This window comes from Hypomesus nipponensis, chromosome 9, assembly GCF_054491055.1.
Source record: "Hypomesus nipponensis isolate SF chromosome 9, ASM5449105v1, whole genome shotgun sequence".
NCBI classification, from domain to species: domain Eukaryota; kingdom Metazoa; phylum Chordata; class Actinopteri; order Osmeriformes; family Osmeridae; genus Hypomesus; species Hypomesus nipponensis.
The window spans coordinates 24,932,409-25,056,918 of record NC_140369.1 but is presented as its reverse complement, the minus strand read 5'-3'; the positions used below and the strand labels follow the sequence as shown (position 1 = coordinate 25,056,918).

At 44.7% G+C, this 124,510-nt stretch overlaps 3 protein-coding genes, 2 long non-coding RNA genes and 2 pseudogenes across 15 annotated transcripts; 6 read left to right on the top strand and 1 right to left on the bottom strand.

Moving 5' to 3' along the window:
* The first annotated feature begins 26,700 nt into the window (after positions 1-26,700).
* Positions 26,701-28,581, top strand: LOC146273954 (uncharacterized). The gene is made up of 3 exons (XR_014766550.1): positions 26,701-26,746; positions 26,825-26,888; positions 28,037-28,581. It is a non-coding gene; the product is annotated as an uncharacterized LOC146273954 (long non-coding RNA).
* A 4,549-nt stretch (positions 28,582-33,130) lies between these two features.
* Positions 33,131-36,300, top strand: LOC146273953 (uncharacterized). 2 transcript variants are annotated; one of them, XR_014766528.1, is made up of 6 exons: positions 33,131-33,585; positions 33,923-35,192; positions 35,304-35,374; positions 35,633-35,819; positions 35,913-36,015; positions 36,204-36,300. It is a non-coding gene; the product is annotated as an uncharacterized LOC146273953 (long non-coding RNA). The 2 variants fall into 2 exon arrangements; XR_014766527.1 differs by having other exon boundaries at positions 33,131-35,192.
* A 9,169-nt stretch (positions 36,301-45,469) lies between these two features.
* Positions 45,470-50,357, top strand: LOC146273952 (uncharacterized). 7 transcript variants are annotated; one of them, XR_014766516.1, is made up of 9 exons: positions 45,470-45,717; positions 46,096-47,176; positions 47,381-47,461; positions 47,635-47,746; positions 49,161-49,250; positions 49,364-49,459; positions 49,578-49,670; positions 49,790-49,872; positions 50,244-50,357. XR_014766516.1 is itself a non-coding variant. In XM_084704498.1 (9 exons), exons 1-9 carry the CDS (start codon positions 45,690-45,692, stop codon positions 50,307-50,309), a joined length of 735 nt encoding a protein of 244 aa, XP_084560624.1. In that variant the 5' UTR covers positions 45,475-45,689; the 3' UTR covers positions 50,310-50,357. The 7 variants fall into 7 exon arrangements, 2 of the variants coding, with proteins under 2 accessions (XP_084560624.1, XP_084560623.1); XR_014766514.1 differs by having other exon boundaries at positions 47,378-47,461; XM_084704498.1 differs by having other exon boundaries at positions 45,475-45,717; positions 47,091-47,176.
* A 3,202-nt stretch (positions 50,358-53,559) lies between these two features.
* LOC146273951 (uncharacterized) lies at positions 53,560-59,530 on the bottom strand. Its single transcript, XM_084704445.1, has 17 exons — positions 59,384-59,530; positions 58,033-58,145; positions 57,663-57,935; positions 57,388-57,516; positions 57,136-57,274; positions 56,954-57,043; positions 56,780-56,811; positions 56,413-56,700; positions 56,159-56,321; positions 55,911-56,046; positions 55,639-55,815; positions 55,362-55,457; positions 54,581-55,215; positions 54,376-54,459; positions 54,169-54,291; positions 53,887-54,078; positions 53,560-53,735 (listed from the first exon to the last, which is right to left on the bottom strand). The coding sequence occupies exons 1-16, from the start codon at positions 59,409-59,411 to the stop codon at positions 53,888-53,890; spliced, it is 2,697 nt and encodes an 898-aa protein (XP_084560571.1). The 5' UTR covers positions 59,412-59,530; the 3' UTR covers positions 53,560-53,735; position 53,887.
* Positions 59,531-59,741: 211 nt separating this feature from the next.
* LOC146273950 (uncharacterized) lies at positions 59,742-61,554 on the top strand. Of its 2 annotated transcripts, XM_084704493.1 has the most exons (4): positions 59,742-59,815; positions 60,311-60,992; positions 61,147-61,218; positions 61,341-61,554. In XM_084704493.1, exons 2-4 carry the CDS (start codon positions 60,311-60,313, stop codon positions 61,544-61,546), a joined length of 960 nt encoding a protein of 319 aa, XP_084560619.1. In that variant the 5' UTR covers positions 59,742-59,815; the 3' UTR covers positions 61,547-61,554. The 2 variants fall into 2 exon arrangements, with proteins under 2 accessions (XP_084560619.1, XP_084560620.1); XM_084704494.1 differs by having other exon boundaries at positions 61,147-61,483.
* Positions 61,555-61,800: 246 nt separating this feature from the next.
* On the top strand, positions 61,801-66,630 carry LOC146273949 (uncharacterized; annotated as a pseudogene). The gene is made up of 8 exons (XR_014766511.1): positions 61,801-61,949; positions 62,081-62,149; positions 62,317-62,412; positions 62,547-63,759; positions 63,930-64,302; positions 64,433-65,110; positions 65,224-65,302; positions 65,435-66,630. The product of XR_014766511.1 is annotated as an uncharacterized LOC146273949 (transcript).
* A 35,111-nt stretch (positions 66,631-101,741) lies between these two features.
* Positions 101,742-117,151, top strand: LOC146273948 (NACHT, LRR and PYD domains-containing protein 3-like; annotated as a pseudogene). Its single transcript, XR_014766431.1, has 9 exons — positions 101,742-101,829; positions 102,579-102,757; positions 102,881-102,997; positions 105,837-105,953; positions 109,085-109,148; positions 109,254-109,482; positions 109,743-111,876; positions 114,920-115,090; positions 116,950-117,151. The product of XR_014766431.1 is annotated as an NACHT, LRR and PYD domains-containing protein 3-like (transcript).
* Positions 117,152-124,510: the final 7,359 nt, after the last annotated feature.

Below are 124,510 nucleotides of genomic sequence, written 5' to 3'. Positions count from 1 at the left end.
TATGTGTGGTAGAAAATTCAAGCTGGACTGTGTAGATATGAATAGTCGAAGATGGCGGTTTCAATTTAATTTATTTAGACTATAAAATTACATATGATTAAACAAAGCTTTGCTGATCACTCATTAACGAAGGAGGTGCCATCCACACAGATCGTCCGTAAGAGTGATAGAGAACTATCACACATGCACTGCCTTATATAAACTTTAGATCAAATGGCATTCTATAAGGTCAATCAATCAATGTAGCGAACTCTGTGATTGGCTCACTCAACTTAGTGACAGCTTGAAACAATACATCTACATACCAAGTGTCCCAAAGTTCTTTGATGTCACAGCTCTCTCCAGAGCAGTAGATAATAAAGCCACAGGGGTTGGCCAGCCAAATGGTCAACCATCCTTGGTGTGGTCATCTTCAAACAATACTTTTAATTAACACAAACAATGAAACAGGACACAGTCCTTCTCTAGCCAAAGTTCAGAGCAACTAAGTCAATAGACTGACCAGAGGACAGAAGGCCATATAAGATGCTTCACCCATCCCCCAGGGCAAGCTGCCCACAGAGCCATCAGCACCTCACATTCCTTTGAACTCCACTTAATTATCTTCCCTTCCTGTCTCTTACCAATGAACATAGAAGCTTATAGATTTCATACACATACATCTATGCATATGACCAAAATTTCTACCACAGAAGATGTCACTGTAGACCCCTGCCAGCTGGTCAGCACAGCACCTGATATGCCGTCTGGGCCAGGTGCCTTGCGAGGGTTGAGCTTTTTGGAGCAATGCCTCAGCTACAGTTACTGTAGGCACACCACTGGCTTTGCCTTCAGATAGCTCCACTGCAGGGGGGTCACTGTCCCTCTCAAAGCGAGCGTAGAAGGTTCTCAGCTCGTTTGGCAGTAGGACAGAGGACTGGGTCTCACTGGAGCCTCTCCCTTTGTAGTCTGTAATGGCTTTAAGTCCACTCCACATGCACCTGGGGTCAGAGCCATGGTAGCTGGACTCCACCTTAGTCCTGTAAGTCCTTTTTGCTGCTTTTATGGCCTTCAGAAGGTCGTATCTAGCCTTCCTGTACTGATCAGGGTCCCCAGAGTTAAAGGCGACAGACCGGGCTCTCAGGTTGGCCCGGACCCCGGCATCAACCCAGGGCTTCTGATTTGTATTTAATGTATTCGTTTATTTGTCAGGGACAATGCACCGCACATTTTTACATACATCAATAACAATATGTTGTAGATGTGCTGTGTAAAAGGTTTTTAGCCAATAGAATAATTTGCATCCCCAGTCCCTGGTCAGGCCTTTCTAAAAAGTGAATCAAAATATAATTTACTACATAGTGTGAGTTACACAATCATGCAGCAGATGCAATATATTAGTATATATAACAGGGACGTAACAACACAATACATTACAACAGGGACAGCAGAGTGTGTGCTCCTGTATTTAAGGACCTGACTCAGTGGCTACATGTTTGGTTTTCTTTCAAGTGTTTCACCTTTCTATTAAATGTTTACAGTTTGGTTTGTGTTTTTATTTCAGTTGGTCAATTATTCAAAAAATGGTTCCCTATCACTGAAAAACATGACTGTCTGAAAGTGGTTTTGCGCCCCTCTGCTCTGCAGTTGCCCACTGCTCCCCTAGTGGCCACTCTCCTTGTTTTGGGTTTTGTCACTAAAGGACAGTATGGCTGGAGCTAGATTATTTAAAGTCAGTTTAAGAAAAGAGAACCTCATAAAGCTATCAAAATTAAAAAGCTTGTATTTCTGTACAATCAAACAGTGGTGCCACAGTGGTGGTTTCTGATCCATTATTGTCAGTGCCTGTTTGTGTAATGATGTGATGGTTTGACTGTTGTCTGGGAGGCTTGGCCACATACAGTAACACAGTAGGATAAATGAGAGTATCATGGCATGAAGAATCTGTAAAGCTGCCTTGACAGGTATGTGATGCCTTATCATTCTGAAACAGTTCAGGTTTGTCCGGACAGTCTTACAGAGTTTGTTTATGTGTTAATTGAATCCAAAATGATACCTAAAAATGTCTCAACTTCCTTTATTGCCCCTTGGTCTATTTTTATTGTACACTTGGCTTTCCCTCTTATAGATGTGGCGGGGAGGTTCACTCTCACAGATGGGGTGAGAGACCCTTAGTTGGAAATACTATATCTCAGACTTGTGTTCTGTCCAATCAAATGAACTGTACAGAGGCTGTGGTATCAAAAGTATACAAAGGTGTATTTTATACACAGTAGTAAAATCAAATGGTATGTAATGGTACGTTATAAAAATAGTTCACGGCAAACCACAGCACACAAGGTAAACACAACAAACCACTCCTCAAATCAAACAACTTGAAAACAAAAGATAAACAAAAATCTGGGAAAAACAGTGAGGTTGGCACTAAACCCACTGATACGTTTGGAACCCGCACTCGGATGTCCACAGTCAATATCCCACTAAGGAAAAGTTTCACTGATTGGTACAACAATAGTTAGTCAGTTACAGTCAACATATGGCTAATACCAGTGAAACCAATGTAATGCGTTGCCAGCCTACCTGAATCTTTGGTGCCGATGCCTAAAGCACTAGGTTACCCACACAGCAATAATTGCCTCCAATACCTACCAGTACTTAAACTTAAACAGGGAGTCAGATGGCTGAACGGTTAGGGAATCGGGCTAGTAATCTGAAGGTTGCCAGATCGATTCCCGGCCGTGCCAAATGACGTTGTGTCATTTGCAAGGCACTTCACCCTACTTGCCTCGGGGGAAATGTCCCTGTACTTACTGTAAGACGCTCTGGATAAGAGCGTCTGCTAAATGACTAAATGTAAATTAAGGAATGAGTGCCAGCTGTGAGTTAGCTAGAAGTTCCAGGGTTCTAGCGCTACCCGGTTACATAGAGAAGCACATAGATACAGACTTTTTGACGTTGAGCATCAGATGGTTATCTTTGAGCCACTGGGATATACCCTCCATTTCCTTGGTCAGGGTCTCTGCTGCTGCACTTGGTGTCCTGGCTGATGCATAAATTAATGTGTCGTCAGCGTACATTTGACAATTGGCTGACTGACAGCATGTTGGTAAATCATTTATATATAAACTAAAGAGCAGAGGCCCCAAGATGGAGCCCTGTGGGATACCCATTGTGGATTGTAGTGGCGTTGAGTGTTTATTTTAACACGTTGCTCTCTATGATCCAGATATGATGCAAACCAGCCAATAGCATGTTCAGAGAAGTTGAAGGTGGTGAATTTATTCAAGAGTATATTGTGGTTCACTGTGTCAAAGGCCTTTTTTAGGTCCATAAACACAGCTCCGACAACATTACCCTCGTCCAACTTACTCTTGATGTTCTCGGTAAGGTAGCAGTTAGCCATTTCTGTAGAGTACCCTGGTCTAGATCCAAACTCTTTAGAGTTGATAAGTTTGTTGCTTTCGAGATGCCCTACTATTAATTTGCCCACTCTGATGGAAAGGTTGACCAGGTGGGTTACAGGTTTAACCAGGGAAGAACAGTGAGTTCTGATAAAGGCAATGTCCAACCCAAACACATCATTTGACTTAGACTTTAGTTTATTAATGATTTTATGTACTTTTTCCTGACTGACCTCCTTAATTTGGAAAAGCTTTGATGGCTCTGACTTTGTGGTCTGTGATAGGGTTGCTGGTTCAAAATTATCAGCAAGGTCCTCCACTGACTGAATAAAGAAGTTTCTGAATTATTTTGTAATAGCTGAATTGTTCGTGCTGATAACTTCACTTCCAAATCTGTTCTTGTTTTTTTGTTGACTAGGCTTGAGTTAAGTAAGACTGTTGAGGTGCTTCCATAGGGATGTGCCGTTTCCTTCAAATTCCTCAGTTGCATAAAATAGGCTGTCTTTGCTTTACGCAGTTCTCTGACTACTGCATTGTTCAATCCTTTAAAGAAGAGGAGATTGATCTGAGATTGGGGAAAGACCGGACATCCTTCTTGGGGACAACGTCATCAATGCAGTGTTGAATGTAGCTGGAAACAGCATCCGTTTATTCGTTTAATGTCTCCATCTGCTGCCTCCCTAAACATCAGCCAGTCAGTGGTGTCGAAACAGTCCTGGAGGGTCGTCACACTCTCATCACTCCATAGGTGAACTGACCTCGCAACTGGTCTGACCTGTTTAAGCTTTTGTCTATATGCTGGGAGGAGAAGAATGGAGGTGTGATCAGCCTTCCCAAAAGCAGGGCGGGGGAGGGGTTTGTAGCTGGCCTTGAATGCTGTATAACAATAGTCGAGGGTCTGGTCTCCAGGTGTGAAGAAGTCAATGTGCTGATAGTATTTGGGCAGGACCTTCTTCATGTTGGCTCTGTTGAAATCACCAACAACAATGAAGGCTGCCTCATGGTGCACATTCTCCAGATCATTGATAATCCCATACAGTTCATCCAAAGCAGTGGCCTTATCTGCCTGGGGGGGGGGGGGGGGGTATATAGACTGCACTCTGAGTAAATCCCGAGGTAGATAGAAGGGTCTGATTTTACAGTTAATAGCTCAAGGACAGGAGAGCAGTGAGATGCTAGTACCGCTACATCCATGGCCCAAAGAAAGTTAACCGGAACGTTAGCGAGTAGGAAGGTTGGAAAAGTAGGTCAGAAGCTCCGTTTCCGAGTTTGGACGAGGACTCCAGCACGTTGGCCTGGTTTCTTCTTCCTCCGTCTCACAGGTAATCGGAACAACAGAAGCCCACTGCATTCCAAGCTCGAACTTCGGAAAGTGGAATTAAAGGTTATAAAATAATCCTTGCTAAGTGACAGTTTAACATCCAGAAGTGTTTGCTGGTCGTACTGAATGCAAAATACAAAATCCACAAAACAACTTTGACACTAACAAGACAAAGAAAATTCTAGGTAATAATAGCATAGCTCTCATCAGTGCAGCCATACTGCAGGTGAACCGGAACACATTCCTGTATAGTATATATACAGTTTTATATGGTATCTAACATCTGGTCATTTCTATACAACAATCAGGACACGTCTGTCAAATGTTTCTAACCCAATTCAGTGACAGCTGAAACAACAGCCTCAGAACCTGATGTCCCAGAGCTCCTTCCCCCAGGTGATGAGGTTCTCCTGCAACAAGTCAGGGTGTCATAAAACATCAAAATGACCCAAAAATCACCCAGACTTCATGTCTCCAGATGACCCCCCTGGTCAAACGAATCTCCATTGTATCAACAATCTTAGATAGCAGGCCATTTAATATCATACACCCATCCTCCAGGGTTCACTGTCCCACAGTGGTCAGTCTTCACTGGTCAAACAGACATACCTCTAAATCCTTCATCCCCTCTCTTGACCTAACTAGTCTCAGAACATTCCAACAATAAACAAAGGAGCTTACAGTTTAACCACTATGAAAACACATTCATTTTACATACATAAGCCCAAACGGTATTTAACAGAAGACAAGGTGAAACTCTCAGGAAACCTCAGTTAAAACCTTTTTAGAAAGCCTGGGAGGAGCTATTCAGTGAGAGTTCCACTTCTCCAGAGGTGGTTGGTGAGGAAGAGAGGTGCAGATCATAAGCAAAGCATAATCATGCATCCAGAAGAAATGAAAATAAAATGTGCAAATGGATGTTGAACCCAGATAATCAGTTCCAACTCAGTGCTCTTGATGTAACCCTAAACACCTAGACAGTGCCAGCCTCCCTGATTGCAGTGGCGGAACCAGACTTTTATATATGGGGTGGCCAAGGGGTGGCCAGGGCTACTTCAGGGGGTCCACAGACCAAGACTGAAAATGTGTGTGTAACCTTAGCCTGGCATCTAAGCAGTGTCAATTATTCATATGATTGCTGATGAGAAATAGAAATTAAAATTCACTTAAGCCTGAGTTCTTCAGTGTGGCCTGTTTATCCAAAGCAATTCATTTATTTCTTACACACACTGTACTGTACTCACAAACTGGAGAGACTGTGGTCACTCTGTTTTCATGAATATATAATCTGGGTCTAACCAGGTTAGAGGTTAGATCCTTTTATTAATCTTTTACATTAAAACATAACTATTAGTGTATACTAATAAAAAATGCCACAGCCATCAAAACAAGAACCAACATTTTAAAGTGAGGCTTAATTGGAAAAAAAACCCTTTGTGTAGGCTTACATGTGTGGCCTACAAACACAAGCTAAACTCAGTGACTGACTGCCTAGTATGCTCTGACCTGGTGCCTGTAGCCTCGGGGAGGGAGCTGCTCTGAGGTCTTGGGGTGGTGCAAGGACTGGGGTCTATTTCCACCTGATCCTGTTTGCTCAGCTTTTTGAAGAAGTCTGCTATCTCATCCCTTCTTTTAATGTTTGAAGTGAACCCTACGCAAAAATAACATATAGGCCTACACATGCAATTATCCACATTTGAGTCCAATCTAAATCTTAAAAATCTCCCCATTATTATCTTCAATCAACTACCAGCCTTTAAGTTACTAGATCATGGCCTACTCTGAAATACACTTCAAACAGGCATTATACAATAGCAAACAGGGTAGCTATCTGACTGCCGTATTCATCTTTTGTAACGTTAATAGATTGATAAGGCATCTCATCAAGGAATCTTAGCAGTTTAAGTACAAACATAGTGTAGCGACCCACACAGAAAGACGTGTGTTAAATGTTAGGCTGTTAGTTGGTTGTTTACCAGCAGTGTTCGCGGGGTTCGACATGCCATCAACTTGCTGTCTGCCATTAACGGGAATGCCCGGAATGTTCGGATGCCAGGAATTCTGGTGGTTGGCGAAGGTTAGGTTAGATTGTAAATTATGGCTACTTATATTTAATTTTTATTTTTTATTCTAAATCCCCTTAGTATTAGCTCGACTTTGCTCCTTTTGTATAGTTAGTCCACATATTTAAGTTTCAAGATTCCTATATGTTTAATGTATGCACCTTCCTACCAAAGTAAATTCCTTGTCTGTGCAAACATTCATGGCGAATAAAATCCCTTCTGATTCTGAGGGGGTTGGGGATGGAGCATTCGAAGTTAAGACCAGGTTACCGCCTGTTCTTTCTGTTACGTCTGGGTTTCACAAGAGACGGTCACTATTGTTTTGTGGCCTGCCTTTCTTTTATTTAGCGTGGGCTAGGGCCAAACAGCTGTTCGGTTTACTAGTAGCTGTACCTGTCGTTTCCCCCAACCGATCCGGGGATCTCAGCTAGGATTGAGGCCTTCCTCGCAGACATCTCTGCCTGGATGACCGAGCACCACCTCCAGCTGAACCTCGCCAAAACCGAACTTCTCATCATCCCGGCCAAACCCTCCATCTCCCACAACCTCTCAATCACCCTGGGATCTGCGACGGTGACCCCCTCATCCTCTGCCAGGAACCTTGGGGTTATCATGGATGACGAGCTCTCCCTCACGGCCCACATTGCTGCAGTCTCCCGGCCATGTAGATTCACCCTCTACAACATCCGGAAGATCAGGAGATACCTGTCTGAGCACTCCACCCAGCTGCTAGTCCAAGCACTTGTCCTCTCCAAGTTGGACTACTGCAACTCGCTGCTCGCCGGTCTCCCAGCATGCGCAACCCACCCTCTGCAGGAGATTCAGAACGCAGCGGCCCGCCTGGTCTACAACCTACCCAGACGCTCCCACGTTACCCCACTCCTCATCTCTCTCCACTGGCTACCCATCACGGCCCGCATCAGATTCAAGACCCTGGTACTGACCTTCCGAGCAGTGAATGGGACTGCACCCGACTACATCAAGTCTCTCCTGCAGCCTTACACCCCCACCCGTCACCTACGGTCTTCTTCAGACAACCGCCTGGTGGTCCCACCGCTCAAGACCGCCCACTTCCAACACAAGCTCTTCTCCTGCCTGGCCCCCCAGTGGTGGAATCAACTCCCCACCTCCATCAGAGACACAGACTGTCTCTCCACCTTCAAGAAAAGGCTCAAGACGCACTTGTTCCGGGAGTACAACGGTACTTAGGAATGGTTTGCTGAACCCAACGCTAGTTTCCTCAAGGATCACAATGACTCTTGCTTAGAGACTGTTGCTCTTGTTGGTTAGTGGTAGCTGATTTAAACTGTTGTATTCTATTTTAGTTAAGCTTATTTTTATTTTTACTGTTGCTTGCTTTTCTAAAGGTACACTTGCACTTAGAGATTCATGTTGTTTAATTGTAACTTGCTTAACTACATGTTCTTATGGTTTTTCCCTTTCGCACTTACTTTTTGGTTGTTCACAATGTGTGCTTCTTGTTTTGGCTACCCGCAATGCTTTGGGGCTATCTTGTTGTTATTATCAGTGACCTATGCACTTTGTAAAGCTCTCTCTTGGAAGTCGCTTTGGATAAAAGCGTCTGCTAAATGAATAAATGTAAATGTAAAATTTAAATTTAAATCTTTCATGAACATCATGAACACGATAACAGCAGTGGACCAGAAGTAGTAGTGTGCAGTATTGGAGCATGTCAAGCCAACTTCCTTTTATAAGTGTACTTCTTATTACGTGGGGGGGTATCTGGAGCTGCCTCTGCCATTCTTTCAAATCGACTCTCCGCCAAGAGACCCGCCCTCCTCTGACTCTGATTAGCCGTGATCCTGAAACAAACCGATCAAACCAACGATGGCAGCGAGTATTACCCAATCAGCAATTTGTATTGATTCAAAACGGGACGCGCTATTTCATTCTCAAATACCGGACGATTCCGTATTTTAAGGGACGGGAGGCAACCCTAAGATGGCACATTCACACGTGCCGTTGCAAGGAGATTTGATGTGTCTCCCAGCACAATCTCCAGAACATAGAGGAGATTCCAGGAGACAGGCAGTTACTGGATCGATAACTGCTGCTTTGTGCAAGGAGGAACAGGTCGAGCCAGAGCCGGCCCAAGGCATAAGCGAACTAAGCGGCTGCTTAGGGCCCCCATGGCCACCAGAGGGCCCCCAACAGCACATGAAACTACAGCTTAATTAAAAAATGATTATATATTATGTTAATAGTAATTATACAAATTCGGAGGGGCCCCCAAATCAATTCTGCTTATGGCCCAATAAAAGCGTGGGCCGGCCCTGGGTTGAGCACTGCCCGAGCCCTACAGAATGACCTCCAGCAAGCCACTGGTGTGAATGTCTCTGCCCAAACAATCAGAAACATGAGGGTTTCTTCATGAGGGTGGCCTCAGGGCACAACGTCCTGCAGTGTGCCCTGTGCTCACTGCCCAGCACCGTGGAGCTCCATTGGCATTTGCTCTAGAACACCAGAACTGGCATGTCCGCCACTGGCGCCCTGTGTGCTTTTCACTTGTAAATATATTTAGCAAGAATATAAAATGTTTAAATACAGAAAGACAGGCATGATGGGGTTAAATGATTAACCGTTATCCATGAACAGCATCCGAATATAGCAGTTCCTCTTCTCTCAGGATGGAAGGCAGAGCCAACAGGTAGTTATGTTGCTCTTTTGGAGCAGAATATGATTATCTAATGACCAAACAGAATTAAAGAAATACTGATAAGCATTCTGTTATTTTAAAATACATACATTTATTGGCATACATTTGGTTAATTTCACTTCCATTTAATTCCCCTTACATTTTTCAGAAGAACTTGCTGTTATTTTAATATGATCATATTGTCCAATGGCATGACGTTTCTTGTCATGCTAAGTCATGTGATCTCTCTCTGATCAGTTAGCCGTGTTTCTAGAAAGAACACCGTCGGAGCCTGCGATGTAGGCTATATCTGCTCAGAAAATTCAAAGATAAGAAAAAGTATAACATCTGAAAGTTTAAGTCAACAAAAAATGACTTGCCAGTCCAGAACAAAAGAAGTTCACAGGTTTTTGACAATAATTTAGAAGAAGTTTACCTCAGGATAACTACAGGATATTTGCGGTGTATAAACCAGGACATTTGAGGCTAGCTAATAAAGAGCGACTGAGGTAGGATATTCTTCAGTTGGAGTCCAACTCAGTGAAGTTTGCCAGGTAGGCTGATATTTCACCGTTTTATATGTAAAATTAGCTACATTTTAGTTGACTGAGGCAGGGTATGGGGACGCGAGCAGGGGCGGTCTCGGGGAAAAAAAAGTGGCCCGGGAGTTACTGTCAGACCGGTACACTCAGTAAACGGCGCGCAGCCCACTCAATGCATCGCACGTATCGATTGGCCTACTTGGAAAAATACCCATACACTTAACATTATTTGGGATGATTACAAAGAAATGACATCATATATGTTTCATTTCTTACGTTGAAATTCCGAAGAAGAATGCTTAACAGTATTTATTTAATGATGTTAGGTCATTAGATAACCTTATTACACGGCTGTTCTTAACGCTGTAGAATGTTCCATTCACTTGAATGGGGCTTCCCAACGTTCAACAGTTAACATTTTTTTCATATTTGACCGTTGCTATGCATATTTGACAGCTGTCAAGGGAAGTGGCCTTTTTGCCTCGGATTCACGTCTTTCGTAGCACTCCGCAAGTAGTCCGGTAACTTCTCAACCCCAGCGTACTCCGTTGCTTAGCAACGTCAGCTGATTTGAAGCCTAAATAATGTAAAACGTCTATGAAGTTCAACGTCTTTGGCGAACTATTTCTCTGCTGATCAACACAAGCCTACGAATGGTAACAAATACATTGTAAAAAGACACACTGTGTTAAGTTATTTGTTTTGGGCAAGTAGCCGTGTAATAAGCGGGATAATGTATAGAACGCCGTAAAGCGTGCTTGATGCTGCCAGTACACACTCTCCCTGCACGTTGTGCAGCTATGACAGCACCTGCCAAATGAACCCCTCTGTGCTGACTCACTCTGGAGGCCCAGATGGATTCTGTCACTATATTGATCCTCTTTCTACAGGCTGTCAGGCTGTCTGGTCACAGAGGAAGGCTGTGCTTCTTTGGCCTCAGCTCTGAGGTCCAACCCCTTCCACCTGAGGGAACTGGACCTGAGCTACAATCATCCAGGAGAAAAAGGATTGAAGCTGCTCTCTGCTGGACTGGAGGATCCACACTGCAGACTGGAGAAACTCAAGTAAGGAGATGTTTGTTTTTTATACACCTCTTTATGTAATGTTGCTTAACACTGAACATACATCAAACTATGTTAATAGGCCTTGCTTTTAATAATCATACAATTAAAAACTGCATGTTTACTCTACAATCTACAATATGGTTCAACTATGATTGTAGCCACAATCATAATTGTATTTCCAGAAAGCGGGTTTAGTGAAAACTGAGTTTTTAAACCCTGAGATGAGGGAAACTCTGGGTTTTTAGCTCCAGAAAGAGAGGTCACTAAAACCAGACGTTGTCAAATGTAGCTCAGCTCAAACCTAGGTCCTAGTGTCGGTTTGAAGCAGGGGTGAAAGTAAGCCGGTACTGGCCGGTACACCGTACCGGGAAGAAATTACGACACACGCACAGGCCCGTCGCGACAAGGCAAGCAAAACAAGCAATTGCTTGGGGCGCCTAGCTGGCTTGGGGCAGGGAGGGGAGGGCTGACTTCTCAGAGCAGGAGGGGGGAGGGAGGGAGGGGAGGGGAGGGCTGACTTCTCAGAGCAGGAGGGAGGGAGGGCTGACTTCTCTGAGCAGGGAGGGAGGGAGGGAGGGAGGGAGGGAGGGAGGGAGGGAGGGAGGGAGGGAGGGAGGGAGGGAGGGAGGGAGGGAGGGAGGGAGGGAGGGAGGGAGGGAGGGGTGGGGAGGGGTGGGGAGGGGAGGGGAGGGAAGGGGAGGGCACTAAACTACATTTAGGACCAAGGCTGACTTCTCAGAGCGGGAGGGAGGGAGGGAGGGGGGAGGGAGGGAGGGAGGGAGGGAGGACAACAGTCCTTCACCCAAACCCCATGACAGGGTCCAATTGGGACGAGGAGGGAGGGAGGGAGGGAGGGGAGGGCTGGGTTTTAATTGTTGACAAATAACAATCCTGTCTTTGATCTCAGTCCCACTGAATGTGATGAACTAAATAGTGGGAGGAGGGAGGGAGGGAGGGAGGGAGGGAGGGAGGGAGGGACGGAGGGAGGGAGGGAGGGAGGGAGGGGAGGGGAGGGGAGGGGAGGGGAGGGGAGGGGAGGGGAGGGGAGGGGAGGGGAGGGGAGGGGAGGGGAGGGGAGGGGAGGGGAGGGGAGGGGAGGGCTGACTTCTCAGAGCGGGAGGGAGGGAGGGAGGACAACAGTCCTTCACCCAAACCCCATGACAGGGTCCAATTGGGACGAGGAGGGAGGGAGGGAGGGAGGGAGGGGAGGGGAGGGCTGACTTCTCAGAGCAGGCAGGGAGGGAGGGAGGGAGGGAGGGAGGGAGGGAGGGAGGGAGGGAGGGAGGGAGGGAGGGAGGGAGGGAGGGGAGGGCTGACTTCTCAGAGCGGGAGGGAGGGAAGGAGGGGAGGGCTTCTCAGAGCAGGGAGGGAGGCAGGGAGGCAAGGAGGCAGGGAGGCAGGGAGGCAGGGAGGGAGGGAGGGAGGACAACAGTCCTTCACCCAAACCCCATGACAGGGTCCAATTGGGACGAGGAGGGAGGGAGGGTGGGAGGGAGGGAAGGAGGGAAGGAGGGAAGGAAGGAAGGAAGGAAGGAAGGAAGGAAGGAAGGAAGGAAGGAAGGAAGGAAGGGGAGGGCTGGGTTTTAATTGTTGACAAATAACAATCCTGTCTTTGATCTCAGTCCCACTGAATGTGATGAACTAAATAGTGGGAGGAGGGAGGGAGGGAGGGAGGGAGGGAGGGTGGGAGGGAGGGAGGGTGGGAGGGAGGGAGGGAGGGAGGGAGGGAGGGAGGGAGGGAGGGAGGGAGGGAGGGAGGGAGGGAAGGAAGGAAAGAAGGAGGGAGGGAGGGAGGGAGGGAGGGAGGGAGGGAGGGAGGGAGGGAGGGAGGGAGGGAGGGAGGGAGGGAGGGAGGGAGGGAGGGAGGGGAGGGCTGGGTTTTAATTGTTGACAAATAACAATCCTGTCTTTGATCTCAGTCCCACTGAATGTGATGAACTAAATAGTGGGAGGAGGGAGGGAGGGAGGGAGGGAGGGAGGGAGGGAGGGACGGAGGGAGGGAGGGAGGGAGGGAGGGAGGGAGGGAGGGAGGGAGGGAGGGAGGGAGGGAGGGAGGGAGGGAGGGGAGGGGAGGGGAGGGGAGGGGAGGGGAGGGGAGGGCTGACTTCTCAGAGCGGGAGGGAGGGAGGGAGGACAACAGTCCTTCACCCAAACCCCATGACAGGGTCCAATTGGGACGAGGAGGGAGGGAGGGAGGGAGGGAGGGAGGGAGGGAGGGAGGGAGGGAGGGGGGAGGGGGGGAGGGGGGGAGGGGGGAAGGGAAGGAAGGAGGAGGGGAGGGCTGGGCTGGGCTGGGCTGGGCTTTAATTGTTGACAAACAACAATCCTGTCTTTGATCTCAGTCCCACTGAATAAATATGTTTTATATAGGATGATAGAAGACAAGCTGTGTGTCTGCGGGAGGGAGGGAGGGGCTGGGCACCAAACTACATTTAGGACCAATAACATGACTGGGCTTCAGGAGGGAGGGAGGGAGGGGAGGGGAGGGGAGGGGAGGGGAGGGGAGGGGAGGGGAGGGGAGGGGAGGGGAGGGGAGGGGAGGGGAGGGGAGGGGAGGGGAGGGGAGGGGAGGGGAGGGGAGGGGAGGGCTGGGTTTTAATTGTTGACAAACAACAATGCTGTCTTTGATCTCAGTCCCACTGAATAAAGATGTTTTATATAGGATGATAGAAGACATGCTGTTTGTTTGTTGGTGACCCAGTGGACCTAGACACACACACACACATATGGACACACACACACGCATGCATGCATACATACACTATAGAAGCTACATTTAGGACCAATAATATGACTGGGCTTCAAAGCAGGAGGGAGGGAGGGAGGGAGGGAGGGAGGGAGGGAGGGAGGGAGGGAGGGAGGGAGGGAGGGAGGGAGGGAGGGAGGGGAGGGGAGGGGAGGGGAGGGGAGGGGAGGGGAGGGGAGGGGAGGGGAGGGGAGGGGAGGGGAGGGGAGGGGACAAGCTGTGTGTTTGTTGGTGACCCAGTGGACCTAGACACACACACACACACATATGGACACACACACACGCATGCATACATACACTGTAAACACTACATTTAGGACCTGGGGGGTATTCGTCGTAGCTCGCTAAGCAGTTTAGCGAGAAGAAACCAGAAAGCTGCATGGTAAGTAGCCTGGCATACCAAATCTAATTAAACTATTCTAAGGATGAACTTTTTTTTTTTTTTTTTTTACATGCACATAAAAAAACTATGCATATCTGTCTTGATGGCATCAATCACAAATAATGTTGTTAGTTTGGTATATGAACATATTTTTTGAAAAAGTTATGTTTTTCTTGGTGGTCCAATTTACCTTAACCCACTGAGGTAAAATGAGCAACATGGTTTCAGATAAAATGGGCCATCATCTGTGTCACTCACAAACACACATACACATGTGTTGGAGTGTGTGTATTTACCCATTACAAATGGAACAGCATTTGTTGATTTCTTAATCTGGGTCTGAAATATGTTGTGCTTTTGGCCGTGTTCAGACCTAGGCGTCTGTCTCAGGCAGAAAGAGATGACAAGGATGTTTTTTCCAAGTAGCTACAAAATAAATTGCTTGTGTTTTTTTTATTGCCACAACAACTGTGAGCTAATCTGGAGTTGACCTTAGCTAACATGCTAGTTTTTCCAACAACTGGAAAAAAAAAGAAGAAAGAAAAACCCTTTATTTCAGAATTGTCTTCCAAATTATGAAATACGTATGGCGCCGGAGATATGGCTGCCGTAGCTCAGTGTCCTCCTCAACTCAACACTTTTTTCATCTTTATAATGTTATTTTCACATCTATTAACAACGTGTCAAGCGCTAATCACATACGACAGAGAGGCTTTACTGAATATTAGGCTGAATTTACAAATTACAAACGCATCTTGGGACTTTCACTCCGTTGGTTACCAGAGTTGTTTACCTGGCTGTTTACCCTGGATACCCGTGAAAAGACGCCGCCGAAGGAAACGGGGGAGACGAGCCGGGATCCTGGTGAAATTAAGGAAACGACAGCACCGTCCTCCGCTTCCTAATATCCTACTTGCTAACGTCCAGTCACTTGACAACAAACTGGATGAATTAAGAGCCAGGTTGGCATTTCAACGGGATATTAAGGACTGCAATGTATTTGTATTTATGGAGACATGGCTGGACCCCTCAATTTCAGACTCTGCCATCCTACCCGGTGGCCTCTCCATTCATCGGCAGGACAGAACAGTTGATTCGGGCAAAAATAGAGGAGGTGGTGTGTGTATCCTGATTAACAACCAGTGGTGTGTGGATGCGCAAAAAACATTGTCGGGCTGCTCACCTGACCTCGAACTAATGGTCAAGTGCAGACCGTTTTATCTGCCCAGGGAATTCTCTGCAGTTGTTTTGGTCGCTGTTTACGTTCCACCCCAAGCTGACACCAAACGGGCTATGGATGAACTGTATGAAATCATCGATCGGCAGGAAACTCTACACCCAGAGGCTGCATTCATTGTGGCAGGCGACTTCAACAAAGCCAACCTCAAGAAAGTTTTACCGAAGTATCACCAACACGTTAATTTTCCAACTCGAGGTGAAAACATCCTGGATCGCGCCTACTCGCCGTACAGTCATGCGTACAAAGCCCGCCCCCGCCCTGCCTTCGGCAAATCGGCTCATTCCTCTGTTCTCCTACTACCATGCTATAGGCAGAAGCTGAAACGTGAAAAGCCTGTGATTCGCTCAATACAGCGTTGGACAGAGCAGTCAGATGAGGCACTATGTGACTGTTTTCAAACAACAGACTGGGGAATTTTTCGGGATGCCGCTGTTAACATCCATGAATACACTGAATTTGTATTAGGATATATATGTAAGTGCATTGATGACGTTGTACAGCGAATGAACGTCAGAACTTTTCCAAACCAGAAGCCATGGGTGAATGGAGAAGTGTCTTCAGCACTCAAAGCCCGTATAGCAGCCTATCATTCTGGAGACCCATGTGAGTACAAAATAGCCCGATATAAACTCATAAAAACCATCAAGCTGGCAAAGAGACAGTACAGAGAGAAAGTGGAGTCTTATTACACAGGATCCAACACCAGAGACATGTGGAGTGGGTTGAAGACTATCACTGATTATAAAGGAAAGAGCCATCAAGCAGAGGTCTCTGTTTCTCTTGCAGAAGAGCTGAACACCTTTTATGCTCGATTTGAGTCTCACACCAGGTCAGAGGTAATGCTGGAGCAAGACAGCTGCCCTCTCCAGGTATCTGTGACTGATGTGTGCAAGTCATTCAGGAGAGTGAATGTGCATAAAGCTCCAGGACCTGACAACATCCCTGGCCATGTTCTCAAGGCCTGTGCTCCTGAACTGGCAGAGGTGTTCACTGACATCTTTAACCTCTCCCTGTCCCAGTCTGTCGTCCCCAATAGCTTCAAGAGGGCCACCATCATCCCAGTCCCTAAGAAACCATCAGTGAGCTGTCTCAATGATTACCGCCCTGTCGCACTCACCTCTGTTGTGATGAAATGCTTTGAGAGGTTAGTCAAAGACCACATTACATCCTGCCTGTCACCTGCATTAGACCCACTCCAGTTTGCATATAGGCCGAACAGGTCTACAGAGGATGCTGTAGCTTTGGCCTTGAACACTGCTCTCTCTCACCTGGATCAGAACAACACGTACGTGCGGATGCTCTTCATCGACTTCAGCTCCGCCTTCAACACCATAGTACCATCCAGGCTCATCATGAAACTACAGGACCTGAACATCAGTCCCTCCATGTGCAGCTGGATATTGAACTTCCTGACAGACAGGCCACAGGCAGTACGGCTGGGTAACATCACCTCAACCAGTCTAACACTCAGCACTGGTGCCCCACAGGGTTGTGTGTTAAGCCCACTGTTGTACTCCCTGTTCACCTATGATTGTGCAACCACTAACAGCTCCTACACCATCATTAAGTTTGCTGATGACACCACCATTATCGGCTGCATCAAGAATGGTGATGAGTCTGCCTACAGAGCAGAGGTGGCAACAATGACATCTTGGTGTCAGGATAACAGCCTGCTGCTTAATGTAGCAAAAACCAAGGAGTTGATAGTGGACTACAGGCGGCTGCAGGGAGAACATGCACCCATTCACATCGGGGGCACGGCTGTGGAGAGTCAAAAGTTTCAGATTTCTTGGTATCAATATCAGCGAGGATCTGAGCTGGACACACCATATTGGTGTGGTTACAAGGACAGCGAAACAGAGGCTCTTTTTTCTGCGGCGACTGCGGAAATTTGGCATGGACTGCACTGTACTGACCAATTTTTACCGCTGCACCATTGAGAGCATACTGACTGGTGGAATTACAACATGGTTTGGCAACAGCACTGCCCAGGACAGGAAGACACTACAAAGAGTGGTCAAATCTGCACAGCGTATTACAAGGACTGCATTGCCATCCATTCAGGACCTTTACAGCCAGCGCTGCAGGAGGAAGGCCAAGCGGATCATTTCTGACCCTAGTCATCCCTGCCACAGTCTTTTCTCCCTCCTGCCTTCTGGAAGGCGATACAAGAGTATAAGATCCCGTAACAGCAGATACAGGGATAGTTTTTACCCACATGCCATCAGGATGCTGAACTGTCCTTGAAAAATCTTTTTGCACTACAATTTTTTTCTCTTTTTCCTACCCTTTTTCTCCATTCTCCAGTATTTAATTTATTTATTCTTTAAATTGAACGGACATTGAGCACAAAGAATTTCATTACTGATAAATGCTGTTTATGAGTAAATGATAATAAACTTGAACTTGAAACTACATTTAGGACCAATAATATGACTGGGCTTCAAAGCAGGAGGGAGGGAGGGAGGGAGGGAGGGAGGGAGGGAGGGAGGGAGGGAGGGAGGGAGGGAGGGAGGGAGGGAGGGAGGGAGGGAGGGAGGGAGGGAGGGAGGGAGGGAGGGAGGGAGGGAGGGAGGGAGGGAGGGAGGGAGGGAGGGAGGGAGGGAGGGAGGGAGGGAGGGAGGGAGGGGTTTTAATTGTTGACAAACAACAATCCTGTCTTTGATCTCAGTCCCACTGAATGTGATGAACTAAATAGTGTCTTACTGACTAAATAAGGAGAAATAAAGATGTTTCATATAGGATGATAGAAGACAAGCTGTGTGTTTGTTGGTGATCCAGTGGACCTAGACACACACACACACACACACACACACACACGCATACACTGTATTTGGTCAATAAATGTTTCCTTTTCAATTCTTAGCATTTTTGGCTAACATTTTAATAATAGAGACGTAATATGAGTTGAAAAGTGTATTTACATTTTGCCTCAAACCAATGCATTCTACTTGAAAATCCGCGGGTTTTTGTCGGAATTCTGCGCCCGCGTATTCTGTTTGGGCCTGTTGATGAGCTTCAACAGAGCAATAGTCTGGTGTGTTTGATCCGTCCTCCTCTAGGGAGAAAGGGGGCAGCATCAACATCCTGACATGATTCATACTGGGGAGTGGAGTTGAGTGGAGGGTTGGGGGGGCGCAGGGGGACATTTCTGGGCATCAGGGCCAGGAGTAGAGTGGAGGTCAGGGGGAGGGAGGGGAGGACTGGGCTCTCAGAGGAGGGGGAGGGAGCGAGGGGAAGAGGAGTCCAGGGGGGCCTTGTGCTCCTGCAGCCAGCACCCCCACAGCCTCCCTCCTGCGTCCTCCTCCACCCCCCTCTCACAGGAGGAGCTGCTGCCCCCCAAGCCCCAACAGAGTCAGGCCAAGTCAGGCAGCCAGTCCAGCCTCAAATGTCCTCAGGTAAACAAGACCAAACACAGAGAGGCCCAGAAACCAGCTGGAGCTTGATAAGCCCCAAAGCACAGATGTGACCTGTTTAGGAGACAGAAACACTGTGACATTGATAAGAAGTGCTGACAGAACACACAGGACTGATCAAACAGCCACACTGGACACAGGGGACAGATATGCAGTGACAAGATGTGTTTCTGTCCACTCATCATTAGATGGGGTCAATTTCCTGGAGTGTATAAATGATCTCCTGTCTATTCCTCTGTGCACTTAATGCCAGGCTTTCATCAGGATTGCCCATTCATTTGGAAACCATGTATATGTCACTTTTCATTTGTAGTTTAGAGTTTCATTATTTGTAAGGATCCCCAAAGCCCAGAGTCCTCCTCTCCAGACCAACATGACCCAGAGCGTTCCTGGACTCTGACCACCACAATACTGTCACAACTATGCACCTCTGATCCTTGATGTATTGTAAACTCTCTATACACACTGTACTCTATGTACTGTATACTCTCTATACACACTGTACTGTATGTACTGTATACTCTCTATACACACTGTACCTTAGGTACTGTATACTCTCTATACACACTGTACTGTATGTACTGTATACTCTCTATACACACTGTACTTTATGTACTGTATACTCACTATACACACTGTACCTTATGTACTGTAAACTCTCTATACACACTGTACTTTATGTACTGTATACTCTCTATACACACTGTACCTTATGTACTGTAAACTCTCTATACACACTGTACTTTATGTACTGTATACTCTCTATACACACTGTATGATCTGATGTCTGAATGCAACCTGGACCTGATTGGACTCACCGAAACCTGGTCAAAACCTGAAGAATATTCCTCCCTGAATGAAGCATCGCCTCCGGATTTTGCGTACTCGCACATCCCTCGTGTCTCAAAGAAAGGTGGCGGTGTTGCTATGATATATAAAGCTAGCTTCAACCTTAGCCTAAAATCCGTAAATACCTTTAAATCATTTGAGATAATTTGCATGAAACCACCAACTACTCTAAAAAGGACTAATTCTTCTACTATTGCCCCCCCTCCCTCATTTAGTTTAGTTACTCTATACCGGCCCCCCGGCCCGTATTCCCTCTTCCTAGAGGAATTTGCAGATTTTAGTGCTGATCTTGTGACATATACTGATAATGTCTTAATTATGGGTGATTTTAACATCCATGTGGATGACCCAAAAGATCCTCTAAGTAAGGCCTTTACTGCTCTATTGGATTCCACAGGTCTCACTCAGGTGGTTTCTAAACCTACCCATCTTCACTCGCATACATTGGATTTATTTCTCACACGGGGAATCAAGATTAGTGACATCATTGTCCACCCCCACAATCCTATATTATCAGACCACTGCCTGGTTACCTTTAAAATGGATCTCTGCCAGAGCCTTGGAGGCACCCAGAATATTTCTACTAGCCGCTGCATAACCCCAAACACAGCTATGGAACTGGCTAATATTCTACCTGCTGCACTAGAAGCACTGGACGTCCCAAATAAATCATTAAATGCTAAAACAAGGGATCTGAATTTGGTTCTTCAGTTGTCCCTAGATTCTGTTGCCCCACTCAAACCAAGGAAAAGAAAAGACAAGAAAATGACTCCATGGTATTCAGAGGAAAGCCGCACTCTCAAGAGGTCCACTCGAAAATTAGAGCATAAGTGGCGTACCACTAAATTGGAGGTTTTCCGCCTGGCCTGGAAGGACAGCCAAATTGAGTACAAGCAAGTCCTCATCAGGTCCAGATCAGAATATTTCTCGAAATTGATTAGTAAGAACAAACACAACACAAAGTTCCTATTTGATACTGTTGCAAAACTCACTAAGAAAAGTACACTCTGCGTTAGTTCAGATCTCTCTCCCAATGATTTCTTAGATTTCTTTGACCAAAAAATCTATGCAATAAGGGACAAACTACAGACTAGGCCTGGAGGAGTGGCCATCAACACAGAATTTGACTCTATACCCAGCATGCTGCATGTTGAGGCTCTTACCCACTTTAACCCTATTTCTATGGAAGCGTTCATCGAGCTGGTAGATTCCTCGAAACCCATCAGCTGCCTTCTTGATCCTCTCCCTGCCAAACTTTGTAGGGAACTTCTCCCTATTATTGGACCTTCCATGCTTAGTATTATTAATGAATCTATTGTAACTGGACAAATCCCTGACAATTTCAAACAAGCTATTATTAAGCCCCTTCTTAAAAAACCAAACCTGGATCCAGGTTGTATTAGCAACTATAGGCCAATTTCAAATTTGCCATTTCTCTCCAAAATTTTAGAAAAAGCTGTGGCACAACAGCTAACTGAGCACCTCTCCTCAAATCAGCTTTATGAACCTCTCCAGTCTGGATTTCGTCTTCACCACAGCACTGAAACTGCATTAGCTAAGGTAGTCAATGATCTATTATTAGCCTCTGACGCGGGCTCTATCTCTGTTCTGGTTCTTCTAGACCTTAGTGCAGCATTTGACACTGTGGATCATGAGATTCTCCTGGAGCGTATGGAGAACTATGTTGGGATCTCTGGTACTTCACTTCAGTGGTTTAGATCGTATCTATCTGATAGATCACAATATGTCCACTATGATGGTTGCTCATCCAGGAGCACTACTGTAAAATACGGAGTACCACAGGGTTCAGTTCTAGGCCCTCTGTTATTTTCACTCTATATGTTGCCTTTAGGAAACATAATTAGAAGCTCTGGGGTAAATTTTCACTGTTATGCAGATGATACTCAGCTATACATGTCCATAAAGCCTGGAGAATTTCCACATGCTATGGAAAAATGTGTTTCCGGGTTGAGAACTTGGATGACAGCAAATTTCCTTCTTCTTAATTCGGATAAAACCGAGGTTCAAATTTTCGGCCCTAAAAAATACAGAAATAATGTATCCAATCTGACCTTAAACTTAGATGGTGTCAAAGTATCTCAAAGCCAGTTGGTAAAAAATTTAGGAGTCACATTGGACCCAGACCTTTCGTTTGAGTACCATATTAAACAAATCACCAGAACTGCATTTTTCCATCTACGTAATATTGCCAAAATACGAAAATTCCTCTCAAAGGATGATGCTGAAAAACTAATACATGCTTTTGTTACGTCCCGATTGGACTACTGCAATGTGTTGTTCTCTGGCCTCCCAATTACCTACTTGAAAAATTTACAGCGGGTACAAAATGCTGCTGCTAGACTATTGACAAAAACAAGAAAGTTTGATCATATAACATCTACTCTTATCTCTTTACACTGGCTCCCTATCCAAGCCAGAGCTGATTTCAAAGTTTTACTACTAACTTACAAATCTCTACATGGATTGGCACCACTGTACCTCTCCGGTCTCCTTGCACCCTATTGCCCCGCAAGGACTCTAAGATCTCAAGATGCCGGCTATCTGGTAATACCCAAAATTAAGAAAAAAACTGCTGGAGGTAGGGCGTTCTCATATAGAGCACCTCTTCTCTGGAACAAATTACCTGTCTCAATTAGGGAGGCTGATACTGTTTCGACATTTAAAACTAGATTAAAAACGTTCCTGTTTAGTCAATCCTATGATTGTTAAATGTGTGTACTTTCTATGTAAACCTGGGGTGTGCGTTTGCCTGTGTGTATCACATGTAACTTTTAAATGGTAATTTTAGCTTATGTTCACACTGCCCATTTAAATGTTACAAATAAAGTAAACCTGTTATTGTATATTGTTACTGTAATAGTTCCGTTGCTGTATATTTTAATTGTTATAGTTTACTAGTTGGAGACAACGGGGGGCTGGTTGTTTTCATCCTTATTCGTATAAATATAACCTATTTTAGAGTTGTTTCCCCTGGAACAGATTTCATGTTCCAACCAAGGGGGGCTGTCGCTGTCTTGGTGTGTGGGGCTGCATCAAATACCCTCTTAGCTTTGTTAAATTGCTGCACTAGTCCACACTTGACCGGTGGGGATCTCATTCTATTACGACTGAAACTGTTAGCTGCTCCTGGCATTCTCTAATCCCTGTTCTCCTCTCTGTCCCCCCCACACATCCCTTGTGGTGTGGGGGGTCTGAGCTGTCAGGACCTGCCTGGTCGTCGGTCTACCAACGCTGGACCAGGTCGTCAACCGGAAACCAGCCTCCATGACGGCCAACAGCGAGTTTCCAGGTCCCATCCAACGTCTATAAAGCCGAACAATGGATTTTTGGTGTTTCAAAACCCATTGACACTGTATGACTATGTTTAGCTTGTGTTCTGCTCCTCTCTCTTGCCAACCGTCTCTGGAGGAGGGGATCCCTCTCTGAATTGCTCCTCCCAAGGTTTCTTCCATTTTTTCTCCCGTTGGGAGTTTTTCTGGGAGTTTTTCCTTGTCTTCCTTGAGAGTTTAGGTTGATTGAGGGGCAGTTCTATGGGCGTATGTGAAGCCCTCTGTGACATGCTTGCGTGTAAAAAGGGCTATACAAATAAATTTGATTTGATTTGATTTGTACTGTATGTACTGTATACTCTCTATACACACTGTACTCTATGTACTGTATACTCTATACACACTGTACTGTATGTACTGTATACTCTCTATACACACTGTACTCTATGTACTGTATACTCTATACACACTGTACTGTATGTACTGTATACTCTATACACACAGTACTGTATGTACTGTATACTCTCTATACACACTGTACCTTATGTACCGTATACTCTCTATACACACTGTACTTTGTGTCGCTTTGGATACAAATGTCTGCCACATTCATCACATGTTAATATATGAACTGAGAGAGTTCCAGAGTCCACATGATTGAAGTGACAGACGGAGGGGTCAGGGGATGTTCTAGAATGCAGAGTGTGTCTGGAACCTCCACACCCTGATTGTTAGACTTAGAAACTTGACTTATTGACTTAGTGTAGTTGGTCCTGTTTGAACTCTCCTCCTTCACTAGACCTTTGCCCAATAACATCATATAAGGCCAACACATAGTGCTTGTATTGTGGGAAAAGTGGAACCTTTAGAGTCCAACTTGATAAACATCTCATTGTTTATCACGTGAGCTCTTCCAAACCTCCAGGTACGAGTCGTGCTCTGGGAAAAATACCACTGGGAGTTTCTGTGAGACTACAGACCCATCTGATAGAGACACACTTTGGACCTGCATCATCCACTTCCTCAGACAGCCTCCTCATCCTCTCTGTGTTGCTGTCAGACAGCCTCCTCATCCTCTCTGTGTTGTTATCAGACAGCCTCCTCATCCTCTCTGTGTTGTTATCAGACAGCCTCCTCATCCTCTCTGTGTTGTTATCAGACAGCCTCCTCATCCTCTCTGTGTTGCTGTCAGACAGCCTCCTCATCCTCTCTATGTTGCTGTCAGACAGCCTCCTCATCCTCTCTGTGTTGTTATCAGACAGCCTCCTCATCCTCTCTGTGTTGTTATCAGACAGCCTCCTCATCCTCTCTGTGTTGTTATCAGACAGCCTCCTCATCCTCTCTGTGTTGTTATCAGACAGCCTCCTCATCCTCTCTGTGTTGTTATCAGACAGCCTCCTCATCCTCTCTGTGTTGTTATCAGACAGCCTCCTCATCCTCTCTGTGTTGCTCTCAGACAGCAGAACCTCCAGCCTGACGGCAGCAGGGAGAACAGTGAGGATCCAGGGTGGTTGGGCTGTCTGAGGATCTTCTCAGCCCTCAACCTGCATCTTTTCTGATAGATGTCCTGCAGGTCAGAGAGGGTGGTTCTGATGGCCCGCTCGGCTGAACGGACCACCCTTTTCAGGGCTGAGAAGTCCTGCTTGGTGCAGCTGCCCATCCAGGTAGTGATTCTCCCACTCAAGATGCTCTCGATGGTGCAGGTGTACAAGTTCCTGAGCACCTGGAGGCGGAGCTTCAAGTCTCTCAGCGTCTGAGGTGGAAGAGACGCTGTGTGGCCTCTTCACAGTTCTCTGGATGTGAAGTGACCAGGACAGGTTCTGTGTGATGTCACACCGAGGTATTTAGAACTGTCCACTGTCTCCACCTCAGACCTGTTGATCCATAGTGGGTGGATCTCACCCTGCTGTTTCCTCCTCAAGTCCACAACCAGTTCTTTAGTTTGTTCACCGCTCAGCAGGAGGTTAGGTTCTCCCAGCACCAGCTCTCCAGGTGAAGGACCTCCATCCTGTAGGCTTCTTACTTCCTGGAGGAGATCAACCCCACAACTGCTGTGTCGTCAGCAAACTAGATGATGATGTTGTTTTCAGATGTTGACACCCAGTCATGGGTACAGAGAGTACAGCAGAGGGCTCAGCACAGCCTGGAGGGGATCAGGTGTTGAGGGGGAGAGGAGATGATGTGTTCAGCACAGCCTGGAGGGGATCAGGCGTTGAGGGGGAGAGGAGATGATGTGTTCAGCACACAGCCTGGAGGGGGTCAGGTGTTGAGGGGGAGAGGAGATGATGTGTTCAGCACAGCCTGGAGGGGGTCAGGTGTTGAGGGGGAGAGGAGATGATGTGTTCAGCACACAGCTTGGAGGGGACTCTGGTGTTGAAAGCTGATCTGGAATCAATAAACACTCTCACATAGTTCCCCTTCTCAATGTGGATGTCTCAGCCCGAGCTGCTCTAAAACATGTCAGGACTGCAGGGGGTCTGGGTAGTGTTATTAGGTGTGGTGGCTTTATATCTATCTACATCCTCCAGGTACTGCCTGCATACTCTTGCCACATCAGGCCGGGCATTGTCGTGCATCAGGAGGAACCCAGGACCTACTGCACCAGCGTAGGGTCTGACCATGGGTTCAAGGATTTCTTCCCGATACCTAATGGCAGTCAGACTGCCGTTCTCTAGCCTGTAGAGGCCTGTGCATTCCCCCAATGGATGTGTCTCCCCAGACCATCACTGACCCACCACCAAACCGGTCATGCTGAATTAAGTTGGAGGCAGTACAGTGTTCTCCTTGGCTTCTCCAGACCCTTTCATGTCTATCACAGGTGCTCAGGATGAACCTGCTCTCATCTTTGAAAAGCACAGGGCGCCAGTAGCGCCAGTTCTGGTGTTTTATAGCAAATGCCAATGGAGCTCCACGGTGCTGGGCAGTGAGCACAGGGCACACTACAGGACGTTGTGCCCTGAGGCCACCCTCATGAAGTCTGTTTCTGATGGTTTGGGCAGAGACATTCACACCAGTGGCTTGCTGGAGGTCATTCTGTAGGGCTCGGGCAGTGCTCAACCCAGGGCCGGCCCACGCTTTTATGGGGCCTTAAGCAGAATTGATTTGGGGGCCCCTCCAAATTTGTATAATTACTATTAATAGATGTTCGAGATCAGGAGAAAGTACTGGCTAAATGTTCCTTGTCATGACTACAAGGAGAGCTCCAACTATGAACTCTCTAGTCTGCGTGGTCATGTGTTAGGAGCTGTGAATCTCTTTCTCTGAGACTGTTGTAACGTCATTACTGCCTGACTGTCACTATCTATGTTTACATTCTTGTGCCCTATAAAAGATGGTCCTCCGGCCTTCAGAGCGGGGAGAGACATGATTGAGACCTCAGCCTGGTGTTGTGTTGTCATTTATTGTCAGAGGTCTGGTTTTCTCTCCCAATCTGCAGATTGATAAATACTTATTAAAATCCAGAACTCAACTGAACTTAGTCACTCCGTTTATGAAGAGACGGACAAAACACGTGTTTTGATTTATGGCGTGTTACATTTCTTCAATGATTATAAAAAGATGTTCATGAGAAATCTCTATGTATGTGTAGCCGGTGGGACTGTGAGTGTAGGGAACTTTTATTTTGACTCACCTGTCACCTTTCTCCTGGGTTGACGTCACTAGTAGGGGCTGGGTTTGGTTTCCAATTAGTTCAAGTGGGGACAGGCATGGAGATATATAGACCTTGGGTCCCTATGGCGGGAGCGTGCATTACCGATTGTGGAGTGTAGCCGTGCTCTGGAGTGGTGTCTGCAGCGGTATGTTGGAAATGACTCTCTTGTCCCGTTCTTAATGTCAGTGTTAAGTGAACTAAGCGACGTTCTACCTCTGGTTAGGTAGCGTGTTATTGAGCGGATGCCGACAGGACCGCGTTGAGCGCCTCCGGATCAAGTGTATCAGGTATGTTGCGTCAGCTGCTTTACGTGTTTGTTTCTTTGTGTTTTATATGTAACTGACGGTAACAATTCACTTGTGCGTGGGGGTTTGCTCACCCGTAGTGCAGTGATGATTTTACTGACAGCATATAGACGCCAGGTGCAAGACGCGCTCGGGTGCAGTGTTTAGACCACGGAGGTACGTTGGGCCTATAGTGTGTACGGTAAAGGGGACATTTGACTGAGTGTTTGCTTCTAGTGGAAGCCAATTGGGCTTGCAAACACTGTTCCCTTGTGTTTGGTTGTTTGCATGTATGTACGGGTGCTGCTTTTAGAAGTTTATATATTTTTTCCCCTCTAGCCTGGGGGCCTAGTGGTATATCTGTGGTTAGGAGGATAGTGTGAGCCACAGGTTTGAGGGTTTCTTTTTTGTTTGTCCTGTTTGTGTTTTGTATCTGTCTCCCCTGTGTCATTTCCCTCCATCAATAGCCTGGGTATTAATTGGGCCCTAGATTACAGTGCGGCCAGTTTTTTCCTCTTGAGTATTGTTCTCACCTTCGACATGATGTGCAGTGTAATGCAGTGAAGCGTGAACCCCTTTTCTCAATGTGCCTAAGTGGTGCGCGTGCAGTGGTGTGGCCAAAGAGCTTGTAGTGTGCGTGCTCTCCCTCACGTGTGGTATAGGAGGCTGGTCCCTGTTAGTCTGGGTGTTGGTGGCTCTGGACAATTGCCCAATGGCTTGGCCACTCCCCATGAAATTCATTTAATGTATCGTCTATGTATTTACCTCTGACAACCAAGTGACACCTTGTTTTAACGAGAACCAAGAATAAAATTGATATTTTATATTTTTTCCAAAGAACCTGTGTTGGACCATTATTGGGACTGAGTTCCCCTTGCTCTTCCAGGGTAGCTCTAGGGGTGGCGTAGTCTGGTGGTAGGCCTAGTGAGGGCTACATATGTGAACTTGATTTGTAACAATTGTGGCAATTTCCTCCCACGCTTGTTTAACCAAAGCTAATTTGGGTAGGTTTCTTCTCCCATCTCCATCAGAATCAGAATTTGGTTTATTCGCCATGTAGCCTATGTTACACAAACACAGAATTTACTGTGTGTTACGCATCTAGGTCTCCCCTGTATGCGTTTGTGGTTTCTCCCTTGTGACCCCGCCAGGTGTTCCCTATGTGCCTGATTGCGCTCCTTGGTGTTCCCGCCTTGCCTGACCGTGGAGGAACCAATCAGCGGACGCCCGTTGCCTTACGCCTCCTGGTACAAAAGCCCAGCCAGTCGGATCCCCAACAGAGACTCTTTTGCTTTTCCATTTGACACACCACAACACGTCTTACATGCATGCATACACCTCGTTTTGTTCACACATTGACACAGTTATAGACATAATACAGTTTCATGTGAGTATGTGCTGCTGTGGGGGCAGTTGTTTTCTGTTTACTGTTTAAGTCTCTGTATACCTGTGTTTTGTACCTATACCTATGTCCCTGGGAGAAGGGGGGGGGGGGGCAGAGCGCCTAGCCAGACGCCCATGGGCGTAGAGGACACGCTGTCTATGCACACTAGGTAGAACTGGGCGGACCACCTTCTGTATTTTTGAGTTAGGTTCAGTTAGCCTAGAGGACTTGAGGCAGGCAAGGTCGGTCAGGGGTGTTTGTGATATTCTTTCATTTCTTGGGTCCGGCTCAGCCCCTTCTCCCTAACCCCTTCACCGTGTGTTTTTATTAAACATTTACGTTTGACGGTGGATTTGGTTGTCTGCGTTGTTGGTTGTCCCTCACTGTGCCTCACACTGCACCGACCTGCATGAGATCGATGTTACGGGTTTCTGTGCCACCTACCCTAGGCCGCTAGAGAAAAAATAATATAAATGTTTAGTTATTCAGATTTTAGAACGTTATTTCGATTTGCTTGCCAATAGCAGGTGATTGGTAATAGATTAATGAGTGGTTCTCAACTGCCTTTTTGTGTTTATGTTGGTGTGCTTCTCAAATACCATTTGAAGTTACATATAATAAGAAACTGACAATGTGACATGTCCATTAGTCAAGAGAAATGTTAGATAGAAAAGGGGATGCAGTACATACAGTAGATAAGGAGTTTGGTGTAATTTAATATAATTAAAACAGCTGTCTTCATTCAAGGAATAAATCACATGTATTAGGTTACTGAGAGAACAGTCAGTCAGGCAGTCAGACATTCATGTAATCAAGAGTCCAGAACAGTCAGGTGGTCATATCTGACCTGGGAGGTGAGGGGACAGCTAGCCTTGTACAGCTAGTCAAATTGTTAAGACAGTCAGGCTTCCGCTCTTGATAGAACATGAAGAAATCTGTTATGTTATCAGTCATAAGTCCAGATGGCAAGGTAGCCAGAGCAGTTTGCAAATGAAACTCACAGCAGCCTGGTCATTAAAAAGTCAGACAGTTTTCCAGAGTCCCAATTCTCACATAGTAAGACATGTATGAAGGCTAATGGGGGCACTGGGGTGGAATTTGGAGCTAGGGAAACCTGTTTAGAGTCTGGTGAAATTCAAGCAACCAATGACAAATATCTAAGTAAAAGCGCTATTGATACCATTGTAGACAGGTACAAGTTTCTCGATGCTTGGAATACTTTTCAGGATATAAACCCATCAGTGCAGTGTTTTGCAAACAAACATCCTTCTAAGTTCCCAGTAGTCTGGCCTGTGTGGCTGACTGTTCTGGGCTGTGTGGTCCTGTCCTGGCCTGTATGGTACTTTGCTTGCATGTGTGGTTCTGTTCTGGCCCGTATGGTTCTGTGCTGACTGTGTGGCTGACTGTGCTGGCCTTTGTAGACTTGTTCATGCCTGTGTGGTCTTGTTCTGGCCTGTGTGGTTCTGTGCTGGCCTGTATGGTTCTGTGCTTGCCTGTATGGTTCTGTGCTTGCCTGTGTGGCTGACTGTGCTGGCCTGTGTGGTCTTGTTCAGGCCTGTGTGGTTCTGTGCTGGCCTGTGTGGTCTTGTTCTGGCCTGTATGGTTCTGTGCTGGCCTGTATGGTTCTGTTCAGGCCTGTATGGTTCTGTGCTGGCCTGTGTGGACTTGTTCAGGCCTGTATGGTTCTGTGCTGTCCTGTATGGTTCTGTTCAGGCCTGTATGGTTCTGTGCTGGCCTGTGTGGTCTTGTTCTGGCCTGTGTGGACTTGTTCAGGCCTGTATGGTTCTGTGCTGGCCTGTATGGTTCTGTTCAGGCCTGTATGGTTCTGTGCTGGCCTGTATGGTTCTGTTCAGGCCTGTATGGTTCTGTGCTGGCCTGTATGGTTCTGTTCAGGCCTGTATGGTTCTGTTCAGGCCTGTATGGTTCTGTGCTGGCCTGTATGGTTCTGTTCAGGCCTGTATGGTTCTGTGCTGGCCTGTATGGTTCTGTTCAGGCCTGTATGGTTCTGTGCTGGCCTGTATGGTTCTGTTCAGGCCTGTATGGTTCTGTGCTGGCCTGTGTGGACTTGTTCAGGCCTGTATGGTTCTGTGCTGTCCTGTATGGTTCTGTTCAGGCCTGTATGGTTCTGTGCTGGCCTGTGTGGACTTGTTCTGGCCTGTATGGTTCTGTTGTGGCCTGTGTGTCTGACTGTGCTGGTGTGGACCTCCATCAAAACAACAATGGATCACTATCTGCTACTCCCAAATCAGCCACACATGTTTGATCAGGAGAGCACAGGACCACGAGTAACTGACTATTAGGAGTATGTTGCATGGACTGATTCACTTAACTATAAAGTAATTAAAACAAAAGTAATAATATATCTTAAAGAGACCACAACACATTTTCCTTCAAACATTTTTCCTCCCTAAATTGCCCTCTCTGATTTGAGTCCTCTGACTTACACACACCACTGACCACCTGCCATAAACATCACTTGAACCAGCTATGCCACTCAGAACTTAGTGGGGGAGGGGTGAGTGAGATGTGCTGGAATCCAAATCAAATGTATCAAACTGCCACTTACCAACCTCTCAATACAACACAATATGCAGCCTTAGGTCTCCCAACTTTTATGACTGGCACACAAATGTTTATTTGGTTATGTTAGGAGAATATTCAAAGTGGCCAATTAATCTATACAAAATACATTTCATGCAATTACATCATTGCATAGACAATGCAATGCAAAATTTGGCTGAATATCCGAAAAAAAAGTGTAGCCATCTAGAAAATCTCATGAACAAGCTAAAAGTTGCATTATAAAAAAAAATCCTAAATATAATTTATTTACATGTGTAAATAAAAATCACAGTAAGATTGATAGTCTCTGTCAAGATTTCAGATCGCATCGCAGTGAGTTCAGAGCAGAGGGGGTGGGGGAGGGTATCTGCATAAAAGCGTCCGCTAAATTACTAAATGTATCGTTTTCAAACTGCCACTTACCTCCCAAAGCCACACAATATGCAGCCTTAGGTCTCCCAACGTTTATGACTGGCACAAATGTTTATCTGCTTATGTTAGGGGACTATTCAAAGTGTGCAATTCATTAATTTATTCCAAGTACATTTCATGCAATTACATAATTGCATAGACTATTCAATGCAAAGTTTGGCTGAATATCAGATAACAATTTAGAGTTAAGTCACTAGTCCCTAAAATCTAATGAGCAAGCTAAAAGTAGCATTATTCAAAACCTTTTCCTGAATTTGTACATATAGAATTCATCAACATCTGTAAAACAATCATCTGTCAAGAAGTCAGATGGCGAGTGCATGGCAGAGGGGTGGGGGAGGAGTGTCGTTTTCAAACTGCCACTCGCCCAACGGCGTTTCGTGCTTCGCGGAAAATATTAACAGGCAGAAATGTGGTCAACAGTTACAGCAAGCATCTTATAATCGATTTAATAGTGTTGGAAAAGGCGATATTTTCAAAGAGTGGCAATGCAAATGTGCGCACACATTCCCAGCTAACACATGACGTTGCGGCAACGTTGCCAGTAGGTGCTCAGTTGGTAACCCGCGACGTTACCTTCTGGCAACGTCGTGGCAACGTCGTAGCAACGTTATAAAGGGAATGTTGCCAGTTAGTCCCATGGACAACGTTGCCGCGACGTCGTACCTTGGTCGGCTGGTTACGTTATTTTTAGACCTGTTGGCAACGTTGCCGCGACGTCGTACCTTGGTCGGCTGGTAACGTCATTTTTAGGTCCGTGGGCAACGTTGCCGCGACGTCGTACCTTGGTCGGCTGGTTACGTTATTTTTAGACCTGTGGGCAACGTTGCCGCGACGTCGTACCTTGGTCGGCTGGTAACGTCATTTTTAGGTCCGTGGGCAACGTTGCCGCAACGTTGTACCTTGGTCGGCTGGTGACGTTATTTTTAGGTCCGTGGGCAACGTTGCCGCGACGTTGTACCTTGGTCGGCTGGTTACGTTATTTTTTGGTCCCATGGACAACGTTGCCGCGACGTTGTACCTTGGTCGGCTGGTTACGTTAATTTTGGTCCCGTGGACAACGTTGCCGCGACGTCGTACCTTGGTCGGCTGGATACATTCATTTTGGTACCATGGGTTAAGTTGCCGAAGTCGCTCTTTGGTCGCAGGACAACGGATCTCGAGTGCAGTGGTTTATCCATGGAGAGATCACACTGGACAGCTCTCAGTTCTGACACTTTTGTAATGTAGCAATAGTCTACATGAATTTCAATCACACAATATTAAATGTTGCACCCAGCACTTATAAATGTAGACAATGGGGTTTCCCAGATTCGAACGTTCTAAGAGCGCTCTAGAATGCTCTTGGAACGTTCTTAAGAAGCTCTCAGCGTTAAGAGCTTCTTAACGAATCTGGGAAACCCGGCCAATGTATGTAATTCATGTGCAGCTCAGCCCCAGCATGGTCATCAATTTTCTAATATGCAGGAACATAGCTTTAATAAATAAAAGACTGAATTTGGAATATAATCTTATATTCTTAGCCTTAGGCCTATATTAAAATAAGTATTTCATTCTTTACATGTACAAAAACAATCAATGTGTGATGTGTAACATGATTAAGCAAACATTCTTTGTCCAGCACACCAAAGCTGTATGACACACAATGCAAATTTGAGCTGCAATAATTTAGTAATACAAAATTGTTAAATGTGACCAAAAGGCAAGCGATTCTTAAGTTTAATTTCCAAAGACAAGTCAGAATATTACAATTCTTTGCGCATGCCCATTTCAAGGCATCTCTGAAACTGGGATTTCAGAAGAGTTTGCAGGGATTCCAACTGAACGCATGGATTTCAACTGGAAATTAGCTACTTCAAAGGTGAGTTTCTTTACAGAAATAGATTTAAATATATAAACATATTTTCTGAAATTGGATGGAGCATGCTATTACGTATAGGTTTGAAATTTAGGCTATTTAGCCTGGTTATCTGTTTCAGATTCACATTGTTTACGTTAGGATTTCGCTAGCTACTAGCTACCCAGATAGCACACATACGTCGGGCCGACGTCGGCTTAAGATCGAAACGTCGTGTTCTATTCATAACGTCGGATAAGCATCGGCAAATGGTCGGATTTCTTCTCATATCTGGGCTCTATTTCAAACGTCGCAGATACGTCGGCTCATCGTCGGCTCATCACTGACTGTTTCAGGAAGAACGTTCCATTATGCTCATTCCGTGTTGTATTGCAAGCATTTCTAGAGCCAGAGACTCGCGAGTCAGAGGCGTTCACTTTTTAAACCGTCATTTATCTTCACAAACAAGGAGCAGTCGTTGTTAGGTAAGTAGAGCTAAATGAAAGTAGAAACATATCAAAACGTTTTGCGATAAGTAGCCTATGCCTACAACAATGTGTAAAGTTACTGTAATTAGCTAGGTTTGAGTGAACGTTATGCTACAGAGCTAGCGCAAAGGGACCCCAACCGGCTAGGCTAGTTCGACACTGGTCAGACATTTTACCAAAATGTAGCTACTAAATAGAGCAAAATAAACATACACTATACATGTTATGTCAAAGTGTTGTATTGTAATAAGTAACCTAGGCCTTCATACACATCGGCAAATACATTCTGGTTTAACAGTGATATGTCGGATTGTGTTTCTTCTAATTTCGGCAGTTAGCTACTGTAACCATGGCAGTCAAGACAGTCAGAGGGCGGCGGAGACCAATGGAAGACGCAGAACTGTAGGCAAAGCTGTATGTTTCTCTGTTCCGTTGATCTCTCTTTTCTGTGTTGGAGTTCTTTTAAGAGCTTGATGACATCAACATCCAGTCTGATAATAAAAGATCGTTAACTTGAATTGTGTCTCTTCATTACCCACATACAGAAAATCCAGGTTGAATCAAGTAGCTACTGCTATGTTCATTTGCTAAGTGACATTTCAGATAGATAGTGAAATATTTGCTGTCTGAGAGATCCGACCTAAATAAATAAATGTAGAGTTAAGAGGAAATATCTGTAGAACGGCCGGTTGGTACAGTTTTGATTCATCGTCCAGACATCGTCTGGAGGTCGTTTTCGATCAATTGCCGACGTCTCGGCGACGTCTTGCCAATGTGCAAACGATGTCCATACGACGTCGGGCCGACATATCTTGTATACATCGGCCCGACGTCGGCCCGACGTATGTGTGCTATCTGGGTAGTACTAGTAAAGCTAGTATAATGTATTGTAGAGTTAAGGCTAAACCCTCCAGAAAGTTAAATACTGAAAATACATACAAAATTTAGCGTCTCACAAATCACCCACAAAAGAATCAGTGAAAATAAACGTTCAGAACTGTTAGAAAAAACCTTGTCCGAAAATAGTTTATTTAGCCCTGGAAGACTGTGGAGCTAGCGTGTGGCTGATCACGTTTTGATCAGTCGGTCATTGGCATGCACAGCAATGGCGTCTATAAAAGTATCATGTCACTAATTCTTCCAATTTGTACATGCCATCTGTTTTTGGATAAGTTTATTCGTTTTAACCTTAAGATGCGTGAGTTTTTCCAGAGCTTCCACGAGTGAGCTTTTTCCAAAACGGCAGCTAGGTAGCTTTTATTAGCTTCCGTTACCTAGCAACCTAGCATAATACTCGTAGCAATGCTCCTACCTGCTAGTGTTACTTGTTAGCCTACTAATTGTAAATTTTGAAGCCATACTATAGCGTTTGTCACATTGTTTGTCTATCGGAAAATAGTCGGTTGTAATGTTCAGAATCACACGTGTGCGACGCTACGCTGTGGGGCCCTGCTTTCGAACGATCACACATGTGCGATGCTGATCCTATTATATTTATATCAAAATGCTAATACTATGTACTTAAACTACATTCCACTTTCATTTCTGTACAGAGTATCCTACCACCGTCACACAGCCTAGCACTGTGTCCCTGGGAAATTATGGTAAAGTAATGATTGACCGTTTTTAACAGTGACAATAATTGTATGAACCATGGCAACCCTAAAGGCTATGTTTTGAAGCAAAAGCATGACTGAAAACTTTTGCATCACCAGACCCCTAGGTGTCAACTCTGGTCTGGTGGAGGAGAACCCATATGGGGTCCAGGAAAACAGCTGGCAGCCAGGCAAGTGCAAACATAAGACACTCAAAGCTTCTCAATAGCACTGCCAACTCATTGTAAGGCATACTTAAGTTGTTCTGATCGTGGCAGGGGGATACATATTTGTCAAAACAACAAATGTTGTCTTACTAATGCTTTGTATACAACCATTCAAGGTAACATGTGTTATTTACATCAATGTTACAGCTAATCTAGAAGAACCACAGTGTATGCCAATCATGTTAACTCTTGTAAACTTGTTTTACTTGTCTTTACTGACAGACACATTACAGGTTATGTTCCAGAAGATGGAGACATTGGTGGAGAACCAGCGAGAGGCTCTCCTATTCAGGCGACGACAGGGCAGACACGCTGAAGAGGTGCCAGTGATGGACCTACAGGTGGCCCAAACACAGGCTGAACTCCAAGACCTTGAGGAGCGCCTTAAGGTGCTGGAGTTCTGAAAGAGGTAAGTGTTTTGAGATGCTGTGAACTATGGCTTACACGCAGTGTTCAACGTTCAAATTGGTGCTAACAATAAGTTCATGACTTCTAATTGCAGATGCTGTGATGAAGTGGAAGACAGGATTAGGAGAGAAGGCTGTGGAGCTCCTCACAGCGTAGACACTCAAACACGCCCCGGCAGCCCATTCAAAACAATCCAGGTGAATGAATGATGATGGCAGCTTCCCAATCCAACATTTCACATGGCTATGTGACCAAAAACTAGAATCCCATAATATTTTTTTGATGTATATTATTCTAGATGTGATTTTTTTATGACTTGTATAGCCCCTTTCATCTGTGCAATTATGTTGATAGGACACTAACTTATTTTGTGCTTCATTGTCAGGGCCAACAGACAGGACCTGTAGCGGGGACTGGCAGAAGATTTTCATTCACTGTTTGGCACTTTGTTTGAAATAAAATGACTGAATGTTACATGGAAATGCTGCCTTGTTTATGATTAACTTGAGTTACACACCACACAAACATAGTCCTCCTGAAGTTGGCTATGTAGCCTATTATACAAGAACAAGTAGCATTTGGGGCAAATGAGGTCTGCATATGAACCGCTCCAATATAAGCAATAGAATTGAGAAATATAGGTTAGTAATTAACGTCGCAGTTACGGACTGGCAACATCGGAAAATTACGTTGCAAGGAGGTCGCGGTTACCGACTGGCAACGTCAGAAAATAACGTTGCGACGACGTCGCGGTTACGGACTGGCAACGTCGGAAAGTTACGTTGCTAGGAGGTTGCGGTTACGGACTGGCAACGTCGGAAAATAACGTTGCCACGACGTTGCGGTTACGGACTGGCAACGTCACAAGATGACGTTGCGGCAACCTACTGGCGCCCCACAGATGCACGGTCCCGCAACGGCGCCAAAGACGTTGCGGCAACGTATGTTTGGTCAACGAGTAACGTTGCGGCTACGTAAGGGCAACGTAACTGTGTTAGCTGGGTTTATGAATTATTTGACCTGATGCACATCATAATGCAACTAAAGCCGAACCCCGAACATTTTCGCAAATTTATAAATCTTGGCCAGACGTTTTTTAATGGTCCCAAAATGTGGACATGTACAGGAATAAAAACTAAAAAAAGTCATGCCAAAATCGCCATTGATTTTTATAAATGTTATGTTTGGCTAGATTGTAATAAACTTTGAAGTAGCAGCCGTTTTACTTTTTTTGCCCAAGCTCAAATATAATATGTGAGTTGTTTAGTAACTGATATAGAAGTTAATCCAGGTCTATGTATTGCATTTGGGTTGCCCAAATGAAGAAAAGCAGGTGGCTGCTTGTGGTGAAAATTCTAGCCAATCAGAAAAATCGCCCTGATTCGGAAACCAATCAAAAAAAGTCTCCAACTCAATGGGAAAATCCAACTGCAACACCAAGCCTGGCCTACAGGAGTGCCCTAGAGCATAGAGCCAAAACACAGTTTATGAGGGCCTACTACATATGTGAGGACTTATGGTGAAATTTGCAGAGGGGGATGCCTATGGTCATAGGGTGCCAGTGTAAGAGTTTGAAGTGATTTGCTTGTGAGGACCATCAAAAATGTCCTCACAAAGAAAAATGTCCTCACTTTAAAGGTCTTTTGTCAGGTTGTGGTCCTCACAAGTATAGAATTACAAACACACACACACACATGGACACACACACATGCATGCAAACATACACTATAAAAACTACATTTAGGACCAATAATGGGCTTCAAAGCAGGAGGGAGGGAGGGAGGGAGGGAGGGGACCTAGACACACACACACACACACACGGACACACACACACATGGACACACACACATGCATGCACCAATAATATGACTGGGCTTTAAAGCAGGAGGGAGGGAGGGAGGGAGGGAGGGAGGGAGGGAGGGAGGGAGGGAGGGAGGGAGGGAGGGAGGGAGGGAGGGAGGGAGGGAGGGAGGGAGGGAGGGAGGGAGGGAGGGAGGGAGGGAAGGGGAGGGGACAAGCTGTGTGATAGAAGACGAGCTGTGTGTTTGTTGGTGACCCAATGGACCTAGACACACACACACACACACATGGACACACACACACATGCATGCATACATACACTATAAAAACTACATTTAGGACCAATAATATGACTGGGCTTCAAAGCAGGAGGGAGGGAGGGAGGGAGGGAGGGAGGGAGGGAGGGAGGGAGGGAGGGAGGGAGGGAGGGAGGGAGGGAGGGAGGGAGGGAGGGAGGGAGGGAGGGAGGGAGGGAGGGAGGGAGGGAGGGAGGGATTGAGGGAGGGAGGGAGGGGAGGGGAGGGGAGGGGAGGGGAGGGGAGGGGAGGGGAGGGGAGGGGAGGGGAGGGGAGGGGAGGGGAGGGGAGGGGAGGGGAGGGGAGGGGAGGGGAGGGGACAAGCTGTGTGATAGAAGACAAGCTGTGTGTTTGTTGGTGACCCAGTGGACCTAGACACACACACACATGGACACACACACACATGCATGCATACATACACTATAAAAACTACATTTAGGACCAATAATATGACTGGGCTTCAAAGCGGGAGGGAGGGAGGGAGGGGAGGGGAGGGGAGGGGAGGGGAGGGGAGGGGAGGGGAGGGGAGGGGAGGGGAGGGGAGGGGAGGGGAGGGGAGGGGAGGGGAGGGGAGGGGAGGGGAGGGGAGGGGAGGGGAGGGGACAAGCTGTGTGATAGGATGATGATGATGTTGTGTCCTTGGGCAAGGAGCTTCACCCTACTTGCCTTCGGGGGAATGTCCCTGTACTTACTGTAAGTCGCTCTGGATAAGAGCGTCTGCTAAATGACTAAATGTAAATGTAAATAAATATGTTACACACTGTTGGGAAAATTGAAGATGTAACACATTTATCCTGTATAAGAATGATCCTGTGTTCAGCATTCCTTGTGTGTAGAGAGAGGCCTACCCCCAAATCTGAACTTTGGGTAACACTAGGCATATGTAAACAAGGAGACCTGGGCTGACCACTCTCTCTTACTGGAGAGGCCTTAAAAGATGTCTGGCCTTATCTGTGTTGGGTGAATCATGTGGTCAAGCTTACAGGGGTCGTAAACACGCACACACACACGCGCACCAGGTCTACGAAGGAGACAAGGAGCCAATGAAGAAGAGCCATGGAACATTTGCATGCCTTTGTCTTAACCAATGACTGTAAAGAGCGGTTCTGCTTAAATAGCTAGCTAGCGCAACATGCTAGCAGACAAACTTGTAGCACAATGGCGTGTGATGTTTTTGTCTCCTTGTGGGCCGGCCGCAAGCAATAAAGCTTTCTTAAACTTGTTCACCGACTGACTGTGCAATGCTTGATAGATTCATATTTCTGACACACACACACACACATGGACACACATATGGACACCAGATTTGACTCTAGAGAAAGCCACCACACTGGCGATACAGATGGAAGCTGCAGCAGAGCAAGTTCACTAAATGAAAACTGATGGCAATAGCGCTCCAGTGCAGGCTATACAATCCAAGCCCCACATGCCATAAAACTAGAACTTTCGTCCAGCTACTTCTCAGGCTGCTTCCCATACTGTTGCCGCTATGCCAACCTCCTCACGGCACAATTCCTGTTTTAGTTGTGGCTCAGACAAGCATTTAGCAAATTCTTCTCAGTGTCCTGCAGCTAGAGCAGCTAGAGCACAATGCAAATGGTGCAATAAAAGAGGACATGTTGCATGGGTGTGCCGTTCGGGTCCACAGAGCAATGTGCATGAGCTACAGCTACCCCATGTGACCATTGTGGTGCGGCAATATAGACACAGCAGAACCAGTGTCCACAACCAGCTGCATGGCCTTAGCAGGGGTAGTGGTAGTGGAAACAGTCACATCGCACAGCAGTCTCTTTGGTGCATGGGCAGAATTATCCAAGTACAGTCCAGACCATACTGTACTGTGATAATTCTGCCCGGTGATGTCCACAAACACTGCAACACATACGGATACCAACTCCCCTGGATTGGGTGTGCTTGAAGTGAAACTTGATCCTTCTATCAGACCTGTGCGCCAGAAGCTGCGGCGCTTGCCTTTTGCCGTAAGAGAAAGCGTCTCTGCCGAGCTGAATCGCCTGTTGGATGCGGCCGTCATAGAGAAGATCGATGCCTCTACCTGGGTGTCCCCCATTGTGGTCACAGCAAAGAAAAATGGTGGAATCCGGATGTGTACTGATCTCCGGGAACCGAACAAGGCGGTGGTCGTCGACAGCTAACCGCTGCCTCACATCGACAAACTACTTGTCAACCTGCGAGGTGCTAAGGTATTTTCTACCATTGATCTGGCCAATGTCTACTACCAGTTGCCCCTCCATGAGGACAGTAGAGACATTACAGCCTTCATCACACACGAGGGGCTCTTCAGATTTCGCAGGGTGCCCTATGGCTTGGCGTCCGCACCCTCTGCTTTCCAAAAAAATGATGGCAACAATTCTACAAGGCGTACCTGGTGTTCAAAACGACCTTGATGACCTGATCATTTATGGTGCCACGCCTACTGCACATGACTGTAACCTTGAAACGGTCCTGCTGAAGCTAAAAGAGGCAGGTTTAGTGCTGAACGACAACAAGTGTCATTTCAAGCAGACTTCACTGCGCTTCCTTGGTCACGTAATCACTGCTGAGGGGATCCTGCCTGACCAAGAACACATTGAGGCACTTCTAAATGCCCCGCCCCCATCTGATGCAGCTACCTTGAGGTCTTTCCTGAGCCTTGTATCTTGGTACTCGAAATTTCTGCCAAACTTCGCTACAGTTGTTGCCCCTATGCGTGAGTGTGCCAAAGAAACAGACACATTCAAATGGACTGAAGCTGCTCAAAGCAGTTTTGATGAAGTTAAACAGCTCCTGATAGCTAGTCCAGCACTTGCCCTTTATGACCCCACACTCCGCTCAGTGATCTCTACTGATGCGAGTGACTACGGATTGGGTGTTGTGTTTGCCCAAATACAGCCTGATGGCACAGAGAAACCAGTGGCATTCGCGTCCCGCACCCTGACTGCAACAGAGTGCAAATACTCCATAGTGGAAAAGGAAGCGTTGGTATGTGTGTGGGCTACAGAAAAATGGCGATCATACTCATGGGGCCATTGTTTTACTCTGCGCACAGACCAGCAGGCCCTAACCACTCTGCTTACGACCAAAGGGATAGGCAGAGCTGGGATGCGTGTGGCTCGCTGGTCTGCACGCCTACTCTGCTTTGACTATGACATTGTGTACCGTCCGGGGTCTCAAAATTATACAGCAGATTGCCTCTCTCGTCTTCCCTTGCCTCGGCCTGCTGACCCTTCTGCTGATGTGGAGCCTGAATTAGTGGCTCAGATCTCGTCCACGCTACATGCTGTAGTGAGGTCAGCAAGACCACACAGAGCCAACATCTTGCCACACCTGAAGAGTGATTCAATCACATCAGACAAACCTAATCAGCCCTTGTGACACCCTCAGTATGCTGATTACCCACCAAACGCCGATGCAAAGGAACCATAGAATTGGGGGGGGACCTCCCCAATCTCAGCCCTCCTGCTAGCTTGCAAGCTTCAAAGGGGCTTCTTGAGACAACACGTCTCCAGCAACCATTTGCATCTGTTTGGCGGCAGTTGAACAAAGAACATACCTTAATCAGAACTTTTGAGGAAAGTTCTTCAGACTTCACCTTTACCACGAGAGTACAAGGTGGAGAATTATGAGAGGGATATTTGTGTCATGTTTGTTGCTTTGTTTTAATGTTGTGTTCACTGAAATCTTGATTCTAGTAACTACTCCTTCTTCCTGAAAGATAACCATGTCATTCTTGGTATCTACACAAAGCTCTCATAATAAAACAATCATTCAACTATATTTTGTAACAGTACCAAGATGTCCAGAACAATATTTGAATGATCTTTTGAACCAGCCAGAGACCAGATCACACCTTTGGTAGGTGTGAAGGAAGGAGGGGGGAGTTGACAACCCAGCTTCCCCCAATCAACGTCTGACCCCAGACAGGTCCTCCCTCGAACTCTGAACTGTATAAATATCTGAGATGACCATCAATCTCGGACTCCAGCGAAACCAACCATGGCATGAACGCCATCGGGATTGGCGTTCCAAAGGACGTCTCCAAGCTTCTCCTGAGATTCAACTTTATAGTGATCGCGACACTATCTGGACGTTTCAACAGAAGAACCAAAAACGCAATTATCATTGTGACTTGACTGAGTTCCCGCAGACTCAGCCACATGACCCGGCAGCGCAGCCGCGCTTTCACTTCCGATTCTTCAAATGGACCTTTGGCGCAAACCGCCCTCAACCTCATTGATCAACCCCTGATCAAACGTAACTATGGCTAACGCTCTTTCCTCCCCGACTTGGCATTGGCGTGAGCTCTGTTTATGATTAGTAAGGATGTAATCATTGACTTACCATTTCTGTCTTTCTTTAAGTTAGTCCATTTCATTCTGTTCATTGAAACCAATAACTCATATCAAACCCATAATCTAACTTGTTCATAAGATCTGTTTACCTTACTTGAATAAATTCATTGTAAAGATATTTTGACGTGCGTGTTCACTGATGTTACGATTGGCTCTACACTTAGAACGAATTCATTCCTAAAGATGAGACTGATTATTACATGTTAAATATAGGATTCCCTAATGTCCTAAACCAATATTAGGGTGGTGCCCCGAACTTTATGATAAATTAAGTATTTCTATTTTAACACGAGGAAACCCCGCTACAATGCTCTTCCAGTGGCTGACTTTGAGGCTGCCTGCTCGTCATGTCCTGAAATGACTACTCTATGAGAACAGATTCATCGTGGCTGGCCACCCTCCATCAGAGCAGTGAACCAGGACGTGACTCCCTACTACAAGGTGAGAGATGAGCTCTCAGTTAAGGACAATTTCATTTTCAGGGGTTCAAGACTCATAGTACTGACCTTTGTACGCCAGATCTTGATAGCCTTGGCCCACGAGAGTCACCAAGGAGTGGTACGCACAAAACAGCGCTTGCGAGATCTATACTGGTGGCCAAGAATGGATTCAGAGGTCCAGACCTGCATAGCCTCCTGCGTTGCCTGCCAGTCAAATGACAAAACTGCATGTACTGACCCTGCTCCTCTGCAGCCTGTCCAGCTTCCCGAGGGTCCTTGGCAGAAACTTGGCCTTGATATTGTCGGGCCATTTGAAACGGCTTCCCCTGCCTGCCGCTATGCTATAACACTAGTGGACTACTATTCCAAGTGGCCTGAGCTTGCCTTCTCTCACAGCGCCACAACAGCAGATGTCATACAGTTCCTGATGTCCACATTCAGCCGCCATGGCAATCCAGAGAACATTGTTACTGACAATGGGCCTCAGTTTACGTCAGCTGAGTTTGCAAAGTTCATGGAGACACAGGGCATTCGACACATTTGCACATCGGTGTACTACCCTGCAGCCAATGGTGCTGTGGAAAGATTCCATCGTTCCCTGAGAAGCTGCCTACAAACAGCCATCCTGCAGACATGGAAAGAGGCTGTGCTGACCTGGCTTCAGGTGTACCGTGCAACAGCGCACGCTACCACCTCCACGTCACCCCATGAACTGCTCTACGGTCGTCAAATGCGCACAAGGCTGGACATTTTCCCACTGTCTGCCCTAGTGATGCCTTCACCTACTGCAGTGCGAAATACAGTTCAAAGGAATCAGGACAATATGAAACGCTACGCTGATCTAAGGCATGGTGCGCGTGATCCTCCATTTCAGGAAGGAGAGAGAGTGAGGATAAGGATTCCCCGTAAAACACCCAAAGCTCATCCCAGATTCTCTTCACCTGTGCAAGTGTAAAAGCGAGTGGGTCCAAACACCTTCCTACTAAGTGACGGAAAAAAGTGGAATGCAACTCACCTGGCCCACTTTCCACTGGGAACTGATACACATGCAAACAGCAACCCTCTACCACACTCACAGGCCTCTACACACACTCCTACAGACCATTCACACACTGCAAACAGCAACCCTCTACCACACTCACAGGCCTCTACACACACTCCTACAGACCATTCACACACTGCAAACAGCAACCCTCTACCACACTCACAGGCCTCTACACACACTCCTACAGACCATTCACACACTGCAAACAGCAACCCTCTACCACACTCACAGGCCTCTACACACACTCCTACAGACCATTCACACACTGCAAACAGCAACCCTCTACCACACTCACAGGCCTCTACACACACTCCTACAGACCATTCACACACTGCAAACAGCAACACTCTACCACACTCACAGGCCTCTACACACACTCCTACAGACCATTCACACACTGCAAACAGCAACACTCTACCACACTCACAGGCCTCTACACACACTCCTACAGACCATTCACACACTGCAAACAGCAACCCTCTACCACACTCACAGGCCTCTACACACACTCCTACAGACCATTCACACACTGCAAACAGCAACCCTCTACCACACTCACAGGCCTCTACACACACTCCTACAGACCATTCACACACTGCAAACAGCAACCCTCTACCACACTCACAGGCCTCTACACACACTCCTACAGACCATTCACACACTGCAAACAGCAACACTCTACCACACTCACAGGCCTCTACACACACTCCTACAGACCATTCACACACTGCAAACAGCAACCCTCTACCACACTCACAGGCCTCTACACACACTCCTACAGACCATTCACACACTGCAAACAGCAACCCTCTACCACACTCACAGGCCTCTACACACACTCCTACAGACCATTCACACACTGCAAACAGCAACCCTCTACCACACTCACAGGCCTCTACACACACTCCTACAGACCATTCACACACTGCAAACAGCAACCCTCTACCACACTCACAGGCCTCTACACACACTCCTACAGACCATTCACACACTGCAAACAGCAACCCTCTACCACACTCACAGGCCTCTACACACACTCCTACAGACCATTCACACACTGCAAACAGCAACACTCTACCACACTCACAGGCCTCTACACACACTCCTACAGACCATTCACACACTGCAAACAGCAACCCTCTACCACACTCACAGGCCTCTACACACACTCCTACAGACCATTCACACACTGCAAACAGCAACCCTCTACCACACTCACAGGCCTCTACACACACTCCTACAGACCATTCACACACTGCAAACAGCAACCCTCTACCACACTCACAGGCCTCTACACACACTCCTACAGACCATTCACACACTAGAGTCACACCTCTGTGGCATCAGGACTATGTTGTTTATTGACCTGATTTACTTACATCAGAGCTTTTACTTTTACTCTACCTGGTTTATGTAACTGTATGTTCTTTGAGAGAGATAATTCCATTTTCCCAATGATATTATTGCTATTCTCAGGTTGTTTTATTTTATAGGTTAATGCATTTTTGGGAAATGCCAATGTCGTTACATCACATTTACATTTAGTCATTTAGCAGACGCTCTTATCCAGAGCGACTTACAGTAAGTACAGGGACACAAGGACGCCCAAGGACACAACGTCATGTGCACCGGCGGGGAATCAAACTGGCAACCTTCAGATTACTAGCCCGATGTACTACCCCCCGCGCGGCAGTCTGCTATGAATAGTCTTAACTTCCGAGGTATAACGTGGTCCCGGTTCTTGGGACACCACCGGATAGAAAATCAGGAAATGACGTACTCGAATGAAGAGAGTTCGTGTAACTTCGGTTCTTTATCAGGAAATGACGTTCCCATATGAAGAGAGTTCGTGTAACTTCGGCTCTTTAAATCGATTTTCATTGGTTTGAGCGTTTCCATGGCATTCAGAAATACAACCGCGCAAATCGAAATATTTCTGAAATGCAGGAGCCGGCATCAAACAAAACAGGTACTTTAAGTAGCAACTTTTGTCAAAATATGTGTATTTTATTACTAGAATTTGGTCGCTTTTGAAGTCAGAAGTTGTTTGCAAAGTAATTTGTTTGCGAGTTTTTAATTAATGACTGATAAGGCCGTCAGAGTTCTCCTTGATGCTAGCTAACGTTGTTAGTTATTGGGTTGATGCTAACGTTGTTAGTCACTTTTTTGCATTCAGATACATGTAGGAACATCTATCTGTATTACATGCTTAGATATATCCAATGTTTATCAGTGTTTATTATGACCAGACCATCCTCAAATCTCAAAGCAGAACAGCTATTTATCAGCCTGCCTTTCAGGTCCACAACCCCTGGTACCCTGAGTGTGCTTTCTGCCTACCAACCAGTACCCAGTAGGGGTACTAGTAACCCCTACCTCCTGCTCTGCATCCAGCGCTGGGCCCAGCCTCCTGCTCTACATCCAGCGCTGGTCCCAGCCTCCTGCTCTGTATCCAGCGCTGGTCCCAGCCTCCTATCCCTACCCCCTGCTCTGTATCCAGCACTGGTCCAGCCTCCTAGCCCTACCCCCTGCTCTGCATCCAGCGCTGGGCCCAGCCTCCTGCTCTACATCCAGTGCTGGTCCCAGCTTCCTACCCCCTGCTTTGCATCATGCGGTGGTCCCAACCCCCTTGCTCTGTATCCAGCGCTGGTCCCAGCCTCGTAGCCCTACCCCCTGCTCTGTATCCAGCACTGGTCCCACCCTCCTGCTCTGCATCCTGTGCTGGTCCAGCTTCCTACCCCCTGCTTTGCATCATGCGGTGGTCCCAACCCCCTTGCTCTGTATCCAGCGCTGGTCCCAGCCTCATAGCCCTACCCCCTGCTCTGTATCCAGCACTGGTCCCACCCTCCTGCTCTGCATCCTGTGCTGGTCCAGCTTCCTACCCCCTGCTTTGCATCATGCGGTGGTCCCAACCCCCTTGCTCTGTATCCAGCGCTGGTCCCAGCCTCATAGCCCTACCCCCTGCTCTGTATCCAGCACTGGTCCCACCCTCCTGCTCTGCATCCTGTGCTGGTCCAGCTTCCTACCCCCTGCTTTGCATCATGCGGTGGTCCCAACCCCCTTGCTCTGTATCCAGCATTGGGCCCAGCCTCCTACCCCTAACAGCGCTGGTCCCAGCGTCCTGCTCTGCATCCAGTGCTGGTCCCACCCTCCTGCTCTAGATCCAGCGCTGGTCCCAGCCTCCTACCCCTACCTCCTGCTCTGCATCCAGCACTGATCCCTACCTTCCCCTCCCGCTTTTAAGCATTTTATGTTGAATGTCATGCTGGTTTCAATAAATGTTGATGCCTGATTGAAATATTGTGCTTAGTTACTCTTGAAACTTTCATATTTCCCTCTCAGTCCAGGATCTTGAGGATCAGGCAACCCAGGAGGGTGATCTGAGTCCAGAAGAGTGTCAGGAGGATGTTCTTGCGTCAGGGCAGCAGGTATACTAAATGATGATTGTACAAATTAAATTTAACTGATGTTAGTATTTATAAGTTATATTATTTTGTATCTTTATTACGTAAGTATGCTTCTGGCCTATAAAGCATAAGCAGCTTAATATCGATGTATCCCCTCACCATGTACCCATTAAGTATGTCATAATATCTCTAATGCTGCACAAATCCTTCTCTGTCCCCAAGAAGCAGCCAAAGTTTCGTCCTAGAAACGAGAGGCAGAAGGAACGCAGGTTCCATCTCACACGTTGGCTGTCCATTGAAAAGAAGGTAATACTATGTATCTTTTGTGTTTGTCTATGCAGTGTATCAGTATCTCACTTATTCATGGACACTAACACTTGTATGCATGAGGTGAACCATAAAAATGATATTCGTCCATATAGAAAAGGTAGAATGAGCCTCTTAAAGCGATACAAATTATCTAATGATTTTCTGAACAGATAAATGCATGGTGTAGGGAGAGTGAGGAGCGTTTCGGGCATTCACCTCTGGTGAATGCCACTTGGGTTAATTTCCCCTCTAAGGGAATTGAACCCATATGGAGGCATTCAGGTATTTTGGTAGAAAATAAGAAACAATTTACATGAAAGGGAACATGGCCTTACTACTGTTTTACTCCAATATTATGTTACTGTACGAAAGTACATGCCCTTGTTACTAAACAGTAATTGCCTTCATGTGAAATGTTATTGTTCTTTTGCAGATGTTCATACTGCAATGTTCCATATAAACTCCTCAAAAACCATTTTGGTCGATTATTCCTCCCCTTCAATAATACCAATTGGTATTGTATTTTAAATTGTTAGAAAGCCTGATTAGTCACCTTACCAATTAGTTACAACTTGTAAGGATCGTGCATTTGTGGAATGAGCAACACAGCTAACCGTGTGGGTAGCGGACCAATTTTCTTTGCCAAAATCCCCTGCAATATTCTTCTGTTGGTATTCACTCTCATTTTGAGTTGCTTGGTGGATTGGATGATTGCACTCTCCCACAGGAATAATAAAGGAAAAAAACAACACATATTGGCAATTTTATTACACTTTATTCATTTGACACTGCCAGGGACCTCAGTAGCGTGTGGAAGATCCATATGCAGCCACAACAGCTTGGCACCTCCTCCTCATGCTGGTCACCAGCATGGTCACACACTACTGTGGGATGGCATCCCATCCCTCCAGCAGGATTTGTCGCAAGTCAGCCAACATGTTTGCGTTGGTCACTCTGGCACGTACAGCGTTCCAACGATATGAAATACAATACCAATTGGTTTTAATTGAAGGGTAGGAATAATCGACCGAAATAACGTTTCAGAACTTTTTTTGAGGAGTTTATTGAAGTGTTGTTCTGAGCATAAGCAATTCATTGACTGGGTGTTAAATACCTGTGATGCTGGAGAATATAAGCAGTTTCAGTGTTTTCAGCTTCACTTATCAACACAAAGGGCATTACATTTATTTGGCCGTAATTTGATCGCTTTACAGTTTTGTTACTATAGTTTAGGTATTAAAAAATGTTCTAATAATTTATCATATGATCAATAATACAGTGAGAGATTTGATCCCCTGCTGATTTTGTACATTTGCCCACTGACAAAGAAATGAGTCTGTAATTAGTCAAAAATTGTTATGGTATATTTTACATGTATTTGAACAGCGATAGACAGAATAACAAAAACATCAAGAAAAACGAATGTCAAAATTGTTAAAAAATGGTTAGCATTGTGGCAAAACGTACAAAATCAGCAGGGGATCAAATCATTTTTTCCCTCACTGTATATGTCAGAGTGTAACCTCATGGTTTTTTTTTGTATCCTGACACAGCTGCATTATAATGCATTTTTACTTTTGCACATGTTGTATATGCTTATTGTACTAACAATATGTAGAAGGTTTCATAAAAGGTGATATAAGGTATGTTTGAATATATGCAAAACCTGCTAAATAATCCCAAATTATTTCATTAGGTGCTGAGTGCCTGAAATCATTTTGGACCTGTGAAAGGAAGAGTGAACTGGTTATGGTGTTCAGGAATTCGAAAAGGATACGTGTGGCTGGTAAATATTAATTTATGAGACCAAAGAATAGATAAACAGACAATGGGCCTACTAGAATGCAACAGGTCATCTGTTTTAATAATGTGAGGTATTTGTTGTATTTTGTATCTCAGGTGGACGTTCCATCAACAAGGAAAGGGTTTATATTAACCCAGATATTGAAATAAGTTTCTTGCGCTGCCTTGTGGGGCAGCTTGTCAGACAACATGGTGATTTCCTACTATTATTATTTAAATTTTAAATTTGTGTATGTACCCGATACCTGATTAAACTTAACTGTTGTGTGTGATGATATAAATAATTCAAATTCATTTGACTTTTTGTTAGCCAAAGAAAACAATATCCATGGAGGTCCTTACATGGCCGGTTGCCCGCCACCGTGGTGGCCAGAGGACTTGCCCTTTTCCTCTCCAAACAGTGGTGTGTGTGTAGATCACAACTGAGGTTTTGCTGCTTCAAGCTAACTACAAATCCAATGTCCAGCATCATGTACTCCCCATATCACTCATGACTTACTACTTTTTCCCCCACATTTCTAGGGGAAAACAGGGGCATGTTTACAGCATCCATACTACGAAAAATCATCTCCACATACAACAATTTGTACGGCTTGACTCCAGATGTTAGTATTCAATTACCAAAATATTTGTGTATCTATGCTCAATTTCATCAGTAAGCCATTGAGAGTTAAGACACTCATCTCTCGTGAAAAAATACACCTTTGTACCCTAAATTCACTCCACCTGCGCCCAAACACTAACGCATCATACCTGCCCTCAGAAAAGTACTTTTTTTATCTTACCCCCACTTTGAGTCTTGAACCACATATTATATCACACACACACAGCTCATTGTACAAACCTGAAGTTAAAGGTTAACTGTAATTTAGGTTCTAGCATTCCTATAGATACATCGGTGTACAGGCTTTAACATTATGAAGCAGGGTTGCAAGCCCCTGCAGTGTTTTTACACTATTTGTGTGGGTTTTTTCAGGTTGACAATGTAGAAATGGAGGTTGCCAGCTATCCAAATAGCTCTGAGGGAGTGCAGCCACTGTAAATTAACATGTAAATAAATGTGAATAAATATTGTATAAAATGAACTTGACTCATACTTAGTCTTTGGTTTTTGAGTAGCCTAGTTAATACAACAGTTATTGACACTTAGTTCCAATCTAGTAATTGGATTGGACAGGGTCATTCCATTCGTTACGATACACAGGGCCTAACGCTTTTGCGCCCACTTCAGGCGTATTTGTTTCGCAATTTGCGTATAAAAGCAAGGCGAGGTATGTACAAACATGCAGCAATGAGGTAAAAACGCAGACTGCCTGTCGCGGGAACTGAAAATGGCAAATTGCGCTTGTCCGTGTCATGCATATAGGGTCAGGGAAAAGTGGGAGTTTCCCATAAAGATATGGGAGGGGATGCGCAAAGTGCGCCTAATTGTGTATTCGGCGGTATGTACAAAAACCGCCTGTGAAAGTGCGCTTCTATTTTGCGTTGAAAATTATCCGCCTTTTAAAAGCAAGCGTAAACCAGGATGCGCAAATGCCTCCTGGTGAAATGGCAGCCGTAACCCGAGCAAGACGAAGACATATATAGGCCAAATGATTTTTGCCACAAGGATCACACTTTTTGAGTTGAGTGAACACGAAATCATTACACGTTACAGATTAAGCAGCCACACAATAGCACAGATACTGGAAGAATACATCGAATCTCCGACTCAGTGTTCACATTCCATTCCAGCAGTTGTTAAACTCCTCGCTACATTACAAATATTGGCATCAGGATCATGTCAAACAGTCATGCTGTTTTGACTTTGGTGGCTGATCCATGATAGAAAGAGAGAAGGACGCCCATTCAATTGCGCTTTTAAATGCTCGCAATGTACGGTAAAGTGGGTGGAGAAAGGCGTTGATTACCTGATGACCTGCAAGTTTCGTAAATACGACGTAAACTAAAGTTTCACAGCGTGCACAATCTGCGGGTTGGCCATGGCGCTAATAACGCTACGTCTGCGAATGAGGCCCACAGTGTTATCAGTGTAATGTAGACAAATGTCTTTATTTTTATGAACTTTATTTAGAAGAATTCCTGCATTAATGATACTCTACAAACTAATACATGGCAAGGCATGTCAAATTTAAATAATAGATACAAGAACAAGTCCGTCCGTCATTTGCCGCTTGTCCCGAGGCGTTCCCAGGCCAGCCAGGGACATAGTCCCTCCAGCGTGTCCTGGGTCTTCCCCGGGGCCTCTTCCCAGTTGGACATGCCCAGAACACCTCACCAGGAAGGCGTCCAGTAGGCATCCTCATCAGATGCCCGAGCCACCTCAACTGGTTCCTCTCGACGCGGAGGAGAAGCGGTTCTACTCTCTTCCCAGATGATTGAGCTTCTCACCCTATCTCTATGGGAAAGCCCGGACACCCTGCGGAGAAAACTCATTTCGGCCGCTTGTATACGCGATCTCATTCGAGAACAAGTACATACAGTATAACATATGAGACAATATGAGACATCAGACAAAATAAAATGCTAAACATCCTCATAGGTAGCTACATCACAGACACATCAGATCCAAATTGTTAATCTGTACACATAAAATTAACCCAAATAAACCCTAAATTACATTTGCAGCAGAGCCAATAAAAATACAACCTTTAATCTCGATCAAAACACCATTGCAATTGAGAACTACCCAAAGTGAGTTACCGGACCTTAATTGGACTACAAATACGGGGTATTCACAATGCAATTGTATTGCGGGCATGATGGGACTTGTAGTTCTTTTTTTTAAAGCTATATTTTTCCATATCCTCATCAAATCGGACTTGTAAAGGAATGTTTAGGTTAATTAGACACCAATAAATGTCACACTTCTAGTCAACACTCACCAATGCAACTTCTACGTACATTGTATTATATTATCTTTAAAAACTCAATTTCTGTTAATATTTATCATGTGTTTCCAACCAAATGCATTAAGGGTGTGATAATGGATCTTCTATCTGAATTTCAAAAAGATAAGAGCTTATATGTGACTACAAAGCAGGTTTTCAGTTAAAAACAATACCACTTCTAGGTGGCGCTATTGAGTCCCAATTCGGGCTAGGGGTTTGATATTGAAAGAGAGAGTTTAACTAACCCCTGTTTTTTACTGTACAAAGACATGAATCTGCACCTTGAAAGGAACTCTTAACCCTAACCCTAATTTTTGGCCAAAATGGCATGCTTGAGTGTGGGTATTAGACACATTTGCAGGAGGAAATCTGTCAGTGTCAGTAGAATATTACAATACGATATAACAATTCATATCTGTGATGATAACATGATGACACAAAATAGATTCATTCAATCATTTGAATATAGGCTATGAGTGCTGTAATCTCGGATTATGGATGTAATTACTAGTCAATCCACAAAAACACATTGACATAAAGTTCGATACCACTGTCACTGCAGCGAACCTTTCTGTGGCAATCGGGTAGCGTGCGTCACCCGCTCATCATTACACCTGTGCCACAACCGATAAGACGGCCTTAAAAGGACGCGCAGATACGCACACTCACCCCGATTGTTGTATGATCAGTGCTGCTGCCGCCCTGCACCATCCCCTTCTCCCCCTTGCTGTTTGTATGTTATATCCATCAGGGGGATATTGCTCCCTGCCTCATATGTCGTGTATGCATGGTAGCATCGAGGAGTCATTCCCTTAGATCAGGGGTTCTCAACGTTTTGGAACTAAAGCCCCCCCAAGTCTTCCACATCATGTGTCAAGGCGGCATCAGTCAACTGAGGATATTCAGTAATCACACTCAACCAAAACGAAGGCAGAGCAAGAGCTAAAGAGGTGTCGCAATCTGGTGTCACTCTTTAATTTGACTAACTGCTCCTCCATGGCAACTTAAATGTATTTTCATGAAGAACACCGAGTAGCCTACATAAAATATTATTGTATTCTTTTCTTGTAAAGTAAACCAATGGCGCCGCCGTAATGATCTCTCCGCGCCCCCCTGTTGAAAACCACTGCCTTAGATCATGCATTCTGCCAAAGTCAAACCATTTCCATGTCATGGTATCAATAAACGCTCAAATCTAATAGGCCTACGTGATTGTCTTTAATGAAATGCATCCATGTCTCACCTATTTCTAAGCCTATACATATGTGTGCAAGGTGTACTTATGCATAGGCTATCTGTATTTGAACGCCATAAAGATTATTGGCTTATAATATGGGAAAGGATTTTAAAATGATATATCCTTCCAGATTGATAGGGGGGTTTATAGGAAACACAGATACATTTGTTTAATTTGTTTATGTAACAGGGCCAATGAAACAAGTTGATTAAACAAACACTTAAAATGGGAAAATAAACAATACAGATGGAAAAATGACTTTTGACATATTGTGGTTGAGTTGGCTGCCGATATCTTTTGGTTGATGGTCTTGGGTGTATTGCTCCAAGTCATTACATACCTTTAAAGTGAAGAAGGGATAGATAATAAAAGTAGATAACAAATTAATAAAAAGATAAAAGTATAAAACTATATATCATTGAATTGTAGTCTGAATGGGCGCATGCTTGCAGTCTTCATCTCCACACACACGTTGCATAATACATGTTTACCTCAAAGTTTCGTAATGACTTTGCATGATCTGTGCCACAGGAAGAGCATCAGATGCCTGATGAAGTTCTCCCTGTTCATGTAGGACAGTTGTCCTTTCATCTTCTTCAAGAGCGAGTTATTCTGCTCTGCCACCTGAGAATTTATTTTCTGGAACTGAGGATAGCTGTCCAGATTGTATCCAATGTTACACCCTTAAATAATTAAAAAACACAACAGTTTCATTGACTCGCATTTGCAATATAAAAAGGCAAGTACCCGGAATAAAAAGCACTGCAAATCACCTGAGTGGTTGCGCCAGTGCAAACGATCCACAAGAAACCAAGTCTCTCTAAAAAAACCTGGGTCCCTCCGCAAGCAGTAGGTTTGCAGCTGACAGGCGTTGTCATATATGACTGTCTTGGGGCCTAAATGGGGTGCACACAGATGATTACGGACAACAAATTCACAGATAATTAGTCACACCAATGCTAAGCAAAACCTGAACTTACATTGTCGAAAACGTGTCCGGAGTATGGTAAACGGCACGTTCACCGACTCCACTTGCTCCATTATTGAAAACCCAAGACAAACACCTGAAGTACAAAAAACATTCCATTGTGTAACAAAACAGTAAAACAAAACCTCAATAACCTTACCAGCAGTATTCATTAATTTCAATAGTGTAATGTCAATGTTCAAGTAAAGTAACCTCACCATGTGTGCAGAACAGGGTGAATATGCCAGGGATCAGGTTAGGGTGTCTGCCTGCTGTCTTCCTACAGTCACTGGCCTCTTTTTTACACTTGTCTGTAGTGTACAAGCCTCTGTCTCTCACAGGAGGCAGATTTGGGAAGTAATGCCCAGGATCCTCTGGGGAAGTTAGGGGTGTCGAGACCGGAGGTGTGGACACTGTTTCCAGTGCCTTTTTATAGAGGCACTGAAAGATGGGTACCACCTCCTGAGGAAAAGTCCCTTCCATCCCAACCAAGCTAAAAAACAAAGGGCATTCCTTGGCAAGTTTCCCTAAAAGTGCTGGTTGCCGCTCGATCTGGCTGTACTTCAATCCCTCCATCTCTGACATCAACTCCCCGAGTTCTCTACTGGGATGTAGCAGAGCACAGGCAGGGGAGTTCTTGCTGACTTGTGTTAAGAGAGGGCGGTAGGGCTCACTTGCGTGTGTGGGTGAAGTCAGGGCCAACTTCTGCAAAAGGGGCAGGAGGAATGGGGCGCTTTTGGCACTCTGTGACATCATTTCCCTGTGTTCTCCAGGGAGGAGCCCGTCTGCACTGTAGCGCTGCAGCAGCTTACGGAGGTCTGGCTCAGGAATCAAAGTTCGCGTTCTGTGACTGGTAAATTGAATGAAGGAGAAACAAATTTAGAAAGGTCATAATAACATAAGGCCTTAATCATTTAAATGTAAAAATTATAGAGGTAACATTGGCGTGCACACACACTGAGACACACAATGATTAAAACAAGAAAATCACAGACTTATCTTCCACTGTTCATTACAGTTTGGCCAGGAACAAGCCTTTCTTTGAGGCCATACCGCTGCTGATACCCCAAAGAGGTGCCATCCATAACAACCTCACTATTGAGACAATGTACACATACATCACATACTTAATTACAAGCTCCAAACATTGTTGTGATATTCAGCCATGGAAAAAATTTAAAGACCACTCCAAAGTCCACAATCAATGTTAAGTGGTCTCTTAATTATTTTCATGGCTGTATATCCAGACCATTTGCAACTTTGTTACAGAACTAACTTGAAGTTATCTTGGCAGATGGGACATTTGAATCCCCAGCTAAAGTCTGCAGACAGAAGCTGCAAAAAGGCTATGACTGCATCCCTCAACTTGCGGTAGGACATCTGGAGAGAGTCCTGTGTCCCTGCATCTCGCAGATGAGTGTTGTACACTTCTAAGAAGTTGTACATTGTTGTGCTGTAACAGATAAAGAACAAACATGTTGAGCACCAAAGGTTTGATAATAATCTGTGTTTCTACACATAATTACATATCATATTTAGTTAACTTGCCTTGAATTTAGGAAATGATAAACATAGTCCCTGAGGACTTCATGGTGCACCATGTATGTGCCCATGTTTAGAATGAAATCACATCCACCATCATAGTTATGAGTTTTGGGACACATTGTGCATGTGAGTTGGTGGCCTTTGGAAAAAACAAACACATTGTAATTGCATTCCATGTACAAAACCAATCATCATGTCAGAAATAAACCTTTGGAAAATCTTAATAGTTCTAGAAAATTCTCAGTGAATACCTTTCACTTTGTACACATGGCATCTGGTGTACAAATGTGTATCTTTCTGAGGGGTCAATGATAATGGCCTGCCACAGTCACATTGTTCCTTGGGGGTGGGATACAGGAGGAACACTCCATCCTTCTCTTTGTGAAGATTAGGAACAGCAGTCCCATAACGAACCTGGAACAGAAATTGAGTCAGAATCGGATCATATACAGAGGGGAAAAATACCTAGACCTTTTACAAAACTACATGGTCAACAAACACATACCCTATCTGGTAAAGGAATGTGAAAGAGGACTGGTTCTGTGGAAACAGCCTCTTTCACAGTGTCAGGGTATAGAGACCCCTCTTTCATTGCCTCCTTAATCCCTAACGATAAAAGGTGTGCTTCATCGTTGAGGATGTCCTGCAGGATTTGCACGTGGCAGCAGTTCCTCTGGTGCAAACGGCACGTCTGACACCTCATTGCGCCAGCACTCACTTTGATGATTGCATATCCATCTTTTTCAACAACAAAGTAACTGCCGGCAAACGGAATACGTTTGACATTGCTGTTCTACAGTGAGAAAGAACAATTGGTGACATGAAGTTACCTACTGTATGGCACGACTATTACCAATTACTGTCACCATTACCTCTGTTGTTCCATTAGTAGCATAACTGTGCTCTGAGAAGAAAATAAATAGTACAGTAAACAACCACTGTTGCCTCCGTAACAACATTGGTCCAAATAACGCAGCTGTTTAAACAAAATGTTGTGATGCTTTGGCTATATTTTAGAGGCATGGAGTAGAGAAGTGAATAATTACCCATTTCACTGGGACTATCCGGGACATCCTCAATACTGGGCAAAACCCCATTAAATGCCTTGATGTGGAGACAGTCCACCCAGGCCAACTCTGTCATGGTCGAGATAACAGATATATTTGTAAAAGGGGAGTTTACATACTGGACATTCATTAACATATTAAGTACAATATAAACGTAATACCATCAAAGGATGTGTCCACGTGTGTAGACAGTGCCAAGATGTGCCTGGCATGGTGGTCATTGCATGAACACATATATATCCACCTGCAGCCCTCTGGAAACTGCATGGCTCTTCTAGTGATTATGGCAAAATCATCATTCTGCCAATTCAAGAAAAGATAAGAATATAATCACATGCTTCATCACAGACATTCAAAGACACTTGCCGTCAAATAGATTATAAAGTATAAAGTGGGCAAAAAAAATGACTCACATTAAGACGCTTGGTGGAATGGTTGAATGTGTTGATGATGAACACTTTACCCTCCTCATCTACCAACATAACGTTTTCTGTTTCCAACAGAAGGCAGATGTATTTGTCTAGATCGCTAGACAGTGGTACCTGGGATGGAATACATAGATATGCTTCAATCCTCTACAGGTAGGTAAACAGAGATACCGAATCTTTAATTCACAATTATCCACTGGCCAAAAGGTAAACATTGAATCCTATGAAATTGTCAATATTTTCACAAATAACTGTCTTACCCTGTTCTCATGAATGGTGGAATTGGCATCAACACCAGCACCAGCACCAGCACCAGCATCTATACCAGCACCAGAATCAGCACCAACACCAGCATATATACCAGCATCGACACCAACACCAGCACCAGCATCTATACCAGCACCAACACCAGCATCAACACCAGCACCAGCATCTATACCAGCACCAATACTAGCACCAGCATCAACGCCCGCATCAACACCAACGCCCGCATCAACACCAACACCGGTATTCACGGATTTCTTCTTGTGGTCCTTAAAGCAACACAAATAGGACAACGTGGATAAGCGATCCTTCTTTCTGAAGTAAAACTGTAAAACATTACTAAACTAACAAAAGATTGGTATTTACAGATTTACGTCTCAGTAGTCCAGGGATACGTTTAACATCATACTTGACGTTGGAAACTTGCCCAGGGAGATCCTGACTTAGGGCCTCGAAGGCCCGTCTTTTTTTAGATGGTCCTTAAATACAAAACAAACAATAATCAGTTACTTACACAAACATACACAAACATTTCACGATAATAATAACAACATATAATGAGGTTAGTGGCTGGGTGCAGTGCAGGGGTTAGTGGCCAGAGGCCACTAAGGCCTAGGGGTAGGGGTAGGAGGCTGGGACCAGCGCTGGATGAAGAGCAGGAGGGTGGGACCAGTGCTGGATGCAGAGTAAGAAGCTGGGCCCAGCGCTGGATACAGAGCAAGGGGGTTGGGACCACCGCATGATGCAAAGCAGGGGGTAGGAAGCTGGGACCAGCACTGGATGCAGAGCAGGAGGGTGGGACCAGTGCTGGATACAGAGCAGGGGGTAGGGGCAGGAGGGTGGGACCAGTGCTGGATACAGAGCAGGGGGTAGGGGCAGGAGGGTGGGACCAGTGCTGGATACAGAGCAGGGGGTAGGGGTAGAAGGCTGGGACCAGCGCTGGATACAGAGCAGGGGGTAGGGCTACGAGGCTGGGACCAGCGCTGGATACAGAGCAAGGGGGTTGGAACCACCGCATGATGCAAAGCAGGGGGTAGGGCTAGGAGGCTGGACCAGTGCTGGATACAGAGCAGGAGGCTGGGACCAGCGCTGGATGTAGAGCAGGAGGCTGGGCCCAGCGCTGGATGCAGAGCAGGGGGTAGGGCTAGGAGGCTGGACCAGTGCTGGATACAGAGCAGGAGGCTGGGCCCAGCGCTGGATGCAGAGCAGGGGGTAGGGCTAGGAGGCTGGACCAGTGCTGGATACAGAGCAGGGGGTAGGGATAGGAGGCTGGGACCAGCGCTGGATGTAGAGCAGGAGGCTGGGCCCAGCGCTGGATGCAGAGCAGGAGGTAGGGGTTACTAGTACCCCTACTGGGTACTGGTTGGTAGGCAGAAAGCACACTCAGGGAAAGGCAGGCTGATAAATAGCTGTTCTGCTTTGAGATTTGAGGATGGTCTGGTCATAATAAACACTGATAAACATTGGATATGTCTAAGCATGTAATACAGATAGATGTTCCTACATGTATCTGAATGCAAAAAAGTGACTAACAACGTTAGCATCAACCCAATAACTAACAACGTTAGCTAGCATCAAGGAGAACTCTGACGGCCTTATCAGTCATTAATTAAAAACTCGCAAACAAATTACTTTGCAAACAACTTCTGACTTCAAAAGCGACCAAATTCTAGTAATAAAATACACATATTTTGACAAAAGTTGCTACTTAAAGTACCTGTTTTGTTTGATGCCGGCTCCTGCATTTCAGAAATATTTCGATTTGCGCGGTTGTATTTCTGAATGCCATGGAAACGCTCAAACCAATGAAAATCGATTTAAAGAGCCGAAGTTACACGAACTCTCTTCATATGGGAACGTCATTTCCTGATAAAGAACCGAAGTTACACGAACTCTCTTCATTCGAGTACGTCATTTCCTGATTTTCTATCCGGTGGTGTCCCAAGAACCGGGACCACGTTATACCTCTAACTTCCTTAACTTTTCCCATTCATTCTCTATGGCTATCCTTAACCATATCGAATACTACCATGTGTGGCCACTATGGGGATTTGGGGGGCGCTGTTTCGCGGTTTTCTTACGCGATAGAGAGAAGCGTCTCAGATCAGAATATTTTTTGAAAGAACAGTACACGTCGATCTGCATTGAGGTAAGATATCCATCTGGATAGATCTAAAGATCATGAATGAACATGTTATTTTACTAATCTCTGCTTTGTGAAAACTCAACATTGAGCACGCTATGACTCTATCTAACAGTATGAATGAACGAAACTGTATGTACAGTAGCCACTAATGCAATGTTACGTTGGTACTACTATAACTTCCCAAAGTTATTCAGTAACGTTAGTTACTAACAATATACCGACAATGGTTTGCCAGCATGTTATGTAAAATTAACAGTGAATCGTGAATAAAAGTCATGTTAGAAGAGAGCTGTTCGCAGCGAATACACATTGCAAGACAAAGGACATTGAGGGGGATGGGGGAGTTGAGATGAGGCACATTCACCTCAAGAAAGCACACTCACCGAATAGATACAGATCTACTGTAGGGCAGTGTTGTTTGAAAATACTCTGGCTACCACCCCCTCTTGAAATGTAATCTGCTGTAATTATTGAATGTGTTATTTCTTTTAAATACAGATGTCTAAGCAAGTTTTTAGTTTTTATCCTGGGAGAGTGGTGGTGGTCTTTCGGAAGGGGTCACATGGCTACCTTCTCCAAGATGCAACTGAGGAAGCCAAGCGTTGGAAGGACCCCTCTGTCTCTCTGAAGGACAAGTCAGCACCCATAAAGGAGGAACAGATGAGGGCAAGGGCGTGCTCTTTGGTCCGTGACAGAGGGGGGGATGTGTCTGACCAAACTGAGGTGTTGGGGGAGTATACTTTACAGTTTGGAAAGTATAAGGGGAAATTGTTCAGATGGCTCCTTGAAAATGATGTAGGGTACACTCTGTACCTCATTAAACAATTTGAAAAGGAGCAAACAGCTGGCGTGCCTTTGGATGGGCCCAGCAAAGACAGCCTGCGGTCCTTTGTAGGGTATGCCAATTCCTTCAAGGAAATCAAGGCAGTGCTGGAGTATGAGGCCAGGAGGACCGGGGCTGTCAGCTCAGTGGAGGAGGACCAACAGGTTGGCTTTGGCCGCATGCCAACAAGGACCTGGGGTGACGTCTGGGAGGGTAGGGCAGATGGCTTTGCAGCGTTCGTTCTGTCCCGGACCACCACTCCGGGAACTAGCATGGACAAACTGAAGCGGTACCTGACCAAGAAGACCCAGGATGCATCCATGTCCTCTCCTCTGCTCGCCTCCAGCCAAGCCGTTGGTAGGTCATCAGTATTATTTAATTATTATAAGTCATTTAATGCTCGTGATTATGGTTAACTTTCATTTGAAGCATGTAACAGATAGGATATAAATGTAACTATTGTACAGTGAAAGGAATACATTCTTAAGTTTCTTTCCTGTTTGCACCACAGTCATGGATGAAGATGAAGACCTGGAGCAAGCCATGCTGAACATCTCCCCCTCCAAGATGGTCAAGCAGGGCTGTAAGTGAATGTTCTTTTGTGGGCCTAGTTGTGTGTGACTGAGGACACATTTAAAGCAATATGCTTTTGAACTGCTACTTGACAGCATGTTGTACATCTTTTAATCTCTGCTTTGTCACTAGCTGCTGCCCTGTCTTCAGGTGCATCTTCATCTCCCAGGAATAAGAGACCAGCAGGCCGAGGTCTCTTTGCATATCAGTTGTTGGAAACAAGACATGACTCTTGGTCAATGTTCATGCCACGTTCCTGGCCTTGTTCAATGTTCACGCCACGTTCCTGGCCTTGTTCAATGTTTATGGTGTTCTGCCTTTCAAAACTCCAATCATGAATTTACATCCTCTCCATCGTTGATGGTAAGTGTTTTTTTTCTTATACTCTGCATGATTCCCATTATGAATTTACAGGCTCTTCGTCGAGGGTAAGTGTTATTTGTCTTATACTCTGCATGAAAGACTGCATGAATGTGCATGCCACTGTTTGCATTGTTTGCTTAACAGGTTTTTGAACACAATTATTTATTTAGGATCAAAGCTGTTTGATAGTTGCTGACAGATCCAATTGAGAGAAGTTCTTACATGCAAACAAAGCACACATGCAATTTGCCTCTGTCAGTCTGAAATATAACTTTTACACGGTGACTAACTTTGTGTCTTATTTTTCAGGATATAAGAATCCATCCGCTGCTCAGTCTAAACCGCCTGGTAACAGACTGGACCCCAGCACTGCTCAAGGTAAAATGATCATGTTCCTAGGACTACATCTGAATCTCTTGCAATTTAAAAACATACTACAAAGAATATGTTGTGTTTTGCTTGAGCTACAATGTTAGATGTTGAGAATAACATTGTGTTTTCTGTAATAGAAAAGAGTAAACCAGCAGCCACACTCTCCAGACCAGACCAGGGTGATGGACTCACCTCTTTGTTGCCAGGTTAATATTGATGTCCACATGCCCCTAACTAGATACAAGATTTAATCAAACATAACTTACTTACCTCATTTAACTCTGTGTTTGAAAGTCATCTCTCACTGCAGTCCCGGCAGGAGTCCCGGTAGCAAAAAGACAGGTTGTGAGCTGTATACATATTTTGTCATTAGATCCCCCAGTTCCAGTGAAGGCTCCAGTGCCAGTTCCGCCCGAGTTGCTTGCCCTGGGCCTGTGTACAGAGTCAGCAAACACTGCTATCTCAAAAGGTATGAGTCACTATTATTTAATAATATAATTACTTGAAAGTATTTAATAATATTTTATATGTTTAAAAATCTATGTATTTAGTCTGTTGTTTACAGAATGTAGTTGCTCATCATTATCATCTGTCATCCTGCAGCCTCTCCCCGACCGGCTCCTGTGCTGTCTGCAGCCACCATGCCACCGCTCTCTGCTCCATCTCCTGCCACGTCTGCTGCTGTCGCTCTACCCTGTCCTGTTCCAGCCGCAGCTGGTGCTCTACCTACCCCAGCTCCGTCTACCATCCCACCACCACTCCATAGGAAGGACCAAGACGTCAGCCAGTGGAACTGCTCCCAAAACCAGAAGATGTGGATGAAAACGGAGATGGAATCTTTGGGACTTTGGCCAGGATCTCGACCTGTACGACATCTGATGGGTATGATCTCCTTGTGGCGTCATCCACCCCAACCAGAACTCATAGATCCAGTCTATGATATGCCATCTCCCAAGTACTTCCAGCTACATCCATTTTTCATTTGGAAACCGGAGCATGCAATTATGGAGAGAGTGAGGAACAATTACATTTTACCCTGCCTCTACGGCTGCTCCACTCCCCATGTGGTTTCGGCAGGAGTTGGGCGACCCCGGGTCATCATTGGGACCAGCGGCCAGTACTACATCTTGGCCTCTCGGCTGAACTGCAAAACATGCAAGAGGTACTGGTTTGCTGACAAACCCCAGTGGATGGAAATGCTGCCACAACTCTTCTGCAACATCCTGCCAGCATTTCTCACCCACAAAAAAGCCATCTGCAAAACAGTAATGGATGAGCTATGTCGCACAGGGAGGTCGGCCACAGACATGGCAAATCAGCTGAATGAGGCTCTGCACCTACGGTACGAGAGGGCACACCTTGCCTATCTGTTGACTGTGCAGAATGTGCAAGATGGTGACTCCGGCCTGTATGGGCAGAAGACCATCACAGGCACCATGCGGAAGGACAACACCCCTGATCCCTTTGGTACCTACGACTTGACCGATGGCTGGTGTGGGGTAGCCATCAGTCCCCGCTACCTAGTAGACTGCCTCGTGCATGAGTACCACCGTAAGGAGAAGACCCTCACTCTTGTCCTACAAGGCACTTTTGGGCAGGTCATTCGAGCTGACCACACTCGGAAGGTGGCCCGGAAGGTGGTGCTCTCATCCGGAACCATGTCCTCGTACTCCGTGATGAACGAGAACTGGATGATCCTGTCCTGGGTGATGCTTCAGTCAGAGAGTGATCGGTCGCTGGAACCCATGTACGAGGGGCTGTCTCATCGCTACGACTCAGCTGGACTGCCGAAGGCAAAGTACCAGTGGGTGGACAGGTAAAAGCCAGATCACAGCTTTTTTATTCAATTCTACATAGGACAGAAACATTTAGCAAAATATAATATACTATATAATTACAGGAGAGTAACTGTATGCAAGTGACATAGAAACTCAAAGCCTATCATTAATTAAATTGTTTCTTCTCTCTCTCTCACTGTGTGAGCAGGGACTGCTGTGCCGATTTCCGGATCCCAAACCTTGACCCCCAGGAGCACCTCCACTGGGATTCATGGAAAACCACGGAAGCTGTGGTGACGGAGGCAACATCTGGGAACCTGACCAACTCATGTGCCTCCCGGGGAAAGTACAGCAGCGACATCACTGTCAAACTGGACCTTTTCCATTGCATGCGGCGGTTCTCCAGGGAGTGCGTGTCAGAGCACCATACACTCCACAGCACTTTCTGCCGGTTCCTCAGTGCCGCATTCTGTGTGGTGGACCAGACCGACCTGCAGAGGCTGACGGAGGCATACGCCTTCTGTGGGATCAGGCCTGCCAATCCCACAAAGCAGCATATCCGGGAACACTGCCGGACCAAGGTACTTTTGAATGTTCATAACATTAATAATGCTTGTTATGTTATAACATAAATAAGAAAAATACGTAATTTCATTTCTGTATTCCGTTAATGCATATGAAATCATCTGTAATACTTTTTTCAATTGTAAGGTACCACAACCTACAGAGCTGCTGGAGAGAGTGGAGAGCGTCCTCAAGCAGTTCTTCCTAGAGACAGATCCCAATGGTGTCTACCTCTTCAAGCCGTCCATGCTGAAGCTGTGGAGACTCCAGAGGGTGCACATCCTGAGAGGCTGCCTGAGTGATCCAGAGGAGGAGGACGGGATCCTTTACAGACACGGAGGAACAGTGCAGCTCAACCACGTCAAGGGTGAAGGAGCAGCTGTGCCAGTGTGGATCCCTGTGAGAGGCACCTCCCAACAGGAGGGCTTCCATTCGCATCAGGCACGGTGGATCACAGGCAACTGTGTTTCCTCTGAGCTCTTCCAGGCACAAGGCATGATGGGCATGGCACGGTGGAACCTTCAGAGATTGGTGGATCTGAAGTTACCTGACGTGAAGCTACCTGCAGTCTTTGACCCAGTGCTCATCATGCAGCTGAACGTGGCATCGGAGAGGGTGACCGGCCATGCCAAATACCCTGCACTGCAGTTGAGCCACAGAGACACAGGGGAGAGATTTGGCCTGCAGTATGTGGAGCCAGGCTGTCGCCCCGTGCCTCTGGACTGGTTCAAGAACAGGTCCCAGGGGGCTGATGAAGAGGGAGCTGAGGAAGAGGAGGCTGACCAGGTGGTCGCCGACCAGCCCTTCATCACGCCAGAAGACAATGTAAGTTGCATTGATAGCACTTTGTAATTTACCCTTTCAAACTTACACAGGTTATACCTGCAGACTAAGCACACGTTTAAATAATTGAAATGCATGAACTACCTCTGTTGCAGGATGACATCTTTGGAGAGGCTTCTAGAGTCTTGCCCCAGACCACAGTCCAGCCAACCCACCGATTAACCGCCACTCAAGGTTATTTTGCAAATATCGCTCATTTTACACATCTGCTAGTAAAATGTGAATGAGATGCAACACTTAAGTTGCACTGATGCTTGATAGAGCAAGATTGTATATTTATTATGTGTTATTTCTACTTGTCTTCAGGTCTGCCAACGACACCTGCACTGCCCATCACAGCAAACCCGCGTGCTGCTCGCACAATGTCCATCAAGGCAGGCGGGCTTCTGTACGTCTTGGACCATTCCCGGTGGACAGAGGCCATGAAGGAGGTCATCGACGGCCTCATAGGAATCCACCAAGGGTCCAAGGATTTCCTGCAGAGGGTGGACAGTGACTAAGCTGGCTTGGTGCAGGCTGCTTCCCGTGATCCCAATAGCCTGTTGCATCCAACAACAAAGCAACACATTTCACAGTATGTGAAGCATTGGGCAAAGCGGACCAACGCCAGCACGTCCCTGAACACCAGCCCAGAGAAACTCCTGGAGACGCAGCAGCTGTGGCAGCACCTGACGGCAGAGAGTGAGACCAAGAGCGTGCCGGTGGTGACCATACCACCTGCTGCGGTCAATCCACCTGGGAGAGATCCCCAGGAGGCCCCTCTGACCAAGGCTGCTATCGAGGACATGGTGCGGGACATCGTCCAGAAGCAGACGGCACTGCAACAACAACAACAGCAGCAGCTGGGCAAAAAGAAGACGAGGAACTGTCTTGCTTGTGGCCAGCCGAAGTCGCGATACCAGGGAGACGGTTCCTCCATCCACCTCTTCTACCAGTCTGGGGAGGTCAAGTACTTTTACTGCTCACAAAGAGTCCACAAGCTCTATGCAGCAGAAGGCCTGAATGACCCCAGAATGCCGTTTGAGGACTTTGCGGACACCCCTTTCTTTGGGAAAGAGCTTGAGGCAGCCAAGCTCAGGTCAGCAGAGGCACGGAGGTTGGCTGATCTGCGGGGGAAACGGAGAGCGGCAGAACAGCAGCCCACCGGTCGGCTCTGCAAGTTCTGCCGCAAGCCCATCAAGCAGGGGCCAGAAAGCCCCCATGTGTACCATTCGTTCCGGGGTGTGGCGGGCAGGTACATTTACTGTCCTACCAGGGTGCTGTCCCTGTACAAGGCATATGGAATGAATGCTGAAATGACCTGGGGGGAGTTTCAACAATCAGCCTTCTACAAGGCAGAGAAGAAGAGGTGGGCTGAGGAGAAGGGGAAGTAGGCAAACTGTATATAAAAAATTGTTGTAAATAGTTCAAATAAATAATATGACTGTTTTGCACTTAATGTAGTTTTTTTGTACAAGCCTTGATTACATGTTCCAATAAATGGCCAAAATAAGATTGTCTGTTCATCTCAGTTATTTGTATCACAATTAATCATCAAATAAATGTTCATGATGTATGAAAATGGAGATGGATCAGACTATTGATTACCATTGACCCCTTAAGACTCATCTGTACAAATGTCTTCATTTAGTGGCGCAAACCAATCCAGGCAACTGGTTACACTGAAAATAAATCCCCAATATAAGAGGTTTTTACCAGAATAAATAAAAAAAAAATATTCCATCAAAACCTTTGCTTATTTTAAGGATATATTTTCAGTGTAACCAGTTGCCTGGATTAGTTCAAGATTCATTAGATTCAAGCCTTTTGGGACTCTCAACCAATACAGACAATATACAAACAATGATAATAGTGCCTACGGACAATACACAATCTTGTTAATACACAATTAACAAGGCTAAATACAATTATGATGTATTTGTAATGTACAATACTGCAATTTTAGATGTAGATTAGAGGCATCTCAGTATGGCCTTTTACATTGGTTTGATATATAGCAGATAACCAGTGCCACTAAATGGTATTATTGAAAGAAATACAATAAATAATTTGTAATAAACATAGTCGTGACCGGGATTCGACACGGGTACCCCATTTTTTCCTTTACAGGTACAGGCGTCTGCCCACCGCGAGCCACCGGACTCTAGTTAACACTAAACTATGCTGTGTGCACTTGATCATTGGTAGGAATGACCCGTTACCACTTTTTGAATTGTCATCCTATGCTGGATCATATTTACCTCTTTTATTTTAGTGCTGAAGTAAGTAAGAGTATTCTTTTACAGAAAGAGGAGATGTTGTGTTCTGTAATACTGTTCTATATTGTGCTACCACTAGGAGGCTCTAGTCCGTGATGAATGGTAGTTTACGTACATGGGGGGGGGGGCAGAAGAAGAGTGAACCTCCATGCTACAAGTCTCGCACTATTGATGCTGCTGACAGTTCTGAGTAAAGAGTTGTCATGTCATCCTGCTTGTCGTTACTCTGAAGCTACACAACACCACACAAGCTATTGTCTGCTAATTTGGCCAAATTTACACCACCAAAGGATAGTCAGATTTACCTTTATGTAGATGATTTTTTGGTTGCTCCCAATACAGAAGAGAATTGTAAAATGGATACACTTACATTGTTGAAGTTCTTAGCAGAACAAGGACACCGTGCAAGTAAGGACAAGTTACAATTGTGGCAGAACACCGCTAAGTACCTTGGTTACAATCTTACGCAGGAGGGAAAATGTTTGGATGAAAACCGAAAAACAGCTATCTTACAAGCACCAAAACCACGAACAAAAAAACAAATGATGTCGTTTTTAGGGGTAACTCATTTCTGTAGAAGTTGGATCTCGAATTACGCAGCCAATACCGCCCCCTAACTGCGCTGATTTATGAGTCACCGATGGCAGCATCGGACCTTTTAAAATGGACACCAGAGGCGGATAACGCATTTGTGGAGATAAAACGGTTTTAGTGGGCTCAGCTGTATTGGGGTTGCCAGACTATACAAAACCACTTACCCAAACTGTTGATTGTAAAGACAGACACATGACTTCTGTCTTGACTCAGACACATGGGACAAAGGAGAGACCACTGGCCTACTATTCTACGAAATTAGATTCTTTAGCAAGAGCACTTCCCCCCCGTGTGTACGAGCAGTTGTGGCGGCCTCTATGGCGGTTCAAAGTAGTGCGACCAGAGTACTATTTCATCCACTTACTGTAAGAGTACCTCATGCTGTGTCAGTGATCCTATTGCAGAATAAGATTTCCTATCTATCACCTTCTAGACATGTATCTTGTATGACGGTATTATTGTCTCCGCCACATTTGACAGTTGAGAGATGTAACACACTTAATCCCTCCACTCTAGTGCCGGTAGCCACAGATGGAGATTGGCATGATTGGCTGGCAGATATTTCTGAGAAGGTGCTTCCAAGAGCTGACTTGAAAGACACGCCCTATGATGACAGTGACATCACAATGTATGTTGATGGGTCCAGTAGGAACAATCCTGATGGAACAAATGCTACTGGGTATGCTGTAGTTACTCAAACCAAAGTTTTACAGGCTAAACCACTTCCTAGAAATGACTCAGCTCAAGCCGCTGAATTAATCGCCCTCACAGAAGCATTAAAACTTGCAAAAGGAAAAGTTGTGACTATTTATACCGATAGCCAGTACGCCTTCTCAACTGTGCATGTGTTTGCACAACAATGGAAAAATAGAGGTATGGTTACGTCAACAGGAAAAGACATAAACCACAAAGATCTAATACTTGCATTACTTGATGCTATCCAGTTACCTCTGAAAGTAGCCATATGCAAATGTGTGGCGCACACTGGAGAAACAGACCCAACTTCAATAGGTAATGCTAAAGCTGATGTTGCAGCAAAGGAAGCAGCTATGCAGGATATGTTAACACTATCAGATACACCGAGCTATTTAGATGAGACAGTGTTGAGAGATATGCAAGATGTGTCCCCTAAATCTGAAAAGACTAAATGGTTAACAAACGCGGCAACCATTACAAATGGGTTATACAAATGACAAGACGGCAAGTTTATATTGCCGAAGAATCTGTTCCGTTATGCGGCTGTATTGAGCCATGGACTGAATCATGTCTCAACAGGGGGGATGGTAGGACTGATAACCAAAGTATTTACAGCCTATGGGTTCATAAACTACTAAAAAAAAAATGTTTAGCCTGCCCTATCTGTGCAAGACACAACACTCAAGGGAATGAGAGACCAAAACGAGGACAATTTCCAAAATCTCAATATCCATTTCAATATATATGCATGGACTTTATTGAACTAAATAAGTGTCAAGGAAGAAAATATTGTTTAGTTATTATTGACATGTTTACAAAATGGATTGAAGTATTCCCGAGCTCGACACCAGATGCTTTAACAGTGGCTAAAGCATTAGTAAAGGACATGATTCCAAGGTTTGGGATACCAGAAAGAATATGTAGTGAGAAATCATTGTGCCTATCACCCACAATCAGCAGGTTTAGTGGAAAGACATCATGGTATTTTGAAGGGTAAATTGAGGAAGACCATGGAAGAGACAGGGAAGAATTGGATGTACTGTTTACCATTGGTTGTGTTGAATATATGCATTACTAAAACATCAGCAGGATAGACACCATTTGAAATGATTTGTGGAAGACCATATATAATACCACAACTTAAACCTTTTACAAGGAATGATGAGGAAGCAGATCAGACACTGGCAGAATACATGAAGAAGATGCTAATAGAAAAAGAAGTTGCTTGTGCTAATTCTATTCCAGGTGATTCAATGGATCAAAATTCTGGAGGAGTGGAACCAGGAGACTGGGTGCTGATTAAGGTCATTGAGAGAAAGAGCTGGTCAAGTCCCAGGTGGGAAGGACCATATCAGGTACTGCTCACCACACCCACTGCAGTCAAAGTAGCAGAGAGGACGTCCTGGACACATTTGTCACATTGTAAGAAAGTAAGGGACATTGATCCAGGAACAGATTAGTTACGCACCACAGTCTTGAGGCACAAGTCTGACTACAAAGGGGAGTCATTCTCTTGAAGAAACCAACGGCCAACAGAGACATAGGGTGTAGACTAAATAGGTTCAAACGATAGGAGACAGTGAACAGGGAAAGGTAGAATCAAAATGTGGCATCCAGGTGCTTGTCCGCAATACTGTGGTGTTCGTGGTATATTATGTAGCCTACTCCTATTGTCAATCATAATAGGACTCATTCCACTATTATGGTATGACATGGAGATTTCTCATAACCAGGAGCCTACCACAGAAGAGGCAGATGGTAAACGGTGTTTCAGTGATAGATCGATCAGTAATCATCCAGTGTCCAGTAGGAAAAGATTGCTTCGTCAAAATAGACCTTTGTAACATTGTTAATTGTGGCCTGACACCTTGGAGACAAGGACGAGATTGGCAACATCCTAGTAAATATGTTTGCGTCACACCCTGTAATTCATGGCATCAGGTGTTTGCCAACACAGGACCGGATTGGGGGCATAACCCAGCAGGGGCCTCCAACCTTAAACCTGGTTTCACCATAGTGGGAGGGTTGACCTCTGAGGGATGCCTGCCAGGGAAATGCGCCCTGCTGTTTATTATCATAAAGACTGTGACTAAAAGTGATGAAGGGAATGATGTACTAGGTGCACAGGTGTCTGGAACTGATCCATTAGGACACTTTAGACTTTCAACTGACAACCCGTCCCCCATACTCACAAGTGCATCTCCTTCTTCAGATAACAGGTTTAAGGTGCAGTACTTAAAGAACTTCACGTATGAAGACAAACTTGCTCTGGAAACAGGGTTGACTGATAGAAATGAATGGTTGGAGTGGATGATGTATACAGCCCATCAGAATGGTCAGTCGAATTGTCTTGCCCGTGCAAAAGCAAGACCACAACTTGGTACAGTGCCTTTTAAGTTGACTGATGAGAAAGATACAACAGGTCTACAATGTGTTTTGCAACATTTTGAAATAGTTTATATACCACTACAATCACAATGTAAAACTATCTCCTTATTGTTGATAGTATATCAGGGAGATGACACCTGCTTCTTACCAACAGGAGAGGCTTATGATGTGGGAACACTCCCACCATCAGTGACAGTATATCAGGGAGATGACACCTGCTTCTTACCAACAGGAGAGGCTTATGATGTGGGAACACTCCCACCATCAGTGACAGTATATCAGGGAGACCTTAGGACACACCTGCTTCTTCTTCACTCCCACCAGGGCCGGTCCTAGGCCACATAGGCAGCTGCCTGGGGCCGCATCACGAGGGGGGGCGGCAAATTCCCAAGTTCATCCATGAATTAACCGTCCTGCATCACCAGCAGAGGGCGCCAAGTCACATATCCGTGTTGCGGTTTGGGGGCGGCATCTCGATTTGAAAAAAGAAACATTGCCAGTGTGGTGATTGTATGTATGTTTTATTTTTGGTCAGGTATTGACCACCTGACCAAAAGTTGTAAAAATAAAATAGCTTTTTTCCCTTTCATTTGTTGCCTATCATTTTTGTTTTACTGTACTTTATAGCCTGGTATTGACTTTAGTTAACCAGTGTTAGTGATCAGTTTAGCAAAACCTTCCTCTTTATGCACAAATAAATATGTGTTCTGTTGATAGTTTATAGGCATTTAATTGGATGATCCTAAAACACGCCTACAAACATTTAGTGGAGAATGCCTTCTAATAGTTTGTAAATAATGAAGAAAAGAAGCACATTATCTTTAGTTGAGAATCAATACATTATCAATTATCTACAGACAGTTAGTTGAATATTGTTTAATTACCTGTTGAAAACAAGCTTTGAAAGACAGCAGACACTTTCAGTAAAATCTGTAGATCAACACTTGAAATGCACCTGATAGTTTACAGACAGTTAGTTGAATGCATAACTACATATCTGTTGACATGCTACTGAGTAGTTACTGATAACCTATAGTGTGTCAACAGATGGACCATCAAAATAAAGTGTTACCCAGATTTGTGGTGGCTGTGTAGGGACATGACATTGGGCCCTAAGTTGCCAGCTAAGTGGCGTGGAAGCTGTGCATTGACTCAACTACTCATGCCATTTCATCTGTTCCACACATGTGATTTTAAGACCTTATCTGATCGACTCTCAGGGCAGGGTATCACCAGGCAGAAGCGTGCTAAGGTGCCAGGAGGAGCATTTGACCCTCATATTGATATTGATGTTATAGGTGTGCCACCAGGTGTTCCTAATGAATATAAGGCAAGAAATCAGGTGGCGGCAGGCTTTGCATCCTTTTTATTCTGGTGGACAACTATTGATAAAAATGTTGATTGGATTAACTACATTTATTACAACCAACAGAGATGTGTCAACTACACTAGAGATGCTGTTAAAGGTATTGCAGAGCAACTGGGCCCCACTTCCCTGATGGCATGGCAGAACCGAATGGCCCTGGACATGTTGTTAGCAGAGAGAGGAGGGGTCTGTAAGATGTTTGGCACACATTGCTGTACTTTTATCCCTAATAACACCTCTCCTGATGGGAGCATAACAAAAGCTCTGCAGGGTCTTACATCTCTTTCAGAGGAGCTGGCAGAGAATTCTGGGATTGAGGATCCATTCACTCGTATGATGGAGAGCTGGTTTGGCCGGTGGAGGACACTCATCTCCTCACAGTTTATCTCCCTTGCTGTAGCAGTGACTGTGCTCATTACTTGTGGTTGTTGTTGTATACCATGCATTAGAGGCTTAATAACACGTTTGATTGACACAGCTCTTACCAAGACTATGTATCAGCAATTGCAAGACTGTGCTGATGATGATTATGACAAGATGAATGATCATGATCATGATACTTATGATGATGCCTATGTATGAAGATCAAACATGTTGAGTGAATTCACCATGATTCGTTTAATGAAAATCTGACAAAGTGTTAAACGATGATAATGCCGACAGGCTCGAAGAAGTATAAACATTTTTGTTTTATGTTGTTGTTTCTATACTGTAATGACCAGCTTTGGTCTGGAAGCAACAGGCATGCAATGACGTTACAGAATCGATATATTTTATTCAAGTTAACAAAGGCTACTGTTTGGCCGTAGCCTACGCCAAATCAACTAACAGACTCGTACTCGTATTAGGACACGCAGAACAAACGCGACCAGCTCTCTTGAAACCCAGGCGTAAGAGAGAGCTAAAAAGGTTAAACCTGGTCCTAACAATGCCCCATCCCTTCAGTCTCTGAAGCGACCCGGAGATCTCCTTCGCCTGCGTGACCGTGAAGGTTGCAGAGTGTCCCGATGTGGAACAGGAGGCTCCACCCGTGGCAGAGGGCTGACCCTCTGAGAACCAGGGGACAAGGGTAGGGATATGGGGGACAAGGAAGCAGGAATGGGGAATACAGTCCATGGCTCCGGGGAACCACACGGGGACACAGGGAGGGAGACAGGGGGCGTGGGCCGTCTGGAGCCTGGTCTGTGGCGCTTGGGGGTGGGTGCCTGGGGAGTGTCATGGCCAGAGAGGGTAATTGTGGGGGTCCCTGGGGTTTGGGGTGAAGAGGCCCCTCTGTATGGGGCTAACCTGTCCCGGTGCAGTGTCACCTTTCTCCCCCTAGGAGGAAGCTGCACCCGGTAAACCACCTCCCCTACCCTCTCCAGGACGCTGCAGGGTCCCACCCAGTGACTGTCCAACTTGGGGCATCTGCCCTTTTTCCTAAGGGGACTGTAAACCCAGACCAGCTCCCCAGCCACAAAGTGCCTACCCCGGGTGTGCACGTCGTAGTTCCTCTTCTGCCTCACGCCTGCATTCACCAGTTGCCCCCTGGCGAAGGTGTGGGCTGTCTCCAGCCGGTCCTGGAGTCTCCGGGCATATTCCAGTCCCGGGGGAACAGGAGGGCTATCCAGGGGCCGACCAAACACCATCTCCGCAGGGGTGCGGATCTCTCTCCCCAGCATGAGGAGGGCAGGCGTGCAGGAGGTGGAGTCTTGGACAGCGGAGCGGCATGCCATGAGGACCATAGGCAGGTGCTTGTCCCAGTCACGCTGGTGTTTGGCAGAGACGATGGCCAGTTGCTGTCCCAACGTTTTGTTGAAGCGTTCCACGAGGCCATAACTTTGAGGATGGAGAGGGGTAGTGCGGGTCTTGTGCATTCCCAGCCTCTCACACATGGTGGCGAACACACGGGACTCAAAGTTTCTGCCTTGGTCGCTGTGGATTGCCTCTGCCGCTCCAAACCTGCTGAACATCCCCTCTGTCAGGGCGTCGACGATGGTCTCTGCCTCCTGGTCAGGCAGAGCATAGGCCTCGGGCCATTTTGTGAAATAGTCCATGGCCGTGAGCACCCAGCGGTTTCCACTCCATGTGGTGGGGAACGGGCCAACTACATCCACTCCCATCCTCTCCATGGGAGCCCCCACTGGAAACTGTTGGAGCTGAGCATGAGAGCGGCCTGTGGGGCCCTTTCTCGCTGTGCAGTTGTCACAGCGGCGGCAAAAGTCCTCAACATCCCTCTTGTGCTGCCCCCAGTAAAAGCCCTGACGGAGGCGGCGGAGTGTTTTTGTGACTCCAAAGTGTCCAGTCCCCACCCCTCCATGAGTACTCTGGAGCACAGCCTCCCGCAACGCTTTTGGGACCACCACCTGCCACCTCTCCTCCCCTGTAGCTGACTCTTTCCATGCCCGCTGGAGCACGCCATCCGCCAGCCGCAGTCTCTCAAACTTTGACCACAACCCTTTGGTTGCAAGTGAGAGCGCTGTTATCTCTTCCCATGGTGGCCTCACCTGTGCCTCTACCCACTGTACTGCCCTACAAATCCAAAAGACCGTAACTCGCCGAAGTGTAGAACTGAGAAAAACTACTTCAAAGTTTTTGCACTTTCAAAGTAGTTGTCCTGCCAAATGTATTTTAGGTAGGACACTGGAAATCTAGCAGTTTGATGTTTTAGTGATTATACATTATCTAAATTAGAAATGTTTGAAATTGTTGATCTTAAACTGCACTTTTGACCCCTATTTTGAAGTTACAGTAGTATACTATAGTCTATCGTAAGTGGTCATGCCAAGGCAAAATACAGTAACTTCCGTTTCTTCGCTCACTTAGTTGCTTATCACGATATAAACTCTGTATTTTATAAGCCAATGTAACATACACGTGGATACCTGTCACAAGACTCACAAGACAAGAGTGTTTTTGATTTAACTGTCAGTGTAAGATACTTGCAAACGACTCATGTTTGGGATGTTTGGTGTTGAATGCCAGCGAGTAGGCTGGGCTAATGCTAGATGTGTTTATTGTTGCTAGGTTACGTATTAGTTCAATTGAAACCGTAACTCCATTAGAACGTTTTTGAGTGCCGCAAAACAAAGGCAAAGAACCGTAACTGATGTTACGGCATTCTGCATTGGATTTCTAAAGCCAAAGCAGGCTTTTGGAAGTTACGGTGAAGACAACAACCTTATTTTCTCTGAAAAACAGACGAGTTCATTTAAGATATTTGGTCACATGATAAAGCAGACCTTAACTGTTCCGAAAATGAAAAAAAATCATTTTCGACAAAATTGAAGTTACGGTCTTTTGCCTTTGCACGGCAGTGTAGCACTGGTTGCAGGTCTGCCTCCTGTCCCTGCTGTTCCCCCCATGCAGCCACATCGACAGTCTGCAGCTCACAGCTGACAGGCCCGCTCACCCCACACTCTTTGGCAGAGACCCCCTCCTCTGCACACAGCTCCCTCTCCCGTTCCTCTCTCCGCACACAGTGGCGGCAACCGTCTGCAGCACAGGGCCGGCGGGACATGGCGTCGGCGTTGGAGTGACGTGCCCCTGCCCTGTGCACCACTGTGAAGTCATACGGCTGAAGCTCCTCCAACCAGCGAGCCACCTGACCCTCTGGCTCTCTGAAAGACATGAGCCACTGGAGAGCAGAGTGATCAGTCCTAACAGTAAAGGGCAGGCCACCCAGGTAGTACTTGAAGTGTCTGACAGAAGCCGCAACAGCCAAGAGCTCCCTCCGGGTGACACAGTAGCGGCGCTCGTGTTTGTCAAAGGTTTTACTGAAGTACGCCACCACTCTCTCCCCCTCTGGCGCCACCTGGGCCAGCACCCCACCCATGCCCACATTGCTCGCGTCTGTGTCCAGGATAAAGGGCAAGGTGAGGTCAGGGGGGGCGAGCACGGGGGCCCGCTCAGTGCCTGTTTGAGGGCGTTGAAGGCCTTGTCACACTCCATTGTCCAAGTGAAGGCCTTGTCCCTTTGAAGCAGGCGGTTCAGGGGAGCAGCGATGCTTGAGAAGCCCCGTACAAACCTCCTGTAGTAAGAGGCCAGGCCCAAGAAGCTCTTCAGCTGTCGCTGGTCGGTGGGGATGGGCCAGTCTCAGACAGCCCCCACCTTGTCTTCCATGGTGCTGATCCCCTCCTTCCCCACTTGATGGCCCAAGAAGCACACCTCCCTCCTTATATAGTGGCACTTCTCAGGGTGGAGCTTCAGACCTGCACCAGCCACCCGCTTCAGCTCGCACCGTAGCGCCCCCAGGGCTGACTGGAAAGAGCTGCCATGGGCCAGGATGTCAACTAGACACTGCTGTCGGGGAATGCCATCCAGCACCCTGTCCATCAAACGCTCAAACGTAGCTGGCGCGTTGCACAGGCCGAAACACAGGACTGTGAACTGCCAGTGTCCTCTGTGGGTGGAGAACGCAGTTTTGGCTCTGGCTTCTGGGGACAGAGGCACCTGCCAGTAGCCACTGCGGAGGTCCAGTGAGGAGAACCAGGAAGACCCCCTAACCAGGTCCAGTGACTCATCGATACGAGGTAAGGGATATGAATCCTTCCTGGTTACCTCATTCAGCCGCCTGTAGTCCGCACAGAACCTCAGCTTGCCTCCCTTCTTAGGAACCATGACGACTGGTGCCGCCCAGGGGCTGTCAGAGGGTTCTATGAAACCCGCCCACTGCATCTCCAACACAGCCTTGTCTGCCGCCTCCTGGCGTGCCAGCGGGATACGGCGGGGTTGCATCTTGATGGGTCGAGCATCACCAGTGTCGATATCATGTTGCACCAGATGAGTCTGACCCACCTCAACCTCACTCAGCGCAAAGCTGTCTCTGAATTCAAACAGCAGACAATCTCTGCTGCTTTAACAGTTGGAGTGAAGGGTTCAATGGATTGAGTGAATGTAACATTAGGGGGAGCCATGGTGACTTCTGGCCCTCCCTGAAAGCTCAGTGTGCCCCCATGTAGGTCTAACTGGCAGCCTGTAGCCCTAAGAAAGTCCAATCCCAGGATACAAGGGTCCTGCACAGGCGCCACCCACACAGGATGACGCACAGACCTGCCCCCACTGTCAGAGTCATCACTCCCTTCCCTTTCATGGGTGCCAGCTCACCTGTGACTGTGCTGAGTTGTACAGTTGTGGGCTCAAACTGAGTCCAACCTGGCACAATGTCTGGCCTCACCAGGGTAACCGTAGACCCAGTGTCCACCAAGGCAGAGCAGGGCACCCCCTCCACCGTGACAGGGACATGACAAAAGTCCCCAACACAGGTCCGGCCCACCACAACAACAGGCTCCATCCGCTCGCCCTCGTCTGCTTCTGGGGAAAGTGAAGCCTCGCTTCCCCGGAGGGCCTCTCCCGAAGATGATGGTGGTCGGGAAAGGAAGCCAGGGGTCCGCACCACCCGGTTTATGCGGACCCCGAGCCGTTTCCCGGAGCTCTGGAGGACATGGGGCAATCCCGCCGCAGGTGACCTGGCTGGCCACAACCCCAGCAGACCCTGGGACCCGGGCGTGTGTTTTGCGCCGCCTGTAGTGACGCAGCCCGAATCAGCTCTGTCATCTCAGCTACCCATGCAGGCTTTTCCGGCTCTGGGCTGCTCTGACCACTAGCCCGCACAGAGGGTCTGTCCCCCTGCAACGCCATCACAGCCCCAGCTGAAGCCCCAGCCCCCACCAGTTCCCTCTCCAAAGCCATCTACAAGGCTACCTGCAGTGACTCAGGATGAGCCAGCTGGGTCTGTATGCGCAGCTCCGTAGGAGAGAGCGCCTGTATGAACTGGTCGCGTGCTAGCTCGTTCTGCACGGAGGGGGCATGTGAGCATATGCCCGACGAGAGAGGCTCTCAATGTCATTAGCCAGCACCCGCAGAGACTCCCCAGGCTGCCTGCGTCTACCACTCAGTTCAGAGCGCAGCAGCCCAGGCTGTACACACTGTCCATAGCGCCTTCTCAGGGCTCCAACTAAAGCGCCATAGTCATGTCTGTCCTCGGGGCTAAGCAATAGCAAACAGGACAGAGCATCATCCGTGAGGCATAGAGCCAACTGCAGTGCCCTATCTTCATCTGACCACCCCCGAAAATGAGCCAACAGTTCAAACTGAGCATGAAAGGCTTCCCAATCCGCTTTACCGGAATACTTTGGGGTCTTAACAGACACGGAAGATAGCGGGGACTGGGCGCCGCCATGTTTGTTTACCATCCGAGCCCCAGATTCCTCATCCCGCCGAAACGTTGACGTCACCACTTCGGTCCGCCCACCAGAATCCGCGCGTAGCACCGTTGAAGAAGTCCCCATGCCCGCCTCAGCTGCCATCGTCCTAACGTCTTCCCTCAAGCGGCCTCTGATTTCCGACGCCCCGGCGATCTTCTCAGCCATATCCTCCGACGTCCATGCACACGCACCTCCTTGGCCGTAATTGTCCTCCACTTTCACCTTCGGAGTCCCTCGATGCATAATCAACTCCTGTTCGGCCACGGCAGCTAGCCACATAAGTCAGCTAGCTAGCTGACTAACTTTCCCTAAGTTTTTACTTCTGACACCAATGTAATGACCAGCTTTGGTCTGGAAGCAACAGGCATGCAATGACATTACAGAATCGATATCTTTTATTCAAGTTAACAAAGGCTACTGTTTGGCCGTAGCCTATGCCAAATCAACTAACAGACTCGTACTCGTATTAGGACATGCAGAACAAACGCGACCAGCTCTCTTGAAACCCAGGCGTAAGAGAGAGCTAAAAAGGTTAAACCTGGTCCTAACAATGCCCCATCCCTTCAGCCCAACCCCCCTCCCATGTCCCTCCACCAACCACCAGGATGCCCTGCAACTGAACATTCTGTGCATTCCTGTGATTGGCAGATAGCAGGTTGATCGGCATGTTAGACCCCGCGAACACTGAACAATGGCCACAAAACTCAACAGCCCAACATGTCACACACATATATCTGTGCGGGTCGCTACAATACCATTGCATGACGATGTAAGTTTATATTTACATACTACTATTTTACGTTTTTATATTCAGTTATTTTTTGTAGTCATTTCTTTGATTAAAGACTTATGTTTTACTTTTATTAATCATAATTTGATGTTATCACCTGTATGTTCCAGTATATTCAGGGGGGAGCTGTCGGAGAAATTTAGAATGGAACATTATGGAAGTTGAACAAGCACTTTTGAGAATTTCAAATGTGATTTGAGGAATGCAGGTACCAAAGCCACTGAGAAAAACTGTCATCACCTGCTGCATCACAGGCACTGCACTATCAATCTATAATTCCAGAAATCTGTGTGTCGCTAACATCTTACTCACCTGCTGCATCACAAGCACTGTGCCCTATATATATTTCCTGAAATCTGTGTGTGTCACCGACCTTGTCACAGGCACTGTGCACTATCTAGCCATAGTTCCAGGAATGTGTGTGTGTGCCTCACCAACATCTTAATCACCAACTGCATCACGGGCACTGTGCCCTTGTGGCCAATAAAGTAAATCAATCTCCTGAAGTAGCCAACAGGGAGCAGAAAGTCTAGGGTGCAGGTAATACAACCTTTGTAACAATAAAACACCTTGGCTTATCCCATGACTCATTTATCATGTACAGGGTCAAAAGGTAGAACAGTTTAGGTTTCATTCTGAGAGCCTCTGCATTTCAGAGAAATGGCCTGACAATACTATAAAGATCATACAAGATATAACGTGAGCAGGCTGGTTGGACCAAGACCAATGATATGTGAGGTTTAATATGAGAGGGAGCAGAAGGGGCGAGAAAAAGTGCAGAAGAAGTGCAAAGGTGCAGAAAAGTGGCAATTTCTACTGACACTTTCTCAACTTTCTCTTTTCTAATTTACTTTATTTTACTTACTGAATAAGTGAAATTGGACTACAAATATGTGTCAGATGCTAAAGGTTCAGAGAGCGTCAATGCCCCGGTTGGACCACATGAATTCCAGCATGCAACCATGACAACATGGATCTCATTCAAGTGCTGCTAAATCAGCAGAGAGCAGTTGTCTGGGGAATGTCAGAAGGTTTATAAAGTGAAATGGATTAAAGCCTCAGAGACAAGGGTCTAGTTATGGAAGCCTTTGTTTGAACCGATTACCAGTCTGGGCTTGGTTGATCTCACCAGCTTCCTCCTGGCTCTGACTAGGGCTCAGCCAGTGAGTGACTTGCGTGCCTTGTCCACACACACAGACTGTCTGATCATCTCAGGTGACCAGACAAGCACAGTGGTGTGACCTAACCCAGGCTTTGTGCCCAAGGTCACCAGTGGGATGTTCAGGGTACAGAGCTGCCAGCTGAGATCATTCTTCCCCCCTCCACACAGCCGGGAGAAAGAAAAACCTAGTTGTGTTTATGTCCAGTAGGCGCTCTCTCATGCTACTGTAAGGCTGGGTGTCCCCCTGCCCCCTCCTCTCTCATGCTACTGTAAGGCTGGGTGTCCCCCTGCCCCCTCCTCTCTCATGCTACTGTAAGGCTGGGTGTCCCCCTGCCCCCTCCTCTCTCATGCTACTGTAAGGCTGGGTGTCCCCCTGCCCCCTCCTCTCTCATGCTACTGTAAGGCTGGGTGTCCCCCTGCCCCCTCCTCTCTCATGCTACTGTAAGGCTGGGTGTCCCCCTGCCCCCTCCTCTCTCATGCTACTGTAAGGCTGGGTGTCACCCTGCCCCCTCCTCTCTCATGCTACTGTAAGGCTGGGTGTCCCCCTACCACCTCCTCTCTCATGCTACTGTAAGGCTGGGTGTCCCCCTGCCCCCTCCTCTCTCATGCTACTGTAAGGCTGGGTGTCCCCCTGCCCCCTCCTCTCTCATGCTACCGTAAGGCTGGGTGTCCCCCTGCCCCCTCCTCTCTCATGACACTGTAAGGCTGGGTGTCCCCCTGCCCCCTCCTCTCTCATGCTACTGTAAGGCTGGGTGTCCCCCTGCCCCCTCCTCTCTCATGACACTGTAAGGCTGGGTGTCCCCCTGCCCCCTCCTCTCTCATGCTACTGTAAGGCTGGGTGTCCCCCTGCCCCCTCCTCTCTCATGACACTGTAAGGCTGGGTGTCCCCCTGCCCCCTCCTCTCTCATGCTAACATCTGGAGTTGCTGCACAGAGTCTCTGCTTGATGGGTCACACCTCATTGTGTAACTTACTGTCACATTGATAAGTCATGTGTTGATAAGTAAGGATCAAGATGTGGTCTGATTGGTTGTTCTTGTGTATAAAGAGAATTGTGAAGCGTTGTTCTGTGGATTCTTCATCTCCTGAGACCTTCTCCTCAGCTCTGGCTTGTCCTACTCCTTCTCCTTCCTCACCTCTTGCTTTATCTCTGAATTACAATAATCATGGTAGTGTAGTATGATTTAAAGCCTTCATTTTGTGTTCATGTTTGCCTTGTCATTTATTTCATTCATTTGCATTGTTATTAAATATATATTTCATTTTAATCTTACTTGGACCATTCTTGCTTTGATTTAACCCACAGAGTCAAATAACTGTAATTATATTGGTATTGGCATTATTTGGTCAATGTTAAAACCCTGTTCAGTTTCCCATCTTCCTTCAAACAGGGGAATTCATATTGGTTGTTTGTCCAATATGAACCCCCTACACTACTTGACATGCTGAGCATCTATCAGATCTTCCCCTCAGTTACTGATCTGCTGTGGTGGATCAAGAGTTGGGATACTTTGTCTCCACAAAGCCTCTCTCACTGGCTCCACCGTGCTCTCAGTATCATGGATGAGGGTGTGGGATGTCCTGTGTCACCTGGCATTCAGGCTCATTCCACCAGAGGAGTGGAGACTTCTGTAGCCATCCTCCGTGGTGAGGGAGTGGAGGAGATCTGGAAGACACTACGGCCCTCCCTTTCTAACCCTAACCCTGTCTGAGACTGCTGTTATTGGACCCATATACATGTGACCTCCAGCACGCAGCCATGACAACACTGCTCTCATTCCAGTGCTGCTGAATCAGCACACAGCACTTATCTGGGGAGTGTTTACAACAGAAGGTTAATAAAGTAGCTGGATTCAGCCCAAGAGACAAAGGTTTACATATACTATGGTCATGTGGTCATGAAAACTCTTGGTTGTAACAGGACAGAGAGACCAGGGGCCTATTCCATAAAGGCCGCTCAAAAAAGCTAGACTTAAAGTCCTAAACCAGACTTGAATAAGTTTAATTAGTCAAGCGGGGCTAAAGCGGTTCCATAAAGGCCAATTTCAGCTCACGCAGTCCTACTAATTCAAGTCAGATTTACGTAGTCAAGATAATTGTGCGTGCACCCTATTTTTTAACAGCCCGAGAGGTAAAACATGGATCATACAATCCACCACGGCAAAAGCAATGCACACGGCCACATGACTTCTTCCAGAAAGAACGTTCCCTTTAAATCGTGTACAATGACAGCTCCCTCATCCACCGCTTCAATCAAAGTAAAATGACGCGCCATGATTGACGTCGTGAACGATAGGCTAGGTTGAGGACCTTTTTAGACCTTCGTTGATTAAAAAATACCCTCTAATCTAAATGGACTTGTTTGACATTGTTTAAAATAAATAGCCTACTATTAATTAAAACATTATCCAGTAGCCTAACTTTTTAACATGGGTTTTGTGTCGGGGAAATGGAGGGCGGATTTAGGTTTGTTTAGCAATTGTAGGTTACTGTTAACAATTATATTGCTATGATAATTGTACTCAGATAATTTAGATTGAGATATAGGCCTATGCCTGATGCCTAAACATTTGAAATCACAAACTAACATCCATACTACATTTAACGGCTATGGTGCGTAGCCTATCAAAGCATTGTTCATCATTGTTTAATGCATTAGGCTAAATGTTGTAGCCTATGTAGGCTATTTACGTTGATTTTCTATCCATGTTGAACATATTGAACTGATGAGAATAAGAAAATGAGAATATATGTGCTCTTCCCATTGGGTCAGTGTTACAGGAAGGTCTGGTTAAGCACCAAGTCACGCTAAGCCTGACAGTTAGTCTGACCCTGACCAGACTAGTTTTGCAGCCTAAGTTGCCATAGTAACCGAGTTCGAACTACGTTGAGCTTTATGGAACCGAATGAACAAAAAATGAGTCTGACTAACTGACAAAAATCTGGCTTATTCGGTAAACTAGCTTCATGGAACAGGCCTCAGGAGTTGAATCCAAATACATAACTTGTAACACAGGTTCAGAGGAGTAAGTGTTATGTCTCGTCATGTATGTTGAGTCACTCATGTCTAGTCTTGTTGTTCACTTCCTGTTTGTGTGAAATTCCCGCCATTGTGATTTTCTACCTTTCACCTGTTTTTCCTACACCATGTATAAATAGTCCTTGGGCCCTATCTTGCACCCAGCGCAATTGACTTAGTCAACGACGCAAGTGTCATTCCTAGTTTGCACTCGACGCAAAGTCGACTTTTCCCTCCACAGACGCACATTGAAATGACTTTGCGCTCCCGTGGGCGGTTCAGCGAAAAAGGAGGCGTGTTCAGGCGCAAACGTTCCCTGGTGCTATCTTGCAGTTTCCGAAAAACAATTCCGCTACTGACCAGGAAAAACGTGGTTTAAAGTCAATGGCGCATTATTCAGATGCTATTTTAAGGGCGCAAGCTTGGTCCGTGCGCACTGCTGGCGAGGCCTGGGTCTTCTTTCTGCGAAGCTACGTTACATTGTTTTGATTTATGGCGTGTTACATTTCTTCAATTATTATAAAAAGATTTTCATAAGAAATTTCTACGTATGTGAACTTTATTTGTAACAACTGTGGCAATTTCCTCCCATGACTGCTTAACCGAAGCTAATTTGGTTAGGGTTCTTCTCCCATGCCCATCAGAATCAGAATTCGGTTTATTCGCCATGAAGCTTATGTTACACAAATATGCGATTTACTGTGACAGGAAAGTGCAAAGAATAAACGGGTATAAATTAAGTACAAAAGTACATTACTTAAACTAATTTTAAGAACTAAACAATTTAAAAATATAACAATTTATAAAATAAAATATATGTAAAAATAAGAATAATAATTTGAATGAACAGCATGAGCGGGAAATTTAGTGCAATGAGAAAACTGCTCTGCCTTTCCCATACAATGTAATTTCTCTATCTTTTACGGCTCTGACGAGAACGTCGGTCTCCTCCTGTGAACCGCTCCTGGCGTGCGCCTGGCAAATCCGCCGTTATAATAAGCAATTCGCCATGGAACAAGCGCGGCTCTTAAAGGGAATGTGAGATGATGCTCTGATTGGTTTATTGCACGTTACGCCCAAACCACACCCATTAGTAATGTAGCTACTTCAGACCAACCCTTTTTAGATTTGCGCCAGGCGCAAAGTCATTTATCCCGCTGGCAAAATAACAACCAAGCTGAAGTCACGCCCACAAAGTTACTTGCGCTTTGCGTTTTGATACTTGCGTTTCAGATCGTCAAAATAGGGGGGTCAGTCTCCCTTTGTCTTGTGCCAGTTCGTCTTGTTCAGTCCAAGTGATAGTCACCAAGTATAACCGGCTCTTCATGCAACCAGGTTTCATTTATAGTTTTTTTGTGCAATTGTTTGATCCTCCAAGTGAGCGCTTTTCTTTGTTCGTACTTTTGACTGAAGTTACGTTTTCTGGTTAAACCTTCTTCTGTTTTATGAGTCGTGCATTTGAGCCCACCAGTGTCGTGTCAAATAATAATAATAATAATTGTATTTAAAAGTGCCTTTCTCGGCGCTCAAGGACACTGTACAGGATAATAAATACATGTAAAAACTGCAAAAACAAAGAATACAACAACATTAAAAACAACAGAAGCAGGCAGGATAATTGACATCAAATTGAATATGTAGTTTCTAAACAGATGGGTTTTGAGTTCCGATTTGAAATGGGGGAATGAGTCAATATTTCTAATTTGGGGTGGTAGTGTATTCCAGAGACGGGGAGCAGAGGGGCTGAATGCTCTACTCCCCATGGAGGTGAGACGGGCAGAGGGGCTGAATGCTCTATTCCCCATGGTGGTGAGACAGGGAGCAGAGGGGCTGAATGCTCTACTCCCCATGGTGGTGAGACGGGCAGAGGGGCTGAATGCTCTACTCCCCATGGTGGTGAGACGGGCAGAGGGGCTGAATGCTCTACTCCCCATGGTGGTGAGACAGGAAGCAGAGCAGTTGAATGCTCTACTCCCCATGGTGGTGAGACAGGCAGAGTGGCTGAATGCTCTACTCCCCATGGTGGTGAGACAGGCAGAGGGGCTGAATGCTCTACTCCCCATGGTGGTGAGACAGGCAGAGTGGCTGAATGCTCTACTCCCCATGGTGGTGAGACAGGGAGCAGAGGGGCTGAATGCTCTACTCCCCATGGTGGTGAGACGGGCAGAGGGGCTGAATGCTCTACTCCCCATGGTGGTGAGACGGGCAGAGGGGCTGAATGCTCTACTCCCCATGGTGGTGAGACAGGCAGAGTGGCTGAATGCTCTACTCCCCATGGTGGTGAGACAGGCAGAGGGGCTGAATGCTCTACTCCCCATGGTGGTGAGACAGGCAGAGTGGCTGAATGCTCTACTCCCCATGGTGGTGAGACGGGCAGAGGGGCTGAATGCTCTACTCCCCATGGTGGTGAGACGGGCAGAGGGGCTGAATGCTCTACTCCCCATGGTGGTGAGACAGACAGAGGGGCTGAATGCTCTACTCCCCATGGTGGTGAGACAGGCAGAGCAGCTGAATGCTCTACTCCCTATGGTGGTGAGACGGGCAGAGGGGCTGAATGCTCTACTCCCCATGGTGGTGAGACGGGCAGAGGGGCTGAATGCTCTACTCCCCATGGTGGTGAGACGGGCAGAGGGGCTGAATGCTCTACTCCCCATGGTGGTGAGACGGGCAGAGGGGCTGAATGCTCTACTCCCCATGGTGGTGAGACAGACAGAGGGGCTGAATGCTCTACTCCCCATGGTGGTGAGACAGGCAGAGGGGCTGAATGCTCTACTCCCCATGGTGGTGAGACAGGCAGAGGGGCTGAATGCTCTACTCCCCATGGAGGTGAGACGGGCAGAGGGGCTGAATGCTCTACTCCCCATGGTGGTGAGACGGGCAGAGGGGCTGAATGCTCTACTCCCCATGGTGGTGAGACGGGCAGAGGGGCTGAATGCTCTACTCCCCATGGTGGTGAGACAGGCAGAGGGGCTGAATGCTCTACTCCCCATGGTGGTGAGACAGACAGAGGGGACGGACAGGTGTATGGAGGAAGAGGATCTGAGGGAGCGGGAGGTAGTGGGACCCTGGAGGAGATCAGACATGTATGGGGGGGGGGGGGGGCGAGGTTGTGGATGGCCTTGAATGTAAACAGGAGGATTTTTTATGTATACAGGACTGAACCGGAAGGCAGTGGAGCTGTTGTAAGACAGGAGTGATGTGGTGGATAGAGGGGGTGCGAGTTATAATGCGGGCAGCTGAGTTCTGGACCAGTTGAAGTTTATGGAGGGATTTGTGAGGGAGACCAAAAAGGAGAGAGTTACAGTAATCGAGACGGGAAGTGACAAGACTGTGAACAAGATTGGCGGCAGTGTGGGGAGAAAGGGAGGGGCGGAGACAATTGATGTTTCGGAGGTGAAAGTAGGCGGACCGGGTGATGTTATTGATGTGGGGTTTAAAGGATAGTGTGCTGTAAAGGACTACACCCAGACTCTTAACCTGTGGGGAGGGTGAAACGGAGGAGTCAATAATGAGAGAAAAACGGTTTGGGATAAAGTGGATTTGGTGCCAATGAGGAGAATCTCGGTTTTATTACTGTTTAATTTGAGGACGCTACACTAAGTGCTAATCTAGAATCATGTTTAGAGAGAGATAGGTAAGGGTCAGTCCAGGTACAGCAGGTCTGTAGGGGACAGGGGAGATAGGGAAGGGTTTATACAGGAGAGCAGAACTTCTGGTCAGAGTGTAATAATCTGCTTTATGATGTTCATGCTGTTAATGATTCAACATTCTAGAGTGTGTTGCCACCAGGACTTAATTCTTCTGATTTGGTACAGAGCACGAGCTGGAGGAGAAGTTGACCCCCCCCGATTGTCATTGTATAATTTGCACTCTGGTACAGAGCACCTCTTTGTGGTTCTGTCAACACCCACCATAACACATAGCAGCTAACTCTAACTGTGTAAATACATGAGTTATAAACTCTGTGTAAATACATGTTATTAACTCTAACTGTGTAAATACATGAGTTATTAACTCTAACTGTGTAAATACATGAGTTAGTAGCTCTAACTGAGTAAATATATGAGTTAGTAGCTCACAGAAACAGTAAGCAAGCAGGTGTAGATGGATAGACAGTATTCTGTATCAGCTACAGTATATTAATGATGTTCTGATGTGACAGTACACCCAGGGCCCTCCTACCTGAAGGGTTAAGTAGTAAACAGCTCTCATGATGGGGTCTACATCACTGGACTCTGACCTGTTATCTTGTACCTGTCAAGATAATGTTCCAGAGACACTCCTTATTGAGGGAGCAGCACAAACGGTATCAACCGATTTCTTCTTCAGCACGAAGGACAATGCCTGCTTGACTTGACGTTGTGTTTGTGAATTCAGACCAGGAGAAAGCAGAGGTAAGTCCCTCCAGAGATTATTGTCAGGTCAGGTAGGAAGTGAGGATGATTAGATTTGAACGCTTGGATCTACAATCCTCCTAAATGGAGAACCAGGTTATGGTTAACAGACATGGCTGAACCGTAGGAACATTTGTTTGGACACTAACATGAAGAACCATATCCAGTAGAAAATGAAGGATGTTAATGAGTTTAATGGTAATATGTGTATGTCTGTCTTAATTTGTGAATTTCTCACACTGAAGGTGATTTTGAGTACAAAAGCACAGTACAGATCCTTGGTCTTTCCTGTTAATCATTGTCTAAAGTACAGATGTCGACTGGACTGGGTGTTATTACAGAACATGTGACCACAGAGAGAGCAGTTTCAGAGAAGGCAGTAAAGATGCTTCAGATACGATTACACTGTTCATTGTCTCTTGAGTTAAGGTTGTTGAAATTGATCATGTGTTAAATAATAGAATCCAATCCAATGTTGATATAGCAGAGTTAGACTTGGTGATGTTTCCCCAGTATGAACACCTCTACCAGCAGCTCTGACAGTCCCTCCCTTCCTGACTTTCTGACTCTTATTTAATCTACTCATCCGTCTCAAACACACCAGCTCTCCCTCTGTCTACACACAAACCTGCCTCTCTATATCGGTCTCTCTTTCCATCTCTCTGCATAATGAACACACCACACACACATGTCTCTCTCTGTCTCTGTGTCTCTCTCTCCAGTGTTGCATGAGAGTTCTGGTAGGGGTTAATAGTGTGTTGTATGTCTTTGTGCAGGAGTCGGTTTCAAGGGGGGTTATGTTAATGTTGAAAAGTTGTAGAATGTAACCTACTTTCTCACACAGTTCTTACTGATATTTATCCACATCAACTTCCAGGGGGTATTCCAGAAAGCAGGTTATGTGACATACCCGGGTAAGTTAACTCCCCAGCTGACACCCAGCGTTGAAGCAACATTGCCAGTTGGTTGCTGCAACATTGTGAATCAGTGGGTGGGTTAACTTACCTGGTTATGTTGAATAACCTGCTTTCTGGAATACCCCCCAGTACAGGGGGATATTTGAACCTGCTACCTCTTGAGCTGCAGTCAGGTGCTCTAACCACTAAGCTACAACCCTCCCTTCTTTCTCTCTAAAGGGGGAAGGAGACTGAGTTGCAGGACATTGTGAGGCAGGACAAGATCAAGTGTACCAAACTCTGTAAATTCATCCATAAAAGTATGAGAAAAATGAAAAACTGTACACAGTTTATCTCAGATTTATGAACACTGCGTAGGTGACACATATCACACGTTTGTCTTCATAGACACCTCTTAACTAGTGATTGTGACACGTGAACAAGCTCAGTGTCCACACCCTGTCAACTCCCATAGTTGACCTTCCATGGTTGTTGAAACGCCCACATTTTGTCAGGTTTCTCAATATATATTAAATTTACAGTAACCTATTGTGAACAATAAATGTTTCTTGAGGAAACAACTGTGAAAAAGATCAACTTTACTGGCAATAACTAGCAGTTATTTAAATATTGAAGGAGTAAAAAAATAAATTAAAATCCCCAAAATAATTAATCAACTCATTGTGCCCTATCTTAACATGATCTTTTTTTGTGGGCCAAATTCCCACATTTTCTTTCTAGCTAAATAGGCTATAACGAGATAATTGGCATTTTTTTTAGATAACCTATACAATTTACTCCAATTGAAGACCAAGTAAAACTGTCATTTGTGATGCATGCACTTTCTCTCTGACTTTTGGTCCCTCTGTGTTGCCGTATCACATCTTAAAACATGGCGTAGGCCTACGCACGGGTTCTAAAGTGCACAGAAGGTACATAGATTCTTACACCACGTGTTCCTTCATCAATCTGAAACTGTGTTGAAACACCCGTCCACATGTTTCTGCAGCCATGTTCATGTGTCCCTCTGACCTCCACTAGTGTCTCAGACATTTCCAAGTGGCATCTTACAAAGAACTAACTTCTGGCCATGCAGACATGAGCAGCTTTATTAAGCAGCATAATGACGGTGGGCCGTGGAGCACTAAGAGGTGTCTAGTGTGTCTGTAAATGTGATCAGAGGATAACCTGTGTTAGCAACACTGTCTAAACAGTCAGTGCTTAAGGACCTCCCACCTGTGTTGATTGACAGGAAGAGGATGTGCTGTGTTAACAGCTTTTGATTGTGGGTCAAAGAGATGGCTAGCCCATGACAACCCATGATGACATAAACCTTCATTCAATACATCATCTAGTGTAAACCTGTTCCACTGTGTTCTGGATATTAAAATTAACTTAATGAAGTCAATGGAATAGAATGACCAGAACAATCCCAGTACCACCAAGATCCACTAGGGCCTATCCTTCAAGCTGAGAAGCTGCTAGGGCTTGCATTAGACAAAAGCTGCAGCAACATTTTGCCTTTCTTTCATGGTACTTGCGATAGTGTGTACATGCCTGTGTGTTAGTGTGTTTCACAGTGCCTGTGATAGTGTGTACATGCCTGTGTGTTAGTGTGTTTCACAGTGTCTGTGATAGTGTGTACATGCCTGTGTGTTAGTGTGTTTCACAGTGCCTGTGATAGTGTGTACATGCCTGTGTGTTAGTGTGTTTCACAGTGCCTGTGATAGTGTGTACATGCCTGTGTGTTAGTGTGTTTCACAGTGCCTGTGATAGTGTGTACATGCCTGTGTGTTAGTGTGTTTCACAGTGCCTGTGATAGTGTGTACATGCCTGTGTGTTAGTGTGTTTCACAGTGCCTGTGATAGTGTGTACATGCCTGTGTGTTAGTGTGTTTCACAGTGCCTGTGATAGTGTCTACATGCCTGTGTGTTAGTGTGTTTCACAGTGCCTGTGATAGTGTGTACATGCCTGTGTGTTAGTGTGTTTCACAGTGCCTGTGATAGTGTGTACATGCCTGTGTGTTAGTGTGTTTCACAGTGCCTGTGATAGTGTGTACATGCCTGTGTGTTAGTGTGTTTCACAGTGCCTGTGATAGTGTGTACATGCCTGTGTGTTAGTGTGTTTCACAGTGCCTGTGATAGTGTCTACATGCCTGTGTGTTAGTGTGTTTCACAGTGCCTGTGATAGTGTGTACATGCCTGTGTGTTAGTGTGTTTCACAGTAAGTAAGAGTAAGTAAGACTTTATTTATATAGCACATTTCATACAAGAATTGTAGCTCAAGGTGCTTTACATAAAATCAATAAAAACAATAAAAACAATAATACAAGTGATAAAAGTCATAGCAACAATAATATAACTAATAAAAGTAGTGAAACCCTTCTGAGATAAAATTACTTAAATGCTTTGGTAGCACAGTGCCTGTGATAGTGTGTACAAAGAAAGAGATGACCCTTTGCTGACCTGATCGACACTCCAAGTGTATTAAACCCGGGAGAAGTTTGTCTTTTGCAACCGACATGCGCAGTTGAGCCAGCTTGACAGTCGTGTGACGTATGGTGAAAATTGGTCTATTATGTTGTTGCTAAGGCCGGTGCCATGTTGATTACGTGCGGAGAGAGCGACGAGGTGGACAACTGTGGAGAAAGCAAATAAACGGAGATGGTTATGAGCATCAAGAGTTACCAGTTCTATTAGTTTTTGTCTAATTCTACGAGATATTAAGGCCTTACACTTCGGATGCTACACTATCATAATTGAACAGCCATGTCAATTGATGTTTTAATAACTGTAGAACCTTCTGGCTCAATGCTAACTTTACCAAATGTAAGATAACATGTCGGATCCATAGTCAAAAACGACTTTTGCTGGTGCTACAAGACTAAATACATATTTTCAAAACTTGACTTGTCGCATAGCATGGTATTGCATTTGTCTCTTGTCTAGTGGTTCGTGCGCAAAATTGGAGCGATCTGACTGGTGGCTCCAAATCCACCCATAAAACACTTTTTTTTTTTTATTAAACTGACGGCTTAAAAGACCTAAAGGGCAATGTATATCAAAGGGTCATAACTAGGGCTGACAAAGTATAATAACGCGTTAACGCAATCTCATTTTAACGCGACAAAAAAAAAAAAAAAAGTGCCGTTAACGCAGGTTTCTTTATGACCCTGGGAATCACCTGTCGTCACATGATTTTGACTGCCGACGGTAGCTGAATGATGGAGTGAGGGATTTTAGATGGGAAGTTCCTCTTCAAAAGGTTCTGAGACGGTTCGGTTGACAAACGTAAGGCTGTGTGTACTGATTGTCAGGCTGAGTTTAGTTATCACCGGAGTACTTCCAGCCTAAACTATCACATGCAAGCAAAGCACACAGCAGCAGCAGCAGCGTCAGCAGCGTTAGCGGTAGCAGCAGCAGCAGCAGCGTCAGCAGCGTTAGCGGTAGCAGCAGCAGCGTCAGCAGTGTTAGCGGTAGCAGCAGCAGCAGCAGCGTCAGCAGCATTAGCGGTAGCAGCAGCAGCGTCAGCAGCGTTAGCGGTAGCAGCAGCAGCAGCAGCAGCAGCGTCAGCAGCGTTAGTGGTAGCAGCAGCAGCAGCGTCAGCAGCGTTAGCGGTAGCAGCAGCAGCGTCAGCAGCGTTAGCAGCAGCAGCGGTAGCAGCAGCAGCGTCTGCAGCGTTAGCGGTAGCAGCAGCAGCAGCGTCAGCAGCGTTAGCGGTAGCAGCAGCAGCGTCAGCAGCGTTAGCGGTAGCAGCAGCAGCGTTCGCTCCGGTAATATATGGCAGACAACACTTGCAAAAGAAGCGAGCAGCTGACTGGGTTCAACAAGATACAAACTGTATTGTTTAATATTAAGGTCAATCTGTGGTTGCTTAAGTATATGAAGTATGTTTGAGTGATATTTGAATATTATGGAGCAGGATATCGTAATAGGCTATGAGACAACATGTCTTAAATGTATGTTATATTCCAGAATAAGTCTAATTTTGTGGATGTTTATTATACAGCAGTATAGTTTGTGAGTGAATAAAGCTCCCTCACAATTTAAGTTGTGTTCCATCTAAACTTGTTATATGGACATTATCGTACAGTTAGGCCTATCTAAAGTTAAGTACAGCCTTTTAATGTTATTTCCACAAAATCATTTATTGGGGTAACATTTTAACAGATTAAATAGATTTAATAATTTTGCGATTAAATATTTTAATCGCTTGACAGCCCTAGTCATAATATAGACCTACTGTTTTTCAAGTCTATATTGTCATGAGATTTTATTGTTGATTGGCCTAATTTAATATGTAAAAAAATATATAAAGGTGTAAATATATAGCCTACACTTACATGCAATTCATACAAAATAACGTGACAAAGGTTATTGAGTCATCCAAAGTTGCTGTAGCTAGCACCATTAGCCTTCGGCAGTTCTGGTTTAGCTCAACAGCCTGCTAAACATGGCCGTCCTTCTCAACCATTCAAGTTCTACCGCCGTCCATGCTAATCAGGGACGGCACTCTGAACAGCATCGCTGTCCATGATCTATGCTCCCCCTAGCGACTAGTAATGTGTCGTTCGTGAACGATTCATTCATTTTGAACGAATCCTTACAAGGACTGTAATGGCTAAAAAACTTTGCTAATTTGTTTGACCACTTCTTGGAGTTCCGGTGATGTATCTTGACGCGTGATCTACCTAGAGTCCAGGAGACGTGACTTTAGTGAACTTGATTCCATTTATTTCGCAAGTAAAGCATTAAAGTATTGTTTTGTTATAAGTTCAAGGCTCTGCACGTTTCCCTGGTCACGCTTCCCGATCACGGTCAATGATGGTATGCGCAGGCCGGAACCCTCCCCTCTCCTTGGCCTGTCACACCTTTATCCTGACGCCAGTGATTGTCTGACCTATACTGCCGTGCAAAGGCTAACCGCAGTAACTCAAAATGGAGTTTTAAGTGAAATTGAACTTCTCCATATTTGTTTTATTTTGTGACAAGGTTTCAGAGTTCAATCTTGTTCCGTTTTTGAGAAAAGGGGTATAAAGAATTGCAGTAACTACAAAAGCACACTTAAAACCGAGGCAAACCACAGTAAGTGTAGTTACGGCGCTCCTATCTGTTTCCACATACATCGGACGCAATTCAAACTGAAGCAAACAGCAGTAAAGCGCTGTTACTGCGCTCTGTATCTGTTTGCCCCTACATTGGATGCACTTACTACGGTCTACAAATTATTACTGGTCCATATTTCGAGCTCATTTCTCACCACTCTCACCTGAATTAAATTGCATATAGAGGGAAAATAATACTGGAACTAGCACTTAAAAGAAAATATCCAGATGGCTAGGCCTAAGTAATGTGCTAATGAGCTACAAAACCAACTGCGCTAAACCCACCGGTGATAACCTAGTAAACGTTACCCTAACTCAAGCTAGCTAACGTTAATTAGTTACTATGGCAAAAAAAAAAAAGATTATTAAAAACATTTACAAAACATTAACATATTCAAAATAGTTTGTTTTACTGAAAATACAAAGAGAACTGGAAAACAACATTGTAGTTACTGAACTTCGCTTCTGCATTACCTGTATAGCTATTTAAGGAAATCCAAAGGCAGAGTGAAGTATCTGCATTTTGGGGGTCATGGGTCAAATCTGTGGCCGTGTTTTTTAATGAATAAATATGACTTCATTAATATATGTTTAATCAGTGCATTACCACTAATCTACCTACAACACATCTGGCTGGATAGTCAAAGAACTTTGAAGTCATTTTTCTCAGTTTCACTGTTTGCGTAGTTACTGCGGTTAGCTTTTGCAGGGCAGTATAGGAGGCACACACTCAGAAACAATTACTAATTGACTATCTCAAGACATATTAGATAATTACAAATAATATAGTCACACAAACTGGAGTGTCAAGTCATATACCCAGAAGGTCTCAATTGGCCCCTACAGTCAGGATTGACCCCTGGTTATAGCTACTCAGATACAGACATCTAACTAGGGCTGCAACTAACGATTATTTTAGTAATAGATTAATCTGTTGATTCTTTTTTCGATTAATCGATGAATCGGATAAAAAAACAAAAAAGCATTAATTTCCAACCCTTTATTCAAAAACAGAACTGACAGTGCAAATTCACAGTGCAAAACATCTTCAGAATGTGCACAAACAGGCACACCATTTTGAAAAAGTTATTAATATTAGCGTGGATTTAATGCTATTTTCAGAGACGAGCAATTTATTTGAGTTTTGTTTAAAATATTTTTGAAAATTGAAAGGTTGTGGAAGTAGGCCAGAATTTATTAAAATAATCTGGTGTACATGTATGATTTTTTTTTACACAATTTAAAAAAAAGTTAAAGGTCACATGACATGCTGTTTTTGGATGCTTTTATATAGGAATTAGTGGTCCCCTAATACTGTATCTGAAGTCTCTTTCCTGAAATTCAGCCTTGGTGCAGAATTATAGCCACCACGAGTAGTCCCACAATGAGCTTTCCTCAGAACGCGCTGTTTCTGTGTCTGTAGCTTTAAATGCTAAATGAGGAGGAGAGGCGGCACCATGCGCTAATGTTTACAGTGGATGTATCGCAATGGCTCGTAGACCCGTTGCTGTAAGATGCCTCGAATTTTCACATTCTCATCTGATAACCCTGGTTTGCAGAGCTGCACACTCAGTCATTTCAATGTGGAAAAAAGGCGGATATCGCGCGCGCCATAACACCAACAGCAGAACGCTATCCACATAACAACAAAGCGTACAACACTGCTTACAGAATATGTATTCACACACATACTTGATGCTGACTACCTTTACAGTAGCGACAGTACCTCAGCTGATGGCTGCAGAGCTAATGTTACAGCCAGATTCTTAGGGTAGCAAGCTAGGTAACCATATCGCAAGCAACAAAATGATATAGCGTTAGTTGACTTACTTGTCCGAGGTTTGTAGCTGGACCAAGGAGTAGGCTACTGATCCAGAATTTAATTTCAGACGGTCAGCAAGGCCAACTTTGTATTGGCTCAAGTTAAGGAAACAGTGGTGGCTGAAATGTTTGGCGCAGACATGCAAAACTTTGAGAGGTTGTGTCGGCGCATTTCCAGCGAAAATATGTGCAGAGGCTCCTTGGGACGTCAAAAGGAGCAGATTTTCAAACGGAGTGTTAGAGCCTTCATTTTCTCCAAGTCGGAGAAGAACACCCAGGGCTTAGTTTACACCTATCGAAAATTCTAGCCACTGGGGGACCAAAGGCAGTCTAGGGAAACTCATATTAATGTTAAATAACCTCCTAAATTGAAGTTTTCATGTCATGTGACCTTTAAGATTTGCGAGGATTAAGCTATTTTCAAAGATCAGTGATTTTCTATCATTTTATTTGAAACTTAATTGAAAAAGTAAAGGCTGTGGAAGTATACCAGACATTGTTAAGATACTCTGGTGTCTGTCTGAGGTTTTATATTCATAAAAATATTATAAGTCTACATTTTTCAAAATGGTATGGGTAGTTTTCACCCGGTCCCTAGCGCGACGCTGCAAAGTAACGTCTTCCGAATGTGAGATGAATGTCGAATATGAAACTAACTTCGGCCTGGTCAATTAAAACACCCTTTCGACGTATTTAGTGTGAAATGCTCCCACACCTTGGATGACTTAGGTCGTACTGATTTCTCCGCCATGTGTTTCAGAACAACGTTACTCAACAACGTCTCTCCGATGGTCTTTCCTCTACCTCCGCTTTGCTCCGCGCTCAACTAAACTTTTTTTTTAATACTCAAACATCTCCGCGACTTATTGAGTGGTGTAATAATCGCGCAACACAACGAATCGATAATGAAATTCGTTGCCAACGCTTTTAATAATCGATTTTAATCGATTCGTTGTTGCAGCCCTACATCTAACATTAGTCAGGATTGACCCCTGGTTATAGCTACTCAGATACAGACATCTAACATTAGTCAGGATTGACCCCTGGTTATAGCTACTCAGATACAGACATCTAACATGAGCCTGGATGTTATCAGTGGGTCAGGTGAAACACAACACAGCTTGCCCACTATGTGTCCCTGACAATAAAGGCCTTGTTTCCTGTGAACATGTTGTGACTAGTCTTAGTGGTGATGTGTTGAGATATCACCCTGGTCTCTGCTCCAAGCCCAGTCAGCATCATTATAGGCCTCATCAAGTTTCCCTTCCTGAAATACTGTCCCTGTCAGCACATTTAGGATCATTGACCTATGCACTTTTTGTAAAGCTCTTTCTTGTAAGTCGCTTTGGATAAAAGCGCCTGCCAAATGAATACATGTAAATGTAATTTAGGTGAGAACTGCAGGAACTGTTAAGACTACAACAGGAAGTCACAACATTCTCAGAGATTATGTATCTGATCCTTTGTGTTTTGTTCACTATGAGTTAAGCACACCTCACCTGCTCATAATTTAGTGTCACTTCTGTGTATCTGTTGAATGAATCTGAAGGTGATTGTTTCATTGTGTTCCCTAATTATGTTCAATCAAGTCATGAGTTGCTGTCAATTCTGCCAGCCTCTGGTATTACTGTAATGTAGTGCCTCAGCAACACTACAGGAACACAGTGTTAGATCTCCCTCATACACAAACACAGACAGTAAACACACTTCACCCTGACATGATCCATCTGGTGTCTGAGCAGCATGTTCTGTGCAGCAGTCAGGACACACAGGCTGCACAGTTATTCAGCAAAGATCTAGATCCTCCTGACACCCAGGAGAAAGCTCTGTAGAGGTTTACATGTTACATGACATGCCGGTTTGGGTTTGATTAATGGCTTTCAAATAATTTCACAAATGTTTTATTTGTTATAGTTATGCCTCTATAACTGATTAACCTAACTGCTGTTTGTGAAGTTATTCACATTTGTGACATCATTGGAAAGCCTAAGATGTCCTCTCAAATGGACAAAGTGTAAAATAAATACAATGGGCAGTATGGTTGCAAAGTCACTAGTCCAAATCCAATATCATTGACAGAATAGACAAAGACAAACTATATCCAGTCAGCCCCATTGTGTCAACCTTTCTAACTGGATGAATCCCTCAGTGTTTAACCCTGGTCTCAACTTGTGTTCTTTCTGTTGGTTTCACTCTTCCTCTTTATGCTACGTGTCATTTTCAGTATCACAACTCAATGAGAGAACTGTTTCTCAACAGGAAATGTCCACTCCCAACCTGCACTCATAAAGAGAAGACGCAATACTGTAAGTGTAATGTACGTTATTTTTATTGACAGAGATTTAATGACATTATTTACAGAACTCCAAGCACTTCAATCAATAGACTTGGTGAACAGCACTGTTGGGTGCTTGTTGTTTACTGTGCTGATTCACTATGATGGGCAGTCACCTGAACAGTACTGTTGGGTGCTTGTTGTTTACTGTGCTGATTCACTATGATGGGCAGTCACCTGAACAGCACTGTTGGGTGCTTGTTGTTTACTGTGCTGATTCACTATGATGGGCAGTCACCTGAACAGCACTGTTGGGTGCTTGTTGTTTACTGTGCTGATTCACTATGATGGGCAGTCACCTGAACAGTACTGTTGGGTGCTTGTTGTTTACTGTGCTGATTCACTATGATGGGCAGTCACCTGAACAGTACTGTTGGGTGCTTGTTGTTTACTGTGCTGATTCACTATGATGGGCAGTCACCTGAACAGTACTGTTGGGTGCTTGATGTTTACTGTGCTGATTCACTATGATGGGCAGTCACCTGAACAGTACTGTTGGATGCTTGTTGTTTACTGTGCTGATTCACTATGATGGGCAGTCACCTGAACAGCACTGCTGTAGACCTTCAGACCTTCAGTCAACATAGATCTAGTTCAGACGCATGTTCTGGTGGGTCAACAGACCAAAAGACTGACTTCACCAGACTCCAGACTGTGGTGTGTGTGAAATATTTACATTCAGTTTTCAAAAAAAACTACTATGTGTTTTTGATATTTATCTTCTGAAAGTTATGGTGACCGATCGTTATTCAGACAAAGTGAACCATGTTTATTCTACATGAGTCTTTATGTTACCTCCCATCTTGGTCAATGTTCAGACCTATTTGTAGATCTAGCATGTTCTGAAGAGGTATTTGATCTGACAACCGACCAAAACTTTACTAAATACCTTTGGAGTGACATGCTGTATGCCCCTTCAGTATTGGAATTGAAAGGAAATATATTATAACTGACAGTGCATGAATCGGTTGTAAATGAACAAAATGCTAAACAAAAGTATTTCATGTCCAGGCAGAGACAACAGACAACCACCCCCACCCCCCCCCCCCCCCAACAAAATAATAACAAAATATATATATTGATTATTGTTCAAACCTATTTGTAGGACCCCCAAACTGATGGAGAGATGGAGCAGGGACCCCCTATTATATATGTTGCATAAAATGTTGTTTTATATTAAACTGGGCCTTGTGCCATGTATGAACATAGCTACCCTGTTGTTATAGATTTTTTTTACAAAGGTATCTTCTTTTCTATAATATTAGGGCGGGGATCTTAGTCAGATGGGGACTGAATAGGCTCTCGGCCAATCACAGGGAACCTGACAGAGCCACCGTGTAACATGTGGCCTTGTGATTGGCACAGCACTGATAGGGGCAGGTCCTCCTCTTTGTGTACAGGAAGCTTGGAGGTCCAAGCTAGTCTCATGCTGTGAGTGAACCACTGCCCAGCTTGAGAGAGCTCCTGTGAGGAGCTGAATGGGCTGACTGAAAGATAACGTCTTCTGCCTCCATTTATCTGTTACTGCTGACTGAAAGATAACGTATTCTGCCTCCATTTATCTGTTACTGCTGACTGAAAGATAACGTCTTCTGCCTCCATTTCTCCGTTTGCTACAATATGTAGGGTACATTTTAATGTGTATTTACAGACATTAAATACAAAATAAAACTAGTCTGATCAACAACAACAATTGCGACCCCCCTGCAGTACCTCCCTGGTCAGAGTTGACAGGTGAAAGGTCATTCCCAGTGGCCCATGTTGTTTATTCTCTCTGGTTTCCAGATCAGTGCTAATGAAGGAGAAGTAGGCAGGCTGCATATAGAGGTCTGTACAGGGTCCTGTACTACCAAGCAAGTTCAACAGGTAGACAGGCTGCATATAGAGGTCTGTACAGGGCCCTGTACTACCAAGCAAGTTCAACAGATAGACATGCTGCATATAGAGGTCTGTACAGGGTCCTGTACTACCAAGCAAGTTCAACAGGTAGACAGGCTGCATATAGAGGTCTGTACAGGGCCCTGTACTACCAAGCAAGTTCAACAGATAGACAGGCTGCATATAGAGGCCTGTACAGGGCCCTGTACTACCAAGCAAGTTCAACAGGTAGACAGGCTGCATATAGAGGTCTGTACAGGGCCCTGTACTACCAAGCAAGTTTACCACGCCCAGGATTGTTTGTAGAGCTCAGATGGCTGAGCGGTTAGGGAATTGGGCTGATATTCTGAAGGTTGTCGGTTTGATTCCTGGCCGTGCTTAATAGCGTTTTGTCCTTGGGCAAGGCACTTCACCCTACTTGCGTCAGGGGAAATGTCCCTGTACTTACTGTAAGTTGCTCTGGATAAGAGCATCTGCTAAATGTGAAAATGTAAATGTAATTCTCGTTATCTTACTTTACTAAACCCAACAACCGCGATCACACTAAGCAGCATCACGACAGTGGTTATCAACTCTTTAACTCAACCCAGGTTTCCCCACTAGAGCAATGAGCGCATTCACATAAAAAGGGGCGTGCTTGCTAAATATGACCAATTACACACATGGACAAGTGTAGAGTGCCGTACTTCATACAAGAAGGACAAATACAAAGAGTTAGACTACATAGAGACCTGTACAGGTGTGGATTAGACTACATAGAGACCTGTACAGGTGTGGATTAGACTACATAGAGACCTGTACAGGTGTGGATTAGACTACATAGAGACCTGTACAGGTGTGGTGGATTAGACTACATAGAGACCTGCACAGGTGTGGATTAGACTACATAGAGACCGGAACAGGTGTGGATTAGACTACATAGAGACCTGTACAGGTGTGGTGGATTAGACTACATAGAGACCTGTACAGGTGTGGATTAGACTACATAGAGACCTGTACAGGTGTGGTGGATTAGACAACATAGAGACCTGTACAGGTGTGGATTAGACTACATAGAGACCTGTACAGGTGTGGTGGATTAGACTACATAGAGACCTACAGGTGTGGATTAGACTACATAGAGACCTACAGGTGTGGATTAGACTACATAGAGACATGTACAGGTGTGGATTAGACTACATAGAGACCACACAGAAGTCCAGACCAACACTCACCACACAGACCCACATAGGAACCATGGATGGATTTAGCACTGTGCACATGCTTCAGAAACTAACAGCAACAAGTAAACCAGAAATCTGCTTCAGGAGTTCCACTTTTGTCCACTAGAGGTCAGTCTAAGACTTTGTAATACTCCTTTAAGTAACTATTCTGAAGCAAAGCTGCCTGAGAACAAACTGAATCATCATCTTAGGTGTCAGAGACAGAACAGAACCCCATGATATTAATAATCATATCATACTGAAATGTGAACAGTAGCACCACACATTACATATAGATTCATCTAATTGTAGCTTCTCAGCCATATGTTGTGGATTCATTCAAATCAACTATGATATAATGAAATAAAATGTGATTGATAATTACATTTCTTATGTGTGGTGTTTCTCCTGTGTGTTTGTCTCCTCAGCTCCTGCTATCAGGACCAAGTTTCAGCTCCTCCTCCTGTTTCCTATTGGTCCATATAAGGAGGTGGGTGTGGCCTGACATGGGGAGGTGTAGGTGAAAGTGAAAGTCAAAATATATTTTACAGGATCCGTTTGGTGACAACAAGAATCTGTAAAGCAGATTTTCAAACTGAAAAGCAGATTTTAAAGTAAGTCATTTTACAATATTCTTTCACAGTATTAGTGGGCACATACACTAACAGGCAAGGTGATGTTCCAGTTATGTAATCTTAGTAACTAACCAGAGGTTTCTAAGAGGAAGTGAAATAGCCTTTTGCTAATGGTCGACATTCATAACCAAGTTGGAATTAATCCAACTATGATCTATCTAGATCAAAATAACTTTGATTGTTTCACTTAATCAACCAGCCATGGTGTTGTTTGTTATTTAGAAACAAAGTCTAACTAATTACACTTACATAGTTCTAAGCCTGAACACTATATAAACATAGATAATGATCCATCAAGGTTTTCTAAGAGGAAGTGAGGTAGTGCTCAGTACAGCTGATGGTGCAGTATGATGGAGTGGAGCTTGTTGTAAGAGGAAGTGAGGTAGTGCTCAGTACAGCTGATGGTGCAGTATGATGGAGTGGAGCTTGTTGTAAGAGGAAGTGAGGTAATGCTCAGTACAGCTGATGGTGCAGTATGATGGAGTGGAGCTTGTGGTTCTCTTATGTCAGTATGAGATACATGACAGAGATACTGAAGCAGTTTTTAAGCTGTTTTTGTCACAGCGGTGTGTTATCACTGAACAGGTTATGTTCTGTATGTGTTTTAAGTGACATATTTACATCATAGAGGGGTGTTATCAGGGTGAATCAGGGTAAAACATATTCTGATCCTTCCTCTCTTGAGGTAGTAGATTAATAAGGTTGGATTCTAACTTGTTTGTTTACAGGTCTACAGGTCTGGCTGTAAAATCCTTCTAATCAGGTCCTGAGGAGAGAAGCTCTGTCCTTGAAAGAGAGGAGGGGGCACTGCCTCTAAAACGAGTCTCTCTGGGGGGACAGAGGAAGGGGGCACTGCCTCTAAAATGAGTCTCTCTGGGGAACATGACATGGACACCAAAGCTAAGAGGTAAGATGAGAATCCAGACCTGTTCATGACTGTTCTCCATCTCAGAGCTCAGCAGTGATATTATGACATCATCATTAGTCAGAATAAATGAGAGACTGAAGGTCTGTCTCTGTTGTGTTGAAGCCCAATCCAGCAGAGACCAGCCTCACCTGTACCCAGCTGTGTGTCCATGAAGAGTGACTGGTCCATGGAACCACCTCTCAAGTTCAGTGATGGAGGAGGACCTTCTAATGAGGAAGGGTATGTACTGACCTCTGCTGGTGTTCAATGTTATATGATGAAGGTGACATGGTGTGAAGAAGCCGTCTGTACTGGGACTCAATATTCCTATATTATAATATATTTGTCTGATAGTTTATATGTGATTATAGTGATAGTGTTAAATGTATTTGGGCCCACATGAGTCAATGCTACATTACTTATTCCTGTCATAGCACAACCTGCCAGCCTCAATCTCTACTGTTTACTGTCTTTACTGTCTAATTGTTAAGTTTATACAGTTGGTCAGGCCAGACCCATTCATTGCCAACACCTGTTTGTTGGTAAAACTGAGCTGTTAAAATGTTTGGAAAGAATCCATGAAAGGGGACATGCTGCTCACTGGTAAAGACATCGATTGTTTAAGTGAAGCAAAGTATAAAGTAGTATTTATAATCTAAAAGTCCAATGTAGACCTTTGCTTTATCATGTAAAATCTCTACTAAAACACAGGGTTAGAGCTGCTGACTGTAGATACTAAAGTATCCCTCATCACATCTCTACTAAAACACAGGGTTAGAGCTGCTGACTGTAGATACTAAAGTATCCCTCATCACATCCCTACTAAAACACAGGGTTAGAGCTGCTGACTGTAGATACTAAAGTATCCCTCATCACATCCCTACTAAAACACAGGGTTAGAGCTGCTGACTGTAGATACTAAAGCATCCCTCATCACATCCCTACTAAAACACAGGGTTAGAGCTGCTGACTGCCAGCCTGGCTGACATACAGACCATGTGGTAAAGGTTCACAGTGAGAGATACAGAGTAACAACAGGTCTGGAAACCTGCCTGTCTGACTCTCATTCATGTTGAACAGCAACATTTAAGCCTGGTTCTGACTACTAAAGAATGACTATAGCTACACATGTTAGACAGTATGATATATCTGTAGTGTCTCCTTTAAATGATTTGTTTAATTTAATTGAATGTCTTAAATTACGGAAACTTATATTTTATAGTATATTTTATTTTAATTTTATTCCACTTAGCATGCTAGTTTATGTACCCTTAGCATAGTTATACCACATATTTAAATTTAAGATTCCTATAAGTTTATTGTATGCACCTTCCTGCCAAAGCAAATTCTTGTCTGTACAAACTTTCATGGCAAATAAATCCCTTTCAGATTTTGATTCTGATTCTAATAAACTTATTTATGTCTGTAAGACACTTTGTTGTGTTTGACAGGATCAGACAGCAGAGACCAGCCTCACCTGTACCCAGCTGTGTGTCCATGAAGAGTGACAGGTCCATGGAACCACCTCTTGTGTTCAGAGACAAAGACATTACTACTGAACAGAGGTAAGAACATGACCTATTAATAACACTCCAACTTTCAGATTCAGTGATGGAGGAGGGCCTTCTAATGATGAAGGGTATCTACTGATGTCTACTGGTTATGAATGTTATGGGGATAAATATTTGGAAGTATAATGTAATCACTAGATTCATGATCATCATGTGACATTTCTACTGAACGAAAGTCAGAACTCATAGCCTGGCTGATAATGTTTAGACCAGGTGGTAGAATTACACAGTGACATCTAGCTGTTATTTAACATTATGTCATTAAGATGTTTAAGTTGTGTACTGTAAGACCACTACCAAACCACTGTGCTCCTTTAATGTTGGAGTGACATTAACAGAGACACAATCAAAACACAGCCACAAAAAACTGGCAAAAAAAACTGCAGAGCAGTACAACTTCCCTGGTCAAAATACAATGCATGGTTACCATTTGGTCATTCAATATCTTTGCAGAACAACACACACACAAACACAGATGTATGGTCACCCTAGTTACATTACATTTTACATTTTAGTCATTTAGCAGACGCTCTTATCCAGAGCGACTTACAGTAAGTACGGGGACATTCCCCCCGAGGCAAGTAGGGTGAAGTGCCTTGCCCAAGGACACATCGTCATTTGGAACGGCGGGGAATCGATCCGGCAACCTTCTGATTACTAGCTCGACTCCCTCACCGCTCAGCCATCTGACTCTAGTTATGACCTCCATACACACACACAGACAGCATGAGAGTCAGTGTCCAGCCCTGCAGGTACCAGGCCTGGTATGAGCACAGACCGGGCGGGGCTCAGCCCACTTAGACTGGTTGAGACCAGAAGGTCTTCAACTCCTGGGTGGAGGAGTGCTGCAGTGTCTAAAGCAGGCTGCTAGCAAACATGCAGCCCTGTGTGAGGTGGACCCTGATGGCATTCTTCAGTGTCTGGTTGAAACACACTGTGGTGTAAATTCTGAGATCAATTGTAATCAAATGTGTTATGTCTCTCAAATACAAATGTATTAACAAACAAATACATATTTATAATTTAAAGACTGTTAGAAGTGAAAGCCTAAAGAAAATCCCTACTAAAACACAGGTTTAGAGCTGCTGACTGTAGATACTAAAGTATCCCTCATCACATCCCTACTAAAACACAGTGTTAGAGCTGCTGACTGTAGATACTAAAGTATCCCTCATCACATCTCTACTAAAACACAGGGTTAGAGCTGCTGACTGTAGATACTAAAGTATCCCTCATCACATCCCTACTAAAACATAGGGTTAGAGCTGCTGACTGCCAGCCTGGCTGACATACAGACCATGTGGTAAAGGTTCACAGTGAAAGATACAGAGTAACAACGGGTCTGGAAACCTGCCTGTCTGACTCATTCAAGTTGATCAGCAACATTCAAGCCTGGTTCTGACCCTACTGATGAATGACTACAGCAACACATGTTGGACAGTAAGATATATCTGGTGTCTCCTTTAGTGATTTATGTTTGTAAAACACTTTGTTGTGTTTGTTGACAGGATGAGACAGCAGAGACCAGCCTCACCTGTACCCAGCTGTGTGTCCATGAAGAGTGACAGGTCTATGGAACCACCTCTCATGTTCAGTGATGGAGGAGGACCTTCTAATGAGGAAGGGTATGTACTGACCTCTGCTGGTGTTCAATGTTATGTGATGAAGATGACATGATGTGAAGAAGCCGTCTGTATATAGTGTATACAGGTAGGTAGGCCACACACAGTCATTGACAACACACAATAAATAAGTATAACGTCATCATTAGATTCAAGATCATCATGTGACATTTCTGCTGAACGAAGTCAGAACTCAAAGCCTGGCTGATGTTCAGACCATGAGGGAGAGCTACACGAGGGAGAGGGAGCTGTTATTTAATATTCTGTCATAAACATGTGGTGTTGGTCTTCTCTTTATGGATCTATGGTTTAACCACTAAACCACCATCAGACACATCAACACCTTTGACCTCCTTGTTGCCAGTCGCGGAGCCAAAGGGGTGGCCGGGGTGGCACTGGACCCCCCTGATATCGGACTGGCCACCCCTGGTGCCACCCCAAAATGTCATTCACTATCCCTGGCAATTGGATGCTGATTGACAATTAATTTATCTTGTTAAACAAAGCGTTTCTTTTGACATCATTTCCACAGTTCACCAGTCAGTCACAAATCACTACGCCAGCGTCTGATACAGCGCCAGCGACGGAAGACAAGAGCATCATATTACAGTTATCGTTTTAAGGTTTAGCATTGGGGTCGAGGCTTCCTGAACAAAATGTTATGAAAGTTCAGTTGCTGGGCTGCAGAGCCATAGAAAATGATGCTTATTGGCAATTTGGTTCCATAACAGATTAAGATAAGAGAAATGTTTTTGTTTAGCACTTAGCACTACCTTAGTAGGCCTATAGCTAACAGCGCAGTTCCTACTGTGGTGTAGTTGATTCAATTTCGTTTTTAAATTTTCATTTATATAGCACACTTTTAAAACAACAGTATCCTTTAGCCATTTGAAATCTATTTTAATGACTTGACTAGGTCAGAAAGGAACAATCGTCCAGGTATAAGATGAAGTTCCTGAATTGACGTTTATTAACCACACGGTACACAGGCACAGTAAGCCAAACAGCTGTTTGGCCCTAGCCCACGCTAAATAAAAGCCCCTTCTCCAACCACCAGGATGCCCGGCATCCGAACATTCTGGGCATTCCCGTGATTAGCAGACAGCAGGTTGAATGGCATGTCGGACCCCGCGAAGAATACTGGTAAACAACCAACTAACAGCCTAACATAACACACGTCTTTCGGTGTGGGTCGCTACACTATTTTTGTACTTTAACTGCTAAGATTCCTTGATGAAATGCCTTATCAATTTATTAACGTTACAAAAGATTAACGCTGCAGTCAAATAGCTACCCTGTTTGCTATTGTATAATGCCTGTTCGAAATACGTATTTCAGAGTAGGGCTAGCCATGATCTAGTCCTGTAACCTAGTTGATTGAAGATAATAATGGGAATATATTTAAGATTGAGATTGGACTCAAATGTGTGTAATTGGATGTGTAAGCCTACATGTTATTTTTGCTTAGTGTTCACTTCAAACATTAAAAGCACTCCACCATGTCTGAGCACTCCACCCAGCTGCTTGTCCAAGCGCTTGTCCTCTTGGACAAGTTGGACTACTGCAACTCGCTGCTCGCCGGTCTCCCAGCATGCGCAACCCGCCCTCTTCAGAGGATTCAGAACGCAGCGGCCCGCCTGGTCTACAATCTACCCAGACGCTCCCACGTCACCCCGCTCCTCATCTCCCTCCACTGGCTACCCATAACGGCCCGCATCAGATTCAAGACCCTGATACTGACCTTCCGAGCAGTGAACGGGACTGCGCCCGACTACATCAAGTCTCTCCTGCAGCCTTACACCCCCACCCGCCACCTACGGTCTTCTTCAGACAACCGCCTGGTGGTCCCACCGCTCAAGACCGCCCACTCCCAACACAAGCTCTTCTCCTGCTTGGCCCCCCAGTGGTGGAATCAACTCCCCAACTCCATCAGAGACACAGACTGTCTCTCCACCTTCAAGAGAAGGCTCAAGACGCAATTGTTCCGGGAGTACAACGGTACTTAGGAATGGTTTGCTCACGATCAGAATGACTTGCTTAGACTGTTGCTCTTGTTGGTTAGTGGTAGCTGATTTAAACTGTTGTATTCTATTTCAGTTAATCCTATTTGTATTGCTTTCCTACAGGTACACTTGCACTTAGCTTCAGATTCATGTTGTTTAATTGTAACTTGCTTAACTACATGCTCTTATGGTTTCTTCCCTTTAGCACTTATTTTTTGGTTGTTCACAATATGTACTTCTTGTTTTTGGCTACCCGCAATGCTATGGGGCTATCTTGTTGTTATTATCAGTGACCTATGCACTTTGTAAAGCTCTCTCTTGGAAGTCGCTTTGGATAAAAGCGTCTGCTAAATGAATAAATGTAAATGTAAATGTAAAAGAAAGGGTGAGATAGCAGACTTCTTTAAAAAGCTGAGTAAACAGGATCAGGTGGAAATAGACCCCAGTCCTTGCACCACCCCAAGACCTCAGAGCAGCACCCTCCCCGAGGCTACAGGCACTAGGTCAGAGCATACTAGTCAGTCAGTCACATGCCAAGTTTAGTCTGTGTTTGTAGGCCACACATGTAAGCCTACACAAAAGTTTTTTTTCCCAGATTAAGCCTCACTTTAAAATGTTGGTTGTTGATTCATGATTGTTCTTGTTTTGATGGCTGTGGCATTTTTTGTCTGAGTATAAACTGAAAGTTATATAGGTACCAGGCCTGGTATGAGCACAGACCAGGTGGGGCTCAGCCCACTTAGACTGGTTGAAACCAGAAGGTCTTCAACTCCTGGGTGGAGGAGTGCTGCAGTGTCTAAAGCAGGCTGCTAGCAAACATGCAGCCCTGTGTGAGGTGGACCCTGATGTCATTCTTCAGTGTCTGGTTGAAACACAACACACTTGTTTACCTGGGGGTGACAGTGCTCCTATCTTTGATGAATGAATTAAAGGAATAGTGCCTTGTAGTGGTATAGAAGATGTTTTACTTGGTAGTGATGGTATCACTCTTATACAGTGTGTCTGTGTGTATGCATGAGTGGATACAGTTCAGTTTACCACTCATGCTTATGTATGATACACTCTTTAGTAGATGATCAGCCCTTGTACATGTGGTTCATGTGGTTAAGTTATGTCATCTCTTGTCCTCAGAGATCAACAGGAGAAGTCTGAGTCAGACCAGAGTCACCATGAGGACTTGTCCTCCATATTCACAGTGAGTTATGTGTTAAAGTACAAGCAAGACATTGTCATTTTAAACCTTTAGAAGTACTTAGTAGGTATATCCTTGTCCATCTGATATCTTCCCTCTCTGTTTCAGATGCTTGAGGAGACTGTCATCAGGTTTGTGAAGGAAGAGCTGAAGAGGATGAAGAGGATTCTGAGTTCAGATTTCCCAGAAGGCTTAGAGAGTCAGAGGGAGGACCAGGAAGTGGTGGACCCTGAATATCAGAAGCAGGAGAGCAGTGCCAGAGAGGGAGCTCTGAAGATCACACTGCACGTCCTGAGGAACATGAACCAGAAGGAGCTGGCTGACACTCTGGAGAAAAGTAACAGACCGATTGATGTTACATGATGTTAGACAAAGAAAGTTATGAGACTCAGAACAGCCCAATGTTGTGTAGATCTTCCTATGACTTTGTACTATGTGTGAGTGTACTAAGCTGCTTCATTATTGTGCATCGGATAAATGATCATAGATTTGGAGAAAAATGTTTTGAATTGAATGTAGAGGACACTTTGTCAGTTCATACTCTGTGAATAATCAAAACTACGTTTAACAAAAACACACGTGTTGTTTTTTGTTTAGATGAGCGTGCTGAGATTTGTCGACAGAAACTCAAATCTGAACTAAAGAAGAAGTTTGAAACTGTGTTTGAGGGCATAGCTAAACAAGGAAACCCAACTCTTCTCAATAAGATCTACACAGATCTCTACATCACAGAGGGTGAGAGTGGAGAGGTCAATAAAGAACATGAGGTGAGACAGATTGAGACAGCATCCAGGAAATCAGCAAGACCAGAAACAGCCATCACATGCAACAACATCTTTAAACCCTCAGCTGGACGAGATACACCTATCAGAATTGTTCTGACAAAAGGAGTTGCTGGCATCGGAAAAACTGTCTCTGTGCAGAAGTTCATCACAGACTGGGCTGAAGGAGTAGCCAATCAGGAAATCCAGTTCATCTTTCCTCTGCCATTTCGAGAGCTGAATTTGTTGGCTGGACAGGAGTTCAGTCTGATGGAACTTGTCCATCACTTCTTCTCAGAAACCAGAGAATCAGGAATCTCCATCTACAACAAGTACAAAGTTCTGTTTGTCTTTGACGGTCTGGATGAGTGTCGACTGCCCTTAGCCTTCAAAAAGAACAAGAGCTGGTGTGATGTCACAGAGTCCACCTCAGTGGATGTGCTGCTGACCAACCTGATCAGAGGAAAGCTGCTTCCCTCTGCTCTCATCTGGATCACCACTCGACCTGCAGCAGCCAATCAGATCCCTTCTGAGTGTGTTGACCTGGTGACAGAGGTACGAGGGTTCAATGACCCACAGAAGGATGAGTACATCATGAAGAGATGCAGTGATGAGATCCTGGCCAGGAGAATCATCTCACACATCAAGACATCAAGGATCCTCTACATCATGTGCCACATACCAGTCTTCTCTTGGATTTCTGTTACAGTCCTTGAACACATGCTGAGAACAGAGAAGAAAGAGAAGATGCCCAAGACCCTGACTGAGATGTACACAACCTTCCTGGTGTTACAGACCAAACAGAAGAAGGTGAAGTATGCTGGGAAAACTGAGACAGATCCACACTGGGATGAAGAGAGCATTCAGAGTATTCTGTCACTGGGAAAACTGGCCTTCCACCAGCTGGAGAAAGGCAACCTGATTTTCTATGAGAAAGACCTGACAGAGTGTGGCATTAATGTCTGTGATGCCTCAGTGCACTCAGGAGTGTTCACACAGATCTTCAGACAGGATGGTAAAGTCTTCCAGGAGAAGGTGTTCTGCTTTGTCCATCTGAGCTTTCAGGAGTTTCTGGCTGCTGTGTTTGTGTTTCTATCATTCATCAACAACAAGCAGAATCTGATGTCTGAGACTCCATCAGCCTCCAGTTCCAACAAACGGTTGACTCTTTTAAAAAAGAAACCAGAAGTCAGATTCTACAAGAGTGCTGTGGACAAGGCCTTGCAGAGTAAGAATGGACAGCTGGACCTTTTCCTCCGCTTCCTCCTGGGCCTCTCAATGGAGTCCAACCAGACTGACTTACGAGGCCTACTGACTCAGAAAAGTAACAAGACAGAGAGACATGAGGAAACAGTCAAGTACATCAAGGAGAAGATCAGAGAGGATCCCTCTGCAGAAAGATGCATGAATCTGTTCCACTGTCTGAATGAACTGAATGACCATTCTCTGGTGGAGGAGATCCAACACTACCTGAGCTCAGGAAGTCTCTCCAGTGAGAAGAAGCTCTCATCTACACAGTGGTCAGCTCTGGTCTTTGTGTTGCTGACTTCAGAAGAGAAGATGGACGTGTTTGACCTGAAGATATACTCCAGATCAGAGGAAGGTCTTCTGAGGCTGCTGCCAGTGGTCAAAAACTCAAAAGCTGCCCTGTATGTATAAGGCATGATTTTTTTATTATGATATTAAAACAGCACATATCAGGATAGTGTTTGATTATCATCATATGTTTGATTATTATCATATGTTCCTATAATACAAAACATGACTCTGATGATGTCTTACATTCTCCTTATGTCATGTAGGCTGAATGACTGTAACCTCTCAGAACGGTGCTGTGAAGCGCTGGCCTCAGCTCTCCCCTCCTCAGATCTGACACAGCTGGACTTGAGTAACAACAACCTGGGGGATTCAGGCATGAAGCTGCTCTCTGCTGGACTGGGGAATCCACTCTGCAAGCTGGAGACACTGTGGTCTGTATTCATGTTCAACATGACTCAACTATAGTTATAATCTCACACCACGCACTGAACCACACGCTGGTCGTACATTGTTTTTCTTTTCTTTGAGGCACATTAGTACACGCTCTGAAACATACATAATTTTACATAGCTAATACTTGCTAAATCTCTTTGTGTGATGGTGGAAGAGAAGACTTCTGAAGAGTTTTGGTACAGAGGCAGACTGCAAATGTTAGGTAGTTAACTTTGCTAGCGTCACTTACTCCTAGCTTTCCTTTTTTTATATATTTTCATTCTAAATCTTTGCATATTTATACAAGGTGCGTGTTTTCTTTCAGACGTTTACATTTATTCATTTGGCAGACGCTTTTATCCAAAGCAACTTCCAAGAGAGAGCTTTACAAAAGTGCATAGGTCAATGATCATAAACAACCTCAAAAAACCCTCAGATAGCCTCATTGCGGCTAGCCAAAACATGAAGCATACATTGAAAACAAGTGCCAATGGGAAGAAACATAAGAGCATGCAGTTAAATAAATTACAATTAAACAACATGAACCTCGAAAGTGCTAGACGTTACTTGTAGGAAAGCAAGCAACAACATTAATATAATTCACAGCGAGTAGGCCTACAAGAAGTTAAATCAACTTACCTTTCTTTTATTTAGCGTGGGCTAGGGCCAAACAGCTGTTTGGCTTACTAGTAGCCTGGGTACTGTGTGGTTGATAAAAATCAATTCGGGAACTTCATCTTCCCTTACAAAAAATAAGTTTATTAATAAGTATACTAAAATATGGGTCGTAAACATTTTTTTCACTTTTGATATACTTTTAAGAAGTATGCTTAGAATACAGTTCACTTTTGATATACTTTTAAGTATACTTAGAAAATAGTTCACTTTTTTTCACTTTTGATATACTTTTAAGAAGTATGCTTAGAATACAGTTCACTTTTGATATACTTTTAAGTATACTTAGAAAATAGTTCACTTTTTTATAAACTTTTAAGAAGTATTCTTAGAAAATAGTTCATTTTTGATATACTTTTAAGAAGTATGCTTAGAAACAGAAAACGGTATAACATTTATTCTGGAGTAGGATATCCGTTTTCTATTATTATACAGCAAAAACAGTCAAAATACTTTTAAAGTACTGTAATGACCACGACTATGGTCGTATGAACGAGTCAAGACGACTTGGATGTCCACAATTATCTTTCTTTATTTGTACAACTGGGCTGTTGTTCTGGCCACAGCTCACGCCGCTTAACTAGCACGCTAGCAACGAAACGGTCAATCAAACACGTCTTCTCACTCTTCAAGCCAAAACATAAGAGAGCAATATCAAGACAGTCGCTCTGATTTATAACTTCTCAACCCCGCGACATTACCCAACATCCCCCCCAACCTTACTGTCTCCCCTGAACTCTGAATGTATGAAACAATAACTACAACACAGGGTTGTTACAGTACGTTACAGGTTACATTTCTTAGATCCATCTTGTATATTCTAATTATTCATTATGTCCAGGAAAATCTATAATGCATTGCACATAGAATCTTTTTTGAAGCTGTAACCTTAATTACTGCCAAAACATTTGTAAGCCCTATACTCTTATACTAATAATTATTAATTGGAATATTAATTTTAAAAAGAAAAAGCTACTTGAAAAAGAAGTCAACAGAAGGGTTGCATTATGCATTTAAAGGTTATACTGTCAAACTGACTGAAGAACAAAATAACAACGTGATTAATTAATTAATTTAATTAATAAATTAGTAAATCACACTAAATGGACATTTACTTCTTGAAGTACCTACAATAATTGAAAGTACTCTTGAAAGTATAGAAAAGTATACTTTGAGTTACTTTATGAAGTATACTTTATGAACTAAAAGTGCATTACAAAGGTTACCTAAGAGTATTCCAAGGTATACTTTGAAGTACTTTAGGAAGTATACTTCATGAACTGAAAGTTCACTACACAGGTTACTTTACAGTATTCCAAAGTATACTTTGAAGTACTTTAGGAAGTATACTTCATAAACTAGAAGTGCACTACACAGGCTACTGTACAGTATTCAAAAGTAAACTTCAAATACACTATAAGTGTACTAAATGACCTAAAAAGTGTGCCAATTAAGTTTACTTAGTACAAAAATAGAATACAAATAAGTACACTGCTAGTATACTTTAAGTACCATGATAATAGTATACTTTTTTATACCAAGTATACTTACAAAATAAACTTGAAGTATATTTCCTTTTTTGTAAGGGTTATGCCTGGACGATTGTTTCTTTCTGACCTAGTCAGGTCATTACAATAGATTTCAAATGGTTAAATGATACTGTTGTTATTTTAAAAGTGTGCTATATAAATGAAAATGAAAAAAACAAAATTGAATCAAGTACACCACAGTATGACAACTGCGCTTCGTTGTTAGCTATAAGTGCTAAACAAAAACAGAGACATTTCTCTTATCTGAATCTGTTATGGAACCAAATTGCCAATATGCATCTTTTTCTATGGCTCTGTGACCCAGCAACTCAACTTTCATAAAATGTTGTTCAGGAAGCCTCGACCCCAATGCTAAACCTTAAAACGATAACTGTAATATGATGCTCTTGTCTTCCGTCGCTGGCGCTGTATCAGACGCTGGCGTAGTGATTTGAGACTGACTGGTGAACTGTGGAAATATCCTCAATGAAAAAACGCTTCTTTTAACAAGATAAATTAAATGTTAATCAGCATCCAATTGCCAGGGATAGCGAATGACATTTTGGGGTGGCACCATGGGTGGCCAGTCAGATATCAGGGGGGTCCAGTGCCACCCCGGCCACCCCTCTGGCTCCACTACTGCCTGATTGAAACATGAAGTCTGTTCCAGAGGAGAGAAGCTCTATATGAGAACACCTTGTCCACGTGTTGGTTTCAGCTTGCAACAGTAACAGTAACTCACCACAACACCCATAGGAAATGATCAGACTGATATTCTTTATTTCTACCTCTAGAAGATAGTAGTGTTTGTAATCCATATCATGATTACCTTCTACAGGCTGTCAGGCTGTCACATCACAGAGGAAGGCTGTGCTTCTCTGAGCTCAGCTCTGAAGTCAGCTTCCTTCCTGAGACAACTGGAGCTAAGTAACAATGATCTGAAGGATGCCGGCATGAAGCTGCTCTCTGCTGGACTGGGGAACCCACTCAGCAAACTGGAGACACTGAGGTCTGTATTTATGTTCTACATGAGACAATAGTAAAGTTATAATCCGTAATGTATTTGTATGGTTGATTAAGACAACAGAGTTGCACTCATGGCTTCATCAAAGAGAGAACTGGAGGGACTATCATCTGCAGCACCTTTATAGACTCTGTAATCTAAATCAGTAGCACACATAATATCACTTTCCCTTGTGGACGTGTGTCTTTGTGGTTGTTGTGATGTTAATTCTTTTTTACATTTTACGAATGTTGGGGTCACTAGGAAAAGTAAGACATTTGAAGTACAATTTGGGGGTTTTCTCTGCTGTTAAATGTAATAGCAGACATGTTTGACCCTTCTGACAAAACAAGGTGTAGAGTCTTTTACCAACTCCTACATTAGGCCAATGAGGTGGGAGCAGGGAAGCACTTGCTTGGACGCGTGTTCTGCGTGCCAATAATCAATGTCCACAATCTGTCTGCATTTCTGTGCTGTGAGCCATTTATTTTCCTGATGGCCTGCTCACCGTAGCACCAGCAATACAGTCCATTTCATTTCTGGATTAGTTCCATTCGTCCACCTAGCCACACACCTGTGTATCCCTGGCTGTTAATCACCTTTATGTCTTCCCAAAGGCAATGCTCCACCCAGTGCTCAAACATAAAACTGCTGATTAATTAGCATCACCAAAGTGGTATGTTAACAAAACAAAGTTGTATAATGGCTCCAACACAGGGGTTAAGATATACTATTATGATATACATCATATTATTGCTGCTTTTGTGCTGTTGTTTAAAATGTTCAAAGTCTTCAATCCATCTTCAACGTTCAAAAAACGGCACTGGAACTCAGCAAAGTTTGATGCAAACGGTTTATTGGTCTACAAGATGACAAAAATCCCAATAAACGTGAGCAGGTTCCGGAACCCAACTGATCTTAACTCCTCAGGCATGCAGTTATATAATGCTCACCTATTTTCATGTGGTATTATACAAATTGGTAATTACAGATGGTCTTCAATCTTACGCATAACACAATTGGTCACTTGTTCTGGGGGTTTCAAATTTCACTTGCACCTTAGCTTTGGTGCCTTTGCCTCAACAGGGTCTTGAATCTGATGCGGGCCGTGATGAACAACTTTAAAATACACTGCTCCAAAAAATTAAAGAAACAGTTTTCATTAGGGTATGGCGTGAATTAAATTGCACTTCTCTGATAATGATCTGGTCAGTTAAGTAGCCGAGGGGATAGTTAATCAGTTTCCACTGCATTGTTGTCGATGGAATAAACAACAGGTGTACAAGAGAAGAATGAGGAAGTCCCAAACATTGCAAGCAGCCATAAGATGAAGCATACATTGTGAAAAACTAAACAAGTGCCAAAGGGAAGACCCATAAGAGCATGCAGTTATACAAGTTACAAATTAAGACAACATAAACCCAAAATTTGCAAGACTGTACCTGTAGAAGAACAATCAACAGTAAAATATTTCACAGCGAGTACAACAGTTAATTTCGTTATAGCTAACCTACAAGAGCAACAATTCTCTTACTAAGAGTCATTGTGATCCTGGAGGAAACTAACATCAGGTCCAATCAAGCATTCCTAAGTGCCGTTGTACTCCCGGAACAAGTGCGTCTAGTTACAGATGGTCTTCGATCTTACGCATAACACAATTGGTCACTTGTTCTGGGGGTTTCAGATTTCACTCGCATCTTAGCTTTGGTGCCTTTGACCTTGCGTAAATTTGGAGATGTACATTTCACTGCTGGGTGACATTAATAAATAACAACACTCATAGGAAATGATCAGACTGATATTCTTTATTTCTACCTCTAGAAGATAGTAGTGTTTGTAATCCATATCATGATTACCTTCTACAGGCTGTCAGGCTGTCACATCACAGAGGAAGGCTGTGCTTCTCTGAGCTCAGCTCTGAAGTCAGCCTCCTTCCTGAGACAACTGGAGCTAAGTAACAATGATCTGAAGGATGCTGGCATGAAACTGCTCTCTGCTGGGCTGGGGAATCCACTCTGCAAGCTGGAGACACTGAGGTCTGTATTTATGTTCTACATGAGACAATAGTCTGTTAAAATGTCACACCACACACTGAGTCACACACCACACACTGGTTGTATTTTTGTGGTCTAATAAAGGTACAAGGGGGTCGTAAAAGACTATTCAGGGCAGGCTAGGTTTGTCATCCACAAGACAGAGTCATTCAGGTACAGGGCAGCAGGCAGACTCAGAGTCAGGCCAGGCAGGATGTAAGGACCAGGGGAACTAAGAGGCAGAAAAGACTAAAGGAGGTAGAGAAAAACATGCTGGTATTGTAGGCTTGACAAACAAGAAGAACTGACCCCAAACAGAAAACACAGGGATAAATGAGGATAGGAAGGAAGATGGGAGACACCTGGAGGGAGTGGAGACAAACATGAGATGGGTGAAACAGATCAGGATGGGACAGGAATATATTTAAGACATACTACATACTATACATACATACTTTATTATATTATTGTAGACAGACAGTATACTGACAGACTTGCTATTGGATGTAATATGTTAATACTTTCTTGGTGCATTGTACTACTATAGCTCTGGAAAGAATGAGGAGACCACTGCACCTTTTTTCTTTACTCTTTAAAAAAGTGGAGAAGGACGATTTTACCCTTCTGTTCCTCCCTCAATTTGGTCCTTCTCCACTTTTTTAAAAAGGAAAGAAAGACAAAGAAAAAGGTGCACTGCATGTAACATTTCTGACACTATAGTTTGGTACGATTCCATTTGAGATAAAAGGAAAGTCAGCAAACCTGGACAGACAGTCCTCTGACTGATCAAAACTTCTTGGTGTTTGAGAGGAAAATGACAGACTCATATTCTTTATGTCTACATCCAGAGGGTATTAGTGTTTGTAATCCTTCTCATAATTATAATACATCATAGAAATACCTCAGGATGACCACATGATGTCTCAGTATAGACAGGATTGTTTTCTGGAATATTCCAAAGGTTCAATCCAGCACAGTGAAATCAGCTTTTCAGGCAGATTAATGTTTCACATTGGTTACTGACTACCGTGTCATTGTTTTCAAATCAAATGTTATTTGTATAGCCCTTTCTACAAGCAATATTGCAGAGGCCTTTACACACGCCCATAGAACTGCCCTAAACCAACCTAATCTCTCAAGGAAGTGTCAAGGAAGTTTTGAAGACACTGTGAACATTCAAGATGCCGGATTAATACACATTATTTATTCTGTACAGTACATTACCAAACAGAACGCTCTGTGACCAGTCATACCGGATTACTAGAAGTCGTTCGGCAGAGTGATGACGAACACAAAACACATGAAGTATTTTATTGTCAGGTACACAGAACAACAAAGTCAGACTGGGCACTGAAATTCTTGGGACAAGACAATACAAAGCAATCTGACATAACAAACATATAAGTACTTAGAACATAGATTACATCTATGATAAGCAAAAAAAAAATTGTGTTGAACGATGCGCTGGGCTCACAGCGAGAGAACTGTGTGTGCGGCGATGATCAGCTTTTGGACCAACCCTCAACTATACTGGCCTGTGTGATCCAGTCACGCTCGGGGTCTCACGGTTCCCCAGGTTCATGCACGGAGATCACACGTTTAGTTTTGGGTTTGCTAGCGGCTCCCTCTGAGGGAATCGACACCAAACCAAACCACAATGTCGTAACGTCACTGGGCTTTATAACATCAGCCCCCCTATTTTGACGATCTGAAACGCAAGTATCAAAATGCAAAGCGCAAGTAACTTTGTGGGCGGGACTCCGCCGCTGTTGCCATTATACCGGCGGGATAAATGACTTTGCCCCTGGCGCAAATCTAAAAAGGGTTGGTCTGAAGTAGCTACATTACTAATGGGTGTGGTTTGGGCGTAACGTGCAATAAACCAATCAGAGCATCATCTCACATTCCCTTTAAGAGCAGCACTTGTTCCATGGCGGATTGCTATTATAACGGCGGATTTGCCAGGCGGGCCAGGAGCAGTTCACAGCCGAGGAGACCGACGTTCTCGTCAGGGCCGTAAAAGATAGAGAAATGACATTGTATGGGAAAGGCAGAGCAGTTTTTCATTGCACTAAACTGCCCGCTCATGCTGCTCATTCAAATTCTTATCTTTATATATATTTTTTATTTTTTTAAATTGTAATTTTTTAAATTGTTTAGTTCTTAGAATTCGTTGAACTATTGTATTTTTTACTTAATTTAAGAAACGGTAGGCCCTATATGTTTATTGTTTGCGCCTTCCTGCCACATTAAATTCCGTGTTTGTGTAACATAGGCTTCATGGCGAGTAAACCGAATTCTGATTCTGATCTTGATGGAGATAGGAGAAGAAACCATAGCGAATTGCTATTATAACGGCGGATTTGCCAGGCGCACGCCAGAGGTTCACAGCCGAGGAGATCGACGTTGTCGTCAGGGCCGTACAAGATAGAGAAGTGACATTGTATGAGAAAAGCAGAGCAGTTTTCTCATTGCACTAAATTGCCCACTCATGCTACTCATTCAAATTATTATTCTTATTTTTACATATATACATTTTTTTTTAATTGTTATATTTTAAAATTGTTTAGTTCTTAGAATTAGTTTAAGTAATGTACTTAATTTATACCAGCATATGTTTATTGTTTGCACCTTCCTACCACAGCAAATCGCGTATTTGTGTAACATAAGCTTCATGGCGAATAAACCGAATTCTGATTCTGATGGGCATGGGAGAAGAAACCTAACCAAATTAGCTTTGGTTAAACAGGAGTGGGAGGAGATTGCCACAATTGTTACAAATCAAGTTCACATACATAGAGATTTCTCATGAAAATCTTTTTGTAATCATTGAAGAAATGTAACACGCCATAAATCAGAACAATGTAACGTAGTTTCGCAGAAAGAAGACCCTGGCCTTGCCAGCAGTGCGCACGGACCAAGCTTGCGCCCTTAAAATAGCATCTGAATAATACGCCAATGACTTTAAACCACGTTTTTCCTGGTCAGTGGCGGAATTGGTTTTCGGAAACTGCAAAATAGCACCAGGGAACGTTTGCGCCAGAACACGCCTCCTTTTTCGCTGAACCGCCCACGTGAGCGCAAACTCATTTCGACGTGCGTCTGTGGAGGGAAAAGTCGGCTTTGCGTCGAGTGCAAACTAGGAATGACACTTGCGTCGTTGACTAAAGTAGCTGTCAAAGTAGCTGGTCACTGTGTGTCTCTCAAGATCTGGAGATCCGGTTTTCTCTATGCAAGCAGTTTTTACCACATCCTATGTAAAATAGTTCCAAACTGTCACACTGAAAGCATTCTAACTAGTGCTGTCAGTTTAACGCGTTATTAACGGCGTTAACGCAAACCCAAATTAACGGCGTCAATTATTTTATCGTGCGATTAACGCTCTTTTTGGCCTAGCAAACTTTGTAGTTTGTTTCACATGCTGTTGCAACAACTACCGACGTTAGAAAAACTACAACACCACACCGGATCTAGCTAGACCGGAAACAAAACAACAGGCACGCCAAACACTCGTTTGGCTTGCGAGCTGGCTAAAGGGTAGTAGCAGAGCCCGTTTACGGATATTAGACATTCTCTGGTAGTAGGCTAACGTTACGTTTTGAGTGGATGACGAGCGCGAGATGCCGAAATGGATGCCAATAAGATTCTGAATGGAAAGTTTGCTTTTAAAAAGTTGCCAAATGGTTCTATTGACAAGACCAGTGATCTGTGTGTTTTGTCGTTGTAAACTGAGCTATCATCGAAGCACGTCCAGTCTAAAATACCACTTGATGGCCAAGCACACAGCTGATGCGAATTCTCTGCCCCCTCGTCAAAGCCAGGCGATTGCAATGTTGTTTTCAATTATTTTTTTTTTTTGCACAAAGCAATCCGAACCACTTTTCTATGTTGATAAGAGCATTAAAATTTGAAAAAAGATTGGGACAAAAAAAAAATCAGGGACATTTAGAATAGATAAAAATGTGCGATTAATTGTGATTAATCGCGAGTTAACTATGACATTAATGCGATTAATCGCGATTAAATATTTTAATCGTTTGACAGCACTAATTCTAACTCAAACTTTTTACCAGCAAGCATTCAAAACTCATTTTATCTAAAATATACATCTGTAAACAATTTTTTATTCATATGGAAAAGGTAAAAAAGCTCTAAAACCATTATGCAAGCTATTTCTAACACATCTTAAAACATATGCAAGCCATTCTCTAATAACACATTTAATGCCAATGCACATATTATAATTCTGTATACATATGCAAGCCATTTCTAAAACCACCTTATGCAAATGCTCATATGACCCAGTAAATCAATATACGTACGGAAGAAATTCTAAACACATCTTAATGCAAAACTTGATATACGTATGCAAGAAAGTCACAAACACATAGTAATGCAAATGCACATTATCTCTAATAAGCATCACTCTTTTTTTGTTTATTCATCATTTCTTCAAAGTACTTCAAAACGAAGGTTCAGTGAGGATCCTTTGACAATAGTTAACCATACAATATAATACACTAATATACTCTAATACACATAATGACCAATACTGACCTTCTGGAGCTATACTAACCTAAGACAAGTGGGGTACAGCAACTATCAGCAACAGTGAAATATTCTATAGTAGTATATATATATATATATATATAGTAGTGAGAAATGTATCAATGTACATTGTGGGAGGCAGCGAGGAGCAGATGAATGATTTGACTAGCCGCTCAAAGCACTTCCTGATGACAGAGGTCAGTGCTATCGGGTGATAGTCGTTCATGCAGGTGACTTTGGTGTTCTTGGGCACAGGGATAATGGTGGTCCTCTTGAAGCAGGTGGGGAGTACAGACAGACTGAGGGAGAGGTGGAAGATGTCACTGAAGACCCCTGCCAGCTGGTCCGCGCAGCACCTGATATGCCATCTGGACCAGGTGCCTTGCGAGGGTTGAGCTTTTTGGAGCAATGCCTCAGCTACAGTTACTGTAGTCACACCACTGGCTAGGCCCTCAGGACTGGGTCTCACTGGAGCCTCTCCCTTTGTAGTCTGTAATGGCTTTAAGTCCACTCCACATGCACCTGGGGTCAGAGCCATGGTAGCTGGACTCCACCTTAGTCCTGTAAGTCCTTTTTGCTGCTTTGATGGCCTTCAGAAGGTCGTATCTAGCCTTCCTGTACTGATCAGGGTCCCCAGAGTTAAAGGCGACAGACCGGGCTCTCAGGTTGGCCCGGACCCCGGCATCAACCCAGGGCTTCTGATAATGTATTAGTTTATTTGTCAGGGACAATGCACCGCACATTATTACATACATCAATAACAATATGTTGTAGATGTGCTGCGTAAAAGGTTTTTAGCCAATAGGCTCATTTGCAACCCCAGTCCCTGGTCAGGCCTTTCTAAGAAGTTAATGGAAATATAATTTACTACATAGTGTGAGTTACACAATCATGCAGCAGATGCAATATATTAGTATATATAACAGGGACGTAACAACACAATACATTACAACAGGGACAGCAGAGTATGTGTCCTGTATTTATGGACCTGACTCAGTGGCTACATGTTTGGTTTTCTTTCAAGTGTTTCACCTTTCTATTAAATGTTTTCAGTTCTGTTTGTGTTTTTATTTCAGTTGGTAAATTATTCAAAAAATGCGTCCCTATCACTGAAAAACATGACTGTCTGAAAGTGGTTTTGCGCTCCTCTGCTCTGCAGATGCCCACTGCTCCCCTAGTGGCCACTCTCCTTGTATTGGTTTTTGTCACAAAAGGACAGAGTACATTTACGCATTTAGCAGACGCTTTTATCCAAAGCGACTTCCAAGAGAGAGCTTTACAAAAGAGCATAGGTCACTGATCATAACAACGAGGTAGTCCCAAACATTGCAAGCAGCCAAAACATGAAGCATACATTGTGAAAGAACTAAACAAGTGCCAAAAGGGAAGACCCATAAGAGCATGCAGTTATACAAGTTACAAATTAAAACAACATGAACGACAAAAAGTGCAGGACTGTACCTCTAGAAGAACAATCAACAGTAAAATATTTCAGAGCAAGTACAAGACTTAACTTCGTTATAACTAACCTACAAGAGCATCAAGTCACTCAATAAGAGTCATTGTGATCCTGGAGGAAACTAACATCAGGTCCAGCCAAGCATTCCTAAGTGCCGTTGTCGGAACAAGTGCGTCTTGAGCCTTTTCTTGAAGGTGGGGAGACAGTCAAGTGTCCCTGATGGAGGTGGTGAGCTGGTTCCACCATTGGGGGGCCAGGCAGGAGAAAAGCGTGTGTTGGGACCGGGAGATTTTTAGCGGTGGGACCACCAGGCAGTTGTCTGAAGAAGACCGTAGGTGACGGGTGGGGGTGTAAGGCTGCAGGAGAGACTTGATGTAGTCGGGTGCAGTACGGCTGGAGCTATATTAGTTAAAGTCAGTTTAATAAAAGAGAACCTCATAAAGCAATCAAAATTAAAAAGCTTGTATTTCTGTACAATCAAACAGTACCACATTGTTGGTTTCTGATCAATTATTTCAGTGCCTGTTTGTGTAATGATGTGATGGTTTGACTGTTGTCTGGGAGGCTTGGCCACATACAGTAACACAGTAGGATAAATGAGAGTATCATGGCATGAAGAATCTGTAAAGCTGCCTTGACAGGTATGTGATGCCTTATCATTCTGAAACAGTTTAGGTTTGTCCGGACAGTCTTACAGAATTTGTTAATGTGTTTATAAATCCAAAATAATACCTACACATTTCTCAACTTCCTCTATTGCCCCTTGGTCTATTTTTATAGTACACTTGGCTTTCCCTCTTATAGATGTGGCGGGGAGGTTAGACTACGCCACTCTCACAGATGGGGTGAGAGACCCTTAGTTGGAAATACTATATCTCAGACTTCTGTTCTGTCCAATCAAATGAACTGTACAGAGACTGTGGCATCAAAACTATACAAAGGTTTATTTTATACACAGTAGGAAAATCAAATGGTATGTAATGGTACGTTATAAAAATAGTTCACGGCAAACCACAGCACACAAGGTAAACACAACAAACCACTCCACAAATCAAACAACTTGAAAACAAAAGATAAACAAAAATGTGGGAAAAACAGTGAGGTCGGCACCAAACCCACTGATACGTTTGGAACCCGCACTCGGATGTCCACAGTCAATATCCCACTAAGGAAAAGTTTCACTGATTGGTACAACAATAGTTAGTCAGTTACAGTCAACATATGGCTAATACCAGTGAAACCAATGTAATGCGTTGCCAGCCTACCTGAATCTTTGGTGCCGATGCCTAAAGCACTAGGTTAGCCACACAGCAATAATTGCCTCCAATACCTACCACTACTTAAACTATCGCTGGCGCTCATTAAGGAATGAGTGCCAGCTGTGAG

Coding starts and splice junctions, on each gene's coding strand:
- LOC146273951 (XM_084704445.1), bottom strand. CDS start 59,411: ATGCAGGAGCCGGCATCAAACAAAACAG. Junction 57,517..57,662: donor CCACCATTCATGAGAACAGG/GTAAGACAGTTA, acceptor ATTCCATCCCAG/GTACCACTGTCTAGCGATCT. Junction 54,079..54,168: donor GCACTGGCGCAACCACTCAG/GTGATTTGCAGT, acceptor TAATTATTTAAG/GGTGTAACATTGGATACAAT.
- LOC146273952 (XM_084704497.1), top strand. CDS start 45,690: ATGCAGGAGCCGGCATCAAACAAAACAG. Junction 47,177..47,377: donor TTCTTGCGTCAGGGCAGCAG/GTATACTAAATG, acceptor TCTGTCCCCAAG/AAGCAGCCAAAGTTTCGTCC. Junction 47,462..47,634: donor GGCTGTCCATTGAAAAGAAG/GTAATACTATGT, acceptor TTTTCTGAACAG/ATAAATGCATGGTGTAGGGA.
- LOC146273950 (XM_084704493.1), top strand. CDS start 60,311: ATGTCTAAGCAAGTTTTTAGTTTTTATCCTGGGAGAGTGGTGGTGGTC. Junction 60,993..61,146: donor CGCCTCCAGCCAAGCCGTTG/GTAGGTCATCAG, acceptor TTTGCACCACAG/TCATGGATGAAGATGAAGAC. Junction 61,219..61,340: donor CAAGATGGTCAAGCAGGGCT/GTAAGTGAATGT, acceptor CTTTGTCACTAG/CTGCTGCCCTGTCTTCAGGT.